Source organism: Carcharodon carcharias, chromosome 1 (genome assembly GCF_017639515.1).
Source record: "Carcharodon carcharias isolate sCarCar2 chromosome 1, sCarCar2.pri, whole genome shotgun sequence".
Lineage (NCBI taxonomy): Eukaryota > Metazoa > Chordata > Chondrichthyes > Lamniformes > Lamnidae > Carcharodon > Carcharodon carcharias.
In genome coordinates this window covers 17844572-17968144 of record NC_054467.1, presented here as the reverse complement: position 1 = coordinate 17968144, position 123573 = coordinate 17844572, and the positions used below count along the sequence as shown (strand labels likewise).

At 43.0% G+C, this 123573-nt stretch overlaps 3 protein-coding genes across 10 annotated transcripts; 2 read left to right on the top strand and 1 right to left on the bottom strand.

Moving 5' to 3' along the window:
* Positions 1-2017: 2017 nt before the first annotated feature.
* On the top strand, positions 2018-8729 carry pomk (protein O-mannose kinase). Of its 2 annotated transcripts, none has more exons than XM_041192977.1 (3): positions 2018-2138; positions 3051-3357; positions 7534-8729. In XM_041192977.1, the coding sequence occupies exons 2-3, from the start codon at positions 3070-3072 to the stop codon at positions 8317-8319; spliced, it is 1074 nt and encodes a 357-aa protein (XP_041048911.1). In that variant the 5' UTR covers positions 2018-2138; positions 3051-3069; the 3' UTR covers positions 8320-8729. The 2 variants fall into 2 exon arrangements, with proteins under 2 accessions (XP_041048911.1, XP_041048904.1); XM_041192970.1 differs by lacking the exon at positions 2018-2138 and adding an exon at positions 2248-2683.
* Positions 8730-10359: 1630 nt separating this feature from the next.
* hgsnat (heparan-alpha-glucosaminide N-acetyltransferase) lies at positions 10360-57390 on the top strand. Of its 5 annotated transcripts, none has more exons than XM_041212077.1 (18): positions 10360-10708; positions 17719-17834; positions 19066-19202; positions 25229-25356; positions 25783-25852; positions 27246-27315; positions 27878-27984; positions 28255-28331; positions 29352-29382; positions 30389-30549; positions 42444-42559; positions 43803-43924; positions 46340-46466; positions 48631-48717; positions 49591-49668; positions 49772-49842; positions 51314-51426; positions 52843-57390. In XM_041212077.1, the coding sequence occupies exons 1-18, from the start codon at positions 10474-10476 to the stop codon at positions 53022-53024; spliced, it is 2028 nt and encodes a 675-aa protein (XP_041068011.1). In that variant the 5' UTR covers positions 10360-10473; the 3' UTR covers positions 53025-57390. The 5 variants fall into 5 exon arrangements, with proteins under 5 accessions (XP_041068011.1, XP_041068084.1, XP_041068228.1 ...); XM_041212230.1 differs by lacking the exon at positions 10360-10708 and adding an exon at positions 17461-17589; XM_041212150.1 differs by lacking the exon at positions 49591-49668.
* A 4180-nt stretch (positions 57391-61570) lies between these two features.
* Positions 61571-95193, bottom strand: LOC121281022 (SWI/SNF-related matrix-associated actin-dependent regulator of chromatin subfamily A member 5). Of its 3 annotated transcripts, XM_041193603.1 has the most exons (24): positions 94910-95170; positions 90054-90137; positions 86892-87058; positions 85211-85311; positions 83873-83973; positions 83306-83485; positions 82032-82187; positions 80699-80830; positions 78577-78645; positions 76447-76556; positions 75042-75268; positions 72825-72946; positions 72402-72554; positions 71256-71388; positions 70439-70587; positions 69361-69480; positions 69163-69273; positions 68448-68561; positions 67266-67388; positions 64182-64314; positions 63888-64006; positions 63530-63742; positions 63247-63357; positions 61571-61901 (listed from the first exon to the last, which is right to left on the bottom strand). In XM_041193603.1, exons 1-24 carry the CDS (start codon positions 95042-95044, stop codon positions 61836-61838), a joined length of 3129 nt encoding a protein of 1042 aa, XP_041049537.1. In that variant the 5' UTR covers positions 95045-95170; the 3' UTR covers positions 61571-61835. The 3 variants fall into 3 exon arrangements, with proteins under 3 accessions (XP_041049537.1, XP_041049528.1, XP_041049546.1); XM_041193594.1 differs by having other exon boundaries at positions 69163-69480; positions 94910-95193; XM_041193612.1 differs by lacking the exon at positions 94910-95170 and adding an exon at positions 94246-94269 and having other exon boundaries at positions 69163-69480.
* Between the last annotated feature and the right edge of the window lie 28380 nt (positions 95194-123573).

Here is a 123573-nt window from a genome sequence, read left to right as displayed (position 1 = left end):
ATTTTTGTGTTGTGGGGAGTTCCAGGGTCTGGCAGGTAATGTTACTGCAGCCCTACAGGGAGGACAGAGGTTTTGCTGATCTGTCCACACAAAGGCTGCAACAGGTATGGAGGCTGCAAATTAGTGCTTCTGGGTCTGCAACATGACAGGCAAAGGCTGCAGAGGGGATAACCTCTGCGTGAGGTACTCTGCCAATTTGGAGCTGGACTCCTCCCTGCTCCGTGACACTGACAGGAGGCTGTCTGGCAGGCTAGCCAATGTACCCAACTCATTGTGCATTTTCATCAACATTCCTTTGCACGCTGCCCCATGAAGGTCCTCATCTATGTCCCCTGCAGCAGAACGTGTCTGTGACTTCTCCGTCCGGTGAGCTGGCACACAAACTATCCTTTCCCGCTGGGCTGACTGCAGCTGCGACTCACCATCTGCAGATCCCAGCTCTACACTCGTCTCTGAGGTACATGCAGTGTCTGTACCTCAGCTGATGGCAGTGATTGCCAGGTAAAGTGATGGGGGCCGGTTCATCAGTGTTGTCCTGCTGAGCTGTCTCCTGTGTCACTGTGGCTGGGCAGGTGGCAGTTCCTGGGTGTCTGAAAGCAGAAAATCAGCAAGTTGAAGGTTGGGGAGAGGGAAGTGGGGTTGGTTGGAAAGCAAGAGGTTCTTGGTCACACCATCGGAAGTTTGGTTATCAAGCCAGAGAGCAAACTAAAGTTGAGCTAGTAGTTGAGAAGGGCATAAGGCAGGAAAATACTCTCATCCTCAATGTTCTCAGCAACACTGGATGCCATGAGCTCTGTTGTAGCCAGCCCCATGATGCTCTGAATCATCTTGTGAGCCTCAGGAGATGCCGATATCCTTGGCCCCCACTGGTTCAACTCTGCTCCTTTGTCACATGTGTCAACTTGTCCTGCAAGAGAGAGGGAAGAATGTCAGTCATTGTGTTGCACTGAGGTTTGGTGATGTGCCTGCCACAGCTGAACAGCTGGGGCTATGTGGAAGCAGAAGGAGCTGGATGTGAGTCTGGTATCATTACAATGTGTGAGGACCCCTTATTCTTTCGTCTTTTGATATTCTCAGCCTCACTATTCCATCTAACTTCAAGTATAGCTCATACCTTTATTGCCAAAGCTGCCTCCATCACTCTTCCCTGTCAAACACATTTTGCCCCTCTTTCTGTAAAACTCACTCCTGGGCAGGTCAAGAGAAAACTTGTCATCTGATCCCTTTCACTTTCTATTTCTCTCATTTGTGATCTTGTTTCTTATTATTTGATCAACACTGAGTCAATCCTGTTCCAATCTTTCTTCATAAGCAGCAAAACCCATACCCTTACTGTCGATTCTCCCTTTACCCTTGCTGTTGAAACTCATGACAAAGGCTCTGACACTAACCTATTCTCTCCCTGGCCTTCCAAAATGATCTGTGCTCCCTATCCACACCCCCTCCCCACTTTAGTCTTTTTCCCTCCAATAATCCAGGTTTAATAATCTGGCTCTGCTTGGGGTTGTCTGTCTCTTCCTCCCTCTTTCTCTGAGCCTGTCTGGGGTTGTTTCTCTCTCTGTGTCTGGAGTTGTCTGTCTCTTTCTTCTTTCTCTTACTCTCTTTGTCTGGGGCTTTCTGTCTCTCTGAGTCTGTCTGGGGTTGTCTCTCTCTCTCTCTATCAGTGTGTGTGTCTGGGGTTGTCTGTCTCTTTCCTCTCTCCCCCTTCTATTTGGGGTTTCCTGTCTCTCTGATTCTGTCAGGGGTTGTCTCTCTCTCTCTCTCTCTCAGTGTGTGTGTGTCTGGGGTTGTCTGTCTCTTTCCTCTCTTCCCCCTTCTATTTGTCTGGGGTTTCCTGTCTCTCTGAGTCTGTCTGGTGTGTTGGGGGTCTGAGTCTGTGTCTGTTCAGGCCTGGGGTCTATTTTTAGGTCTCTGCCCAGCTCTGGGTCGGTGTCTTTCTGGGGGTGTATTTTTTTTTATATCTGCCTGGGACTGGGACTGTCTGACCCTGCCTGAGTCTGTCTCTCCCTGTTTAGCTCCTGTCTGTCTGATTCTGTCTCTCCCTCCCTCTCCCTCTCTCTCTCTCATTCACAGTGAGCACCGGTTGGAGCCGATGAGCAGCAGCAGTAACTGCGGGGCTGCGCTGGATTCTCAGCCGGGTGGGTGTTCGGGTTCCTCGGGGGGGCGCGGGGATACGGGAGCTGGTTAACGGGGCGGCGCCTGATTCCTGCCTTCGGTCTGCCCGAGCCGGCTCCGATCCCCGGGGCAGGGCGAGCCTGAGCCGGCCGAGGTTTCGAGGCCGCTTGGGCTGCGGGGGAGGTTCGATTCGGCCCCGGGTTCATCTCATGCGGCCGAAAAAAGACCGAGATTTAACGTCAGAGTCTTCAAGCCAACAAAAGACCGAGCGAGCGAGCGGTGGACCCAAACCGGCTTGCCAACCCCTCCCGGAATTAAAGGGGAATCTCCTGGATATTAACGAGATAGGGAGGAATTAACAAAAATCGTTTTGCTTTCATTTTATTTGTACACGTTTGTTTATTAGTTATAAAGGTGTAGGGAAAAAAATACAGTTTTGTGGGGGTAGAGCATTTAGCGTTTAGAGGTCTTGCAATGAAACCTCCAGTATTATGTGCAATCAGGGTTGGCAACTGTACCTCAATCCCATGCAAATTCCTCAATGAATCTTTATCCCCGAGGAGGCCAGGTCAGTTTAATGTGCCTTTCCCACTTTTAGGGAAAGGTGCCTCCCTCTCTGGAGGAGGGAGGTATTAATGTTGGAGGAAGACTCATTCAGGAATAATTGTTGTCATATGTATGTATGTATGTATGTATATATGTACCCTTTAAGAATGTACTTGCCTATGGTTGCAGCGGAGTTACTCACACAGCAGATCATTGCTATCCCTGCTTATCATGGGAATATGCTGGGCCTTGCATTATAATCTGGGTGTCCTACCACTCCCGCCAGTCAAAAGCTGTCCACCTCTCCTTGTTCACTACGTCAGCCTTAGGCTTAGAGTAAGAAGATATCACTGGCCCATCCTTTTTCAATCTGAACCCTTCTTGTGCAGGTAGCCAAGTGTTTTGAAGATGCAAGGGACAACGCCTGGTAACCACGGCCCTCCGATGCTGCAAAGGGTGACCCTGGGCCTTGTATCCCTTGTTGCTGCCCTCCTTACAGTCACCACGTTCTTCAGGATGGAACATCTTCACCACTTGCTTTTGTTGAAGGGACCTGAAAACAACAGTTCAGACTCATGCCCGTATGGCCACTTCCGGCTGGCAGGAATGAAGGATTGTCTCTCCTGGCTGTCCTGTGAAATGATACAGAGTGAGGTTACTGTGATGAAGCTGATGGGACAAGGTGCTGTCAAAAAGGTGAACTCTCCTTTCTTTGGGCATGGGTGTGCACTAAGTTAGCATGGGGTTGTACAGTGTCACGGAGTGGATGGGGCGCATAGGTTGGCATGGAGGGTAAGAGGGGCCATGGAGTTGGGTGGGGGGGCATGAGGTGACATGGGTTACCATGCATAGGGCATGCGGAGTGTGTCGGGGTGAGGGCTGAAGGGCTGTTTTGTGTGTTTTTTTTTAACATTGACACTGTGCCTGTGCACTGAGGCAGGCCTTCTGCCCAGTTCTACACCCAGCAATCTCTGCACTCATTCTGGGGTCTTGACTCCCATTTTCACTTGCCACCCTGGACCGAAAGTCTGACCTTCAGGGGCACTTTCTTCTGGGTCGGGTTTGTGGAGCCAGGAATTGTCCCGACTTTGTGCTCCTGACCCAGAAGCAAAAATTCAAGTCTTACTGTCTTTGCTCAGAACCATGTTTCGAAAGAAAGAATTGCATTTGTATAGTGCTTGTCTTAACACCACCCCCCCCAGCCCAACCAAAGTGTTTCATAGCCAATGAATTACTTTTGAACTGCAGTCACTGTTCTAATGTAGGAACCTTGACAGTCAATTTGCAGACAGCAAAATCTCACAAATAGCAAAACTGATGTACTGATATTGGTTGAGGGATAAATAAAGGTCAGGACACAGGAGAGTGAGGGAGCTCTCCTGCTCTTCTACAAAATAGTCCCATGGATTGTTTTGCACCCACCTGAGAGGGCAGTGTAGGTCTCGGTTAACGTTTCACCCGAAAGATGGCACCTCCACCACTGTGTTGTACCCTTGGTTCTGCACTAAGATGTTAGTCTGGATTACATGGAAATTTCTGGATTGGAACTTCAATTTACAGCCTCCTGAGGTGCGAGTGCTATACCTGACCTACAGGATAACACACAGTCGCATGATCATAAAATAGGAACATATATCAGTTAAGTTCAAGTGAAAATTAAGGCTACGTTGGTATGTTTTTAAAAAAATCTCCCTATCTGTTCAAAGGGCACAGGGTAGATAATAAAAATATGCTACCTGATTCTATTTTCAAGGGGGAGCTTGCAATGGATGATCAGTACTTCACTCAAAACAGACAGGGGGCCTATTACTACATGTTGTGGGATCTCAGTACAGATTTCAAGTACTGAAGGATGGATGATGCATACGCAGGGTCTGGCTGTTGATACTGATTGTGGATTTTTTTATTTAAACATTTTTTTTAATTCATTCATGGGATGTGGGCTTCGCTGGTTAGGTCAGCATTTATTGCCCATCCCTAGTTGCCCTTGAGAAGGTGGTGGTGAGCTGCCTTCTTGAACTGCTGCAGTCCAGGTCGCGTAGGCACACTGACAGTGCTGTCAGAAAGGGAGTTCCAGGATTTTGACCCAATGACAGTGAAGGAACATCAAAATATTTCCAAGTCAGGATGGTGAGTGACTTGGAGGGGAACTTCCAGCTGGTGGTGTTCCCATGTGTCTGTTGCCCTTGTCCTTCTAGATGGTAATGGTCGTGGGTTTAGAAGATGCTGTCTAAGGGGCCTTGGTGAATCCCTGCCGTGCGTCTTGTAGCTGGTACACACTGCTGCTACTGTGTGTCGGTGGTGGAGGGAGTGAATGTTTGTGGATGTGGTGCCAATCAAGCTTTGTCCTGGATGGTTCGATTCTCTCTTGTTGGAGTTGGTCATTGCCTGGCACTTGTCAGCCCCTGGATATTGTCCAGGTCTTGCTGCATTTGGACATGGACTGCTTCAGTGTCTGAGGAGTGGCAAATGGTGCTGAACATTGTGCAAAGGACATAAGCAACGTTCCTTAAAGGGACCACTATGCCCAAATAAGAATCTTAGGTATTGATTTGTCTGGGCCAGAAGGGGTGTACGTGTTCCTGATCCCACAAATATCTACCCACTAGCTGCTCGAAGCTCCCTCGCTCAGATTGCTGCCTCCCTGCTTCTCCTAATGCTTCCGAATTTCCCATCTCCTCTGATCAGTGAGTGCTGGCAGCCCGCTGATCCTATGCACAAGCCAGTCTCATCTGTGAACATCTGCTCTGGCCTCTGGCTGGTGGCATCGGTGGAGGGTAATGGGGGGGGTGTGGGGGGTGGCGGTTGGTGGAACGGGGCGTTGGCGCCATTGTTTTGGAGGATTGACCACATTGTGTCCTGAAATCACCTGAGTTTGGGACAGCAGAAAATAAAACTTCACTGTTTAGCCATTTGGTAGTACAGAATTTGAGTATTGCTGAAAAAAGTACATGTCAAAGCTTTTCAAAGCTTTTCGTCTTTCACTCATCAGGACACTTCACAAGAAAACCAATATAAGGGGAAAATAACAACTTATACTGTATGAGAAGAGAGGCTGATTGGTTGCTAAGTGGACTTTGATTGGTAGAGTGGTTACCATGGAGAATGCACCAATTGATGGTGACTGATAATAATGTCAGTCAAAACTCAAAACACAGTGTCCAACATTAGATGTGATTTTAATGACACCATGTATGCTCAAATAGATGGTGTTGCCACGGGATCCCCTCTAGGCCCAACTTTCACAAACATCTTTGTTGGGTTCCATGAGAAATGTGTCTCTGGTGGAATGCCACCTAACCTCCTACCTGTCGCATAGTTCCGATATGTGGATGATATGTTCGCTATATTTAAATCTTCAGCTGCTTGTAATAATTTCCTTACATGTCTTAATGGGCTCCATCTTGCACTCAAATTCACCATTGAAATGGAACAGTCAAATGAACTCCCCTTCCTTGATGTACTAGTTGAGAAATCTGCCAGGGGATTCTCTATCACGGTCTACTGCAAGCCTACCTTCACTAGTCAGTATACGCATTGGGATTCTTACAGTTCCACATGCTATAAGATTGGTCTTTTTGGCAACCTTGTAAATAGGGCCCAACCCATTTGCTCACCATGCAAGCTTGATGCTGATATAGGACACATCAAAGACATCCTGCAGCATAATGGCTACCTTCATCAGTTCAGATCATTTCATGCTGTATATTATTCAAACTCATGAATGGGCCTCAGGCCGTCACTTTTGGCCCTGGAAAATGTGCCCAGTCTACCTCAGATTACCCTGGAAGGGCAAAGTATCTCAAAAATATGAGCAACAGGTGAAGCTAGCTGTCTCATGCTGCTACTATGCACTCGCAACACGAGTGGTCTTCGCCACTAACAGGATGCTGCCGTCAAGCCAAAAAGATGTTCTGCCTATCACACAAATGAGTAATGTGGTAAATGAATTTCAGTGCTAGTGTGATGCTAGGTATGTAGGTCGTATGTCCCAAAGACTGGAGTATTGTATCAACCAGCATGTCCCAGTCACTGTTTGCAATGGGCAAGATACAGACCATACCCAACCAGCCCATGCTTGCAAAACTCAAAACATTGTGTCCAACATTAGATGTGATTCCTCAATCGGGCAACTTTTGCTAAATAATCCTCAATGTGCTAAGAATTATGCTGACAACCAATTTAAGGTTGGCAGTTGGGCTCGCAGTGTGGCACATTTGTGTGTACTGGAAGTTACGTATATTAATACACAGGGCCTTGTTCTTTGCAAACAAGAAGGAACATGTACACACATTCTACCTGTTTCAGCTAAACGTAATAAGTGACAGCCATTCCCTGACTCATTCCTCAGGGCAATACCTTGACCAATCAGGGTCAAGCTGCCTGGTTTAAATTTCAAGCAAAAAACTGTCAGTCACCATGAATTGGTGTATTCTCCATGGCAATGCCTCTACCAATCAGAGTCCACTTGCCAAACAATCAGCATGCTCTTCTCATACGGTATAAATTGTTGTTTTCCCCTTGTGTTGAGAGGTGTCCTGATGAGTGCAAGACAAAAAGCTTCGATAGGTCTCTTTTTTCAGCAATACATCACTGTTTTTAAAACAGACAGATTGCCAGAGACCCTGTTCAAATACTCCTTTAAATTTCTGAACCTCTGTAAACTCTCTCTTTAGAATAATAAGTTAAAAGTTTATGGGAGCTTGACTATATTGTAAGTGTTCATTTAAAGATAGGGAGTGATTTGAACACAAAGATTAATTAACACATGATATCTCAGTTTTGATGATACAATTTATGAACGTAGAACTAGATTACTATCTTATTAACCAGTCTGTATATTCACCATATATGCCTCTGTTTGCTCTGCAGGTATTCCTCGCACACTGGAGAGGAAACAAAGTGGCTCTCTCTCGTCTTGCCCTCTCCGAATTCAGCAACGACTTCTTTCATGGATTAGAGATGCTGAAAGGCTTACAGTGTGTGTACGTGGTTAAACTGCTAGGATACTGCGAGGAAGATCACACTATTCTCACAGAGTATCATCCTTTTGGATCGTTAATCAACATTAATTCCATTTTGGAGCAAGAGGATCAACGCGCCTTTAATACTTGGGAAGTTCGATTTCGTTTGGCGGTTGAATATGTGATGTTCCTGCATTTTTTACACAACAGCCCTTTGGGCCCCCGGGTAATGTGTGATTCCAATGACCTTGGGAAGACCTTGTCCCAGTATTTGTTAACTACAGACCTGCATGTGATAGCTAACGATTTGGATGCTTTGCCCCTGGTCAATCGGAGCACTGGTGCTTCAGTGAAATGTGGTGCCCGACAGTTGCAGGGTGACTTTGTGGCCCCAGAGCAGCTTTGGCCATTTGGTGATGACCTTGCATTTTCTGATGACCTCATGCCTCCATACGACGAGAAAACGGACATATGGAAGATTCCAGATGTTACAGATTTCCTGCTGGGGCAGGTCGAAGGAAGTGATGTTCTCAGGCTCCATTTGTTTCAGTTGCATCAAGACTGTAAGAGAAATATGCCAGAGCAAAGACCCTCAGCGCTGAGGGTTGTACAGACTTATAAAGCTATTTACACTTCACTGACACAGGAATCTGAACTATCTGGTACTTACAGCAGGACATTACATGATTTATAATTAATGGCACGATTCTGTTCTTATAGGGTAGAGGTATTTGATAGAAGTATTCAAGGTCATGAGGGGTCTGGACAGAGTAGGTAGGGAGAAACTGTTCCCACTCCTGAAAGGATTGAGAACATGAAGACATAGATTTAACACAATTGGTGAAAGCAATGGCGACATGAGGAAACGCTTTTTCATGCAGCAAGTGGTGAAGGTCTGGAATGCACTGCCTGACAATGTGGCAGAGACAGCTTCAATCGAGGCACTCAAAAGGGAATTAGACTGTTATTTGAAAAGGAAGAATGTGCAGGGTCTGGGGGAGAAGGCGAGGGAATGGCACGAGATGATTTGCTCATTCGGTGAGCTGGTGCTTGCCTGGGCCAATGGGCCGCCTTCTGTGTTGTAACAATCCTGTGATTCTTTGAGGATGCTGTAATTTAACTCAAATAAAATCATTTTTATAAAATTTGTCAGTCTGCAGGCATCACGAATAATCCAAAGATAGAGCACCAGGTGGCAGCTGCCTTAATCTTGTCGGTCGCGGGAAGATAGGATTCATGTTATTCAAAAAGAAGCCAACATTTATCAAGGCTCTGACTATGCAGAACTGCTTGGTTCTAATGCTGTTCCCATCTGCCAGTCCCAGTGCACTCACACCCCAGAACCCATCTCCCACTCATCCCATTGCTTAATGTGCCTATATCCAAAGACCCTTTTCCAACTAGTTACCACCTCCTCTCATCCCCGTACACCCACAGCCTAGGCCCGACGAGAATCAGCAACCCCTCTCCCACTCAGTTCAATCCCCAGTACAACCACACCCTGAGACCCTTCCATGAGTGAGTACCACATCCAGCACACTTATATCCTAAGATTTTCTACAGATTCCAACCTCAGTACTTTCTTGTGGGGTTAGTTCGCTCAGATGGCTAGCTGGCAAGATTGTGTTGCAGAATGGCATGGGTTCAATCTCTGTACTGGCTGTGGTAGTTCATGGAGGGCTGCCTACTAGCTTGATGCGGAGTGGTTACCCTCAATCTACATGACCAGTTGTCTCTCTCTACTGGAGATAGATGGCTGATTACTATTGCATTCTCCCATTCCTACCTGACTGAGATCCCTTTCCCAGTGCTCTATTCTCCGGCTGTCGGTCGCAGAAGATTGTTCTGAGGGAGAGAGGTCGGGTCACGGTTAAACCCGAGGCAAAGGGCGTGCCAAGATCAAGAGTCACTCCTCCAGAGCCGGTCTCCGGTTCCCTGTGGGCTGAATCCACTGGCTGCTGCATAAGGGTCACTATGCTGAGTATGTCGGGGCCAGAGCTCCCGTCTACCTGGCTGCTGTCCCCAAGTGCCTGACGGCTGAGATCCTCGAGCTGGCCGGCAACGCGGCCCAGGACAAGAAGAAGACCCGCATCATCCCTCGCCACCAGCAGCTCGCCACCCACAATGACGAGGAGCTCAACAAGCTGCTGGGAGGGGTCATCATAGACCAGGGTGGGGTCCTGCCCAACATCTGGGCTGTGCTGCTGCCCAAGAAACCCGGCCACCCCAGCAAAGGTTTATGACGGAAGGGGCGAGATTGGATAAAATTCCCCCAGGTGAATCCTCGCCCTACTGCTACACCACAGCAATCTCTCCCAGTGCTCCCACACCTTGGGGCTTCCCTGCTAGTGCTATGAATGCCACTGATACCTACTGCTGAGAATTTACATTACACGCAAGTTCTGTCGAAGGGTCATGAGGACTCGAAACGTCAACTCTTTTCTTCTCCGCCGATGCTGCCAGACCTGCTGAGTTTTTCCAGGTAATTCTGTTTTTGTTCCATAGTCTCTGCTTCAATCACGATACCGCTGGCTACTCAGCATCTAACAAGTGAGGCCACGCCCCAGAACGAGACCACGCCCACAACGATGCCCCGCCCACAGAGCCAATACCCTGACGGGTGCCCCGCCCTCGAGTCCAAGCCCCGCCCACTGACCGAAGCCACACCCCTGGCCCAAGGCCAGCCGATCTAAAGCCCCGCCCCCCCCCCCGCCCGCAATGGAGCCACGCCCTCTTAGCGAAGCACCTGCCAACCGCTAGCGGCACTCGGAGCCCCGCCCCTGTCCTGAGCCCCGCCCCCGTGAGGCGGAGCGGGGCCCGGCCTCGGGGTGGACGGCGCTGCCGATTGATGAAGCGCCGAGTGTGGCCGGCCGAGGACGAGAAGCGGAGGCGGCGGAAGCAGCGGGGCTCAGTGGGCCAGAGCGGAGCGCGGAGACAGCAGCAGCAGGGCAGCCGGGCCGGGGCGGCGGGGCCGATGGAGCCGGGCGGCCTGAGTGTGAAGCTGGGCCTCGGGGCTGCGCTGCTGTCCGCACTGACCGTGCTGCTCGTGGGCGGCCTGAAGCTGCCGGGGGCCGTGTCGCAGGGTAAAGGCGGCGGAACCTGCGTGTCCCGGGGCTGCGGGAGCGGTGGGGAGGGAAGCGTAAGGGGGCCCAGGGGGATGGCGCTGTGCAGTATCCCCGAGAGCGGGAGGGGTTCCTGGGCGGGGTAGTGGCCCCGAGTGCCTCGGTGGGCCTGCTGCTGGGGGTGTGTGGGCGGTGCGGAGTTGTGTGTAGTACGCCAGAGCTGGAGGGTGGGTGCAGTGCGCCGGAGCTGGGTGGTGGGTGCAATGCGCCGGAGCTGGGGGGTGGGTGCAGTGCGCCAGAGCTGGGGGGGTGGGTGCAATGCGCCGGAGCTGGGGGGGGGGTGTGGGTGCAGTGCGCCGGAGCTGGGGGTGGGGGGCGGGTGCAGTGCGCCAGAGCTGGGGGGTGGGTGCAGTGCGCCAGAGCTGGGGGGTGGGTGCAGTGCGCCGGAGCTGGGGGTGGGGGGCGGGTGCAGTGCGCCGGAGCTAGGGGGGGCGGGTGCAGTGCGCCGGAGCTGGGGGGGGGGGTGTGGGGGGTGTGGGTGCAGTGGGCCGGAGCTGGGGGGGGTGGGTGCAGTGCGCCGGAGCTGGGGGGGGGGGGTGGGGGTGGATGCAGTGCGCCGGAGCTGGGGGGCGGGTGTGTGGGGAGGTGCAGAGAATCCTGGAGTGGGGTGGGGGTGGTTTCTGATCACCCTGAGGTAGGGGGTGGGTGCTGAGTGTTCTAGGTGGCAGGGTTGGGTGGCGCTGTGGGTCGGGGAAAGGTGTTTGCAGAGGGCCCTATTGTGAGGGAGGATGGTGAGTGTACTGTGTCCCCTGGGGGGGGGATGTGTGAGTGGTGTTTGCAGTCTGGTGGGGGTGGGGGGGGACATGGTTGCAGAGTTCCCTGGAAATGGTGGGTGCAGAGTGTCTGGTGGTAGCGGAGGGTGCAGAGGGTCCTGACAATGGGTGTGGAAATGTGCAGAGGGGCCTGTGATTGGGGGAGGGAAGTGTGTTTGGAGCCCTGGGGTGGCAGGCAAGCATTGTCTCCTTAACAAAAACAGCTGAAAAAACTCAGCAGGTCTGACAGCATCTGCGGAAAGGGATACAGCTAACGTTTCGAGTCGGTATGACTCTTCAACAGAATTAAGGAAAAATAGAAAAGAGGTGAAATATATGGTTTAAGGGGGGGTGGGACAGGTAGAGCTGGATAGAGGGCCAGTGATAGGTGGAGATAACCAAAAGATGTCATAGACAAAAGGACAAAGAGATGTTGACGGTGGTGATATTATCTAAGAAATGTGCTAATAGGTGACATTAAGGGTAGAAAGCAGGACGAACAAGGTACAGATAGCCCTAGTGGGGATGGGGTGGGGGGAAGGGATCGAAATAGACTAAATGGTAGAGATAAAACAATGGATGGAAATACATTTAAAAATAATGGAAATAGGTGGTTCAAGAAAAATATATATAAATTATTGGAACAAAGGGGGATCGGAAAGGGGTTGGGGATGGAGGAGAGAGCTCATGATCTAAAATTGTTGAACTCAATATTCAGTCTGGAAGACTGTAAAGTGCCGAGTCAGAAGATGAGGTGCTGTTCCTCCAGTTTGCATTGAGCTTCACAGGAACATTGCAGCAGGCCAAGGACGGACATGTGGGCATGAGAGCAGGGTGGACTGTTGAAATGGCAAGCAACAGGGAGGTCTGGGTCATGCTTGCGGACAGACCAAAGGGGTTCCACAAAGCGGTCACCCAGTCTGCGTTTGGTCTCTTCAATGTAGAGGAAACCGCATTGGGAGCAGCGAATGCAGTAGACTAAATTGAGGGAAGTGCAAGTGAAATGCTGCTTCACTTGAAAGGAGTGTTTGGGCCTTTGGACAGTGAGGAGGGGGGAAGCAAAGGGGCAGGTGCTGCACCTTCTGCGGTTGCATGGGAAGGTGCCATGGGAGGGGGTTGAGGTGTAGGGGATGATGGAGGAGTGGATCAGGGTGTCCCGGAGGGAAAGATCGCTGCGTAATGTTGCCGGGGTGGGGGGTGAAGGGACCAAATGCAGACTGGGTGATCACTTTGCAGAACATCTTCGGTCTGTATGCAAGCATGACCCAGACCTCCCTGTTGCTTGCCATTTCAACAGTCCACCCTGCTGTCATGTTCCTTGGCCTGCTGCATTGTTCCAGTGAAGTTCAACGCAAAGTGGAGGAACAGCACCTCATCTTCTGACTCGGCACTTTACAGCCTTCCGGACTGAATATTGAGTTCAACAAATTTAGATCATGAACTCTCTCCTCCATCCCCACCCCCTTTCCGATCCCCCTTTGTTCCAATAATTTATATAGATTTTTCTTTTCCCACCTATTTCCATTATTTTTAAATGTATTTCCATCCATTGTTTTATCTCTACCTTTTAGCCTATTTCGATCCCTTCCCCCCACCCCACCCCCACTAGGGCTATCTGTACCTTGCTAGTCCTGCTTTCTACCCTTAATGTCACCTATTAGCACGTTTCTTAGATAATATCACCACCGTCAACACCTCTTTGTCCTTTTGTCTGACGTCTTTTGGCAATCTCCACATATCACTGGCCCTCTATCCCACTCCCGCTTAAACCAGCTTATATTTCACCTCTTTTATTTTTCCTTAGTTCTGTTGAAGAGTCATACGGACTCGAAACGTTAACTGTATTGCTCTCCGCAGATGCTGTCAGACCTGCTGAGTTTTTCGAGGTATTTTTATTTTTGTTTTTGTTTTGGATTTCCAGCATCTGCAGCTTTTTGCTTTTATTTTAGCATTGTGTCCCTGATGTGATGGTAGTGTGTGTACTGTTTGGGACATTTGGTGTTTCTGGTTGTTTATTTTCAGCCTGGATACACTGGAAAACAAGTGATAGGCGTTCACTCGTGTGTATGTAGGATTGTTTGTACAGATTCATGCACGTTTCTCATTCTTTGTTTCTCCCTTCACACTTAGTATCTTTTACCCTGCCCTTTCTTTGTGAATTTCCTGTTTTAATAGAACTGTTGAAAATCTGAAGCTAAAGCTGGGAGTACTCTATCAGTGTAGAGAAAGCAGTCAGTCAGTTTTTAAGGTTTGGATCCTTCAGCGGATCTAAAAAGTGGAAGAATGAAAAAGATTTAATTGGGAATCAAGCAGAAATGCAGAAGAGAAATGGTGAACTGAGCCAAAATATGCTTGAAATAGATGGCTGAGGTATTTTATATAAAGTATATAAAACAAAAATACCTGGAAAAACTCAGGTCTAGCAGCATCTGCGGAGAGGAGCACAGTTAACGTTTTGAGTCCGAATGACCCTTCAACAGAACTAAGTAAAAATAGAAGAGAGGTGAAATATTCACCAAAAAAATGAAAAGGTCATTCGGACTCTAAACGTTAACTGTGTTCCTCTCCGTAGATGCTGCCAGACCAGCTGAGTTTTTCCAGGTATTTTTGTTTTTGTTTTGGATTTCCAGCATCCGCAGTTTTTGCTTTTATAAAGTATATAAAGTTGGTTCTTAGGTCACTTGTGTGTAATCCAGATTGACATTTCAAGTTTATGGGACTGCTGAAAGAGAGCAAGTGAGTTCTCCAAGTTCCCTAAACTATAATTGGAAAAGAAAGACAGACTTGCGTAATACCTCGGTACATCCCAAAGCACTTTGCAGAAATGTAAATACTTTTGAAGTGCAGTCACTATTGTCATGTGACAACCAATTTGTGCATAGTTAGCCACACAAACAGCAATGTGGTAATGACCAAATCACCTTTGTTTTTGTGTTAATTGAATGTTGACCAAGACATTGGGGACAACAGAATGCTCCTATTTGAGAGAGTGCTGCAAACACGAGAGAGAGAAGACAGGGCTTCGCTTTAATGTCTCATCCGAAAGACAGCACCTCTGACAGCGCACCCCTCCCTCAGTGCTGCACTGGTGGGTCAGCCTAGATTTTTCTGCTCAATCCTCTCAGGTGGGTTGTGAACCAACAACATTCTAACTGAACTGCAAGAATGTTACCTGCAACCATGGCTGATACTTCTCACGTAATCAATGTCTGATACAGATTATTTGGCCATTTATTCCATTGCTGTTTGTGTCAGTTTGCTGTGTGTAAATTGGCTGTTGTGTTTTTATTATAACAATCAGGGAGGGGTGGTGGGTTGTCAGGATACTCATGTAGATAGCATTTATTGATTTTTCTCTATCATGTGTGCTGGATGGGTTGTGACTGTTAATCTGATTGGTACAGATTGTTTGAGTTTATGTCCGCCTGTTTAACCAATGGCTTCCAGCCAGGGAGTGAAGTCTAATGTCTCTTTTAATAAGATGCATGAGTGCAGAAGCTGCTGGAAATTTGGCTATAATGGGCAGTAATCAGTTGTAAGGCAACTTTCTCAAATACATAGGCAACATTGACAGAGGTGTGACCCACAAGTTTGTACAAGTGCAATGAGATGTGTTGACTGCTGTAGGATGGAATTTAAGTTGATGGTTAGGACATCTTTGACTCCACTCATTTCTAACCAGATTAAATGCTGTTTGATTAAAGAATGTTGGAATGCACTCTACCATAGCTGAAGGGGAAAACTGGTTTAACAACCTCTTGTAATTTTTTTTCCCTTTCCTTCTATCTAATATGTGAGGGAAAATCATTTGGTATTCCCCAGTAAAAGTGCTAGTGGAGCAGGGGCTGTGCTTGAATATAATACTTTTTGCATAGAAAGTGTTCTAACTTTCCAAATGAAATTAAGAATTGCACGTGCAGAACAGCACGTTAAAGCTGTGGTTAAGGTAATGTTTTAACTGTGGCTGTTTTTATAAACACATTGTATGTGCCAAAGGGCAACACAAGTTTTTGAATTATATAATGTGGTAGCATTCTTGCCTGACTTGCAGGATTGTGGGCTGTACTCCAGTGCAGTGCTGAGGGAGTGCTGCACTGTTGGAGGTGCTATCTTTTTGAATGAGGTGTTAAACCAAACCCATGTATGCTTTCTAAGGCGGAGGTAAAAGATCCCATGGTACTACTTCGAAGAATAACAGGGGAGTTATCCCCAGCGTACTGGCCAATACTTATCTCATAATTAAAACTTCTGAAAACAGAGTATCTGGTCATTTTATTGCTGTTTGTGGAAGCTTGCTGTACCCAAATTGGCTGTTGTTTCTTGTTACAACAGTGACTGCATTCCAGGAAGCACTTCATTGGTTGTAAAATGCTTTGGGATATCCTGAGTTTGTGAAAAGCACTGCTTAAATATAAGTATCTTTTTCCCTCTTTGCTTTGGAAGAAGAAACCACAAACCTCCTGCAAGTTATCAATAGTTTGTTTCAATTCTGTAAATTCATGGTGTGAGTCTATACGCAGAGCAGCTCTTCAGTGATGCTGGTCAAACTAGCCTTGCAAAATTGTCAGGAGAGCATTCTGGTTAATTCTATGGTGTGTTTCTTAACTTCAGGTTTCAACGTATGTACTTAACATAAGAACATAGGAGTAGGCCATTTGGTCCATCAAGCCAGCTCCACCATTCAACAGATCATGGCTAATCTGATTGTGGCCTTCACTCTACTTTCCTGCCTGTTCTCCATTACCCTTGACTCTCTAGCCAATCAAAAACCTGTCTAACTCAGCCTTGAATATATTCAATGACCCAGCCTCCACTGCTTTGGATGAATGGAGGTTTTTATTTTAAAGGAAGGTACATTGGGGGATAAAAGATTGTAATATTGTGGGAACTCGGCACAAAACATGTCAAAGTCTAATCTGTCCTTCCAAAGTCCTGGTAGCAGAGTCCATAGGGTTCTGTTAATAGAATTTGCTTCTTGAAATAAGGGTAATGAGTTTGTTGGGTAAATGCTACTCTTACTCATCTAGAGTGAACTGTGCTTCCATTAGTTGCCTGAAAATTAACAATAAGGAAAAGCTAGATATGCAGCTTCTGGTTGACGGCAACAGAAGTGATGTGAGATAACATGAAGGAGGCGGTTGGGTTTAGTTAGCTTTAGGATGCAAGTCTTTTAGCTTTATCTGGTCGGATGTAAAGCATTTCTAGAGATCAATCCCCATCAACTCTAGGGCATTTTGTAAGATAGTGTCAGCGAGTGAATTAGCCACATGTGCTTAATTGGGAAGCCAGATAATTGCATTACTGATTATCAAATAAAAATAATCAGACATGGTTATTAGGCATATAATTTCAACGCTTATGTTCACACAGGAACCTTAACCTTTTTGTATGTTTGGTAAAATGACTAGATGAAAATGTAGAGTCTTTTTGATCGCGTATTTTACTTCCTTGGCTACAGAATAGTGATGTTTAGTAAATCGACATAGGAAGCCTGTATTGCAAGTTATTTTCTACTAAAATGTGTATGTATTAACATGGTCTCATTGTCACTACACCTATGGCTAGTCATGCTAGTTTAAGCCAACCTGTAATTAATGCTGCTTATGGTGCAAATGTGACTAACTTGTTGGGAGAAAGCTGAGTGAGTGTTTGATCCTGTGCTTCTGCCTGTTTCTTGACACCTGCAGAACAATTACGTTGGTCCTCTCAGTTGTAAATGGGTTGCTGAAACATGAGCTATGGATGGCGGTCTAGATGCAAATGAAACTACATTACAAGCTTATGGTGAGGGTGAGAGGTATCAGGGAGGGGTTCAGTCTGGCATTTGATCATTTAAGATAGTGCATTTGCAGCAGCCTCTGAACAGGCTGCCATTAAGCTGTTGAGATACTTACCAAGAAACCAAAAATGTGAATTTGTGCTGTTCATTTTCTATATATTAAAAAAAATCTGAACCATTATGTGTCCTGAGAACTTTTAATTAACTAGCAGTGTGCCTGTCAAAACTTTGCCAGAAGAAAAGAGAATTGACACTAAGCATCCAGTCACATTACAGGTGAACAGTAGTGTGGATAGACAAGAGGTGTGCAGGTTAGTGAATGCATTTCTTCACTGCTACAGCATTCCCAACATATGATTTTATTCAAGGGCTGAGAGTAGTTGAGGTTTTTTAGCTTTTTAAGCATTTGTATGAGACTTTACTTTTTCATTTCGCAACAGAATTGTCTGAAAGAAGGCCAAGAAAACTTGAGATGGACCAAGCAGTTTTAAGAGTTTGCAATGAGCTGCTTCATGAAAACCTGGTGGTCTCCTGGCTGTCAGATCACTGTTACCAGGTGGGTGTGAAATGGCACAGGTCAACCAAGAGGTGTCCCATCAATTGTTGCATTTGGGCTTAGTCACTATTATCCCTCTATAGGCACCACAGAGTATCTACAGTGTAATGGCATGGAGCATTTGGAACTGGGGCAAAAGTAGGAGAGTACCGATTTGGGAAATTAGAACCTCGTTCGCTGGATCCAGTGTCGGTACAGGATTGAGGGGGAACACTTTTGATTGTGGGAGGTAAATCCCACATACTTTTAATGATCATTGTGTTAAGATAACAGTTCTTTATCCATTTTGCATGTATGATATTTGTGTATTTTGTCATTTGTGTTTTCACTCTGAATGTTGGACCCAAAATTCATTTCAATTTTTTTCTTAAATTCATTTGCATAATTGCAAAGATGAGAGAAAATCTTCCATGACCTTGCAGAATTGGACAGTGTAATACAAAATTGTTTTTTCTCTCATTCCAGAAATGTATTCCTTGATGTATTTAAGAGTGCTTGCCTGCTTCAATTTTATTAATGCAGCTGAGAATGTGTTTTTCAGTAAAAATAAGCATTTTAATGAGGATATCCAGCGCTCCAGTTGAGTAACCTGATTGCAAATGGCTGAAAATGGCTTAGACTATACAGAACCATTGAATAGCTTCACTGGTGTAAATCGGTCAGTTTCTTAGGGAATTATATATTTTTTGATATAAAGACATTTACAGAGCAAGAAAGCAATAGGATATGTTGATGGGGTTAGATGAAAAAGAATGGGAGGAGGCTCATGTGGAGTATAAACACTGACATGGAACTGTTTGGCTGAATGACCTTCTTTCTATTGTAAATACTTATAATATGAAATAGCTTTGAAAATGTGCTAAGTGCAATTTGAAAGGCGTTCCCAGACTAGCCCAATTGCCTGAATCTTGCTGTTTCACCTTGGGGGCATGGCTATTTTTGAGGGTGAAGCCTGAAATGGATGAATTGTATCTTAAAATAATTTAAAGATCAGGGAAAATTCAGGTGGTTTTGGGTGGAAGTCGCTTGTGTTCCATCTTTTGCGCTGGTTTGGCTGATTTTTTGTAACCCAGTCACAGAATTTTCAGTCAGGATGAATTTTTTTTGTCCATCTGTTTATCAGGTCTGTACACTGGTTTTAAAACACTACAAAACTAAATAGTAAGGTGAAGCATTTGGCATCTTGCTAATAATTATCTACCCCTTTCGTATTTGTGTATCTAATTTTTAGTGTCTGTACCAGGAGCTTGGAAATGTGCCTGCAGAAGAACATGTTGGGCACCCTAGAAATTCAACCTTTGCCATTGACACTAAGCATCCAGTCACATTACAGGTGAACAGTAGTGAGGATAGACAAGAGGTGTGCAGGTTAGTGAATGCATTTCTTCACTGCTACAGCATTCCCAAGCTCATGAATATAGAAGAAGTCTCTGCTACCTGATATGTGCTCGCTCTCTTGGGGAAAAGTACCTGCTATCTGACATTGTAATGCATCTGAGATGGGGAGAGTTAGTGGACATTTTGACTCTAAAGGCAGTCACCCTTCTTAGGATTTAGATTTGGTTGTTGGTCCGGGAAAAGAGGATGTGACTGCGACCTGGGCAGGTAAAGGAGCCACATACATTGGTAGAGGACTCTCAGCCTTTGGCGTTGACCAATAGTTGCATGATACTTATTGCCAGTGTGGATGAGAATAAAGATTGCAGGGAGCACGGGCAGGTGGGCAATGGCACTGTGGTATAGAATCTGATGTGGAAAAGAATGTGGTGGGATAGTTTAGTCAAGGGGGTAGACACTGTTCTCTGCAGCTGCGACCAGGAGTTCCAAAACCCAGTGTCAGAGTTAAGGGCATCTCCTTGTAGGTGGGGAAGGATCCAGTTGCTGTGGCCCACACACAAGGGTCATGGACAGAATAGGAATGAGGTTTTGCTGAGGGAGTTTGATCGGCTAGAGTACAAATTCAAAAATGGAGATTCAAATGTGTGGCTAAAAGGGTGGCATGGGAGCCAGGGATTTCAATTCACAGCGCACTGGCACCAGTGTTTGAGAAGCTGTTGGGAAGGACTCTGCTTATACTGGGTTGGGGCCACTGTCTTGACGAAGTGAAGAACTATGTCTTAGAAAAAGCTTCAGACTAATTAGGGAGAGGAATGTTTCCGTCTGAAGAGAAAAATCAAAGCTGTAGAGCACCATAGCAATTTGGCTAAAGTCAAGCAGATTGTGTCAGTGAGGGTCAGAGTGCTTACTGGCAGTAATTAGGCATTGGCAGCTAAGGCCACATGAGGGAAAAATAGTAAAAACTTAAAATTAAAGGTGCTATATTTGAATGCACAAAGTAATCGTAACAAGATAGATGAATTAATGGACAAATGGGCTTGATTTAATGGTAATTACTGAGATGCTTTTGCAGGGTGATTAAGGTTGAGAATTAAATATTCCAGGACACGTGACTTTTAAATAAGAAAGTCAAAATACGAACTCATGGGTGGGTTAGTAAGGGTCAGATAAAGGCAGTAAGAAAGAAAGAATCTTCACCCAGAAAATCAGGATGTAGAATCAGTAAGGATGGAGCTAAGGTGTGATAAAGTTAGGAAATACTACTAGTAGTAGTTCATAGGCCTCTTAACATTAATTATGGTGTTGGACAGAGGAAATTAAAGGACCATGTAACAAGACAAATGCATTAATCCTTAGTTGTAAAATTCTTTAAATCTTAAAGATTAAGATTTTAACCTTAGACTGGGCAAACTAAATTAGCAAAAGTAACTTGAAGGACAAGTTTATGAAATGCATTCAGAGCGGTTATCCAGAAAACGTACCATAAGATCAACTAGGCAATAGGCTATTTTAGATCTAAATTGTTGTACGCAGGGAAGTTATCCCTGGTGTTCTGGCTAATATTTATCAACATTACAAAACAGACTGCTGTTTGTATGTGTAAATTGGCTGCTGTTTTCCCCACTACACTATGACTTCAGTTCAAAAGTATTTTATTAACTTAAAGCACTTGGATACTCCTGTGACCATGAAAGGTGCTATATAAATACATGCCTTTTAATAGACAAGGTAAATTAATATTTTGGTAAAGGATCCTCTGGAGAAGAATAATCATAATATAATAGAATTTCATGTTAAATTCATAAAGCCCAAAACTAGGTTCTTAAATTTAAACAAAGCCAATTGTGGAGGTATGAGGAACAGTTTGGTGAGGTGTTGATTAGATTTGATTAAAAGAAATGGTAGGTAAGCAATGGAAATTAATATTTTTTAATGGGTTTAGATTCATTTAAGGAATTAAAATCTCCAATGGTACAGCCTGACTAGCTGGAGAGTTTAAGGATCATATTGGCTTAAAAGAAGAGGCTTGCCAAAATGAGTATCCAGTCTGAGGATGGGAACGGTGTTAAAAAATTAGGAAGGAATGACTAAGAAGGGAGAAAATACAAGAGTAAACTAGCAAAATATATAAAAGCAGGTTCTCCGTGCTTTTACAAGTAGGTGAAAAGGAAGCACTTGGTAAAAGTAAATGTGAGTCACTTTGAGGCAAAGACAGGAGGAATTATAATAGGGAATAAGGAAATGGTAGATGTTGAATATTTGTCTGTCTTCATAGGCCTCTGGGAAGAAAGAAAAAGCATGTGGGGAAATGTGGTCTAAAGAGAGTGAAGAACTGAAAGTAATGAATGTTGGTAAATAAATAGTGCTGCAGACATTAATGAGGTTAATAGCCAACAAGTTTCCTAGACCTGATGACCTTAAATTACAGATGGCTACAGAGATGGTGGTTGCGTTGACTTTTATTTTGCAGAATTCCCTGAATTCTAGCGCAGCCCTTTTAGATTAGAAGGTAGCAAACGTAACCCTGCTGTTGAAGATGATGAAGAAAGGGAACAATAGGCCAGCTAACCTAACATCAATCATAAAGAGAAATGCTATCATCTGGTATTAAGGACATGGTAGCAAGGAACTTGGAAACTCTCAATGATCAGGTAGATTCAACCAATGTTACAAAATGTAAATTGTGTTTGACAAATCTGTTGTTTTTTTAAAGTTTAGTACAGGGTAGATAAGGCGGAATTGGTGAATGTAGTATATTTGAATTTTCAGAAGACATTCCAAGGGGCTTCACGAGGTTATTGCACAAGATTAGAGTTCACGGGATTGTTGCTAATATATTAGTATGGATTGAGGAGTGATGAATGGACAGAAAACAGAAGAATAAACAAGTTGTTTCCCAGATGGAGGGGAGTGCTGCAAAGATCAATGCTTGGGCCTCAATTATTTGCAATCCATATCAGGGGCTTAGATGAGGGGGCCACACGTAATGTATCCAAGTTTGCTGACAATGCAAAGCTAAATTGAAAAGTAAACTTGGTGAGGATGAAAAGAGGCTGCAAAGGGATGTAGACTGGTTAAATGATTGGAAAGAATGTGGGGAAGTATGAAATTATTACCTCTTTGGTAGGAATATTGGAAAAGCAGAATATTTTAAAATGGAGAGACTGGTAAATATTGGTAGTCAGAGGAATCTGGGTGTCCTTGTATATGAAACAAGTTAACATGCAGGTACTGCAAGCAATTAGGAAAGCAAATGCTATGTTGTCCTCTATTGCAAGGGAGTTGGAGAATAAGTAAGGAAGTCTTGCTGCAACCTTGTATGGCTTTGGTGAGACCCATACGTGCAATAGTCTATGGGTTTTGGTCCCCTTACTTAAAGAAGGGCTTACTTGTCTTTGAGAGGATTCACAAAGGTTCACTAGATTGACCACTCAGATGAGCAGCATGCCTTTTGAGAAGAGATGGGCTCAAAGCATTCTCTCTTTGTCTTTACAGATGCTGCCAGCCCTGTTGAGTATTTACAGCATGTTCTCTTTCTATCTCTGATATCTGACCTGGCTACCTCTCTGATCAAATAAGTCTCTGGGCTACTGTTTGTTGAAATTTCTAAGCTGATGAGCGTTGGAGGCCTGGCAAACTAAATCCCATCAATAATTCTTTTTTAAATTAATTTATGGGATGTGGATGTCGCTAGCTAGGCCTGCATTTATTGCCCATCCTTAATTGCCCTTGAGACGGTGGTGGTGAGCTGTCTACAATAATGACAACCAACCAATGAAACTCATCACAAGACAAATATTTAGAGCCATGGAAAAGTTATGGTGTAGAAAGAAGCCATTCAGCCCATCATGTCTGTGCTGGCCAGAAAAAAAAAAACTAGCTGCTCAGTTTTAATTCCACTTTCCAGCACCTGTTCTGTAGCCTTGCAGGTTACAGCACAGCTGCAGATCCAGATGTCTTTTAAATGTGTTGAGTTTTTTTAGCCTCAACTACCAATTTAGGCAGTGAATTCCACTTGCCCCAAACCCTCTGGGTGAAAAAGTTTTTCCTCATGTCCCCTCTAATCCTTTTACCAATCACCCTAAATCTATGCCCCCTGATAATTGACCCCTCAGAGAAAACAGATCTTTCCTATCTACCCTTTCTAGGTCCCTCATAATTTTGTACGCCTCAATTAGGTCACCCTTAGCTGCCTCTGTTCTAAGGAAAACAATCCCAGCCTTTTCAATCTTTCCTCATAGCTGCAGTTTTCAAGCCCTGGCAACATTATTGTAAATCTCCTCTGTGCTCACTCCAGAGGAATTATGTCCTGCCTGTGCTGTTGACCAGAACTCTCTACGCAATTCCAGCTGTGGCCTAACCAGCATTTTATACAGTTCCATCATTACATTCCTGCTTTTGTTTTCATTACCTTGTCCAATAAAGGAAAGCATGCCATATTACCATCTTTACCAACTTATCCACATGTCCTGCCACTTTCAGGGATCTGTGGGCATGCACTCCATGTCTCTCACTTCCTCAACACCTCTCAATACCCTTTATTGAATATTCCCTTGCTTGTTTGTCCTCCCCAAATGCATTATCTTTCTCTTTTCTGGATTGAATTCCATTTGCCACTTTTCCGCCCATTCAAGCAGCCAATTGATATAATTCTGGAGGCAACAGCTATCCTCTTCACTATAAACTACATGGCCAATTTTTGTCATCTGCAAATTTCCCCATCATACCTCCCGCATTTAAGAACAAATCATTAATATATACAACAAAAATCAAAGGCTCCAACACTGAGCCTTGTGGAACACCACTGGAAACCGTTTTCCATTCGCAAAAACGTCCAGCGATCATTACCCTTTGTTTCCTGTCACTGAGCCAATTTTGGATCCAACTTGCCACCTTTCCCCCTGTATCCCATGGGATTTCACTTTTTGACCAGTCTGCCATGCCAAATGCCTTACTAAAATCCATGTAGACAATATCCACTGCACCACCCTCCTCAAACAATTCTATTAAGTTAGTAAGACATGATCTTCCCCTAACAACCGTGCTCACTATCCCTGATCAATCTGTGCTTTTCTCAGTGACAGTTTGTCCTGTCTCTCAGAATTGATTCCAATAATTTTCCCACCATCAAAGTCAGACTGACTGGCCTATAATTTTCTGGCCTATTCTTCGCACCCTTTTTAAATATTGGCACAACGTTTGCAAACCTTTAATCTTCTGGTACCTCGCCTGTATCTAGTGAGGATTGGAAAATGATCCTCAGAGCATGCGCTATTTCCTCTCTGGCTTCCTTTTTAACAACCTGGGATACAATCCATCTAGCCCTGATAATTTATCCACCTTCGAGGATGTCAGTCTCTCTAGTACTTCCTCTCTCCTTATGCTTATTGTATCTTATATTTCACAATCCTCTTTAACTAGAATGTCTGTATCATCCCTGAGGAGAACAAGATAGGAATTGGAGGACCAACCTTCTTATTAAATGAATGATTATTTCACTCATGGGGAGATGGTGGCTTGGTGGCCATGTCACTGAATTAGTGATCAAGGGGCCCAGGAAAATACCCTGGGGATGTGTTCAAATCCCACTATGGCGGCTGGTGGAATTTAAATTCGATTCATAAATCTAGAATATTAAGTTAGTCTCAGTAATGGTGACCATGAAACTTTCGATTGTTGTAAAAGTCCACCTGGTTCACTAATGTCCATTAGGGAAGGAAATCTGCCAGCCTTAAGGTGGTCTGGGCCTACAAGTGACTCCAGGCCCACAACAATATGGTTGATCCTTAAATTGCCCTTTAAAATGCCTGAGCAAGCCACTCAGTTCAAGGGCAATTGGGGATGGGCAACAAATGCTGGCCTTGCCAGTGATGCCCACATTCCATGAAAGAATAAAGAAAAAAACATATGTAACAGATCACACCCTCATAACAAAAAAAATGCAAGCTTATGTGAATAGAACTTTGCAGCTTATTAGTCTAATTGTGAAGGAGGACTACCTAAAAAGTTTTGTTTTCGACTCTCTTTGCAGTAGATTTTCTGTGCATCTCTTGCAGGGTGCGTGAAAGCTTTGGTGAGCTTGGACACTATTCCTTATGGGTGGTAAAGGCCAACCTGAGTAATGCAAGTGGACCAGTCAACTGTAAAATCATCATTGACCATGAAGCCATTAACAACAACCTTCGTATGTACACTTGTAAAGTGCTACCACATTTTGTCCTGTTCAGAGTGAAATGGTTAATGTTTTTTCTAGAGAGTGGAGAAAGGGCAATATTCTTTTATTACTGCCCTGGGAGGGAGTGGGAATTCTATTAAGAGAGCTCCAACAAAGTGTTTCTCTTTCTTGTGACAGTATGGAATAAGTTTTTCAATAAGAGCCATAATATAATATCTCAAACTGATAATTGTTAAGTAGTGGTGAAGTCTGATGACAGTAGTGGGTTGATGCACTGACTGTGGATTTTGCATGTAGTAAACAGCATAGTTGCAAATCCTGATTAATTTTGTTTTTTCTTCTGGATTAATTTAATTCCCTCCATTTCTGTTTGAATTTCTCTCATAATGCTTTCCTGTCTCAAAATAAAAAGAAAATCTTTGTCTCTTTCTACAGCTATTTTATATGCATTCCTTGTCTTTGTTGGATTGGCCATTTTGAAGTGTTTATTGCAGTTAATACTGAGGTAAGTGCCATAATTTAAAGTATTTATTAAACAAATGGAAGTTTAATTTTCACCACTCGTTGACAGAGCCATATTGATAGGGCAGGCTACAGGTGAGTCCACGGCCTGGCCTCTGTTTTTGATATCAGCTAGTGCTTACAATTGATCTCAGTGCCCTCAGAGAGGGCAGAGTTGCACAATCTTCAGATTTACAGTCCTGAAGGAGGTCGGTCAGCCCAGTGCATTATTTTGGGCCCTTCTCTATAAGCTCAAATTCTTTCTGTTCCTCAAACTTTCAAAAGCTGTATGTATTCTACTTCTACCACTGTTTCTGGTCTCTGTTCTATATCCTGACAGCATCTGCATAATTTTTGGTGATTAGATTTTAGCTCTCGTTACTGCTAAGTAGCTGTAATTCTTCTCAATCTACCTCATCGAGATTCCATAATTTTGGATTCCTCTATTGGAGCTCCTTTTGGCCTAATGAAAAGAGCTTCAGTTTCTTGGAAAATCCACATATCTAAAGCCCCTTACCCCAGGTGCTATAGTAAATCTCCACAGTTCACTCTTCCCAGCCTTGGCACTATCCAGAGTTTCAGCTGCTGCTCAACATCCAAACACCTCTGTTGAATTAGGGCTGACCTTGTTAAGAACAGAGGAGGAGATTGGAGGCTGACTTTATACCACTGCTTAAAATGCTACGGGTATGAGGCAGCAGATTGTATACGGTGAGCGAGAGGTCTAGAACACGGGGATATAGATACATGATTAAATGTAGAAGGTTTACAACATCATGCTCAAAAGTTTTTCCCTGCTCTGTGGTTGTGGAATGCACTACTGGAGTTAGTGATTGAAATTGAGAATTTAAAAATGTTAAGTCGGTGTTGAAGGAAAGGGGGACAAGGGATATGTGAATAGGACTACTCGTGTGACACAGAAATAGGCAATATTTTAAGCATTGTAGATAGAAGCACACAATTGCAAAGAGTCATTGATAGGTTAAGTGAATGGGCAAAACTCTACAGAATGAATTTCACTTTAGGCAAATTTGTGGCCACCCACTTAGGACCTGAAAAAGATGCAACAGGGTACTTTCTCAATGGTGAAAAGCTAGAAACATTGGAGGTCCAAAGAGACTTGCGGGAATGGCAGGTGTGAGGGGGGTCCAGATACAGATCATTAAAATGAACATGTGCAGTGAGCAATCAAAAAGGCTAATGGTTAGTTGGCTTTTATATCTTGAGAAATAAAATGTGAGGGGGTAGAAGTCCTGCTTCAGCTATGCAAAGTCCTAGTTAGATCACACCTGGAGCACAGTGAGCAGTTCTGGGCACCACACCTTAGGAAGTCTTTTAATCTGAAGGATAAGTGATGGGGGGAGGGAAGTCTAATTTTGGCTTATTTCTCCCCCCAGGCTTCGTCCTGTTAGAAACCTGATGTTCCGCTTTTCGAATCGTGTTGAGATGGAGCGGTTAATCAATTCTGTAAGTAATGAACTTCAGGTTTATTTGTTTGGAAGTGCCTGTAGAAGGGGAAAATGGGCAATTTGTGTACTCCACAGATTGTGTTAGATTAGCTGAGGATGGAAATAAGTGACCCAGGAGTCTTAGTGGACTGAGTGCCTAACCAGTGCTCAACAAAGCTATCAGAATGTTGAACCACAAGTAGACTGCAAGTCAGAGGAGATTGTAATCAAGCTGCACTGGTCAGATCCTGTTGCCAGTAACGTGTCCAGTTCTGGTTGCTGAGATACAAGGGAGAAATTCCAACTCTGGACATAGAGAGAGGAGCCATAAGGCTGTTCCCAGAGTTGTGGATCTGAGCTAAGGGAAAGACTGGGGAGACTTGGGCTTTTCAGCCTGGAAAGGAAATGCCAGCGAGTCTAATCTTCCCTCATGGTGGGGGGAGGGAGGGACTGTATTTTTATTTTTGCTTGACGATAAGTAGTCTCTGTTCACAGAACCGGTTTGGTTTCTCTTTCTCTTTGCGATCTTGCTGCCATTAGAGTATTTTTTAAAAATCTAAAATGTGTGCTTTGCTTCAAAGGAGCTCGGATCACCAAACCGTGTAAACGACCATACAAATCGTGGTAATCTGGTGCCAGGACGTAATCCAATCTCCAGTCGACTTCGTTCACTTGACACCTTTCGAGGGTAACTTGATTTTGGACCCTTTCAAAGTTCCTGCTGTTATTGAATGCCAATGTGTATCTTCCAGCCCACCCCTGCCAAGCTCCTAAAATAGAGCCGTTATTGTAATGAAACAAAGACATTAAAAACAGCTCCTCTTCTCCGCCCCATCGAGTTTGGGCTGAATGGCCTGTTTGCTGTATATTCTATGTAATACTATATTTTGGCTTTCAAGTGAGACTGAGGGGAGATGTATTGGTCAGGATGTAACCAGATTTCTGTATGATCTTCTAGACTGGCTTTGGTAACCATGATCTTTGTTAACTATGGAGGTGGAAGGTACTGGTTCTTCAAACATGAAAGCTGGAATGGTAGGTCAGATGATTTTTTTTTTTATGTACATGTGTCTGCAGTTACCAATCACCAGTCTGGTCTGCGTGGTGGTCACCATTTGTTATACTGTGAATAAATTGCTCTTTGAAGTAAAGGGTCAGGGGACTTTTTTTTTTAAAAAAAAACTGACCTTGTTTGCTCATGTCATGCTGTGCCTTATGCAAATGCTGGTATAATCCTGCCCTTTCACTGATTTTATGTAAACATCTGGACACAGCTCAGGAAAATGTTTATTCATTTTGGCTTATGGTGTTTCTGACATTTTAAAAAGCTTTTGGGCAGGATTTTGTTTTTGGAATGTGGGCTCGGCAGGGGCGGTCGGGATGCCGACCACCGCCCGCAATTGGCTCCACACCGCAATTTCATGCTGGTGAGCCAATTAAGGCCTGCCTTGCGTGGATCGTGCGCGGCAGCACTCAGCGCTGCCTGTGCAGGCGGTGGGAGGAGGGAGAGCTGGGTCTAGCACGCAGTTCGCACATGCGTGAAAAAGAGTGCTTCAATCTCCCTGAGGCATGGAGCTGCCTCGGAGATTGAAGCGCCGTGTAAATAAATAAATAAATAATGAGAATAAAAGTTTTAATAAAATATGCCCCCTCATGTGACTCTTGGTAATTCAAAAATAGCGTTTATTTAATGCTTATTTGCTTTAGGATGAGGTTTCCTAAAAAATGTAAAGACTGCTTTGCCTTTTCGCCGGCCTGCCAACCGTTAGGTTGGATGGGCAGTGTAAATTTGAATTTAATTAGATTATTAATGGCCTTAATAGGCCTCTTAATTATCAGTGGGTGTGCAGCTGACTCAGCGCCTGCCTGCCGAACGAAATATCACGAGACTGCGTAATGACATTGGGCTGCACGTCATTTTACGCTCGGGCGTGTCGGGTGCGTGTCCACAGGCCAAGCGTAATATTCTGCCCTTTATCTTAATCTAAATAATGTTTATATGCAGTTTCTGTCTGGATCTGTAATGCTGGTGTTTTCTGACTTCCAACTTTATAGGGTTAACAGTAGCAGATTTGGTGTTTCCATGGTAAGCAGTTTTTTGTGAATTTTTTTTATATGGTGTGCTTATGCTTTAGAATTAACTTTGCAGTCTTGGACTGGCAATTACTTTATAATCCTAAATAACACTGATGTTAGCTATGAATCTTGAGTCAGATGTTGTGGGTTCAAGTCCCATTTCCGGGAGAGTACAAATTCTAGTCAGACACTTCAGTATGGCACTGAGGGAATGCTATGATATGAGAAGTGCCATCTTTCAGAGGAGCTGTTAACCAAGGTCCCGGTTGGGCATAAATGGCACTGTTTAAAGAAGAGCAAGGGAATTCTCCTCCGTTCCAGCCAACGTTTATTGCTCAACCAACCTCACTTAAAAAAAAAAATAGATTCTGGTCATGCTTGTGGGAGCTTGCTGAGTGCGATTTGGCTGCCATGCGTTTTACCTTGCCTCAGGGAAACTCTATTTCAAATGAACTTCATTGGCTGTAAAGTGATTTGGGATGTCCTGAAGTTGTGTAAAATGCTATATAAATGTGAGTATTTTTTTCTTTCTACCTTTCTGGAAAAGTCGATGCAAAGAGTGGTGGTGGTACCAACAGGAAGTGAAAGCATCTGCAAGATTTGTTATACAGATATACTTATTTTGTATGTAGTTTCCTGTGAATTAAGCCATTTTTAACCTTAACTATTTGAATTCTTCAAAAATACAAATGCAATTTTTAATTAAACTGCACAGGAAGTGTTTATCCACTCATTCAATTTAAAGGAATGACATGAGTTAAACAGCACTGAATTAAGCGGAAAAATTGGAGTGTATGCCTTTAAACTTGTATAAAACAAGTTGATATTTTTAATTCATATCATTCATTTAAAATGAACAGTGGAAAAACACCACCTGTGCAGTTTAATTAAAAATGCACCATTTGTGTTTCTGAAGAATTCAAGTTGTTGCCAAGTTTAAAACAAATTGACATGCTTATTATTTTTGAATGTACTAATGTGCCTAAGCAAGAAGGTTCTGGATTTATATGCCACAGGTTTGTGTTTATCATGGGAACATCTGTTGCCCTCTCCCTGAGCTCAGCATTGCAGGCTAACCGCTCCAGGTGGAAACTGCTGGGTAAAGTTGCTTGGAGGACTGCAGCCCTGATTCTACTTGGGATCTTTATCATCAACCCAAACTACTGCAAGGGGCCACGTAAGTGTTCATTTGGACACGTGCTTGAATGTTTTAACGATTTGGTTTCTTTAACTAGTGATAATCATTCAGAGTTAGTCTGTCCACCTCCATTTACTTGGTGATTTCCAGTGAAATCTTGTGACATATGATAGCAGGAAATAGTTAACCACTCACCAGTGTACCGGTCCAGCTCCCTTTCATGCTTTCCTGCACCACATGGCTTGCACACATGAACTGGATTAGTACATATCTTACACCCAATTTGTGAAACTGCCCATTTCATGAGATGGCCAGTCAAATTGCCCATTCCCTGAAAAGGGCAACCTACCTGCACAGTTCATGAAACTTAATTTGACCACCCAGTTCATGAAATGGGCATTGGAAAACTTGTCCAGTTCATGAAATGGCCAACTTTTATGAATAAAATATAACAAGTATATAATTTGCTTAATTCTGTTTACTGTCCTCTTGTTTCATCCAGTATTATATCCAAACCATTCAGATATAGCTTATTTTCATCAATGATTACAATACAGCAAAAACAAATTGAAACAATTCATACATGCTGTTGGATCCATTGCCCTGGTTTGTTGGGGCTAAAGGATCTGCATTGCACGCTTGTTTCAGGGAGACCGAGTTGGTACCAGGGCAGAAGATCAGTAGACTGTTCTTAGAAGAAACACATTCTGTTTATTTACAAAAGGAACTCAGCAGCTACACTTTTGTGCTTACAACCCAAAACTCTGTCTTTACTCTTCAGACTCTAACTCCAGACTACTCTACACAGCCTGCACTACTCTGCTATTAGGTATCAAGATCATGTGATCTTACATTACAACATTTGTCTTAAAGGTGTATTACACATCAGATTACTACATTCCTTCCCCTTTACTCATATATAGTAAACTTTAGGAGTTTTTCTCAAAATATCAAATTATTCACATACAAAAATAATTTACAAAGTCAGTCTTTCTGGGGGTTTTCTTGTGTGTAGAATGTCTCAGCTCTACAGCTTCTGCTGTTTTATCCAGAACCTCCTTTACAGTAGTCCTCTGCTCATCTGGTTCTTCAGTAAGTACCTGCAAATCTGTTTTTTCGACTCTTTCAGGTACAGCCAGCCCTTCAGACACATCTGTACTTGGTTGAGTTCTTTCATGAACACTGGTGTAATCATTTTTCGGTATTTTGCTTTTCCTCCTCTTATATGATCCACATGTCTCGGTATGACTCGAGCTTCTACTTTCGTGTGGTAGAAAAGAGGTTACTGCACTTTTTTTCACCAAACAAGCATGTTGGTCCTTCTCTAAAATTCTTCACAAACACTTTGTCCTATGTTAAATACCCTGTCCTGACTGCGACAGTATGTCCAATTTTCTGACTTCCCTGACTTCTCTCCACCTTCTCTCCCCTGCCCAAGTTTGGCATAATTAGGTTCAATCTCGATCAGAAATAGTGCTTTATCAACAGTTCTGCAGGTGTGACACTTGTTGTCGTACGAAGGTGGTTCTATAATGGAAAAGAAAACTTGCTAATTTAATTGCTATAGAATCTCCAGACAATTTCTTATACCAGCTTTGAACGTCTGAACTGCTATCTCGGTCAGTCCATTTGAAAAAGGGTGGCATGGTGAAGTCTTCACATGAGTAATACTGTTGAGGCTGATAAATCAGTGAAATTCAACACTCGTAAATACTGTTCCATTGTCTGATATGACCACTTCAGGTAGTCCGTTGATTGTGAAACTTTACCATCGCTTGTCAACTGTAGCAGAAGATGTCAGCGACTTCATATATGTCCACCCATTTTGAGTGAGCGTCAACGATAAGTAGAAACATTGTTCCCATAGAAGGCCCCACATAGTGTGTACCCACACCCATGGCCTTACTGGCCACACTTGGTGGGGGGGGGGGGGGTGGGGGGGGGCTGTAACGGAGTGGTTGGATAGAATTTTTGTACTCGCTGACACTGCATACAACTTCTCACTAAGTTTTCTATTTCTCCATCCATCCATCCCAGGCCATCATAGATAGCTGTGTGCTTTTGCCTTCATTCTGGAAATTCTGGGATGTGTACTGTGAAGCTCAGATAACATGGCTTTCGTCCTATAGGAGGAACAATCACTCGTGCTCCTCACAATAAGACACCTTCCTGGTTGGTCATTTCGTATCTTTGCTGGAAATAAGGTTTCATTTAATCAGATTCTTGTTCTTGTGACCAGCCATGAAGAACTTGATCTTGCACTTTGGATAAGTGGGTCTCGATTTGTTCAGTCTTTAATCTGTCTAGCACATATCAATGATGAGTCCAGGAAGTTCAATAACAATGAATTTTTGAGGAATTGGAATATCATCATCTTTTACTTGCATGGGCAAATCACAGAGTGCATCTGCATTTGTAATTTGACTTCCAGGCCTGTGAAAGAAGGTATATTCATACGCTGCCAAGATCAATGCCCATTTTTGTGCCCGTGCTGAGGCTATGGGGCATAGCCTTATCTTTGCTGAACAATCCCAATAATGGCTTGTGGACAATACGATAGTAAAATGACGACCCTGCGCATATTGATGAAACTTCTTAACATCAAAAATGGTTGACAGGACATCTTTTCTTATTTGAGCGTACCCTTTTTCTGCTGTATTGAGTGTTCTTGATACATATCCTATAGGTCATTCTGATCCATCATCCATTCAATGGGAAAGCATTGCTTCAACTCCGTAGAGAGATGCATCACACATTAATACCAACTCTTTTTTAGGTCAAAATGTACTAGAAGTGTAGATGATTGTAACAACAGTTTCACATTTGTGTAAGCTTCTTATTCTGGTGGTCGCCAAGACCATTGCTGATTTTTCTTGAGCAAGTAATACAATGGTGCCAGTTCTGTCAACAAATTAGGCAAGAAGCGTCCATAGTAATTAATCATCCCCAAGAATGATTTCAGTTTTGAAGTATTCTTTGGTGCTGGTGCTTCTCTAATGGCTTTCACATTTTCATAAACAGGATGTAGGCCCTGTGACCTAGGTAAGTTACCTCTTTCGTTTGGAATGTGCACTTATCATTTTTTCAATCTCATTCCAACCTGTGAAAAACATTTCAAAACTCCTTCCAAATTCATCAAATGTTCCTTTTCAGTGAGTCCAGTCACAAGAACATCATCCAAATCCACTACAATGTGGGGCAGTCCCTGTAGTAAACTTTCCATGGTTCTTTGGAATATGACACAAGCTGAAGATAAAAGGTAAATGAGTGTATTGGTACAACTCTTTGTGTGTATTAACGGTGACAAACTTTCAGGAGGTCTTCTCTAATTCCAGTTGTTGAAGCATGACTCATTTCATGTTTCATGTAGGCAGTTCCACCTGCCAATTTAGCGTACAAGTCTTCAATTTTTGGTATGGGGTGTGTGTCCAACTTAGCCACTTTATTGACTCTTAATTTGTAGTCCCCACAAATTCGAATGCTTTGGTCAGGTTTCAGAACAAGCACAATTGGTGCTGCCCACTCTGAAAACTGCACTGGTTGTATCACTCCCAGTTTTTCTAATCTGTCCAGTTCAGTGTCTACCTTTTTCCCACATTGCATAAGGCCTTCATGAATCTTGGTGTTGCCTCAGGATCTACATGAATCTTTGCTTGTAGCCCCTCAATCTTTCCAAGTTCGTCCTTGAAAACTGAGGCACATTTTTATAGTAGTTCTGGTAGCCCATTAGTTCTCAGTTGGAAGATTTGAGTCCATTCCAATTTAATTTCTTTCAGCCAGTTTCGTTCAAGGTCCCTCGCCTACTACCACCATCAAGGGTAATTTCACTGTTTGACCTCCATAGCGTACTGTGACTTTACATACGCCCTTGGCTTCTCCTATGTAAGTTTTCAATTTGCCATCGGTTTCTTCCAAATTTAGTTTACATTCCCCATGATTCAGGTATTTAAAAGTATGCTCACCTATCACCGTAGTGGCTGCTCCAGTAACCTCCATTTTGACAGGCACCTCATTTCACACTCATGGTTACATAGAGAGGTTCTGTTCTTCCTACCTTTAAATTATTTAATGAATAAATATCAGGATCTGTTACTTCAGGCTTTTCAATGCAGTTAATCTCATTGGGTTTTTGCTTTTGTCTTGGGTCTACCAGATTCTATTTTTACAATGTCTCATGAGGTGCCCATTTTGATGACAGAAAAGACATTCAATCTTTTTAAACTGTGATTCATTATAAGGCTGTCTGCTTCCACCTCTATTAACATTACGCCATATTTTTGCTGCTAAGTATTCTCTCCTAATTTGATTGCCAGTGGTGGCTGTTTCCCGCTTCTGAATAAAGCTTTGCACTTTTGCGCTCTTGGCTGAGGCTCCCCACCCAACATGGAAGACGCGGCCAACAGTGATTTCCAATGCCTTCTGAAAATGTAAATTTGTTTCAGATAGTAATTTCTTCTGAATCAAATCCTTATTTATACTGCACACCAAATGATCTCTAAGCATATCATTGATAGATGTACCACACTCTCAATATTCAGTTAATTGTTTCAAACTTGCCACATAGCAAGCAACTGTCTTCCCCCATGGCTCTATTCCTTGAGTTAAATTTGAACCATTGCTTCATCACTGACGGCTTAGGCTGGTTCTTTATAAGGTTAACTAAGTCATCAAAACTTTTCAAGTCTGGGGCACTGGACGCCAACAAATTTCAAATGAATCCATATGTCTTACTACCACACACTGATAAGAGGATCGCACGCTTCTTCTCCCCCGCGTTGTCATTTGCTTGGAAGAAGAAATGAGACCAGTCGTCTGAGGTGGGATCGAAAGGCTCGACTCTTCCAAATTGCGGCATGCTCTGAGGGAGTTGTTTCGACAATAAGGAAGGAAGTTTTTCTTTACTTACAACCACTGTACGCGGTATAACCCGATTTCGGTTCTTCTGATTTCCTTTGTTCTTTTTACCTCATCCTTTTGTGTCTTTTCTTGCATTTTACTCTCGTCACCAGTTTGTTGGATCCAGTCCCCTGGTTTGTTGGGAGCTAAATGATCCAGGTTGCACGCTTGTTTCAGGGTGACCGAATTGGTATCAGGACAGAAGATCAGTAGACCGTTCTTAGAAGAAGCACATTGTTTACCTACAAAAGGAACTCAGCAGCTACACTTGTGTGCTTGCAGCTCAACTCTGTCTTAACTCTTCAGACTCTAATTCAAGACTACTCTACAGAGGTAGCTTGCGCTACTCTGCTATTGGGTACCAAGATAGTGGGATCCTACATTACAACATTTATCTTAAAGGTATATTACATATCAGATTACCACACATGCATAATGTGCCTTTATTCAATGTACATTCCAGATTCATTGTGACATTCAAACATTTTAAATTCACTGATTTATGTTCTGTTATACTTCATTCAGGATCTCTCACAAACCATTCAGCTTATATGTCAAAAACAGCAGAAATACAATTCTCTCTCACTTAATATGCCAGCACTGGTCAACGTTGTCACAGGACTTGTGGCTGTGACAGGCACTGTTGCAGTTGAGTCCTGCTTTCAAGCAGGAACATCGTCTTGATAAGCAGTTACTCCTGCAGTGACATCTCTGGAAGCCTTACCCACCACAAACACTTTGAACACATACAATCTCACGAAGACTGAGTTGTTCTGGTGGAATGTCTTCTGCAATCAGTCCACTGTACTGTACAAATTTAAACTGATTCCTGGCAAGTTTGCCTTTCACAATTCCCTTAGCTTTTCCAATGGTGCAGCCAGTCCCATCTGCTGCCGGCACCACACTTATAAGGTTTGGTGGGTCATCTTTGCTGCAGTGAAATGCTAACACTGGAGCAGTCACATTGTCTCCAACACCAACAGCCCGAAGTGACCTCTTGCTGCATGCCATCACCCGCTTAGTTTGCTGTGTAATGCTGTAGTGTGCCACTTTCCTTGCATGTTTGGCAGGATGAAGTTCTTCTTCAGATTTTGGATCACCCACTGTGGATGACCCTGAGGCCTGCTCAGGATCATTCATGAAGCATAGCCCTAAGGCTGGCTCAGGATTGCCCATGGAGGATGGTCCAGGGGCCAGTTCAGGATCAGGATTTTCTGTGCTCTCCTCGAAGTCTTTCCAGTCCTCCTCCAGTGGCTGTTGAGGTTCTGTTGAGGAACTCATCTGGCAACTTTTGATCTGAGGGCACACTGGCTTGTTTCCAGTGAGTACTTGGTACGGAGCCATCTTTATAGCCTCATGGTAACTGCCATTCGTTACCCACTGAGCAAAATGGACACTATAGCTCTACTGAGCACACTTCTTGCCACGCATCCAGGCCATTAGCTTCAGCTTCATGCCGCCATTACTGCTTTCCACAGAGCCTTGGCTCTGGGGATGTCTGGGACACCTGTTGATCGACACTTTTTTTTCCCCAGAGTGTTGTCAGCTCGTGGATTACCTGTGCTGTGAGTTCCCTTCCGTTATCTGACAAGAATATGTGGAGCTCCGACGCCTAGAAATATGAGAAATAGCTCGTGGGTAACCTCAGCTGCTGTCTTGGATTTCAGAGGATGAATGACGTGGAACTTGGTCAGGTACTCCATGTAGTGCAGTATGAAATGACATCCGTCCTTCATAGTCTGCATGGCCAACAGATCTACATGTCCATGTTCATTCAAGTCATTGACAGACAGAGGTCACTCAGCCACTCCTGTCACTGTCTCATGCCTGTGACACTTTTCTGTGCATTGCTTACAGCGATAAATTTAAGAAAAGATGGGGGGTGGGGGGGGCGCTAAAAATAGGGGTGAAGATAGAGGAGAAAGTTCATGGTTTGAGGTTGTCCGGAAGGCTGTGACGTGCCTAATCGGTAGATGAGGTGCTGTTTCTCCAGTTTACGTTGGGCTTCACTGGAACATTGCTCTAGGCCAAGCAGGGACACATGGGCATGGGAACAGGGTGGTATGTTGAAAAGGCAAGTGACAGGAAGGTCAGGGTCATGATTGTGGACAGACCAAAGCTGTTCCGCAAAGTGGTCACCCAGTGTGCGTCTCCTCTGCATTGCGGCCACCTTCCTGTTACTGGCAATTTCAACACACACTGTCTCCTTGGCCTGCTGCAAAGTTCCAGTGAAGCCCAACGCAAACTGGAGGAAGAACAACATCTTCCAATTAGGCACTTTACGGCCTTCCATGCTGAACATTTGAGATCAACAACTTCAAACCCTGAACACTCTCCTCTATCTTCACCCCCTTTTTTTTTAACCCCCCCTCCACTTTTCTTAAATTTTATTTTTTAATCCACATTTATTTTTATTCATTTTACTTCCTTTTTATCCCTTTCTCCAGCCTTTTTCCCCAACCACCACCCCCTTCCCCACCCCCAAAAGGGGGAATCTGTTACTTGTCCCATGTTCTTTCAGAGTGCGTACCCTTGTTCTGCCACTAACACATTCTCCTTTCTTACCTTTATGTCACTATCAGCACCACCTTTAACCCTTATCACTACCATTAACACTCCCCATTGTTTTTTGTCCATGGCATCTTTGTCAATTTCTCCCTAGCCCCCACCTATCGCTGGCCTTCTATCCAGCCTCACTTGCTCCACCCCCCTTAAATAGTATAAATTTCATCACATTTCTACTTCTCTTTAACTCTGAAGAAGGGTCATCCAGGCTCCAAACGTTAATTCTGACTCTCTCCAAAGAAGCTGTCAGACCTGCTGAGTTTTTTCAGCAATTTCTGTTTTTATTTCACATATAGGCCAGACATGGAGAGGTGTTACTTTCCTTCTCTGAAGGACATAATGAATCGGATTTTTATGACAATGGAAGTGACCAGATTCATTGCATTCCGTTTCCTGTGGTGGAATTTGAACTCCCAACTCTGGATTTATTAGTCCGGTTCCATAATCTGTTGGTTACTTGCCAGCCTTCAAAGGATACTTGGATGGAAGCAGAAAGCAGATGAATGCACATGTGGCAAAATGGTGAATGATAGAACAAAACCCAGTGGATTTTGATGGGTTCAGTTTTCTGAATCTGTTCTACATACATGGAAACATAAAAAAACTAACACCGAAGAAAGCCGATAAAGAGTAATCCAGCTTAATTCTGCTTTCCAGTTCTTGGTTTGTAACCCTGTAGGTTATGGCACTTCAAGTGCATATTCAAATATGTATTTAAATGCAGTGAGGATTTCTGCCTCTAGCACGTTTTCAGGAAACGAATTCTAGACCCTCATCATCTTCTGGGTGAAAACGTTTCTCCTCTCCAATCCTTCTACCGATTATTTAAAATCAACCCCTCTCTGCTAAGGGAAATAGTTCCCTCATCATTTTATATGCATCAATTAAATCACAACTCTCAGCCCCCTCTAATCCCAGCCTATCCAATCTTTCCTCATAGCAAATATTTTCCAGTCCTTGCAACATGCTAGCGAATCCTGTACTGTCTTTAGTGTGTTCACATCCTCCTTGTAATGGAGTGACACAATATGCACTAGTGTTTCACATCACTCAAGCATAACCTCCCTGCTGTTACCCTGTCTGCCGTGGCCTGGAAGGTATAAGTAACCTGTATGTCACCTTAATCTCCCTGTCGTTGCTTGGGGATCTGTGAACATGCACTGCAAGGTTTGTGTGTTTCCCTGCACTACTGAGTCCTACCATTTGTGAATCCTGTTGCATTGTCTCACACATCTCTGGATTGAATTCTATTTGCCACTTTCCTGCCACCTAGCCAGCCCATTGATCTCTTCCTGCAATCTACAGCTTTCTTCTTCACTAGGCCAATTTTATCATCAAACTTTCAATCATGACCCCTAAATTTAAACCTAAATCATTGATGTATCAAGGAAAGAACTTAGCCCTGCAGGACATCATTGGTGGGGTAAAAAAGGGCCTTCCACTCCCAAAATCAATCTTTGACTGTTAGTGGGAAGAAGCAAAAGCTGAGTCAATTTTGGATCCAACCTTCCACTTTCCCTGAGATCTATGAACTTTTAATTTGCTGATCTGACTGCCATGTGGGACGTTGTTCTCAGCCTTGCTTGTTCTTCACACCTCTTTTTTTTCCCCAATCATTTTGCCCACCACCAGGGCTGACTGGCCTGTAATTAGCTGGGCTACCCTTTCCTCTTTTTTTTTTAAACAGTAGTACAACATTAGCAGTCTTCCTGTCCTCTGACTTCGAGCTGCTAGCCAGTGACGATTAGAGAATAATCCTCAGAGGTTCCCCTTTTCCTTCCCTTCTCTTAAGCAGCCGGGGATACATTTCTTCTAGGCCTGATGATTTATCCACCTTTAAGGATGCTAAACCTTCCTCCATCATTGTTTATCCCACCTAATGTTTCGTGGTCCTGCTCTTTAACTACAATGTTACGCATTGCCCTCTTTTGTGAGGAAGTATTCAGTAAGAACCATGCCTACATTTTCTGCCTCCACACACATCATTATCTTTTTGGTTTCTAATCGGCTCTGTTCTTTCCGTGGCTATCTTCTTGCTTTTTATGTATTTGTAAAGTTTCTTTGGGTCTTCCTTGATTTTACTTGCCAATATTTTTTCATGTCCTTTTTTGCTTTCCTAATTTCCTCTTCCTTTTCACCCCTGCGTTTTCTGTACTCCTTCAGGCTTCTTGCAGTATTAAGCTCTCTGCATCTGATATAAACTTCCCTTTATTTGCCTTACATTACCCTGTGAGCTCTTTGTATTCCAGGAGGCTCTAGATTTGGGGGTTGGACCCTTTTCCTTTGTGGGAACGTATTTGTCCTGAAACATCTTTGTTATCTTGAATGCTTCCCACTCATTTGACACTGATTTACCTCAAGGAGCTGTTTCCAGTCCACTTTTTCCACATAGATCGATGAGCGATAGATGCCAAAGTGTATAGTACTTTTTTTTATTTTCCCTGCCAATTTGAAGCTGATTTTCTCTTATAAGTGGGCTACGTTGTCTAATGGCCCTGACAGCACTGCAGTATAATGCCAATTTCTCCTTTTGTGCATTTAAAAAAAAAAACTTATGTTCTTATATTCAGTTGAGTTGACATGACACTTCTGAGCTCTGTTGAATGAGATGAGGAACATAGTTAACTTTAATGTGATGAGTTGTTAGAATATTACTGAAAAGAGATGCATATTGCCGAAGCTTTTTGTCTTGCATTCATTAGGACAAAGGCAAGATTTCAAAACAATCGCAACAACTTATACTACAGAGGAAGAGGGTGCTGATTGGTTGAAATCAGTCAAGCTTGTAATGTGGCTCATTTATGGCTTGCTCAAAGCACCATACATTCATATGTTGGGACCGATTTTCTGCAAACAAAAGGAATATGTTCAAGCCTTGTGCCTTTTTGAATTATCTGGCAGCTTGGGGAGCCTAAGTTTCCATGTTGCTTTCTCCATTGCAATACCTCAGCCAATCAGAGTCGACTTGCCAACCAATTGGCACCCTTTTCTCCTGTAGTACAAATTGTTGTGATCATTTGAGATTTCGCATTCTTGCCCTTGTCCTGATGAGTGCAAGATTAAAAAGCTTCAGTGACATGTCTCTTTTCAGCAATGTTCAAAACCTGTACTATTAAGCCACAGTTGCTAGAATATTAAAAAGCAGTTGAAAATGATTCATTTGATGCAGCAGGCTGAGGATTAATGCGATGACATGTTATTTTCTTTGCCTTATTTCCATTTTACACAGCCTCCTAATTGCTAACTAGTTTTGCTAGCCAAGGATATGGAGTCAAGGCAGGTGGGTGGAGTTAAAATGCCAATTAGCCATGATCTTATTGAATGGCAGCAGATCAACCTTGAGGGGCTGAATGGCCTTCCTTGTTCCTGTATTCCTGTAGTTACATTTCGAGAGCATGTGACTCATTTGGGACGATGGGTTAACGCTGTCAGTGAACTTAATGAATTTAGATGAAGCACTGTATTATTTTTGTGCATACTGGTGCATGAAAAACTTCTTAGTTTTTTGAAGTATGAAAATACCAGGAATTCTTAAAAATAATGAGCTTTCAATGTGAACATCGCACTTGAGAATGTGCAAGAGTACTGGAGGATCTAGAATAAAGGATCTAAACTTCCTGTAAGGCAGTTAATTGATTACTCCCTTTACAGGGAAAAAGGCCTTTTACTTCCATCATGGAGGAAAATAACAGGGGATTTTGAGGGGTCTATGGTAGCAAGTGGGATGGAAGAAGTCAATCCAAGGTATTCACTGTTTGAAGTTGAGCCAGGACAAGGGAACCTGGGCAAACTGAGAAAAGACAAATTCAAGAAGCCACATTGCAGTGTAGTTAGAGCCTGAGTCCACAGGCCTCATTCCAATATTGCACCTATTTCTGGGCAAGTTTGTGAAGTTGGTTAGAAGTTGGCACAAGCCCTGAATACTTTTCAGGGTCTAAGACAACCTAACACGAGGCCCTTGATGGGAAGGCAGGAGGCCTTAGACAAAGTCTGCAGGTGAGTTTTAAAAAAAAAACTTGCCCTAATGTGAACCCAGGAGAGAAGAGTGTTACTCCCTGCTTCCACAGTAAAATTGCGACCACTGACAGCCCAGGCTTGCCCCAAAAGAGTAATGGCTAGATAGATTGCATAGGGATTCAGCTAAGGCTGCATAAATATGTGTTGATCAAAATGTTTAATGAGCTGGATAGATATCTGGTTTGAAGCATGTTGAAAGGTAAGTACAGATAGGAATCTGTTCTGCCCACAGAATCACCCTGTTTGGAAGTTAGCCAATCAACAGTGTAAACTAAAAGGGGCAGTGCGTACTCTCAATTTTACTCAATTTATTTTTTTATGAGGGAGTAAGTTTAAAAATATTTAGAACTTGTCCTCAGGAGGATGAAGCCAGTTGATGGGAATTATCTGTGGAAAGTACAGGCTCGATGGGCTGAAGAGCTGTTTCTGATTCCATGCTTTCCTCCTCCCCGTAGTTTCCTGGGATACCCTGCGGATCCCTGGTGTACTTCAGAGGCTGGGTCTGACCTACGGTGTGATTGCTGTCATGGAGCTGCTGTGTGGAAAATGTTGGCCTGAAATTCATTCTCTGGTAAATAAAATTTGATATATTTCTCTGCAGCCTTGGTTCACACTCGAATACTTTGAATATTTTATTAATTTTTGAGCAGTGTGCTATCCTGAGCCCTGTACAAAGCAAATCATAATTTTAAAACAAGTACATGTAAGAATAATGAACTTGCATGAAGAACATTCAGCCCATGAGCTGCTTGGAATTGGCAGAATCTCAAGCCCTTGTTAAGGACAGTGGATGGCGCAGTTGTAGGATGGGGAACTTCCTTGGCACTTTCTAAGGTGTTACACTTGTGTGACAATGGCTGTTGCTTGTACTTGGGCTGATTATTGAAGGAATCAGGAGTCCCCAGCACTGCCCAACTTTCAGGAGTTAAGCCTGCCTCCTGATACTTTGCACACCAGTCAAGAGTAGCAGCGCCGTGTATTGTGATATGCAGCACAGCGGGTTATGGAGCGTAGAGTGAACTCTGTCTGACACACTGGAGTTGCTACACTCCAAATTTATTACAAGGTTTGCTGTGGTAAACTGTTGTCCTGTTAATGCAGCGGGGAGCAGTATGGGAACAGTAGTGTAGTGGCTGCTGGCTGAATAATAGAGATCTGAATTGATATTTCGAAGAAAGTAAGTTCAAATCCCACCAACACGATTTGAAATCTATTTTACAGGAAACCTGGAAATATGTTTGGTGTCAGTAAAAGTGACTATGAATGTATAATATAAAATCCCAAATGTTTCATTAATGTCATTTAGGAATGGTAACCTGCCATCCTTATCTGTTCTGGTCTATATGTAACTCCTGTCCCACACAAACTTAGTTGACTCTTTAATTTCCCTTTGAAATGGGCTAACGAGTTGTTTCAAGAAGGTGGCCCATCACCTTCTCCGGGGTAACTAAGGATGGGCAATAAATGCCAGCCTTGCCAGTGATGTGCATATTCCAATAATGAATTTTAACAAATCTACACTACAATTTGTACTTTGCCCCATTCTTCAATGTTGTGTGTGTGTTGTTAAAAATTAGTTATGAGGAAACACCCTATACAAGTGTTGGATTAACTAGTGTTAACTCTTTAGTTTGGCTCTTTCACTGTGCAGGTGAGCGCTGTTAAGTGCAGGCTTGAAGTACCTTTGGAGCCATTTCATATAGATTAGAATTTTTGCAATGGGTTTCTTTTTAAAGCTTCTGCTATTGAGACGTGCTCTCTGCAACGACAAATAACATTGCATTATTTTACAATTTGGCTTTATATTTTTGTAGGATAGTTGGTGGTCTCCAGTCAGGGATGTTTTGATCTACTGGCCCCAGTGGATCTTGATTCTGCTGTTGGAATGTATTTGGCTTTGTCTGACTTTCCTGTTGCCTGTACCAGGTTGCCCACGGTAAGCCCTCATTTTCCTGTGGTTGCTAGAATGGAACAAATGATTTATCTCCCAACAGAAGAGAAATAGCATCCAGCAAGGGGAGAAACATGCCAGCCACATGCCATTAGTTTCCAAACTGGAGGTCTCAGGGCTGCAGTGGTTCCTCCAAAACCGCTGTCTGTTGACAGTAATAAAACTTCTGCAATGATACCACTGTATTTTGGAAGCCATGAAGGAGTAGAATGGGTGGGGATGTCCCTGAATGTGAATGTATTATCAGTAGTTCTGCCACTGCTGTTCAACTCTACATTCTTAAGAACAAGTTGAAGTGGCTTGAGGCATTTTTCTCCTCTTAAGATGCTATATAAATGCAATTTGTTATAGTTGTATCCAAGTAAGAATCAAGAAGAAATCTTCTTGAGAATTATTCTTCTACCAGGGTTAGGCCAAGTGGGGTTTGGTTTCATCTAATCATTGACCATGACAAGTTCAGCACACACTAAACCTCTTTTACATACATTTGTTTTTAGGATATGGATGTTGCTGGCGTTTTTTGTTCATTCCTCAATTCTCCCCTAGCTCTCCTCATACCCTTTCTGAGCTCATTCTATCCATGAGATCCACCTCCACTCCCTCAGTCCTATGCCCAACAAACTACTGACCACTCAGCTTCCCTTCCCAGCTCTCATTTTAGCTGACATCAATAAGTGTGTTCTCCTCAGATTCTGTCCCCCTCTCTTTCAAGTATGCCGTCATCATTGATCGCCTCAAAAAGCCAACCCTCGACCCTACTGTCCTTGTAAACTACTGCCCCATCTCCAATCGCCCTTTCCCCTCCAAAGACTTTGAACTTGTTATCCCCTCCCAAATTTGTGGCCATCTTTCCTAGAACTCCATGTTTGAATCCCTCCAGTCAGGCTACTGCCCCTTCCACAGTAATAGAATGGCTATTATCAAAGTCACAGATAGGATCCAAGCAATTGTGATGAAGGAAGGGAAATTATCCCTGCAGGTCCTTCTCAACCTGTCTGCAGTCTTTGACATAATTGATCACACTATCCTCCTCTAAAGCCCTCATCCAGCTAGGTGGGACTGCACTTCCCTGGTTCCATTCTTATTTATTTTAATGTAGCCAGAGAATCACCATCAATGGTTTCTTTTCCCATTACTGTACAGTTACCTTGATGTTCCCCAAGGATCTATCCTTGGCCTCCCACCCGCCCCCCCCTATTTCTCATTTACATGCTGTCCCTCAGTGATGTCATCTGAAAACACTGTCAGTTTCCACATTTCCCCTGGTGACATCACTGCCTCTCTCGACCCCCTCCATAATATCTGAATTGTAGGGCTACTTCTCCAGGACCCAGTACTAGATGAGCAGAAATTCCTTCCGGTTAAATATTGGGAAGACTGAAGCCATTGTCTTTTGTCCTGTCCCAAACTCCATCTGTCTCCCTGATACTGAGGCTGAACCAGTCATCTTGTGACCTTGATGTCAAATTTAGCCCTGAGATGAGCTTTCAATCACCCCTGCCATCACTAACACCACCTGTTTCCACCTTCATAACATCATCTGTCTCCAATCCTGCTTTAGCTCTTCTGCTGCTGAAAGCCTCGTCCATTCCTTTGTTACCTCTAGACTTAATTATTCTCATGTGTTGCTGGCCAACCTCTCACATTCTACCCTCCATAAACTTGAATTATCCAAAACTCTGCCTATGTCCCAACTCATCTCCATGGCAACATGAATTGCATGGGCCTTGTATCCAGGTAGAAATGTTGATTAACTATTCTTGAGACCCCAACTCTTATCTTGGAAGTAAATGGGCATAAATGTTTACAACTCAACATTCTCAACACTTTTCTGGGACTTTGGAAATTCTAATTCTAGCTACTGTCAGCATATAAGCTGCTGCCATCGTCTCCAAGTGTAAACACCTTGTGCTGCCTTCCCATTAAAACAATCTGGGCGCCCTTTAATCTCTAACAATCAAACCACCCAGGCTTGCTGTTGGGCAGACTTCAGAATGGGTCACATGACCCCTTCATTTTATTAAATTAGAGTCCCAAAATATAACTTTATAAACCTCAATTATCACAACTTCTACAGTTGCCCTGTGCAGAGCCTTGCTGTGTGAAAATTAAATGTCACAGTTCCTAATTTACAACAGTGACTTCAAAAGTACTTAGTTGTAAAGTGCTTTGGAATGCTGTTTGGTCATGAGTGCCATTTAATGCACGTCTGTCTAATGTGCCAAAGGAATGGAAACCCAGCCATACCCCTGCCCTGCCCTGAGCAAACTCAGCTTGACTCAAGATTTTCACAGGCGGCCTTTCTAGGTTCCTCTGCTGAGTCATCCAGTGGCATTCGTGCTATTTTTTTCCCTATCAAACCTTTAGTTAAAAAGTGATGATTTTTTTTTTGTTTATTAGAGGTTATCTTGGTCCTGGTGGGATTGGAGACTTTGGACAGTTTGTTAACTGTACTGGAGGAGCAGCAGGGTACATTGATCGGTGGCTGTTTGGAGAAAAGCACATTTATCAGCACCCTTCTTGCAAGGTAAGGAGCTGCTGAAGTTTATTTTTAGTTGGTGTCCTTAAATATCCTATAATTTTTTTTTGTTTGTTTAATGGATAGTTTCATTTTTGTCATTATGTAAAAAAATAAATCAAAGCAGAGGCTTTGTTTTCAATAATGACATGGTGCAATTCACTTTTTTTTCCCTGAATTAAATCAGGATAAAGATAAGAAGCTTACAATATGGAGAAACATTACTGCTTTTACAAAAAGAAAAGACCAGAACTCGCCACCAAGCAGCATAGAGGCTGGGCCACTAGTTTCCCCCTTGCTGGGCTCCCCTCTGGTCTCTCCTGGGCCATGCCTTCAGCTGATGTTTCAAATCCTGCTGCAGATTGGGTTTTGAGTGGCATGTAATAGATCCTGTTGACCCCTGCCCACCTAACCCCCTCCCCAAATTGTTGCTGTACCATCCAAAGCAATGTAGCTGGGACTAGTAACTCGCCACAGTGGGGGACCAGACCTGTATCTTTGTTAATCCATTGTACTGGACTGAAAATGTCCAATTCACACAATGGTGTGGGAATGGTTTTGAGTTTGGTAAATTGATACCATCACAATGAGCTGCAGTACAAAAAAGATGTGTAATTGAAGTTCAAAATGTGACTTTATAACATCCTGAAAGGGAGGAAGGGTGCTGTTGCTAGCTTGTGTCCTACACTGATCAGACCTGTACAGCCAAAAAGCAATCAAACTAAACTGCACCACAAACTTATTGGATAATTAAATTTAATATTTAAAAAAAATGCTCTTGGAATACCAAGGTGTTTAAAAATGATCATATACTGTATCTAAAGCCCTGAGTAACCAACTGTTTAGTCACTGTTATAATGCAGAAGGAGAGAAATGACCAACTTCAGTTGTGGTTGCGGTAAAATCTTGCAAGACAGAAAATACTTTCCAGACACTTCGTAGGGTAACTGTACAGAGAACAATTTTTCCATGGTGTCAATGCATAAATCAAATAATGTACAAGTGGGTTTCTTACTGGGAAGAAGTGTTCCCATGGACACTGTACTATTCGAGGTAGGCAACTCCTTGCAGCTGAAACTATTAGTACTTGTGCAATTAAACATGATACAACTCATGTTTAAATCACAGAGCCCCTCCCATTTTTCCCCTACAAAGTGTGCCTGAAAATCTGATGACTTTCAATAATTGAGGATCAAAATGTTTTTGTGCATGCTTGAAATCTATTACCGTAGCAATATCACTTTTGACGGAACTGAACCTGAACTTCCCTTTTTTGTTATTTATCCTCTGCTCCCTTGCAGCTGCACTTGTTTCTTTCAGGTGTCCTGTTGGAACTGAATGTAGGCAACATTATGCGTTTCACTTGCTGTATGTGATTGAGGTTCAGTGTTTGAGTATTGAGAGGAAATGTCAGCATTTATAAACCATAGTAATCCATTCAACCTCCTTTTTATATTGAACATGGCTGTTTAACTCCTGAGCCAATTTAAAGGTTGGTGTTGCTGCACGTAGGATGGAAAACACTGGATGAGAAAAGAATGAGACCTGTGGCAAGTGTAGAGGGGTGGCCCATAGGAAATACATACTAGCCTAGAAAAAAAGCGACTATCAATTATTAAATGGTATAGATTAGGTAAACTCAGAATTCCTTTAAAATACAGCAAGAAATTGGGACAAAAAGTTTAGTGAGTGAGAGATATTTAGAATGATCTACCAGGGTAGAATAATACAGGCACATGCTCTGAGATTATTCAAAATATATGGTGGAGAAATATGTTACGAAGAGGAAACCTTCAAAGGGCCAAGAGATTTTTTTTCTCTTCACTGGGTCTTCATTTATACACTGACTGAAGCTAATAAGAAGAATCAGTCCCATATACAATGGCTGTTTTTGATCTCCATGTTTACAAGCATAACCCACAAGCATCCCTGAGAATGACCACAAAGGGTTGTGTTTTCTGAGGAACATCACATAACCCAACAAACCACTTAAATAGGACCTGGGTTTAAAGGCAAATTCAAATTAAGAAATGTTTGCCATCCTTATCTTTTCCTGTTGGGACTTTGTTCTTGGAGTTAACAAGTTTCATGAAGCGTCTTCCTTCTGTTTTAAAATAGTTTTGCATTTTTTTGACTGAGATGCAATAAACTTGGAATTATTTTTATTTTTAAGATACTTTATCACACTACAATGCCATTTGATCCAGAGAACTTGCTGGGACTAATCAATTCGATTGTGATGGCATTTCTGGGATTACAGGTAACATTCAGGGTCTTTGAACAATATATAACCATAGTATAAGAAGTTGTGATAAAATGTGAATGTGCTGCACCCACTGACCATATATATAAACCCTTTGTGATGTGTTTCCCCGCCGTCATTACAGCCTGAGGAACTGGGGTGAACATTTTAGGCTGTGTTGTATTCTGTCAGTTTAAAGGTTGAGAGAAACCAAATTCTTCCTGGTGCATGCAACCCCCATGTGGCTGCTAGTGGATGGATTGATTTTTGAGACTGGTTGCTGAAGGATGGGTGTTTCTAGTGACTGGGATTTTATTTATTGTATTTATTCATGGGACGTGGGCAGCATTGCTGGCTCGGCCAACATTTATTGCCCATCCCAAATTGCCCTTAAGATGGTGGTGGTGAACTGCCTTCTTGAACTGCTGCAGTTCCATGTGTTGTAGGTACACCCACAGTGCTGTTAAGGAGGGAGTTGCAGGATTTTGATCCTGCGACAGTGATTAATAGGCCCTTTCTTCCTTCCCTGTTGTGCGCTGCTTGGAAAATTTTGCACTAAACTATTTAAAAACAAATGAGCTTCCAGAAATCAAAACAACTTCAAAGTTACGCACCTGAACCGACTTGGATTTAGAAATAAAGAAAGACTTGCGTTTATAAAGCGCCTTTGATTTTGGGGCACCCTAAAATATTTAGCTGCCTTTGAAGTATAGTCACGATTATAGCATTGGAATGACACTGAAAGATGCTTAACATAGGTAGTCTCATGGGTTGAATATAGGAATCAGGAGCTGCATTCTACCCAAAGGTCCTGTTCCAATATATGACGAACTTCAAAATTACAACTGAGTTTTTTCTTTCTTGGTACAGTGCGGTTTTTTTTCCCTACAGGCTGGGAAGATTTTAATTATTTACAAAGGTCAAAATAAGCAGATTGTGCTAAGATTTTTCATTTGGAGCATACTGCTGGTGAGTGAATTTAAAAACAAACCTTTTGATAGATAAAATAAAGAACTTTGTTTTGAAGTGTTCCTTGTTTGTCTAATCCAGTGATCTGCTTTGTTAACCCTAGGGTGTCATTTCAGCCATCCTTACAAAATGTTCCAAAGACCATGGTTTCATTCCAGTCAACAAAAATTTATGGTATGTATGTAGGCACATTAAACAAGGCAGTGATTTAGTGCAGCACGACTGACAATCTGAAATGCTGCAGATATTGCCACTAGCCCCAGGTATTCTGACCTGTCTGAAACATGTGTTTTGCAGAGCAAATGCAGTTTTATGAATGACTCATTTGTCCTGATTGTAACTGCCTGTAAAACATTTGCTTCAGTAATCTGTAATGAGGGACTCATTCCCAGCAGTCAAGGAGCAGATGAGTTTGCGCAATGAACTATTTAAAGTTTTTAAAAAAAAAAAGGGCCCTAGTGTAAGTAATTACAAATTATTAACAAGATGCTGTCCATTGTCCTCATTGGTGGAGTATGAGAGGAAAGTGGAGTAGAGATCAAGTTTCTATCTCTGGCAGTGTGCTGGCTGAAGGCTCTTTGACCAGTGGTAGCATGTTGCAGAGTGTTATGAAATAGAGTATCATTAGAAGAGCAGGCAGGGATGTAGAACTGCAGGTGCAGTAAGGTTTGATGAGGAGAAGGATGAGGATTTTGAAATTCATTGTCTTGAGCCAGTGGCAGGGTAGGGAAACATGTGAAATTTTAGGAAAGAAAAGGTGCAAAGCAAGAATTCTGGATAAGTTAGACCTTTAACGTGGCACTCGGGCAGCCAGCAAGAAGTTCTGTTGGAGGATGACTGATGTAGATGAGCAGCCTCAGTGAGGTTGAGGCTAGGCATAGAGAACGGAAATAAGCAGACAGTTGGATATGGGGAGGAGTAAAGCCGCTGAAGGATTTGGTAATGATTTTAAAATTGAGGGACAGGGAGTTTGGCATTGATGTATTTGAAACTTAATTTAGGGTCTAAATGGAGATGGAAATCAGGCCTGTGGAGACATCCAGGAAAGGGGTAATGGCATAGGTGTTTCAATAGGATGGAGAAAGGCAAGCAAATTGGTCTGTAAATCTTTTGACTCTTGCACAATTTGGTATCAGATGACTTGGCAGAAGCGTGGAGTCCAGGGTGGTAATGGGGTAAAGGTGGATACTGCAGCCAAGCTTATGGATAATATTGCTGAGAGTTAAGTGCACAAACTGTGGATCCTCACTCTCATCCTGCCCAAGTATGAAACTTTGTTTTTAAAAAAAAAAATCAATGTCTGTCTTTTGGAATGTGATTTGCCTATCAATATTTTTATACATGGATGGAGGGAATGGATTAAGATAGAACAATACTCTCCCTTCCTCAACTCTCTCTGTTTTTGAGGTTGAAAAAGCAATTTAGCAGTTTTGTTCATTTGAGCACTTGTCACATCCTCTCACTTTGAGCCAAAATGCCCCAGTTTTCATCTGATCTACAATCTAGTCTCTCTTTTTTGTCATCTTAGGACACAGCACAGCTAAGGAAATTTTGTGCTCATTATGTTCATGTAGGCAAGTGTGGATTTATTAGAACGATATCTGCCACTGTAACCTTTCACTTGCTTTTTGTCTTCCATGTACAGGTCCATCTCTTATGTCACAACACTAAGTTCTTTTGCTTATGTTCTTCTTTTGCTGATCTATTTTATGGTGGATGTAAAGAAATACTGGACTGGAGCTCCCTTTTTCTATCCAGGTATGGAAAATTCCTTTATCCCACAACTACAGGATTTTCTGTTTCTTTCCACCGTATTTTTTTTAAAACAATTTTATTCTTCCATGGGACGTGAGTGTTGCTGGCAACGGCAGCATTCACTGTCTGTCCCTAACTGCCCTTGAACTGACTGGCTTGCTAGACCAATTCAGAGGCTGGTTAAGAGTCAACCACATTGATGTGGGCCTGGAGTTACATGTAGGCCAGACCAGATAAGGGCAGCAGTTTTCCTTCCCTAAAGAACAATAATGAACTGGATGGGTTTTTACAACAATCAATAGTTTCATGGTCACTGTTACTGAGATTAAATTTATATTCCAGATTTATTAATTGAGTTTAAATTCCACCAGCTGCCGTGGTGGGATTTGAACCCATGTTCCCCACAGCATTAGCCTGGCTTCTGGATTACCAGCTTAGCAATTTTACCACTATGCCAGCACCGTCCCATTCACTCATCTCCCTCCCATTCCCAGAAAGAAACCTTCACCTGGGGAGGGTGTGATGGTCACACAAGCCTGTTCGGTGGTGATCCGAAGAGGTTATTTCTTCTTGCTGTACAGGCACTTGGTATTTTTAAGCAGGGTGCACCAGCAAACACTGAGGAGTTTTGGCTCTTGTGAATTTTCACACCAGCCTCTTTCCCACAGATGCTGCTTGAGGTGAGAGTGGGACAGTGTGAATCCACGGGATTCTCCATTTTTGCCAGCGACACTGTGCTGAGTTTGGCGATGGGCAGAGCCAGTTGGTACCTTTGCCTTCCCTCTGCTGTATGGTCACCCTCTCTGGGAGTAGCTGAAAATTGATGAGACTGAGATATTAAGAGCACTGCTTGTATCAAGAATTCTGTGAAGTTTCACCCTCTGTAAGGTTCTCTTGCGTTCTATTAGAGATCAAGAGAGGGAAATGGTATTTGACTCTGAATCCAGACATTAATGGCTATCTGTGAAGTGACCCATGTGTGCTTACTCAGTTGCTAAAGTGCATTTGCCCTGGCCAGTGGGATATATTTGGTTCTGTTACGGAGGTGCGTGACTGTGTGAATAGGAAACCGAGAGAAGAACTTACATTTTCAAAAGATAATGGAATAAGCGAGCAGAGCAGGGAGAGCCCAGGGCAAAAACCCAGGGATTCAGACTGTGCTTTCACAGCTTCCTAAATTACCAGGGTAGTACGAGTCACAATTTGATTTACCATTGTTTCTCAGCTCGCCATTGTTATGATGTTTCAGGTCCAGTTATTTGATTGCCAGTCTTCATTGTAGGTTAACTGTCTAAACCCACTAGCTATCTGCATGGCAGCAGCTTGGCCCTACTATGGCTGGAACACTCTTCCGCCTGGACAGTTTGTAGAATTGAGGTGACCATTGACGATCATTTTTGTTTCCTCCAATCTCTTTAGGGATGAACTCCATTCTGCTCTACATTGGACACGAGGTGTTCGAACATTACTTTCCTTTCAGGTGGAAAATGCTCAACGACTATTCGCATGGCGAGCATTTAACCCAGAACCTCCTCGCTACCACCATCTGGGTTTTTATTTCTTACATTCTTTACAGGAAGAAAATATTTTGGAAAATTTGATCAGGAATTGAATTTTTTGACATATATTTTGAGTATATTTTTCTATGTGGGTCTAAAACGGACAAGATGTATTAACAGTAAAAACATAAATGCCTGCATCTTTTAATTTATCTCATGGCCAGTATACCAATGTTTGGATGACCAATTTCATTTAATCTTCTACCAAGCCCACTTGGTTGCAGATCACACAATTGATGTGTACCATCACCCCCAACAGGTTATATTTGAAATTGCATATAAGTGCTGTTTTACTCAAAGGGCTGTTGCACTAGCACTCTACACCTCTACCCTCTCATTATCCCACTACACTAGATCTCCACTCTTATAGCACCTCAATATTCTATCCTCTATTCTAACAGTCTGTCCCACACGTTATCACTAGTGTTCTGGTCTTATTTACTCAGTAAAATTACTCTTCAAATGATTTCAGGCAAAGCTTTGTCTAAAACTGTATTGTTGCTCCATCTCAGTGGATGTGAGGAAAGGGACTGTTAACTCTGATCAGCAGCTCTCCCATTGGCCATGAACTGGCAAAATCAGCTTGATGTGTTGAATGAGACTATCCTGATATAAGTTGTTGATAAGATGCCTCATGCATACACTTGCTTCCCAAGTTGCTGCGAGTGGGTGGTTTGAAATGGGAAGTGTAATGGGCTATCTTACCACTTGTGTATAAAGGTACTCGTATGGGATTATGTTGTCAGCTTTAAAAGTTTATTCAGATGCTCCTGACTGCTGAATTAGTGAAGGCTTCTGCAGGTGTCCCTCATCTAGTTGTGCTTACGACCTGTGTTTTCGAAGACTGCCTCCTCATTGTACTGCAGTCTGTGTCTGTCAGGGCTAGCTAGAATCCAGTTATAACAGTACAGCCATGCAAAGCCAAAGGATGTGCAGGCAGTGTCAGTGATTTGTTTTTCCCCTTGTCAGCTCAGTCAGACCTGTATAGAAACCCATTGCCAATATTGAATCTCCAAAAAACTAGAAATGCCATTCTCCCTGATCAGCTTGGCTTTTGTCTGCCCAATATGAATCTGGATGCATCCAAACACAGCTCAAGGACCTTGAAGTGTGTGGAGCGGAACTGCTAAAACCTGAGTTTAGCAGAGCAGGTTTCTGGTGAACCTCGTGCTGCTTTTCCAGCGAGGATCATCTTGTCCATTAGGACCTTGACCTGCAGGATTTCCCAAAGCCAAATGGGAAGGAAGCCAGTTGCTGGTGATGAGGCTGTCTCTCCTGATTCCGTTAGTTGACAAAGTTAGTTGGTCCATCAGATACAGCTCTGTGGAATACTATAGACATGTCTAGCCCAGTTGCCCCAATGCCAGGTCTGCCATGCAGGGTTGACTTGGTCCTGAACTCCTGTTGTCAGTTCATCTTGGAGTGTCGCAAACACACACAGATCCTGCTCCCCACTACCCCACCTTGGAGGTTACACAACTATTCTCCTCATCAGTAGCATGGTGAGCAACACAAATGCGTGAGAGAATTGAGACTACCCACTGGCCAGAGCACAAGAACGTGCCATAACCCATTGAATGGTGATTCCACCAGATGGAGATACAGCTTCTGCAACAACTGCTTAGCTTTCTAACCTCCGTGGTAGGACCCGAGCCCTGGATATCTCTCTGGTCTTGTTCCCAGCCTTCAGCTAATGCTTTCTAGTCAATGTCATTTCACGTTTTGAGTCTCTTCATGTCACTGCATCCACCTGCAGCATGGTGGTACCTGCAGGGCAGGAAGATTAGTGCCAGCCACCAGGAAGGTTTAGAAGTGCAATACCCAGAAGCAGGCTTACTGATCAATTGCTTAATCCAAATTGAAATTTGGCCGAAGTAAGTTAGATGCACAGGACTTCTACCTCTAATTTAGACCAGCACTATGGGCTTCTCTTGTTCAGTCCTGTGCAGTGTAGCTCACCTGTTGAAGTTATGATAGTGGACTTATAATTATTTAAACCCTTCTGGAAGCTGTAGGTAGTTGGGTGACCTCAAGCTAGCAATTAAATCAGGAAGTGTGCTGCTCTGGAAACAAAGCTTACAAGTTCATCTGTTTTGTTTAATAGTAATAAGATTGTAAAGAACCCAGTGCTGCATTATCCTGTGCTCAGGAGAGGATGGAAGATTTACTGTTTGAAAACTTCTTTGAAGTGAAATCGCTAACATCCAGCATTATTGGGTTCCATAAGTGTTGTTGAATTGGAAGGTCTTGCATTGTCTCAGATAATTTAACTTCTGATTATGTTTAACTTCTAATTTTGTGTTAACAGGGAAATTAAGTCAATGTGTTTTGACTTTTATTTAAAAACAGGATTCTGATTCTGTGTATAATGCAAAACAAAATTCTTCCTTCACATTGCACTGACAGTTTAAACTATCAGCTTTTGTTCTCTTCCACTTTGGAAGATTAAATACTCATTAATGTGTGAAGTTTCACTTTGACAGGTGTATTAATATTTTCTCCATCTGATAATTAGTTCAACCTTATCTTCATCCATTGGCTTAGTTGCATTCAGCCTTTTCCTGCCTTCTGTTGTTGGCTTCTTGTTTCAAAACTTGTAAACAAATCAATTTGTTGAAGTGACCATGACATCTATTTGCACCATCTTCTGAAGCTGGTCAATAAAACACGACTGGGTGGCTGAGCATCTTGCCACATTTTGAGCTTTAGTTTTGAATACAGCTCAGACTAAAGGATGCAAATCTCTTTAGTCTGACATGTAAAGGAAGGACCCTTTTGAGTTTTAGAGAGCGTGGATAGGCAAATCTCATTTCCTTCTAATTCATCATCTGCTGTCACTTAAGTTGAAAGTCTACTTGCAGACCACAAAGATGGTTGGTGTCAGAAATGGAAATATCCCACTATTGCAGAAGGTGAAGTGTTTGAGGATGTTGGGATAGATTGAAGGGAGCCTTGCTATCTAGGGCTGTACTTGACCTGCAAATTGATAATGGCACTAGGTGCCTCAAATGCAATGCTCCCTACTCCTCAATCTGTAGTCATGGGCAAAAGAATTCACCAAATCAAAACATAAGATTATTGAATACAGCAGAAGTTTTCTAATTCCAGCCATTTTCAGGACTGGCTTTGCAGTGTACATGGGTCCTGATGGTGACAGTTCAACTTATCATTCTTCTAAGGAAGATAGTCACTTTGAAATTACAATATATTGCAGTACCCTTCTCATTGTGGATGTTCAATTTTGACATTCTGTCTCTTGTGGGATTGAGTGCTGAGTGCCATCATTTATTTCCCCATTAGTTGGTATAGTTTATAAATTGATTGCAACCAAAAGGATCCAGTTCAATAAGACCGAAATCCAAGGAGCTTATTATATAAATTTAAAAGGTACAACTTCAAATAAAGGAATTCCTTAACAACTGCTTGTACTTGCACTGTGCCTTTATCCCAAGGTTTGACACCAAGCTACATATTAGGTTTTAGCTGGGACCTTTAAATGACTTGAGATTAAAATTAGGCAATGAGGCTACCCATTAATGTTGGAGAATATTCACTGCTAACATGAAATTAATTGTTTGGCAAATTTTTCTGTGCTTAATATAAAATGCTTTTAACTTTTACAGATTATTGGTTTGGTAGTCATTTCAAGCACATGTCACTTTTCAGTTACCTCATGGTCCTATCATGGATCTCAAACACACATTTTCAAGCTATTGGAAAATATTAAACTTATTTTAACTGCTCTCACGTTTTGAGAATTCCCATTGATGTTATAATTTTAAAATGCCTCAAGCCTGCTGCTTTTATGGTTGACTTCTGAATAGAGTGAGGTGCATTTTACTTCTGTATATCTGTGCTACCAGCCTCAGACTTGGAGAAGTATCTACAGCACCAGAACACTGTGCCCCACCTTAAACTCACTTTGGGTCACTCTTTCACCTCAGCAAAGCACTGATGGATTGTATGCTCCTTCAAGCTTATTTTTGGGATTGAACTTTCTGATTACTCATCATTTAGGTCTGAATCCTTTGTTTCTACAAAAGGGGCATGTAATGTTTTTAAAAAGTTTATTTGGCAATAAAAAATGTAAACATTTTGTACTCAAGTCTTTTTATACTCAATTTCTGGTTAATTACTAAAATATTCCTTTGTATAATTGTTTGTATACATTTGGTATCTAACTTTAGTTTAAATGGGATTTTACCTGAACAAAGGGATTTTAGTATTTTTTTTCAAGATATGTAAAACATTGGGATTCAGTCTGTTCCATTGGGGTTTGTGCTGCTGTAGCTCTATTTAGTTATAACCTTTGTACAGTAGAGCAATGCAGGATGATCCTTCATGTATTGATCTGTATCCCATTTAGGGAATGTCAGTATCACTAAGAATAAAGTTATGGTTATCAGTACACACGTCTATAGTTGTATCTTTACCAATGCAGCTTCCAAAATTAGTTCTCTTGCTGTTTTGTCCAGTCTATCTTAATTATATCCACTAGTCTTTAAAATGGAGATTACAGAGCTTTGCATGCTGTAAGTTACGTATATTCAACAGTATCAAAATGACAGTTCAACTTATCATTCTTCTAAGGAAGATAGTCACTTTGAAATTACAATATATTGCAGTACCCTTCTCATTGTGGATGTTCAATTTTGACATTCTGTCTCTTGTGGGATTGAGTGCCGAGTGCCATCATTTATTTCCCCATTAGTTGGTATAGTTTATAAATTGATTGCAACCAAAAGGATCCAGTTCAATAAGACCGAAATCCAAGGAGCTTATTATATAAATTTAAAAGGTACAACTTCAAATAAAGGAATTTCTTAACAACTGCTTGTACTTGCATTGTGCCTTTATCCCAAGGTTTGACACCAAACTACATATTAGGGCAGATGACCAATAGGTAAGTTTTAAGGAGCAGCTTAAAAGGAGGAAAGAGAGGTGGGGAGGTTTAGGGAGTTAAGGCATTGGCAGCTAAAGACTTGGTGGTGAAGTGTTTATAATGGGGGGATATTCAAGATGAGAATTGGAGGGATGCAGATATCTTGGAAGATTTTTGGTGAGGGAGGTGTTTTGAGAATAAGGTTGTCAATTTTAAAATCAGAATTGTTTAACAGGAGCCACTGCAGGTCAGTGAGCATGGGTGATAAGTGAATGAGACTTGGGGTGAAATAGGACAAGGGATTGGTTGAACTTAAATTTAGAGGTAATGGTGCAGTCATGGAAAGAGAAGCGATTGCAGGTAACTCTGGTGTTGGCCAGTTAGTGAAGAATGGAAGTGGGCATGTGTAGTCCCATCCAGCCAAATGACAGAGAGGATAGTGTGGCCAACCATGTCAAAGGGTGCAGTGAGGTCCAGAAGGATGAGGATTAGTGTTTCAAGGGATACCATATAACTTTCGATGAGCCATTTTAATATTATTGCAGAGATGTAAACCTGATTGAGGAGATTCAAACATGCAGTTCCAGGGAAGAGGAACATACAATTGAGTCAACATCTTCAAGGACATAAAAGAAAAAGGTTGAAGGGTTGGTGGTTTGCAAGGCAGAGGGATCAAGGGGTGTTTTTTGATGAAAGGAGGTGATGAAGACAGATTGAGGAGAGGGGGAACTATAACTGAGGAAAACCATTAAGATAAGCCAATAATGAAAGGGAAGTTGGGCAGTCAGCAGTTCGATCAGCCAGGATTAAAGGAACAGAGGTGGGTCTTGTTGGGAAGATGAGCTGAGAGAGTATGAGGGGAGATGAAAGAAACTAGAGAATGATGCAAATTCAGCGCTGGAGCAGAGGGAGCTTAAGAGGGTTTGTCCTGGTGGACTCAGGAAAGTGGTAGAGCTAGCTGATCTTGATGACTAAGCAATTCATGAATTCCTCACACTTGAAGGTGGAGGTGAGGGCTTAAGGGGTATGCAGTAGAGAAAGGAAGCTGGGTGTTTGCATTCTAAGATGATCCCTTAGCCATGGTGACCTAACACCTTCATCCATCAAAGCTCCATGTGGAACTCTCAACTCTACAGTGCCACCTCTTACAGAAGTGAGATTGGGTAGAAAACAAATAACATCTGTGGTACTTGGGAATATCCATAGACAGCAACAGCAGAGGAGGCCATTTGGCCCATTGTGTCCACACTGGTTATCCCTACGCTAATCTCATTTTCCAGCGCTTGGCCCATAGCCCTGGAGGCTATGCCAACACAAGTGAATATCTAAATAATACTAAAATGTTATGAGTTTGACTCAACCACCCTTTTCAGGCAGAGTTCTGGACTCCCATCACCCTCTGCGTAAAAACATTTTTCAACTCTCCTCTTAACCTTAAATCTATGTCCTCTGGTTATTGACCCCTCTACTAATGGAAAAAGGTGCCTTCCTATCTGCCCTCAATCTTGTACACCTTTATTAGGTCCCCTCCAAGGAAAACAACCCCAGCCTACCCAATCTTTCCTCATAGCTCAGAGACTCCAGCTCAGGCAGCATCCTGGTAAATCTCCTCTGCACCCTCCAGTGCAATCACGTCCTTCCTATAATGTGGTGACTAGAACTACCCGCAGTTCTTCAGTTGTGGCCTAAACAGCATGCTATACAGTTCCACCATAACCTCCCTGCTCCTGTATTCCATGCCTTGGCTAACAAAAGGCAACTAGCCCATATGCCACCTTAACCACCTTATCTACCTGCCCTGCTACTTTCAGGGATCTATGGATATGCATACCAAGGTCCCTCTGATCTTCAGTACTTTCCAGGGTCCTACCATTTATAGTGTAATTCCTTGCCTCATTAACCCTCCCCAAGTGCATTACACCTCAAACTTTTCCAGGTTGAATTCCATTTGCCACTGCTGTGCCCACCTGACCAATCCATTGATATCCTCCTGCAGTTTATGGCTATCCTCACTATTTGCCATCCTACCAATTTTTGTTTTGTGCATTAACTTCTTGATCATGCCCCCTACCTTTAAGTCCAAATCATGTACACCACAAACCGCAAAGGCCCCAGCACCAAGCCCTGCAGAACCCCACTGGAAATAGACATCCAGTCACAGAAGTCTACTATCACCCTCTGCTTCCTGCCTCTCAGCCAAATTTGGATTCAATGTGCCACTTTTCCTTCAATCCCACTGACTCTTACTTTCTTGACCAGTTTGCCGTGAGGGACCTTATCAAAGCCTTGCTAAAGTCCATGTAGACCACATCAAATGCAACATCCTCATCATGGTTACCTCAAAAAAAAATTCAATCAAATTTGTCAATCATGACCTTCCATTAACAAATCCATGCTGACCATCCCTGATTAATCCATGTCTCTCCAAGTGCAGATATATTCTGTCCCTCAATTCTTCTAGTAACTTCCCCAGCACCAAGGTTAGACTGACTACCCTATGAATTTCCCAGTCTATCTGTTCCTCCCTTTTCCAATAATGGGACATTAGCAGTCCTCTGGCACCTCACCTGTGGCCAGAGGGGATTTGAAAATTACTGCCAGGGCTCTTGATACCTCTTCCCTTGCCTCCCTCAACAGCCTGGGATACATCTCATCCAGGCCTATAGATTTATCCACTTTTAAGGCTGTTAAACCCGCTAGTACCTCCTCCCTCTCAATTTCACAGTCCTCCACCCTGATGTCTGCATTACCCTTTTCCATTGTGAAGACCGACGCAAAGTGTTCATTCAGGACCGCACCCACAGCTTCTGGGTCCACAAACACATTATCTCTTATGGTCCCTGGTTATTTTATAATGAATAGTGTTAAATAAGGTTCAAGTCTTTAGTCATTACTACTAGATACATTATCCAAAAACCAGACATTTTTGATATTCAGTTAAATGGCTGATGATGCGCCTGTGTTGCACATATCCAACACACCAGGCAGTGTACACATTGAGGCAGATGTCCACATGCAATATTGCATTGGCATCAAAAAGAGGCACCCAGGGCCTGTACCTCAGGGGCATTAATGTCTTTGCATCTATGATTAAGACACCTAATGCCAACTTTATGCTCCACCCTCCCTTTATACAATTGGTTTGCCCTGAATGAAACCATCAAGTATGAAAGCTTAAACAGTCTTTGAAGGGATCACTACTAACCTCTAGCAGAAAAGGTAAAAATACTTGCCTGAATACAAAACCAGGTGAAGGAGTGCAGTAAAAACATGGACCCCTGGTCACCTCCATTTCTGATTGCTACCTCTTCCTTCCTGGTCATTGACACCCCCATTTTCCAGGCCACTTGTATTCCAACACCTACCCGAGAGTCAGTAGCCTGAATTTAAAATGGCCATCTGTGAGCTGCCTGGTGGTATTCAGCAGGCATATGCAGTTTACTAGTCTGACATCCTGTCCAATTACAGGTCCCATATCCAAAATGCAGCAAAGCCCAAAATCCAGCACAGTCTTGGTCCCGAGTGTGCCAGATTTGACACTAGCTCTTCTACTTTCACTAGAGATGGTGAATATTCAACAGTACAGCCTCAGTAACAACATGATCAAGCATAATGCTATCTTGTGTTATCTAGTTGTAGAAACACTGGCAGTTCTAGTGGGAAATTAAACTAATAATTTAGAAAGAAAAACACATGACCTCCAGAAAACAGGACAAAGTTGTATTTGGCTCATATATAAAACTGAAGTGTAGAAATAATCCATGGATTTTAATGGAAGCCATTTTATTACATGGTAGAAAAAAATATTCAGCACAGCTGTTTAAAATTCAATAAACTCTAGACTACATTAATTCCTACTATTACAGTGGGAATGATGCTGTAATACCACGTACGAGTTGCTATCAAAGCTTTATACATCCTCAGTAGAACTGAAATACATTAACTATGCAGACATGATGAGCATAGACAATTCAAAGTTTTAGCTTCTTTTTTCGACCACGTCCATCTGGTGCTCCATCTGATTTACGTTTCTGTGCCTGAAACAAAGGGCATTATAAATAGAGCTCTGATTATTCCAAGTTACACGCTCAATTGCAAGTATATAACATAGGTTTGTTTAAAATAAAATATTTTGAAATGGTGGATGACAATTAATGAATATGAAGTCATTGGCGTTTAACCAATAAATAGATGCCCTGTACACCAAGTTGGGAGGGACAAAGTTTTTGAAGGGATGTACAAACATACAAATTTGGAGCAGGAGTTGGTCATTTGGCCTTGGAGCCTTCTCTGCCATTTGATAAGATCATGGCTGATCTGATTGTGGCCTCTATTTTCTTGTCTACCCCCATGCCCCTTGACTCCCTCATCAGTCAAGAATCTAACTCAGCCTTAAAAATGTTCGATCACCTTGCCTCCACTGCTCTGAGGAATAGAATTCCACAGCCTAATGACCTGAAAAAATGTGGAATACGGCGGTCAAATTGCCAAACTAGTAATTCAGAAACCTGAGCCACTAGTCCGTATAATCAAAGTTTAAATCCATCAAGGCAGTTTGAGAATTTAAAAAATAAAGTCTGGAAATCAATTGATATGAAGCTGTTGGATTGTCATCAAAAGCAAATGGGTTCACTAATACTCTTGGGGAAGGAAACCTACCAAGAATACAGTCTAGGCTCAGAGACTTCAATCCCACATCAGTTTGGTCCACCAAATGCTTTCTAGCATTTTTTTTACAATTTAAAAGAATCTTCAACTTTTGTCAAGGACAATATTTTTATAGGACATCAAAATCACTCTTCTACTCTTAGCTGGATAGGGCAGTGTACTAACAAGTCATCAAATCAAGGGTGAATCAGGTCCCACAAAGCCACACTCAATAAAACGAAGATGACAACCACTCCCCAGAACACAATCACCAAAATGTAACTTTATCATATTTTTTACACTTAACTCACTTAGTCCAACCATTTAATCAACACGCCAAGTTATAATCATGTTTACCAAGACTATTCCTACATCTCTTTTCAAAGCTTCTTCAATTTTACTATTTAATTTTGAAAAAAAATCTAAGGATTAGGAGTCAGATATGAGCCGTATTAAAGTGGTGCCCATGAATGGTGTAAATCATCATTTGTCAATTAGTTTGACAGTATCTTTAAGTCTCATGTTTGTTGAGTTTGTAAAGTTCAATGTAACTTTTTTTTAAACAAGTGTTCAGCACCAGCACTGTAAAGCAATCCCTTAACAATAGTCTCACCACAGCTCCAAAGTGGGGAAAAAGAATCACCAGACCAGTGTGAGATGAAGTAAAATTGGAGATTACATCTCAAGGTTATAAGTCCCTAGAGAAACTCAACATAATGATTAAGAAAAATTTACCGATGTAGTTTTTGGTCCACGCTTCTTTCTTTCTGCTTTCTCTTTTTCTTCAAGTTCCAAGTTTTCTCTTTCTATTAGAGTAATTAAAGTATTACATCGCCGCTGGAGCTCCTAAAAGTGTAAATGAAGCAAAAAATGGGTCTAATTCTTTGAAATACTGTAGCATTCAATCAAACATTTAGATATAAACTGGCTACTTTTAATGGGCTATTTAAAGCAGTAACAAATTTTTAATTGGGAAAAATCCATTAAGCCAAATCTCTTTGCAAAACAATCTGGTTACCATAGCAGTTCTTGACTTAAGGAACCAGTCGAATCTGAATTGTGGAGAGTTTCGAATGCATTGTCTAAGCTCATCGTAAACATTTTCTTTGTCAAACCCCAGCTTGTGCAGCATGCAGATCAGAAATCTGTCCTCCTCTTCTGTATAATTCTTCCCTTTATTTGTGCCGTATGCTATTCTCAGTTGGTGGAAAGGTGCTTTGTAACGGCCAATCTGTTCAAGGATAGAAAGTATTACTGTAGTAAACCAAGTCCAAGAGCAATAGTCCAGCTAATAAGCAAAATGGAGTGGAAATTATTTCTTCCATTAATATAGTTATATCTCCAGAAATAGAAATTGGAACCTATTTGAATATTACCTTTGTGTCTAGTGCTTTTTTAATGCTGATCCTCCTTTGGATTCTAGCTTCTCCCCTTTCTATTTGTGCCATAATTTTTTCAATGTCTTGGAGCTCATTACATCTTTCCCAGAACACAGCTAAGAAAAACAGTAGCCAGTCAGAGAATCTCCAATAACAGGTTCAGCCATAATAAAAAGTGAATGAGGTGGCAAGAATGACCAGAAAAAAACGAAAGTAAAATGCATACTTTCCAAAACAAAGTTGTCCGAAAATAGCAGATCTAACTTGTTAAATAAAGGCTGAAAACCTTACCAGAGTATTCAATCACTTCTTCAGGAATTTTCCCCTCTACTTCACGGGCAATATTTTCAATATCATCACGACCCCACTTTTCATTTGCCTTGATGAACTGATTAAAGTCTCTTTTTGTCCAGCTGGTAAATCCCTGTCAAACATTATTTTTGTTGTCAAATAGATGCACAACTACACAAGACAACAGCGACCAACTAAAGATAACAGAGAACTGCAGATTCCATGCAATGAAGTAATGGTGTAGGCACAATTTTGAGGCTTTTTAGCTTATAAAAAAATTCAATACTTGAGATATATAAATAATTTTCAGTAATACAATAATTTTCAATAGCTCGCTGGACACAGGAGAGGTGCCAGAGGACAGCCAATGTGGTACCGTATTCAAGAAGGGATAAAGCAGGGAACTACAGGCCAGTCAGTCTAACCTCAGTGGTGGGGAAACTATTGGAAGCAATTCTGAGGGGCAGAATTAATCTACACTTGGAGAGGCAGGGATTAATCAAGAACAGTCAGCATGGTTTTGTTAAGGGGAGGTCATGTCTGACCAATTTGATTGAATTTTTCGAAGAGGTGACCAGGTGTATAGATAAGGGCAATGCATTTGACTTGGTCTACTTGGACTTCAGCAAGGCTTTGATAAGGACCCACATGGGAGACTGATAACGAAGTTATCAATTCTGGGATCCAAGGCAATTTGGCAAATTGGGTCCAAAATTGGCTGAGTGGCAGGAAGCAGAGGGTGATGGTCAAGGGGTGTTTTTGTGACTGGATGCCTGTGTCCAATGGGTCCCTTGCTGTTTGTGGTACGTATAAACAATTTCGACTTGAATGTAGGAGGGTTGATCAGTAAGTTCACGGATGACACGAAAATTGGTGGGGTGGTAAATAGTGAGGATAGCCTTGGATTACAGGAGGATATGGACGGGCTGGTCAGATGGGCTGACCAGTGGCAAATGGAATTTAATCTGGATAAGTGTGAGGTGATGAACTTGGGAAGGACAAACAAGGCATGGGAATACACGATGAATGGTTGGACCCAGGGGAGTACTGAGGATCAGAGGGACCTTGGTATGCATGTCCATCGGTCCATTAAAGTAGCGGGACAGGTAGATAAGGTGGTTAAGGTAGCATATGGGATACTTGCCTTTATTAGCTGAGGTATAGACTATAACTGTGTAAAACTATAAGGCCACAGCTAGAGTACTGCATGCAGTTCGGGAATCCGCGTTATAAGAAGGACATGATTGCACTAGAGAGTGCAGAGGAGATTTACCAGGATGTTGCCTGGGGTGGAGAGTTTTAGAGGAGAGTTTGGATAGACTGGGGTTATTTTCCCTGGGTATTTTCCCTGGAGCAGAGAAGATTGAGGGAGAACATGATTGAGATGTATAGAATTATGAGGGGCACAGATAGGGTAGACAGAAATGAACTTTTCCCCTTGGTGAGGGAATCAATAACAAGGGGGCATAAATTTAAGGTAAGGGGCAGGAGGTTTAGAGGGGATGTGAGGAAGAATTTTTTCATCCAGAGGGTGGTGGGAATCTGGAACTCACTGCCTGAAAGGGTGGTAGAAGCAGAAACCCTCATAACATTTAATAAATATTTGGATGTGCACTTGCCATGCCGTGGCATACAAGGCTATGGGCCTAGTGCTGGAAAATGAGATTAGAATGGTTAGGTACTTGTTGAACCGGCACAGACCAATGGGCCGAAGGGCCCTTTTCTGTGCTGAAGACCTCTATGACAAATATGGATGCAATGATGTCATGATCTGTTTTATTAACTTTAGTTGAGGGATAAATACTGGCAGGATGCCAGGATAAATCCACTGCTCTGCTTCCAATATTGCCACGGGATTTTTGGCTTCGTACAAGGCAGGCGAGATGTCGATACAACATCTCATCCAGAAGGTAGTACTCTGACAGAGGTTATGCACTCAGCACCACCTTTTCAAGGGCAATTAGGAACGGACAATAAACACTGGCCTAGCCAGCGACGCTCATGTCCCATGAACGAATAAATACATTTTTAAAAAAATCAAGATGACTCAGGAGCAAGACTGCTAGCAATGAACCAATGAGCTTTGTTCCAATATAGCAAAAAAAGTCAACTTCTCATTTTTAAATATATAATTAAATAGTTTCGCAAGTTAGTGCTGAATGTGTCTCAGTGCTCATATCCTGAAACATTAGCTTCCAAAATTTCCAGGGATGAAATATTAGAATCTGAATATGGAAAACACAATCATGTTTTGAAGTTACACCAAAACAGGAAATAGTTTCAAAATTTAACTTCTAACCATTAAATTGCAACTGAGCCTCAGTTTCACAAAAGCCGGGCAATTATTCAAGATACTGATGAGTTCAGACAAAAGGTGTTGACCTGAAATGTTAACTTGTTTTTCTCTTCACAGGTGCTGCCTGACCAGTTGAGGTGTTCCCACTTTTTCTGTTTATTCTGCATTGACTGTATTTTGCGATTGTTAAAGCAATTCATACCAGATGTTCAGTGAGATTCTGCTGTTGATATTATAGAATGTATAGCACAGAAATAGGTCAATGAGCCCAACAGATCCATGCCAGTGTTTATGCTCCACAGGAGCCTCCTCCAACCCTTCTTCACAGTATTACCTTCTATTCCTTTCTCCCATTATCTAGCTTCCCCTTAAATGCATCTATACCTCAAGTTCTCCTTGTGGTAGTGAATTCCACATTCGAACCATTCTCTGGGTAAAATAAAAGTGTTTCCCCAGAATTCCCTATTGGATTTATTATTGTCCCATAATTACATTGTTTATTTTGGCCTCTCCCATAAGTGGAAATATTTCTTTAAGCCTACTTTAACAAATCTTTTCAGAATCTGAAAGATCTCTATCAAGTCACCTTTCAGCTTTCTCTTTAATAGAGAAAAGAGCTCTAAGCCTGTTTGGTCTTACGTGATAGAATTTAAGAACCGAGAGCTCCAATGCACCTTTATATCCTTTTTATAATAAGGAGAAGAGAAACATGTACAGTTGTATTCCAAGGTGAGGTCTAAGCAAAGTTCTACTGGAGATCCCACCATTTACAGAAATAGCAACATTACCTGTGTCAACAGCTTCTCTTTTTCTTCAAGCTCATCATCATTTAGGGGTTCGGCCTCATCAATTTTGCACTGTTCTCCTTTCTGCACTTGAGCTGAATTTGGTAGATCAGGATTACGTGGCACCTATAGTGAAATCCATAAATTTTAAATGACGGCTGGGTTCTGTGTTTCTTCATCCCTGGCCCAGAGCTCAATTCAATTCAATTCACAATAAACCAACATTGCTGGGCATTTGCAAGATAAACAGATTCAAGGATTACAAATGGCCGATGTTCCAATGGCAGATTCACTGTTCTTCTTGAGACACATTTTTAAATTGGGAAATCCAAAGTACTTGTACACATAAATGGGCCATTTTGGCCCATCTAGTCCATGTCAGCATTTACCCTCCACATGGCAAATAGTTCCAATGGCATTTACCATCCAGTTTCTCACAACTTTAATCTTAATCCAATCTAGTGTTCAATGTTCACAAATACTGCCTCAATAAACCCTGTAAGTAAATTCAACAGCCTCAACTCTGCAAATAAGTTTCCCTTGCTTTCTCTAGATCTTTTGCACAACAGCTTTTAATATTCAGGTAAATTTTTCATGAGTAAACAACTAGTACATTCAAAGGGGGTGAGGGTAAACGAGGGAAGGAGTAAGAAAAAGAGGAGGAAGTGACAGAGGACCAGCCACATTAGGCCAACCTCGTGACCCTCCTAGTGGCCATTTATAGAAGAGTGAGCACTGGACGATGCCATGGGCTCAAATCAAAACTGATTGTCTTCAAAACACTGGTGCCTTGTTGCTAGAGGCCGGTGGCTATTGTAATATGGGTTCTTTCAATGCCTCAGTGATAAGGTCTTGAGACCTGTATATTTAAACATAAACTATTTACAGATCCCAGGTTACTATCATGCATGTTGCTGTTACCTCCACGCAGATTGGCTCCAGAATGTTCTCTCTGGACTATTACCACATGATTCTATGAATCATACCGTGGGCGGGGCTATTCTCCAGTCCCACGTTAACCTTTGCTCTGCCGAGCACCTTTACATTACAATGGCATACAGGCACATACCACAACAGTGACTTACTTTCATCACTCTTCCATGGTCAAATAGTAGTACTAGTATAAAACTTAGAGGCTTTGTTCTAGCTAATTCAGAAATACCAATTTCCAGACAAACACCTTACCTTGTAACCAATGGTTTTTCTGTAATACAGGATTTCTTTCTCTAGCAGTTCAAATAGTCGAGGGGGAAAGAATTGGAAGTCTTGAATATTGGGCTGCTTTGGCGGTCGAGGAGCCTAGGCAGATTAAAAAAAAAAGCATCAAAGCTAAATTTCTACAAGCAAAGAATAGCCAGGACCACGTGAGAACAAAAGATGTGTAACAAGGCTTTTGTTGACCTTTGTTGTTATGTTTTCTTTAAGGTATTTAATCTAATCACCTTGTGTCTGAATATGGGAAACATTCTAGACGGTACTTGTCTCAAACATAAGTTTTAATGAGCCCAGAAGCATTTTTTCTCATCCTTTTTGCTCAGAACAGAAAGGACACTGATTATAGAATATTTTCAGATCAATGTAAAGAATTGTTTTGTGTTGGTCCTTTTTACAGATTATGATTGCTTTCTGTTCAACTGTATGCTGGTACTTGGGAGAATGTGTACATGCTAGTCTTCTGAATAATCAGCAATAATTTCTAAAATACAAAAACTGTAAAATTCTTCAAGTTGAAACAGTACTGATAAGCTTGTTGGAATGCAATACTGAGCTCAATTTATGTTTCAGTAACTGCAGTCTTATATGTCCAATCATACACAAAAAAAAAATCAGCGACCTCAACTAGTGCAAAATGCAGGAGGAAATGAAAACATCTCATTGTAAATGCCTAATCCAAACTTACTTTGGGTGCTTTGGGCTCACTGACACGAAGGGCCTCTCGGAAATAAGCATCAACAGCATAGTTTGCTTTACGTTCTCGTTTGGGGGGTTCGATCCATTCAGTTAGCGCCAACTGTGGATAAAGCAACTTTTCACTAAATCCATTTTTAAAACTATATAATATATATAAAATTAAATAGCCATCCAAAGCCAAACTTACCTTTTGCTTCTCCCTATAGTCCTCACCTTCGAAGTTGTACACACTGACCTCTGTTTCCATTGTGAAGTTTCTCAGTGAACCTTCACCCATATTTGAGAGCTTTTCTGTTAGCTCCGCTGTCTGCAGATAAAACAGAACGAGGGGATGTCACTGTTTGAAAGGTGATTGTTAATAAATACAACATCACAGGATGGGGTCCTTGTATATTTTTTTTGGGGGGGGGGGGGGGGAACAACAAAAAAATCATCCAACATCCAGAAACAAAACCCAAGGTGTTTAAGATGCATAAGGTTTGCAAGATCTTAGTACAGTGGGCATTTATATCCCACAAGTGGGCTGACAAAGTTTTATCTCGACTTGTGTTCCGCACATAGTATTGGTTCATATCCCACAGGGCTTCAGCAGTTGGGATAGAGTTGCATTTAAAACTAAGGAGTTTTTAAATAATGGAATTTTAGTTTAGCTTTAGGCAGAGTAATTCTTATGATGTTGAAAACTAGTTCCAGTGATGTGAAGTTACTTGCTTAGCAGGAAAGACATTGATGTATAAAGCCCATGACAACCATTTCAGAATACAGATTTATACTTCAGCGTTAGTTACCAGCTAAAAACTCTATATTATTATTGTAAGATTGATTCAATGGTCCCAACTTCACAAAGACTTATGAATTCATTTGAATTGTTTTGCAAAACCCACAGTGAAGCCATATTTACAAAAAAAAACTTACCACAAAAGCAATAACTGAAACAATCATTTTGCCATAACACAAGCAATTCAAAAGCTGAATTTAAGGGTTTCTTCACTCTAACTGTTTAAACCCAAGTCCTCCCCTCTTGGCCCAATGACAACAGTAAAAAAGACTGTATAAAAACATCACAGTACAATACGTTTAATGTAATTAGCTTTTGATACTCAGTTTTCAGAACTTTATGAAGACGTAGATTAGGTGACACTTATTGTGCTTATGGAAATATTGCATTATAAGAACAGTATTGAACAAGTAAGCCAAGGAGTCACAGGATTGAAATAGCAAAACAAGGTGTTCCCCCCCAACCTTTCCAGGCATGTTGGTTTTACCTTTCTTTCACCCCTCTCTAATATAGCATCGATATCTTCATCAGTAATGTCACTCTCTTTAGAGGCAAACACGTGGGTAGCACCATGACGAATCATCTGCAACATTTCATCTTTCCCCAGCTTATTGAGATTCTGATCGACTAACCTTCCTAAAAGAATTCAGTTTCACAATTAACAAATCTGCTCATTGATGTGAACTTGACGGCAATGCAAGAGACACAAATTCACACAATAAACAACAGATACACAAGGCTATAAAGTGAAAATTATTGAGCCCAGTTTGTTGCACAGGATACTTTTACTGGCTGTTCACATTCTATTCTGTGGAAGATTGCACAGAGAGTGGTGTGTCTTTTTTGCATAGTTTAGGACCATTTCAACAAAAAGTAGGAATATGAATGCCAAATGACAATTCCAGGTTCCTTTAGGTAGTAGGTCTTGGTCTATTTTAATGAAATTCATAAAATAAACACCAGCAATTAGAGAAGTTAGCTGTCAAAATATTGAAGTTTAATTTTAAAATATTTTGAGATATTTGAAACTGAAAACGGTAGTGAGATAGTATCCAATACATTCACAATCTCAAGCACAAAAGTTTTATTATCTGTGCCATACTTCTGGCTGAATCAGAGAAGAATGCAAGATAAAATTGTGGAGCGAAAGCTCGGGATGATTGGCACTTTTCTTGGCACCCCAAATTTCTAGTTATGCCATTTAAAATTAATGCCTCAAAGCACTAAAATATACAATGGGACCACTGTTCTACCCTCCCCTATGCAGTTACCCACCAAAAGAAACAACCAACTTCAACACCCACCTTGCTGAATTACAATAGAGTCCAGTCTAAGTTTCATTTCAGCACGTTCCACTATCCTTTCCTCTACAGTGTTGTCAGTTATAAATCGGAATACTCTGACTACTTTTGTTTGACCAATTCTGTGGGCTCGATCCTAAAGAAAGGAATCAAATTAAGTTATACGGCAGATCCACATCATCAAATGACAATTTCAAATAACATTCCTCTATGTGCAGCAGTAAAAATAGCACAGTACCTTATGGAAAACATTGTTTTGATAATAAGACATAAGAACTTCAAACAAGGTTTTTGTTTCAACCCTGATAAACAAAACCGTAAAACTTTAATGCAGGGGTAGCAGATAAAGCAACTCCCTAGATATCTCCAAGCTGATCGATAACTAGCAAAAGTATAATGGCTATCTCCTGTGGTGGTGTGTGTGTGTATGCAGGTGTGGAGATCAAAAGCAGCACGCATATTTATTTAATTAATTGTCAAGTGCATTTATTATAATAATTGGCAGGTGGGTCAATGAAGCAATTGAGCATTGAGCAGCTTGTCAGTTCAGTCCATGGTTGTGGTTGTGTACTGGAGTCATGCACTAACAGGTGCTCCTCCCTGAAGGACATTAGTGAATCACCTGGACAATTGGTAGCCCTGCTCTTTTTGCTGCTAGCTATAAAATTTAATTCAAACTTCACAATTGAATGGGATTTGAACTCAAAAGCTCTTTTACACTAAGAGATCACAAAGCACCTATTAAAATCAGTGGATAGTTGCTCTGCGGAAAATAGAACCACAGAAGCCAGTTCCCTATAGTGACACCGTAACTTAAAAAATTTATTTTCAAACTCTCAGTTGCAGTTGGAATATAATTGGTGAGGAGAAACAGAATGCCCTAACAGCTCAAATCACACCAGCTCAATTCTGGAAACAACAGCATATTCCATTCAATACAACAGAAGCAAACAGAAGATATTTGCTTAAATATTTCGGTAGAGCAGAGTTTTAAAGAAACCATGTGAGCAACACATGGAAGATTTGAGGGGGTGGCGGTGGCAGTTAACGCTGTATTATTAGTGCACTCGGATGTTAAAGCCAAACATGAAAGTTATATATTCAGATCAACAGTACGTGGTTTTCAGAACACAAATAACTATTACTTACCATAGCCTGGAGGTCAACCTGAGGGTTCCAGTCAGAGTCATACAGGATTACTACATCTGCTGTAGCTAGATTTATACCAAGACCCCCAGCACGTGTGCTTAGCATGAAGATAAACTTTGAGCTCCCAGGAGAATTGAAAGCAGAAATAGAATCCTTGAAGGACAAGAGAGAAAAGTTAAGCCAGTCTTGTACAAAGGATTGAGAACAATCTTTTTACTAATTGCTGGGAAGTTCCATTTAAAAAAAATACAAATAGATGCTAGGTTCAAATTGAATATTCACGTTTCTTGTTTGAAAACTAGAATCAGTTTTGTAACTTAAGTCTAGTATTCTTACAAAGATAATAGAGCCTCAGATCAATTTATGGGATGGGAACTTTCTGCAAACAAACTCAGTTTTGAGAGCGCAGGGCAAGGAACATACTTGTCTCTCCTCATGTGGAGTCTGACCATCCAGTCTACAATATTCATAGTTTCTCCACATACAATAATCTTCCAAGATATCCAGCACCCTGGTCATTTGGCTGAAGATCAACACTCGAGAACCTATGGAAATGATGATTAGTTGTTTGGCAATATAGAACTTGAAGCGTTGCTGAAAAAGAAACACACGTCAAAGCTTTTCCGAACAGTACAAGATGAAAAGCTTCGATGTTTCTTTTTTCAGCAACACAAATGAAGATTATACACGAGGGTAATCTGTCGATCGATAGTGCAAAAACATAGTGCAAATACAAAATGCTTCAAAAACCTACGTCTGCTGAAGTGCAAAACAGAAACCAAATTTCAGTGGTAGCATGCAGGAATTGTAGAGTAATTTAACAAACTAGTCACACAGTAGGATGTGTAAATTTACATACATAACCAACTCCCAAGTTTATAATTCACACAATCTGAGCTGCCCATGGCCATTTGACATTAAAATAAATCCAGCTACCTTGATTGATGGGAGCGAGTTAGAAGGGTTTATATTCCAGTTGGATTCTCGACTGTGCTGCAGTTTGGGCAGTAAAAATAAAGCCCAAATCAAGAAACAGTTGCAATCCCAAACCACAAATATTCCAATCACTTTCTCCCAACATGTTAACCCACTATTTTAAGAACAATAGGCCCCCCAATATCTATTTCCCCTTGGAGGAGGATGGGGTCTGTCAAGCATTGCAGAGGTCTACAGCCCTCAGTTCAGTAATCCAACCCTCCAATAAAGAATATCCAATGCTGAATCAGCCAATTTATTGGCAGCCCCAGCCTCGATGAATGGGTGCACGGCAGGCTTTTCTAATCACGCTCAAGCTTTCAAAATTTTCTACTTGTACCCACTGGTTATATACATGCCCAAGTTAAACAGCTTCCTTACTGAAACCTTACCCATATCTTACACCATTTTAAATCTTTGTTCCCCCTTAACCTTTTTCCTCCAGTAAATAAATTCCTGCATTTACTCTAGCCTTTCTTAACTCAGCCCGAAATCTGAATCACTTTCTTCTGAACCCTTTTCAACATGTTTACGTTCATTGACTTAGGGTGATTAAAGCAGAGGTAATTTCAGAATAAGATACACTATTGATTTTTAACAGGTCATTAAAACCTGTGAAATAAAAGCAAAATACTGTGGATACTGGAAATCTGAAATAAAAACAAAGCGCTGGAAATGTTCAGCAAGTCAGGCAGCATCTGTGGACAATTGTGGTACCTTGCTGCACATGTTAAATGCTGCCATGTTATGATTAGTGATAATTTCCAAATTCTTTAAGGATTGTCGATGGAAATCCTTGCACAATATCAATGCCAAACATTGCAATCCCCTTTCATTTACTAAAAATCCTCCCCTATTTTTGGTCACCCGGTATGTAGCACAAGTACAGTACAGTAGTGTTCCAGAGCCTGACAAAGTTTGTCATCAGATACACAAGATGACCAGGCAGGCAGTTGTTTATAGCTGATCTAAGTACAGGATGTTGTATTTTCCACTCCGCTGGGTTTCCTGATAAATGGGCTGGACTACACATTAGTTTTTGTTCAATTACTCCTGACCTCAAGTCTCAATTAATTTAGTCATTCATTCAAGTGTGAGTGACCAGTACGCTCTTTGAATTTTCAGTCGAATCTCAATCTACACCCTCCCAAAGCAGGATCTTTAATATTAAGCCAATTCTCAATCCATTGAGACAATATCATCTATTTCACAAACCATAAACTTTATTTCCATAATTACTCTCTAACTGATTTTATTGAATATATTCTAAAAATCTAATTTACAATCCCTAGGTTATCCTTGTGTTTTAGTTTAGTTATCTCAAGAACATCTGAGTAAACTTCTTTGTATGACCTATTATGTCTAAAACCATTGTTGATTCCAGCGCTTATTGCATATTAATTTATAACACCTTTTGGAATGCTTTCAACCAACTTCCCTTTCATCATGGCTTGACAATCATAAATTTGCGTATAATGCGTTGGAATATTGCAGCTACGTTTGCCACCCCTAGTCCCACTTACTGGGCAGTTTTTATGGTCTCTTGAAAATACCAAATCCTTTAATTCTTTTGAAGATTTCTGGTTCAGAAGCTGTGGGGATATTTTTCGTCCCTACAGAAAGACTGAAAGGGAAACAAAAGCCTTGAACAGGCGTGCAGCTGACCTTGCTCCTTCACTTTCGGCAGCAGTTTGTCCAATACCACCATTTTTCCACTGTTAACTACCAAGTGAGTATCGGTAGTGTAAGGTGGGCCAGGCTCAGCTCCATCAAACAAATAGGGGTGGTTGCAGCACTTGCGCAGTTGCATCAATATATTCAATAGACGCATTTTGTCCATTTTCCCTGAGGAGTTCAGGATGTCAATATCCTTCATTAATATCCTGGTGTACCTGTGAGCAAGGCCAAATTAAAACTGGTCAAATGAACTTGTAGATAAACTCATTTCTTGTGCAGCTCAACAGAAAAGCAATTACAAACTAAAATAATTGCTTTGTTCCATAGGTATCTAGGACAAAGCCTAGAAACCCCATTCCACCCTCTCATGTACCAGGGGACTCTTAGCACATTTAAACAGGATGCTCCATCTAAACCTCATAGATATTGAAACCTATATCTAATGACCAATATACACTCAACAATTTGTTCTTTGATAGGAAGTACAATCCATAAGTTACCAGGGATAAGGGACCAAGGTTTGAAGAGGGTGGGAATATGCCTTTACATGTAATTTAGATGTGAGCAATATGAAGCACTCTGGGATGAAGTATTTGTAGCACAGAAGCAGGCCATTTGGATGAACAATTCCAGGCCAATGTTTATGATCCATATGCATCTCCTCCTGCCTTCTATTCCTTTTTCCCTCCTGTGTTTAACAAACTTCCCTACAATGCATCTATGCTATGCATCTCCTTGTGGTAATGAGCTCCACATTTTTTAAGTTGTTGCTTCCTACTAGATTTATTAGCGACTATCTTATATTTATGTTATCTAGTTCTGATCTCATCCGGAGGCAATGATACTGTGCTATACAAATGCAATATATTGTTAAAGGGCATTGCTGAGTTCTCCTTAACTACTCAATAGATGTTGTTAATAAATTTTGAGGGACACCTCACTGGTACCTAAATCAGGTGTGTATCTGAAGAATTTAAAAAAAATTATTGGGTTGTAAAATAGAAAGGAATGTGAAAGAAACCCGAAAGTGAGAGCAAAGAAGTTTTAAAGCACTGTAATAGTCACATGTGCATGGCAACTGTCCAGTATGAATTCAATATAATCTAAGTCTGTCTTCCGATTAGGGCAAAAATCATTCAAATGATTGAGAGAGAAGTTAGAATCCCAAACACAAAAACCATACAGATCAGAAGCAAGCAAGACCACTAATAGTAGGGAATCAGCATTAGATAGTATGGTGCTCTGGGTAAAAATCACGCTGGTGAATCTATTCCCTTAGTTCTACAAACGCTTTAATTGATGCTTAAAGTGCAGTGCAAGTTTGATGAATTGTTGCAAGATTATGCCATGCTTCACAATGCAGCACATTAATATTCACAAGTTGTATACTCACCATTCCCGTTGCATTTTACTAAGTCCTACATACATTTTGACTTCCTTTTTTGGTGGCAGACTCTTTTCTACCTCAGCTTTAATACGTCGAAGGAGGAAGGGTCGCAATACCTAATTCAGGTTAGAATACATGCTCTTTACACACTGATGGTGCCCATGGAGGTTAAGCAAAATAATGCAATGTTACAAAAGCTGTTTTTAACAGTCTTGTGGTCTGAAGTAGAGGTTAAAAAAAAAGTTTAACAAGCCAAGAGTTGAGGCACATCTAGATATAGGCTAAATATTCATTTACATGAAAGCACTTACAATTTCAGATTAGAAACAGCTTTATTTTGCAACATAACAAATCCCAACTTAGAATCCAGTAAACTTAAACTCACTTCATTCTTCAACAACTTGCATTTCTACAGCAACTTTAATGTAGTAAAATGTCTATAGAGTAATCACAGGGACAAAATATCACACTGAACTACCAAAAGAAAAACCATTGCGATGACCAAATTCTTGGTCAAAACAGTTTTTAAGGACTGTCTTAAAGAAGGGTGAGGTAGAGAGGCAGAGAGACTTAGGGAGGGAATTCCAGAGCTTTGATCCTGATCAACTGAAGGTTGACCGTCAGCGATGCGCAAATGGCCAGAACTGGAGGAGTGCAGAAATCTGAGGGCTGCAAGATACTTACAGAGATAGGGAGGGGCAAGGACATTTTCAAGTATTTGAAAATGAGGTTAAGAATTTTAAAATTGAGATATTGCCAGACCAAGAACCAAAGGAAGTCAGTGAGCACAGGCTGGACAGAACTTCACATTAGCAGCTGTTTTGGGTGAATTCAAACTGGCATGTGGGTAACAAAGAGATTGAACAAGGACGGATGATGTTATGGTGGTGAAAGTAGGTAGTATTGGTAATAGACAGAATATGGAATTGGAAACTCAGGGTCAAATAGGATGCCATGGTTGCAAACAGTTTGGTTAAGCCTCAGACCGACAGTGACCAAATGGGTGAAGTGTATGGCTAGGGAATGGAGCTTGCAGTGTGAACAGAAGACAAGGCAAATCTAAACCATTTTGGACCCCCCCCCACCCCACCCAAACCCCAGCTACTGAAAAAGTGGATAGAGCAGGGAGAAAAGGACTTGCAACTTTTATATAAATAAAAATTATTCTATTTTTCTCTTCCTTGCACTTCCTAAAATGTAAAACAAGCCCTTCAATTTTTGAAATTTAACAATCTCTTTCCTGATCAGCAGCAGTTCTACCCAGAGATCCAGCATCAGTTAAAATGCACTGGTTTTGGTGACTCACTCAGGATTAGCAATTACAACAGCCCATGGAGATGCTTCGTGGGCTTTGTTACCAAAGTCAATTAAGGGGTTCAATACATGAGACAGACAAAAAAGAAATTTGAGGATAAAAAAAACTAAGACCCTCCTCTTGTTCACTATATTATGTAATATCTGAAGTGATTCAAGTTATTCAGATCTGGGTACAAGGTCCAACCTAACATTAAAACATCTATGGAAGTTGCTTACATTGGCGGAAAGGCAATAAACATCTCTGTGTTAACATCAATTTCAAAGTTGCCTATTATTGCACCTTAAATGCCACGTTTACTTCGGGTACCAGTTATTGAATGCAAGAACTAGTACGCAGTACGTTGTAAATATTCAATTAGCTTTAACATTTCTAATCCACTCCAAGTAGTATGCAATTGGGCTGGGCAGAAACCATTCTTGTTACATAGTAATAGAGCCATCACTTAACTCCAGTGTATAGCAGATAAATCACATTTGCACGTTCATGTCTGCAAGAAGTGGTGGTGACTGTATTAATTTTATCACACCATCAAGTTCATTAGTCAAATTAAATTGTAATTCACATGCAACAACTCAAAATTTAACACTGCTGGGATAAACATTTAGTGGGATATAGGTATCACATTTTTGATGAATAAATTAATAGTTCTAAAACCTTGCTGTTACTTCAAATTAGCCCCAAACCCACTCTGAACACAATACCATCATCATACAAATATCTATTTTTTTGAATATTGGTTCTAATGGTGATGGAGCCTAAATAATTTTGCATTTTAATGATTCACCAGCATCACAATACAGGTAAAATAAAATAATTACCATATGCAAGCGTTCAACAAGCTTCTGGTCTCCAAAACAGTTGTTTGTGTCAAACCAAGAATCAAAGTCCTGCAAAGAACAAAGACAGAGGGATGAAGTGTACCGCTAGGGAATGGAGCTTGCAGCGTGAACAGAAGACAAGGCAAATCTGAACCATTTTGACGCCCCGCTGTACCCCAGCTACTCCAGGTTGGTCATTCCAACCAGAAAAGTTTGATCATATTCTCTGTTACTTCTAACGACTCCAAATCCAATGGTCTCAAATTCTAAATTGTATATTTCTAGAAGCACAAGAATGACAATGAAAAAAGGTAGTATCCAAATTAAATTTTTCACAAATGATGTATCACAAAATGGATGTGCAACTGCTCATAATAACTGCAATAAATCAGTTTCATCTGGTAAGCACATAAGCAGGTTGACATAGAAAAATTTCATATCTCATCCCTTAGGCTACCCACACCCAACTCCATAACAAGCCTAACTCGATCCCTGCTGCAACTTATCTGCTGTAGAAACCCTCAGCCCACACCGCTTACCACTAGACATGACTATTCCAACGCTCTCCTGGCATGCCTCTCATCTTCCATAAACAAGCTCATCCAAAACTCCGCTACTCATATCGTAACTTGCATCAAGTGCAGTTTACGTACCACTCCTGTGCGTATTGATCCACCTCAGCTCCCAGTCTGGCAATGACCCAATTTTAAAATTCTCATCCTTGTTTTCCTAACCTGACATGATCTTGCCTGAGCCACTCCCTATGTCAAGCCTCAAGTTCTACAACATCCGCTTCCACTCAGAGATCTGTGTTCCTCCAATTTTAGCCTCTTGCACACCACCAGTTTTAGCTGCTCCATTATTGGCAGCCTTGTCTTCAGCTACCTAGGCCCCGAGCTCTAGAATTCCCTTCCTAAACTACTCTCTCATCTGTCAAAACGCTCCTTAAAATCTACCTCTAAGCTAGATTTTAGCCACCCATCTCGATATCTCTCACATGGCTCAGAGTCAAATTTTGTTTCAAACATTCCTGTCTGGCCGCTTGGGGTATTTCGCTACAATAAAGGCACTACATCAACGCAAATAGTAGTTGTGGCAACATTAGGCTCCTCATATGGCAGTGAGTTTTCCATTAAGTCGTGGGGACATGGACATAAGGAAGATCCCATTCCCCAATTGTGGAATATGGTGAGTTAGCGGGTTCAGCCAGGGTCAAAAGGAACAGAAGTAAGGAGGTCATATTCCTACTCCTGCCTATTCCTAAGCTCCTTCCAGAGCTGTGAGAAGGAGAAAAGATCAGGATGGGTCAAATATCCTTTGAATAGCCACAGCAATATCCACACAAAAGGAGAATGGTCACTTAGGCATTGAGTAAGTTCAAAAGGTGGTTTTTGGTACTTTAACAAAAAAACTAAAATATAAGATAGCTAATTAGTGGATTGAGATAGATAAAACAAGATATCTCACCAACATACTTTTAATGTAATTTTCAATTGTGACACAAGATGGCAGAGTTGCTCAAGTGGTCAGCAAAGGAAACATCAAGCAGATTAAATGTACTTTGTAGTTTGTGGCAGATATAATACTGAGCACCAAAAATGGACAATAGCATAGTTTGAAGGGTGAGGACCAGACACTATGCACTCGACTCTGTACCCACTTTTCTGCACTTTTACACAGATGGTGACTATGATGCTCAGAAAATGTGTGCAGGTGATGAAAAAGGTACCTGGATCTGCATCTTAAGTGCTGTAACCTGCAAGGCTACGGACCAGGTGGTGGAAAGTGAGATTAAAATGAGCGGCTAGTTTTCCCCCCCCTCTTTTTGGCCGACGCAGACATGATAGGCTGAATGGCCTCTTTCTGCGCTGTAACTGCTCTATGGCTCTATGAACAAATTAATACACAGGTCTGCAACCATTCAGCTACTTGGTTGCTCTCAATGCAAGGAACTACTGTATCCCACAACATCCCTCCATCAAGAGCTTCACCTTACACTATGTTTAAAAAAACAACTCCGCAGCATTCTCTCATGCCTTCCAAAAAGAAACAGGTTCAGTTACAGCCCTTAAACCTTAGACTAATGGTGCAGTCACTGTTAATTTGCTTTTCTTGTACTTACAGCAGATGAATTGAAGACATCTGGGAGAAGAAAGTTGAGCAGAGCCCAAAGTTCATGCAGGTTATTCTGAAGTGGTGTACCCGTGAGCAATAATCGATTTGTTGTCTTAAATTCTCTCACTATTTCAGACAGCTGCAAGTTTAGCATATTAAAAACATTAATATACAAACTGGGTATAATTTCAAATCGTATTACATGCACTACAATTCTAGATTCAGACTGAATTCAAAAGATCAGTGATTTTATGAAGTGTATTCATGTTTGCGATTCCTCCCAAGCATTCATATAAAGCGGCACCAAAGGCCAAATGCTTTGCGTTAGGAAGCAAGAAGTCCAGTAATAGTACATCAGTATTGCAAATAGTTATCTATAACTTGAAAGACGAGAACATGGGCAATTCCAAATCCATCCTCAATTCAATCACATTTCTTTCAAATCACAGCAGTGGTTATGGAAGTGGCAGTTGGTTGAAATTTTTAACCAATTGCACATTAAGATCTGAATAAGCAGAAATGATCTTTGATTTCAAATTCAAAGATTTCCACTCCCCTCTCCTGCTAGTTTTAAAGCCCAGGGATCAACTATCAAGTCTCAGGATGCAACAATAATTGATTGTACAATAATCCTCCTAGAAATCTCTGAACCCCTCGAGTAATTTATATCACTAGTATGAATATTCGCAAACCATTTGAGAAATTAAGGCACCATTTTCCCCAAGTTTTACATACTATCAATGACAACAAACGGCCCTTTCAGTTTGGCTATTAAACTCCAATGGAAGTGTAAATGAACAGTGATAGAAGCAGCAAATAACCATCACTATATCAACCAGGATTACATGTTACTACTGAAAATTCATAATTCTTCTTAATTTCAAAACCTCTATTCCTGGATTTTGTTTCCACCCTTTTATTACAACCTTTCTGTCCTTCAATTCCTTATCCGCCCTGCTTTAGTCACTTTCATTCCCACTGCATTTTTTCTTGCTGCTCTTCATCATTCCATTTCATCTTACCTTTTCATTCCCCTCTCCAGTTATAATGGTGTATGGCAGACTTTTGTGCCTCATTTTCTGTCTGGTTCCGGAAATAACTGCACTTTGCTTGAAAATAACCTCACACCAAGGTACATTTCTCGGAACGCACCAATACCATCCAGAATGTGGCACCACCAGGTTTAGCTTTGTGCCACAAATCAAGCCTGCACTGCTCCCCAATTCACCTTCTGATAAGCCAGAAAATATTGCATTTACTACAGCGGTAACCATTAATGCTTGTGTTAATGGGTGGGAAGGGGAAAGAGAACAGACATAACAGAGGGAAAATAAACTTACCTTAGATTTTTCATTTTTGATCCTGTGAGCTTCATCTATAACCAGATATCTCCAATTAAACTTTTTGAAAACAGATTTCTCCCTGATCAGCATTTCATATGATGTCACACAGACATCCCACTCTCCAGGAAGGAGGACATCTCTGATGAAAGCAGCCTGATAAAGTAAGAAGAGGGATAAGTTGCAGTTTTCATTCTAGAATGATAGTAAGATACAGTAGAAACAGATCTTATGACAGGTATTAATCAGCCAAATTTAACTGAATAAAACAGTGACGGTGGGATTACCCAGTCCTGCCAGCAGTGGGCATTGTCGCAGGTGGGATGGGAAGATTTGGAGGGCGGCCAAAGGTCAACTGACTTTTGGCCACACTCCAAATTTTCCTGTCCTGCCTGCGACTTTGCCCACTGCTGGGAGGACCAGAAAATCCTGACCAGAGTGTTGAAAAGCAAGCATAAACTTTCCTTTAATAATGTACTGAGTAATAAATTACAACAATATATTTGAACATATTTGCAAATTTACACTCAAGATTACGTGCATGACAAATCTCTGATTTTAGTTATGCAGAGCAAAGAAGAAAAGCCAATCACCATAGTCAGTCTCAAGGAACCTTGAGGGCAGACATTAACACTGGTAACAGATCCATTTACCTTGTGTATATTGTAAAATGTTCTTAGAGAGAGTGAACATAAGTAAATGCAATACAGTGCAAGTGAAAGGTGGGACTAATATTAAAGATTGCAATGCCCATACACAAAATTTCATTTTAGTTTTTAAACTTTTATATTAAAATTATATCCCAAGCTTTATGAGCTCTTCATTTATTGTTGTATAACACAAAGTGCTAATAGTTATTTATTCGGTGATTCAAACAAGATACTTTAAAGTTTCCTGACATGGTTTAAAGGTCTGTGTTTATATTCTCTCGACACTGTCCAACAGATGCTGGATGCCCTTTTGTACCTCATTAATGTATCACATGCACATTTTGACAGCAAGTAATAGTAGACCATTTAATTTCTATTTGGTAAGTGTGATAGGATGTCAAGATAGCAGGAATCCCTAAAAATCCTGGCTGATTTTTCTCGACCTGATGCTGGGGCAGAAAGGGTAGTTGTATTTTCCTACTGGCGTTAGCCAATACAGGGCAGGAGATCCAACGAGCGCTTCTCAGCTTACTTCCACAATGTGCAATGCATTTACCAATTAAACTCTAGGTGCCAGCTGCATTGTCCAACAATATTTTCAGGAACATAAAACACAGTTCTTACCCTTTGGTCCTTGTCACCTATTAAACAAATAGCTCGAAGAGTTGGTATCCATCTCTTGAACTCCAGCATCCAGTTGTGCAGTGTAGATTTAGGAACTAGAACCATGTGAGGTCCAGGAATGTTTCTGTAATGTTTCATGTACCCAAGAAGAGCAATAGTTTGCAAAGTCTTCCCAAGACCCTGTTAAGTGAAGTACAATAATTAAGTCTCTTATAACCAGACATTTTTAAAAAAAAAATCAGGGTTGCCCTTCAAGCCTATTCTGCCATTTAATTAGACCACGGCTTATCTACATTGTAACTCAATTTACCTGCCTTGGCTCAATTTCCCTTAATGCCTTTATCTAACAAAAACTTCAGTTTTGACATGTCTAAACTGACCATACCTCAGGATTTTTTTAAATAAAAAGGTACATTGGGGCAGGGAGGAAGAAGGAAAAACAAATGTCTTAGGTTTCCGTTACTCTTTGTATGACACACCCTTGAATAGCTGGGTTATCTACTTTATCAAATCCTTTAATACCTACAACAAACCACTGTTATGCCCACAATCAATGTATATTCATACCATCTCATCTGCCAGGATACCATTAATGCCATTCTCATATAAAGAAATCAGCCAGTTCAGTCCACGGATTTGGTAGTCTCGAAGTTTCCCTCCTTTTACATCTGTGAAAGAGATCCCAAACATTTAGAACCTGTAGCCTTTGCAAAATTCTGCAAAGAACACAGCTTAAGTGGATATGAAATTATTGCCATGACCAAAACAAAAAGTATTACTGTATCAGGAACCATTTAACTGAAAGCATCATGATAGCTTTGAGACAACAAAAAGCAAGCAGCCCAGTCAAATTGGTATCAGGATCTCAACGTTTGCATAATGTCAGCATTCAGACGCAGACTCCAAAACAAAGATGGTGTACTTCACTGAGACTACCACCATTCTATAGCAGCTAAGTTGACCGTTAACCAAGGCTAAATAATAAACAGAAATTTAAACAGTTAAACAGAGTACGTAAATTTCACTAAGGCAGAATGTGTAAGATTGGGAGTGAGGGCAGGGAGAAGGGATGATGGTGAGGAAAACAAGTTTACTGGGTCTTGGTTGCTTTGTAAGAAATCATTGCATGGTTACTACAGGGATTTTTAATATACTATGATTGGAGAAATGCTTTCTGGGAGAACAGATCATTCAGCCCACCATTTCATAGGATACGGAACTGATTATACATGATGATCAACATCAAAAGGAGAGTGTGTTATCTGCATACAATCCAATTACTCTTCATGAAAACAATGGTTCTTTTTAATGCAGTCCAGGCTAATATGAAGATTTCATCCTTTTAATGGCTGCTAAGGCCCCATGAAAAAATAAGCTGGAGCAGTTTCAACTCAGTTCCTTGTGCTCACTGGTTGAGAGGGTAAAACTGAACAAAGTGTGCCAAAGGCCAGGATGAAGGGCTGATACATGAAGCACATGTTTCAACTGGCATAAGGCATTAAGCTTCACCCTGCATTTAGGCATGCTGAACTTGACCTCAAAATACTCAATATTGACAATGTCCAGTAATGAGTCAGAAATTTTTAAAATGTCAGATTACAAGTTAGACTGGAGTGAGCCTGTGCTGTCCATCACAATTAGCAGATTGTTCCACTAAAAAGACCCCTTGTGCCAATGAATACAGCCAATTAAGCTGGGAAAATGACAAGTGCTGTTTTTGGTTTGAAGATTTAATAAGCAATCTTAAATGTTCTACAAGTCTAGTTTTGACTATCTTGATAAAACTGAATACTGCAAATCAATGAATGGTGACTAAAAAACATGAAAGCAATTGGGAAAAGGTAGTGAAAACTCTGAGCTACATTAACTCATGTGTGAAATAATGAATAAAATGGCTTTACATACATGATGGGGATTCTTCAAACCTTGTGCAGACATTGGTTGTCTTGCTGTTTTCTGATAGTAGTTCTTCATCCTCTTCCTGTTCTGTACGGCGATGCCGATAACTAAGAATTAAAAGTGAATTGTTTTATGCGAGGCATTACTATTATTTTCCAAACCATTTTAAATGAGATGTTATGACTGCCAATTTCAAATCTACAAGTCACTTCAGAATAAACAGCACCTTACAAATACTCTTGGAGATTGTGCATTAACTTTGTGGTCAAGCTTAGTAGAAGTACAGCATGTTACTGAACTAAAATGCAAACTTGCAATTAACACAGGTGGCCATTATTTTAATTTAAAACTGAACCCAAATCTAAACTTTGAAATCTGTTATTTAAATACTTGCACTTTTGCAAGACCAGTGTAGACAACAAGTTGTATTAGTATTTTTAATTTAATAAGTTAGATATTTACAACATGTATAAATCTTTTGTGTCATTAGTTCAGTTAACTTGTATGTTAACATGCCCTTCAATCATACTTGTGACAAATTTAAGAACTCCAGTGTTTTTAATGCAAGGTTGACAAAATTCCATGTCTATTTAAGTGCAAGATATTTTGACACTAAGTGACTAAGATGCTGTTTCATCTTTAAAAAACAGAGAAATGGTGTAGGACATGCAGCCTAGGGTATCTTTTCAGACATTCAGTTAGATCATGCCCGAACCGGACCTCCTGCTTGCTGTTACTTCAATATCACTCAATACTGTACCCAACAATAAATTCAATGATCTCAGTTCAGAAAATTTCAATTGCCTAGCACCCACAGCCATTTGGGGCAGATATCCATATTTCCATCATCAAGTGAGACAAAGTATTCCCTGATTTCGCTCCTAAATAGCCTTAGTTTTAATATTAAGGTATGTCCCCTTGGTCTGGATTCCTTGAGAAAATAGTTCCCTGTATCTATCCTATCAAATTCCCTAATCATTTTAAATACCTCAATTAGGGCACTCCTCAACCCTCTAAACTCAAAGGAATGAAAGCCAAATTTACAGAACCTGTTCTCATAAGGTAATACTTTAAGCCCAGGTATCATTTTGATGTATCTGTACTGTACCCTGCTTCCTCCCCCCGCCGCAACCCCCAAGACCAATATTACTTTCCTGAGGTTCGGTGCCCACAACCAAAAACAGTACTCCAGGTGGAGGTTTGCCATCTTTCTTTTAGCCAATTTACTTACCTTTTGTAACTGTGCAGTAATATTGTGTTATGTGCACACAGGGAAGCCCAAATCCCTTTTGCTTCTCCACAGCAAACTAATCTCTCTTGTAGAAACCACTCAGATTGGTCTTTCTTAGATGCAAAGTAGATGGCCTCACACTTCTCCACATTTAACTATACTTGCCAGTCTTATCCACTCACTGGCCTACGTCTCTTTGCAACTCCACCTTATGATCCCAATTTATGGTTGCTACTCACTTATTCTAATCTGCAAACTTAGATGAAGCATTATAGAGTTATACCCAAGCCATTGAAAGCAAAAGCCCCAAATCCTAAAGAAATGGAAGCTTTACACTCTATCTTGATCAAACATTCACACTACTTTGGCATTCAAACATGTGGAACGCTTTCCAAGTTGAAATCGCAAAAAATTGCATCATGAATCCAAAAAGACATTGCCTGGAATATATCTTACTCTCCAACCGACAGAAGTGTCTGTTTCTCATCTTTCTTTATGCGAGGGCGCCCAGGTTTCATCTTTAAAGGAGAAGTTGGAGTCTTCTGTGCAGCGGGTTGGATAAAGTGGGCAAAAAGCTCAGTCTGTTGCAGCAGATAATCAAATCTATTTGCCCTGTCTGCTTTCTGGCAAACAAAAAGAAAAAAGTAGTTAATAAAAATTTTTTTAGATCAAAGTAGGATCAGTGTGCAAACATTTCTCATTTAATCCGCAGTCAATAAAAACAGCTTTCCTTGCTGGGGAATGTAGATTTAGTTTTAATGACAGCTAATAGTACATGTCTGGAAAATTCAGCTTTTCACTAACAAATTTATTTGCCTTCACCTGGTACTTTGTAAATTGGACCACCATGCAACATTTGGGTGAGGGGAGGTGAGAAAGAGGAATAAAAGCAGCCCTTTTGTGCTCTGGTGCTATTAAGTTATTCCCACAAGATTTCATCTTGTGCTGGTAAATTCAAAAATGGCCTCTTCAAACAACCCATATTTGGAAAGCCAAAAACTATAAATTATATTTATTTTTTTAAATTTAAGAAGGCTACATTAATAGACATAGTATAAAAAATGTCCTTTGTGCTTTAATGAACACAACTTCCCCATGACAGGCTTATTTCTTTCAATCCTACGTTTAGGATAACATGCAAACTCAATTTGTATTGTACTATACAAGGTAGCCTCAAATTTAGCAGCGTTCACTATAAAGTGTTGAAAGCACGGGCTGGTAGAATGTTTTGCAAGAATGAAAAAGGAGCTTGGTGGTTAATGTCTTAAGGTAAGAGCAGCCATTTATCTTCTACAAGTCTCTAAAGTAGGTGCTTAATAGTTAATAACCTCTATTCTAAACCATTTCCAAATGTTTGCTGGCATTCCATTTGTTCAGAGGATATAGCAACATCAAAGCAACAGTGTTCAAGCTTTTGTAGCGGCTTAAAAGTCAAAACAAGCGCAACTGGGTGAGATGAAAAGAAAAAATTGTGATTTGTTCCTTCCATGAACCACTCCACGATAGGGAATATTTATACAGTTGAACATTGTTAAAACGTGATTGCTGGCTGAAAAAGGCCACAACTCCACTTATCTGACCTCACAAAAAGGAGGATGATGCGATGTGCGTGTCACTGGTTAGGCCAGTATTTATTGCCTATCCCTGTTGCCCTTGAGGTGGTGGTTGTGAGCCACCTACTTGAACACTTGCAGTCCATGTGGTGTACATACACCCATAGCGCTGTTAAGGAGGGTGTTCCAGGGTTTTGATCCTGCAATAGTGATATAGTTCCAGGTCAGGATGCTGTTTGACTTGGAGGAAAACTTGCAGATGGTGATGTTCCTAAACACTGGTTTCCGCTGGTTGGGAATCGAAAATGTGGGGCCACAGTCTTAGGATAAGGGACCGATCATTCAGGAGAGCAGGGGAAATGATTCACTCAAAAGGTTGTGAATCTTTGGAATTCTCTGCCCCAGAGGGTTGTGGATGCTCCAACATTTGATGCATTTAAGGCTGCAATAGACAGATATTTGGTCTCTCAGGGAATCAAGGGAAATGGGGAAAGGACAGGGAAGTGGAATTGAAACCCAAGATCAGCCATGATTGTATTGAATGGGGGAGCAAGCTCGAAGGGCCATATGGTCCACTCCTGCTCCTATTTCTTGGGTTGTGTTCATCTACTGTCCTTGTTCTTCTAGGTGGTAGAGGCGGGTTTGGAAGCTGCTGTCAAAGGAGCAAAGGAAGTTGCTGCAGTGCATCTTGTATATGGTTCACACTGCTGCCACTGTGCATCAATGGTGAATGGAATGACAATCAAGCAGGCTGCTTTGTCATGGATGGTATTGACTTTCTTGAATGTTGTTGGGGCTGCACCCATCCAGGCAAGTGAAAAGTATTCCATCACACCCCTGACCTGTGCCTTTTAGATGATGGATAGGCTTTGGGGATTTAGGTAGTGGGTCATGTGCCATAGAATTGCCAGCCTCTTCTTTTGTGCTAAGTATGACTCCAACCAGTGGAGAGCATCCCCTAATTCCTATCGATTTCAATTTTGCAAGGGCCCCTTGATGCCAGAGTCAGTCAAATACCCCCTCAATGTCTAGGGTGGCTATTCACCTCACTGCTACAACACAAACAGGACACAAGAACTCTGCTTAGCTCAAAGCTTCACAACATAAGGAAAGGGGGAAAACTGGCCTACTTTTATGCATTATTAGGGTTCCTCAATTAGGCAAACTATCTTAATTTAATTAAAGCATTAATTAACACAAACAGGCAAGTTTAAAGTTCATGTTAGCAGTTATGTTCATACTGTACTCACTGCATTTGTATAACCAGAAATACTGAAAGAAAACTGCACATGGACTGTGGTTTCGAGAGATTGGGAAAGACATTTTACATCATCACATCAGTACCACTAACAAGCGGAAGAAAAGTCAAAGATATAGCAGAGTCACCTCTACTTACTAAATAAGGACATATTCCGACACATCAAATATGGCTACCACATTATCAGACTCTTTTAAGGAAGTTATCATTCCTGATCTAACAACATTTTGGTCCTTCAGTAAGCTGGAGACATTCCAGCTATCGAACATTGAATGATACACATCATTGCATTAACGAGAGACTGCAATTGCCAAAGCCAGCTCTAAATAAGCTACATTCCTCATTTGTGCTCAGTATTGAGAGTCTAAACCACTTTTAAACCCAATTTCAGGTTACAATCTACAAGTGGACTAACCTCCCCAAGAGGTCAGAATATTGAAATTCCTTCTGAGGAAATTCCTTCTGAATACATTGCAAGTCATCACTGATGGATGAAGATTAAATAGACTCCTGCTCTCAAAGATAGAGCAGGAAAGCTGTAAATTTTAAAACAAAAGGTCACAAGAACAGCATCCTAGAGCAAACTTGTACATTTTTTGGATTGTGGTAGTGGGGGTTTCAGATTCACAGCTGGTCCCTGAAGATGAGATAATTAAAGGTAACCCGATAAATTAAATTCTAATGTGGTAACTACTTGACCCAAATTAAGGTGAATGTAAAGCAGGGCGGCTTTCCATGTATGAATGGATTGCAATACAATATACAAATGAAAATTATTTAAACAAATGTTTCTTTTATTGTTTTTACCATTTTTTCTTCATAGGCAGGATCCTCCTCTTTAACCTCTGGTTTAGGCACTTTGAATATAAACGCTGCATCACCACTGTCCATCTAGTAGAGAAAATATTACACTAAAAGTCAAAAGGTTTATAAGAAACAGAAATTTGCAGAGTGCAGAATTATTCAATACAACTGTTAAGTCTTCTAATAAAACAGTCATATAGTCATTAGATAGACTTCCAAGCAGAACCACATTATGCTATGTTTAAGACTCGGCCAATGCCATTTGGTACTGAGGGAAGGTTTTCACTCATTTTAAAATGGGCAAAATCACCTACAGGTTTGCCCAAGAAAAAGTGTAAGACAAGAAAACCAGCTTATCTCTTGAAATTGAATCCTGATTCATTACCCCATTGTGCCAAATCTCTGATCTCAGACTGTAGAGATTAAAAAAAGCAAAGAATTGCACTTCTGTAGCACCTTGTACAATCTCAGATGGTACAAATTACAATACAGCTAGCGGCATACTTTTGAAGTGTCACTGCAGCAGCCAACTTGCGCACAGAAAAACTTCCAGAAACAACAATGTGATAATGGACCAGATACTCTGTTTTTATGATATTAATTGAGGGATAAATATGGGGCACAGTGCACCAAGGATAACTCCCCTGCTCTTCAAAATGATGCCCTGGGATCTTTTACATCTGAAAAAAAGGGCAGAATAGGCTCTGTCTCATCCTAAAGGTGGCACCTTCAACAATGCAGTACTCCATTGTAGCGCCAGTCTAGATTTCTGCTCTCAAGTCTCTGGAGTAATATTTGAACCCACAATCTCTAACTCTGAGGCAAGAGTGCTACCAACTGAGTTATGGCTGAGAAATATAAAATCAAAACAGAAACCTCATAAGGATTCAACTCATCTCCCCAGCTAATTGCTACTGTAGCTAGTCAGGTCCAAAACCATTTTGTCTTTACATAGATCACATACATAAAGGTACAGCACAGAAACAAGACATTTAGTCTAGCTAGTCTGTGCATACTTGTTAAGCCAGCCATCCCACAGGTCTTGCCTTTTCTAGAGAAAATAATTCCACCCTTTTCAGCCTTTCCTGATAAATGATAGCCTCTCAGTTGTAGTATCATCCTTATGAATCTTTTTTTTTACATCTTCTCCAGTGTCTCCGTATCCTGTTTATAATATGGAAAACAGAACTGCACAGAGTACATCAAGGTATGGTTTAATCACCAACATCTTGCATTTATACAACACCTTTAACATAATAAAGGCACAATATCAAAAAGTATTTGACACTGAGCTACAAGAGCGATATTAAAGTTGTTGTGGTCAACCAGGTAGGTTTTGAAGAGAGGAGAAGTTTAGGAAGAGTATTTCAAAGCCCAGGGCCTAGGAGCTGAAGGCAATAAAATCAGAGATGTGCAAGTGGCCAGACATGGAGAAGCACAGTGATCTGGCAGAACTTTTTTAAAAATTCATCCACGGGATGTGGGTTTCACTGGCTGTTCCAGCATTTATTGCCCATCCCTAGGTGCCCATAAGAAGGTGGTGGTAAGCTGCCTTCTTGAGCCGCTGTAGTCCATTAGACACAGGAAGGGGTGAAGCATTGGATGGATTTGAAAACAAGGATGATGATATTAAAATCAAGGTGTTACCAGACTGGAGGCCTGTGTAGGTCAGTGAACACAGAGGTGATGGGTGAATAGACTTGGTGCGAGTCAGGATACAGAGAGTTTTGAATGAAGTTTATGAAGTCTAGAAAACAGGAAGACAGCCAGAACAACGGAATAGTCAAGGTGTGAACGAAGGTTTCATCAGCAGATGAGCTGAATCAGGGTGGGAGACAGACAATGCTACGCAAATGGAAATAGGATATTTTGGTAATGGAACAGATATGTAGTCAGGTGGTCATCTCAGGGTCAAAAGGTTGTAAATATTCTGGTTCAGTCTCTGCTTATGACTGGACAGGTAAGATTCAAACTAGGCCAGGGCAGTGTCATCTAGCTGCACAATGAAGCTGCACAATCGTTTGCACAACCTTGTCAAAGGCTGCAGATATGTCAAGGATAGTTTACCATGCTCATAGTCACACAGGACATTGTCATTTATTTGATTTTGATAAGGGGCTACTTCAGTGTTGAGCCATGGCAGAAATCTGGACAGGTCAAACATCAAACTGTAGAAAGTATGGGCAGGGATTTGAGAGGAAAGGGAGGTTGGAGGTGAAGCAGTAATTCATAAGGACAGATGGAACCCATTAACTTTTGAAGAAGTTGGTGATGATGCCAGATTTGGAGGTGAAAAGGACAGTGCCAGAGGAAAGGGAACCATTAGCAATTTCAGCTAAAATAGGAGCCAGGAAATGGGATGGTCAACAATTTAGTAGGAATGGATAATAAAAAATGTATGAAGGGAGATAAGAAAGAAACTAAAGATGCAAGTTCAGGGTGGGAGTGTGCGTGGGTGGGGGTACTTAAGGTAAGTTTAGCTCAGTGGGGTGCAGGGAGGGAAATGGCAAAGGCAGCCAGTTGGATGCCTTAATCATAGGGACAGAAGTCCATGAGTTCCTTGATCTTGCTTTTGGAGATGAGGATGGAGGAAACAGGAGGGTGGCGGGGGGGTGTTAAGATGGCAATTTAGATGAAGTCAGGGGCTACCTTTGCATTCCAATGTGCAAGGTTTATATAAGTTTAACATAACTTCTCCAGTTTTCAATTCAATCCATCTAGGAATGAACCTGAGTGCTTAATTTACTGTTTTAAAATGATCTACTAATCTGCATCATTGGGCTGCAGAAATTAGAAGAAATGCCTACTTACATGATCTTGAAAATTACATTGCTACTCCCATTTGCCAGAGCTGCTTGGGGCCTGCATTGAAAGACTCCTAGCTTGACCCAGCGAAGTGTAGCTCCAGAGTATTCAAGGAGGCCATGCCCCATTTTTTACAGCATTTGCAAGTAAGTTTAAAGGGCCAGGGAAAGGCATGTGTCTAAGCTAAGTGGGTAGGATTTGTTTCAGAGGTCAGGATGGGGATGGGGGATTTCCAAGGTCCTGGGAGAGAGAGGGGGGTGTCAGAGGTCCGGAGGGGTGGGGGGTCTGGGGTGGTTCAGAGGCCCGGAGGGAGTGGGTGGGGGTCAGACTGCCAGGGAGGTCAGGGGGTGTGTGTGCTGTTCGTGAGGCCGTGGTCGCGCGTGTGCGCACGCGGGGGGGGTGAGCCCTGTGGGGCCGGTCTGTGCCTCTACAATGATTACTCAAGAGGTTTTAATTCTTCTAACTTTTTCTGGGTAACCATTGGCATAACCCTGGCGGAACCATCTGAATTTTGCAATTTAAACGCCATTTTCGGATGGTTTCCAGTGCAGCACAATTCTCCAGAGGAAGTTTGCACTTCTGAGCAATTGCCATGCAAACCCTTACCTGGGAACTTCCAAGAGGGATTCCCCAGCACACCTTTGGGGTACCCTCCCCCCAAATCAACACTGGGGCACCTGGGAGTTACAGGACATTACCTATAATGATGGGCCCCAGATCCCTTTGCACATTTTTCCTAGATACAAGTTAGCGCTTTATTTTTCCTGCCAAAGTGCAACACTCACATTTTAATTGAAATTCATTTTCTCCAATTTTAGGCAATTTTACGAATGGAGTTTTACATTTTGCCCAAGTCTTCCTAAGTAGATATATTAATTATACCCTCAAAATTGTTACTTTTGCTTTTAAATCAGGAATCTAAATCAAGAAAATTGCCAGATCCATTACAGCACTACCTCTAAAGAATTACAAGACAAGGTAAGGTGTGCCGTCTTCTGAATAATACCTTACAAGAACATTCTCTTCCATCACCGAGGTAAAACATAGCAGACATAAATGGCTTCGGCTAGGCCAGTGGCTCCCCAAAAAACACTTCAGTTCACCTCTTATGCTGCTGACCAGTACAGACGGAAGGCAGGTAGATGCAAGTTGTATTTGCGGTTTCAGACTGCAAGCTATGGTCATTTCAGTGCTGCCAAATTAAGCCAGTGGGACAAATGGGTCAAATTCCAAATCGGTACTGGGAAGTATTTAAAGAAACAATTCTACAAGAAGAAGAACGGACACCGACCAGCTGATTACTAAGTAAACGTACCCGGAATAAGATGCTTTTTTTAAAAAAAAACTTTGGTTACATCTCTCAATTTTGTTCTGATCAAAGGTTACGGACCTGAAACATTAACTATGTTTGTCTCTGTGCAAACGTTGCCTGACGTGGGTTAAGATTGTGGAACTGGCTGCCACATGGAAGGAGTTGAGGCGAAGATGTTTTTTTAAAGGGAGGGAGGGGAGGCGATGGGAAAGAGAGAAGAAATGCTGGATGAGTAAATGAGGGAGTTAGGAATAGGCAGAATTAGGAAGGTGGGGGGGTTGGTGGTGGTGGTGGTAGAGAGAGAGAGAGATTTTGGGGAGGTGGGAGGAGGACGGGGAGGTGGGAGGAGGATGGGGAGGAAGATAAGGAGCATTTTATCTGCCGTGCTGTAGATTCTCTGCCATTATCCTGTGTGTGTGAAGAGACAAAAATGAAACAAAGAGGGGGATGTTGCCGGACTGAGCATGCGCCGGTGCCGTCAGGCTCGGCCGGTGCCGTCATCGCGGCAGTTTGAGAGGGGGAGGGGGGGAGACCGGCGCCGGGCTTCCCGTTACCAGGGGGGCCCGGGAGGCCGGGGGGTGGGGGGTGTAGTGAGGGAGTTTGGCTAAGCCGGAATATGGGGCTGGCGAAACAATGCGATGGCGGGTCCGGTGCCGCGCGGACAGCCAAACGGCTCCTCCCAGAAGCCGACACGAGGTCGGTAACCGGCCGCCCAGGAGGCTCGGAGCCGCCGTTAACTCACCTGTCCCGGACCTGGAGGCTGGATCGGGGTTTCCGCTGTCGCAGCCGCCGCCGGCTTGGCGCTCGCCTCCTCCGCCTGCCCCTCGGCCGGGTTCAGACCCAGGTTAGCGCTTGGCCTCTCCTCCGCTTCAGACATGGTGTCTCCTTTCCCCCTCCCCGGTCCTCCTCCTCCTCCTCCACGCGGCTCGGATGAATTAAAAACGCCTCACCGAGGCTGATCCCGCCGCCGCCGCCGCCCGGCTCCGATCTTCCTCTCAACCGCCCGCCGCCGGCCGAACCGCTCTCGCGAGACTTGCAACCCCTTCCTACCTACCTACCCAGCCCCCTCCCTCCCTCCCGACGACTTTGCCGCGAGCCCAGGCCCCGCCCCCGTCCCCGTCCCCACGCTGACTAGTCTCGTGAGATCTCGGGAACGTTGTCACTTTCGGTTTGAACCGTTGCTAAGTAACAGTTTGGTGGCGGGAATGGAGGGAACTGGAGAGAAGGGACAGGGGAGAACGGAAGCAGTTGGAACAGGAGTAGACCATTCGGCCCCTCGAGCCTGATCTGCCATCCAATAAGATCATGGCTGATCTTCTTGTGTTTCGATTTCCACATTTCCATCTAACCCCCATAACCTTTGAGTCCCTTGCCTAACAAGAACTCCTCTCACTTCCCCCAAATTAAAGGTGTGGCTATGGGTATCTGCATGGGCCCCAGCTATACAAAAACAAAAACAGAATTACCTGGAAAAACTCAGCAGGTCTGGCAGCATCGGCGGAGAAGAAAAGAGTTGACGTTTCGAGTCCTCATGAACCTTCGACAGAACTTGAGTTCGAGTCCAAGAAAGAGTTGAAATATAAGCTGGTTTAAGGTGTGTGTGTGGGGGGCGGAGAGAGAGAGAGAGAAGTGGAGTGGGGGAGATATGGTTGTAGGGACAAACAAGCAGTGATAGAAGCAGATCATCAAAAGATGTCAACAACAATAGAACAAAAGAACACATAGGTGTTAAAGTTAAAGTTGGTGATATTATCTAAACGAATGTGCTAATTAAGAATGGATGGCAGGGCACTCAAGGTTATAGCTCTATTGGGGGTGGGGAGAGCATCAAAGATTTAAAAAAAAATTTTTTTTTTAAAAAGTAATGGAAATAGGTGGGAAAAGGAAAATCTATATAATTTATTGGAGAAAAAAAGGAAGGGGGCAACAGAAAGGGGGTGGGGGTGGGGATGGGGGAGGGAGCTCACAACCTAAAGTTGTTGAATTCAATATTCAGTCCGGAAGGCTGTAAAGTCCCTAGTCGGAAGATGAGGTGTTGTTCCTCCAGTTTGCGTTGGGCTTCACTGGAACAATGCAGCAAGCCAAGGACAGACATGTGGGCAAGAGAGCAGGGTGGAGTGTTAAAATGGCAAGCGACAGGGAGGTTTGGGTCATTCTTGCAGACAGACCGCAGGTGTTCTGCAAAGCGGTCGCCCAGTTTACGTTTGGTCTCTCCAATGTAGAGGAGACCACATTGGGAGCAACGAATGCAGTAGACTAAGTTGGGGGAAATGCAAGTGAAATGCTGCTTCACTTGAAAGGAGTGTTTGGGTCCTTGGACGGTGAGGAGAGAGGAAGTGAAGGGGCAGGTGTTGCATCTTTTGCATGGGCATGGGGTGGTGCCATAGGTGGGGGTTGAGGAGTAGGGGGTGATGGAGGAGTGGACCAGGGTGTCCCGGAGGGAGTGATCCCTACGGAATGCCGATAGGGGGGGGTGAAGGGAAGATGTGTTTGGTGGTGGCATCATGCTGGAGTTGGGGGAAATGGCGGAGGATGATCCTTTGAATGCAGAGGCTGGTGGGGTGATAAGTGAGGACAAGGGGGACCCTATCATGTTTCTGGGAGGGAGGAGAAGGCGTGAGGGCGGATGCGCGGGAGATGGGCCGGACACGGTTGAGGGCCCTGTCAACGACCGTGGGTGGAAAACCTCAGTTAAGGAAGAAGGAGGACATGTCAGAGGAACTGTTTTTGAAGGTAGCATCATCGGAACAGATGCGACGGAGGCGAAGGAACTGAGAGAATGGGATGGAGTCCTTACAGGAAGCGGGGTGTGAGGAGCTGCAGTCGAGATAGCTGTGGGTGTCGGTGGGTTTGTAATGGATATTGGTGGACAGTCTATCACCAGAGATTGAGACAGAGAGGTCAAGGAAGGGAAGGGAAGTGTCAGAGATGGACCACGTGAAAATGATGGAGGGGTGGAGATTGGAAGCAAAATTAATAAATTTTTCCAAGTCCCGACGAGAGCACGAAGCAGCACCGAAGTAATCATCGATGTACCGGAGAAAGAGTTGTGGAAGGGGGCCGGAGTAGGACTGGAACAAGGAATGTTCCACATACCCCACAAAGAGACAGGCATAGCTGGGGCCCATGCGGGTACCCATAGCCACACCTTTTATTTGGAGGAAGTGAGAGGAGTTGAAGGAGAAATTGTTCAGTGTGAGAACAAGTTCAGCCAGACGGAGGAGAGTAGTGGTGGATGGGGATTGTTCGGGCCTCTGTTCGAGGAAGAAGCTAAGGGCCCTCAGACCATCCTGGTGGGGGATGGAGGTGTAGAGGGATTGGACGTCCATGGTGAAGAGGAAGCGGTTGGGGCCAGGGAACTGGAAATTGTTGATGTGACGTAAGGTGTCAGAGGAATCACGGATGTAGGTGAGAAGGGACTGGACAAGGGGAGAGAGAAGGGATTCAAGATAACGAGAAATGAGTTCTGTGGGGCAGGAGCAAGCTGAGACGATCGGTCTACCGGGGCAGTTCTGTTTGTTGATTTTGGGTAGGAGATAGAAGCGGGCCGTCCGAGGTTGGGCGACTATCAGGTTGGAAGCTGTGGGAGGGAGATCCCCAGAGGAGATGAGGTCAGTGACAGTCCTGGAAACAATGGCTTGATGTTCAGTGGTGGGGTCATGGTCCAGGGAGAGGTAGGAGGAAGTGTCTGCGAGTTGACGCTCAGCCTCCGCAAGGTAGAGGTCAGTGCGCCAGACAACAACAGCAGCACCACCCTTGTCAGCGGGTTTGATGACAACGTCAGGGTTGGACCTGAGAGAATGGAGTGCAGTAAGTTCAGAGAGAGACAGGTTAGAATGGGTGAGAGGAGCAGAGAAATTGAGACGACTAATGTCGCGCCGACAGTTCTCAATGAAAAGATCAAGAGAAGGTAAGAATCCAGAGGGAGGGGTCCAGGTGGAGGGAGAATATTGGAGATGGGTAAAAGGATCCGTTGAACTGGGAGAGGACTCCTGCCCAAAGAAGTGAGTCCGGAGATGAAGACGGCGGAAGAAGAGTTCAGCATCATGCCGAGCCCGAAATTCATTGAGGTGAGGGCGTAAGGGTATGAAACTAAGTCCTTTGCTGAGCACTGAACGTTCAGCATCGGAGAGGGGAAGGTCAGGAGGTACAGTGAATACACGGCTGGGGTTGGGATTGGAAGATGGGGTGGGGACGGAGGGACAGGCAGGGGTGGAGGGTCCTAGATGGGTGTTGGTGTCGATGAGTTGTTGGAGCTTGCGTTCCTTAGCACTTGAGAGAAAGAGAAAAAGTTTCTTGTTGAGACGTCGGATGAGCCGAAGGATAAAATGAAACTGGGGGCACGCGCAGCTTTGAAAAAGGGTACGGCGGTGCTGCTGGAGGGAGAGGTCGAGTGTGTTCATATGGCGGCGCATGGCACTGAGTGTGGATTTCAGAATGTGATGGGAACAGCAGTCCGAGAAACGTTTTATGTCCCGGAGATACCTGTAATCCTGGGTGGGTTTGAAACATGAGGGGTGGAATTTCACCCACCCAGATTACAGGTATCTCCGGGACATAAAATGTTTCTCGGACTGCTGTTCCCATCACATTCTGAAATCCACACTCAGTGCCATGCGCCGCCATATGAACACACTCGACCTCTCCCTCCAGCAGCACCGCCGTACCCTTTTTCAAAGCTGCGCGTGCCCCCAGTTTCATTTTATCCTTCGGCTCATCCGACGTCTCAACAAGAAACTTTTTCTCTTTCTCTCAAGTGCTAAGGAACGCAAGCTCCAACAACTCATCGACACCAACACCCATCTAGGACCCTCCACCCCTGCCTGTCCCTCCGTCCCCACCCCATCTTCCAATCCCAACCCCAGCCGTGTATTCACTGTACCTCCTGACCTTCCCCTCTCCGATGCTGAACGTTCAGTGCTCAGCAAAGGACTTAGTTTCATACCCTTACGCCCTCACCTCAATGAATTTCGGGCTCGGCATGATGCTGAACTCTTCTTCCGCCGTCTTCATCTCCGGACTCACTTCTTTGGGCAGGAGTCCTCTCCCAGTTCAACGGATCCTTTTACCCATCTCCAATATTCTCCCTCCACCTGGACCCCTCCCTCTGGATTCTTACCTTCTCTTGATCTTTTCATTGAGAACTGTCGGCGCGACATTAGTCGTCTCAATTTCTCTGCTCCTCTCACCCATTCTAACCTGTCTCTCTCTGAACTTACTGCACTCCATTCTCTCAGGTCCAACCCTGACGTTGTCATCAAACCCGCTGACAAGGGTGGTGCTGCTGTTGTTGTCTGGCGCACTGACCTCTACCTTGCGGAGGCTGAGCGTCAACTCGCAGACACTTCCTCCTACCTCTCCCTGGACCATGACCCCACCACTGAACATCAAGCCATTGTTTCCAGGACTGTCACTGACCTCATCTCCTCTGGGGATCTCCCTCCCACAGCTTCCAACCTGATAGTCGCCCAACCTCGGACGGCCCGCTTCTATCTCCTACCCAAAATCAACAAACAGAACTGCCCCGGTAGACCGATCGTCTCAGCTTGCTCCTGCCCCACAGAACTCATTTCTCGTTATCTTGAATCCCTTCTCTCTCCCCTTGTCCAGTCCCTTCTCACCTACATCCGTGATTCCTCTGACACCTTACGTCACATCAACAATTTCCAGTTCCCTGGCCCCAACCGCTTCCTCTTCACCATGGACGTCCAATCCCTCTACACCTCCATCCCCCACCAGGATGGTCTGAGGGCCCTTAGCTTCTTCCTCGAACAGAGGCCCGAACAATCCCCATCCACCACTACTCTCCTCCGTCTGGCTGAACGTTCTCACGCTGAACAATTTCTCCTTCAACTCCTCTCACTTCCTCCAAATAAAAGGTATGGCTATGGGTACCCGCATGGGCCCCAGCTATGCCTGTCTCTTTATGGGGTATGTGGAACATTCCTTGTTCCAGTCCTACTCCGGCCCCCTTCCACAACTCTTTCTCCGGTACATCGATGATTACTTCGGTGCCGCTTCATGCTCTCGTCAGGACTTGGAAAAATTTATTACTTTTGCTTCCAATCTCCACCCCTCCATCATTTTCACGTGGTCCATCTCTGACACTTCCCTTCCCTTCCTTGACCTCTCTGTCTCAATCTCTGGTGATAGACTGTCCACCAATATCCATTACAAACCCACCGACTCCCACAGCTACCTCGACTACAGCTCCTCACACCCCGCTTCCTGTAAGGACTCCATCCCATTCTCTCAGTTCCTTCGCCTCCGTCGCATCTGTTCCAATGATGCTACCTTCAAAAACAGTTCCTCTGACATGTCCTCCTTCTTCCTTAACCGAGGTTTTCCACCCATGGTCGTTGACAGGGCCCTCAACCGTGTCCGGCTCATCTCCCGCGCATCCGCCCTCATGCCTTCTCCTCCCTCCCAGAAACATGATAGGGTCCCCCTTGTCCTCACTTATCACCCCACCAGCCTCTGCATTCAAAGGATCATCCTCCGCCATTTCCCCCAACTCCAGCATGATGCCACCACCAAACACATCTTCCCTTCACCCCCCCTATCGGCATTCCGTAGGGATCGCTCCCTCCGGGACACCCTGGTCCACTCCTCCATCACCCCCTACTCCTCAACCCCCTCCTATGGCACCACCCCATGCCCACGCAAAAGATTCAACACCTGCCCCTTCACTTCCTCTCTCCTCACCGTCCAAGGACCCAAACATCCTTTCAAGTGAAGCAGCATTTCACTTGCATTTCCCCCAACTTAGTCTACTGCATTCGTTGCTCCCAATGTGGTCTCCTCTACAATTGAGAGACCAAACGTAAACTGGGCGACCGCTTTGCAGAACACCTGCGGTCTGTCTGCAAGAATGACCCAAACCTCCCTGTCGCTTGCCATTTTAACACTCCACCCTGCTCTCTTGCCCACATGTCTGTCCTTGGCTTGCTGCATTGTTCCAGTGAAGCCCAACGCAAACTAGAGGAACAACACCTCATCTTCCGACTAGGCACTGTGCAGCCCTCCGGACTGAATATTGAATTCAACAACTTTAGGTCGTGAGCTCCCACCCCCATCCCCACCCCCTTTCTGTTTCCCCCTTCCTTTTTTTTTCTCCAATAAATTATATAGATTTTCCTTTTCCCACCTATTTCCATTATTTAAAAAAAAAGAATTTTTTAAATCTTTTATGCTCTCCCCACCCCCACTAGAGCTATACCTTGAGTGCCCTGCCATCCATTCTTAAGTAGCACATTCATTTAGATAATATCACCAACTTTAACTTTAACACCTATGTGTTCTTTTGTTCTATTGTTGTTGACATCTTTTGATGATCTGCTTCTATCACTGCTTGTTTGTCTCTACAACCACACTCCCACTCCACTTCTCTCTCTCCCTCTCTCACACACACCTTAAACCAGCTTATATTTCAATTCTTTCTTGGACTCGAACTCAAGTTCTGTCGAAGGTTCATGAGGACTCGAAACGTCAACTCTTTTCTTCTCTGCCGATGCTGCCAGACCTGCTGAGTTTTTCCAGGTAATTCTGTTTTTGTTTTTGTTTTGGATTTCCAGCATCCGCAATTTTTTTGTTTTTATCTCTGGGCCCCAGCTATGCCTGTCTCTTTATGGGGTACGTGGAACATTCCTTGTTCCAGTTCTACTCCGGCCCCCTTCCACAATTCTTTCTCCGATACATCGATGATTACTTCGGTGCTGCTTCATGCTCTCGTCGGGACTTGGAAAAATTTATTAATTTTGCTTCCAATCTCCACCCCTCCTTCATTTTCACGTGGTCCATCTCTGACATTTCCCTTCCCTTCCTTGATCTCTCTGTCTCAATCTCTGGTGATAGACTGTCCACCAATATCCATTACAAGCCTACCGACTCCCACAGCTATACCTCGACTACAGCTCCTCACACCCCGCTTCCTGTTAGGGCTCCATCCCATTCTCTCAGTTCCTTCACCTCCGTTGCATCTGTTCCGTTGATGCTACCTTCAAAAACAGTTCCTCTGACATGTCCTCCTTCCTTAACTGAGGTTTTCCACCCACGGTTGTTGACAGGGCCTTCAACCGTGTCTGGCCCATCTCCCGCGCATCCGCCCTCACGCCTTCTCCCTCCCAGAAACATGATAGGGTCCCCCTTGTCCTCACTTATCACCCCACCAGCCTCTGCATTCAAAGGATCATCCTCCGCCATTTCCGCCAACTCCAGCATGATGCCACCACCAAACACAGCTTCCCTTCACCCCCCCGTCGGCATTCCGTAAGGATTGTTCCCTCCGGGACACCCTGGTCCACTCCTCCATCACTCCCTACTCCTCAACCCCCACCTATGGCACCTCCCCATGCCCACGCAAAAGATGTAACACCTGCCCTTTCACTTCCTCTCTCCTCACCATCCAAGGGCCCAAACACTCCTTTCAAGTGAAGCAGCATTTCATTTGCATTTCCCCCAACTTAGTCTACTGCATTCGTTGCTCCCAATGCGGTCTCCTCTACATTGGAGAGACCAAACGTAAACTGGGTGACCGCTTTGCAGAACACCCACGGTCTGTCCTCAAGAATGACCCAAACCTCCCTGTTGCTTGCCATTTTAACACTCCACCCTGCTCTCTTGTCCACATGTCTGTCCTTGGCCTGCTGCATTGTTCCAGTGAAGCCCAACACAAACTGGAGGAACAGCACCTCATCTTCCGACTAGGCACTTTACAGCCTTCCGGATTGAATATTGAATTCAACAACTTTAGGTCTTGAGCTCCATCCCCACCCCCTTTCTGTTTCTTCCCCCTATCTTTTGTTTTTTTCCAATAATTTATATAGATTTTCCTTTTCCCACCTATTTCCATTATTCTTAAATCTTTTATGCCCCCCCCCCACCCCCACTAGAGCTATACCTTGAGTGCCTTACCATCCATTCTTAATTAGCACATTTGTTTAGATAATATCACCAACTTCAACACCTCTGTGTTCTTTTGTTCTTTTGTCTGTGACATCTTTTGATGATCTGCTCCTATCACTGCTTGCTTGTCCCTACAACAACACCCCCCTCCACTTCTCTCCCCACCCCCCCAACACACACGCACCTTAAACCAGGTTATATTTCACCCCTCTCCTTGTAAAGAAAAATCAGTTCTGTTGAAGGGTCATGAGGACTCGAAACGTAAACTCTTTTCTTCTCCGCCGATGCTGCCAGACCTGCTGAGTTTTTCCAGGTAATTCTGTTTTTGTTTTGGATTTCCAGCATCCGCAGTTTTTTTGTTTTTATTTAAGAACGTATCTACCTCTGCCTTAAAAATATTCAATGATCCTGCCTCCTGAGGCAAAGAGTTCCAAAGTCGCAAAACCCTCTGAGAGAAAATATTTCTCCTCATCTCTGTCCTGAAAGGGCGACCCCTAATTTTAAAACAATGACCCCTTAGTTCTGGACTCACCCACAAGAGGAAACATCTTTTCGATGTCCACCTTGTCAAGACCGTTCAGGATCTTGTGTATTTCAATCAAATCACCCCTCACCCTTCTAAACTCCAATAGCAACAACCCCAGCCTGTCCAACCGTTCTTCATAAGACAACCCACTCATTCTAGGTATCAATCTAGTAAACCACCTTTGAACCACCTCCAATGCATTTACATTCTTCCTTAAATAAGGGGACCAAAACTGCACACAGTATTCGAGGTGTAGTTTCACCAATGCCCTGTATAACTGAAGCATAACATCCTGACTTTTATGTTCAATCCCTCTCGTAATTAAGAATAGCATTCTATTTGCCTTCTTAATTACTTGCTGTACCTGCATACTAACGTCATGTAGAAAACCTAGATGCCTCTGCACCTCAGAATTATGCAGCCGTTCTCCACTTAAATAGAACTCTGTTTTTGGGTCTTCTTGCCAAAGTGAACAACTTCACATCTTCCCACATTAAACTCCATTTGCCAGATCTTTGCCCACTCACTCATCCCATCTATATCCATCTGCAACCTCCTCATGTCCTCTTCACAACATACTTTCCTACCTAGCTTTCTGCAAATTTAGCTACCATGTCTTCACTCCCTTCATCTAAGTCATTGATGTAAATCATAAGAAGTTAAGGCCCCTGTGGGACTCGACTCGTCACACCCCACCAATCAGAAAAAGACCTATTTATGCATACTCTCTCCTTTCTGCCAGCCAGCCAATCTTCTACCCATGCTAATATGTTACCTACTATACCATGCACTTTTATTTTCTGTAATAATCTTTGATGTGGCACCTTCTCAAATGCCTTCAGGAAATCCAAGTCCAGTACATCTACAGGCTCTCCGTTATCCACCGTGCACGTTACTCCTTCAAAAAACCCCAATAAATTGGTTAAACATGATTTTCCTTTCACAAAACCATGCTAACTCTTCCCTGTTGCCTTGAGCTCTTCTCAGTGCCAAGCCATGATCTCCTTAATGATCGATACTAATAATTCCCCCACGACAGACATCAAGCTACCTGGCCTATAGCTTCCTGTTTTCTGCCTCCCTCCCTTCTTGAATAGAGGGGTTGTATTTGCTACTTTCCAATCCGATGGAACCTTTTCAGAATCTAGAGAATTTTGGAAAATTAATGCCAGTGCATCGACTACCTCATTAGCCACTTCTTTTAAGACCCTAGAATGTATTCCATCAGGACCCAGAGACTTGCCAGCCTGCAGCTCCATCAATTTGCTCAGTACCATTTCTCTAGTGATTTCAATTTCACCAAGTTCCTCTCTCCCGTTCACCTCCTGATTTGCAGCTATGTTGGAATGTTTTGTGTATCCTCTATAGTGAACACAGAAGCATAATTCTTTTCTTACGCCATTTCCATATTGTCTGCTATTAATTCCCCTCTGTCACTCTCTAGAGGACCAACACTCACTTTACTCACTCTTCTCTTTTTTAAGTGCCCGTAGAAACTCTTGCTATCTATTTTTACATTTCTAGCTAGTTTCCTCTCATACTCTAATTTCTTTCTCCTGATTAACCTTTCAGTCATTCTCTGCCATTCTTTATATTCTGACCAATCATCTGTCCTGCCACTCATCTTTGCTGAGTTGTATGCTTTTTCCTTAAGCTTGATGCTTTCCTTAACACCTTTAGTTAACCTCCCCTTAGATATTTCTTTATAGAAGAATGTAATTATTCTGAATCCTCTGAAATATCCCCTTAAATGTCTGCCACTGCTTCTTTATTGATCTATCCTCTAGCCTAGTTTCTCAGTTCATTTCAGCTAACTCAGCTTTCATCCCCACATCATTGCCTTATTTAAATTTAAGATACTAGTCTTAGACCTGCTCTCCTCCCTTCCAAACTGGATGTAAAAGTCAATCATATTGTGGTCACTGCCACCCAGGGGTGAGGTCATTAATTAATCCTGTCACGTTACACAATACCAAGTCTAATATAACCTGCTGTCTGGTTGGTTCCAGGAGTTGCTGCTCTAAGAAACTATCTCGAAAGCATTCTAAGAAAGGGGAGAAGGGATGGGGGGATGTGGGTGGGGCGAAGGGATGGGGGGATGTGGGGGGAGAAGGGATGGGGGGACGTGGGGGGTGAAGGGATGGGGGGACGTGGGGGGTGAAGGGATGGGGGGACATGGGGGGTGAAGGGATGGGGGACGTGGGGGGAGAAGTGATGGGGGGACGTGGGGGGGTGAAGGGATGGGGGGACGTGGGGGGTAAAGGGATGGGGGGACGTTGGGGGGTGAAGGAATGGGGGACGTGGGGGGAGAAGGGATGGGGGGACGTGGGGGGGTGAAGGGATGGGGGGACATGGGGGGTAAAGGGATGGGGGGACGTGGGGGGGTGAAGGGATGGGGGACGTGGGGGGAGAAGGGATGGGGGGACATGGGGGGTGAAGGGATGGGGGCACGTGGGGGGTGAAGGGATGGGGGGGACGTCGGGGGTGGAGGGATGGGGGGACATGGGGGGGAGGAGGGATGGGGGGACGTGGGGGGAGAAGGGATGGGGGGACGTGGGGGGAGGAGGGATGGGGGGACGTGGGGGGAGAAGGGATGGGGGGACGTGGGGGGAGAAGGGATGGGGGGACGTGGGGGGAGAAGGGTTGGGGGTATGTGGGGGGTGAAGGGATGGGGGGACGTGGGGGGGTGAAAGGATGGGCGGGACGTGGGGGGAGAAGGGATGGGGGGACGTGGGGGGAGAAGGGTTGGGGGTACGTGGGGGGTGAAGGGATGGGGGACGTGGGGGGTGAAGGGATGGGCGGGACGTGGGGGGAGAAGGGATGGGGGGACGTGGGGGGAGAAGGTGGGGTGGACATTGAGGCAGTAGGTGGGGGGATGTGGGGGGAGAAGGTTGTAGGGGAGAAGGTTGGGGGGGGCGAAGTTGGGGGGGATCTGGAGGGTGAAGGTGGGGGGTACATGGGGGGAGAAGCAGGGGCATGGGGGGAGAAGGGGGGTCAAGGGGGAGAAGGGACCATTGGGGGGGGTGGGAAATGATGAGGTGCAGATGCAGTAATGGAGGGAACAGGATTGGGGAATAAAGGAAAACAGGGTGGAGGGAATAGGATGGCGGAAATGGGAGGGACAAAGGTGGAAATGGGAGGGACAGAGGTGGAAATGGAGCGGACAGGGTAAAGGGGACAGGGATTAGAGAGATAGGGTATGGAGATGGGGAGGAATAGAGTACAGGGAACAAGATAGGGAGACAGAGAAGGGAATGGAGGGAACAGGATGGAATAGAGGAGATGGTTGTGGTACAGAGGGGGTGAATAGTGAGGACAAAGTAGAGAAAAAGTAGAAAACTGTAAGCTTAGACTCCTTGTCTCCCCGTTTTTCAATCTCTATTTTCCTTCCTCATCTCTCTTTCTCCTCACCCCTCTATCTGCTCCTGAACCCTATCTCTATCTGCTTTGCCTCTTCTTCCCAGCTCTGCCCAATGTCACTCTCTTCTGCTCTCCCATCTCCTTTTTCTTTGTCTCCACCTCTCCCTTCCTTGTTTCACCCTACCTGGTCTCCTATTCTGCCCATCTCCCTCCCTTCCTTTCACCACCCTGTGACACCTCCACTCCCCCTATCCAGTATCCCCTCTATTCCCCTGTTTTGCACCCCCTCAACCCTGTCCACACTATTCAAATTTGGAAGATTACAACCAATGCATCCATTATCTATGCAGCCACTTCTTTAAGGCCCTAGGATGTAGGCCATCAGGTCCAGGGGACTTATCAGCCTTCAGTCCCACCGAGAGGCCTGGGCACCCAGGTGAGTGATAGCAGAGGTGGGATTACGACGTGGGTGTCATGGGGAAGGCGGCAAGGACAGGTGAGTGACTCTCAGTCTCTATGCCTAGTCACTTGATCAGGCACTGAGTGCTTTGAACATCCCCTCCAACCCCCCTCCCTCATCCCCACCCCACGAAGCCCACGAGCAACCCAACAATGCGACAGCTGTTATGACCACGGCCGGTGTTAATTGCTGTGCAAACCAAATCCTTGAGGGAAACTTGCATCTGGGCAACACCTTTTCTTTCTGTATTCTGATAACAAGAAGATGTACCAGTCTCAGCAGTAAGTGGTCCAGTAACACTTTTGGACATTTTAAAAATTAAAAGTAAAAGTTTTATTAACAAAAAATAGAAAAAAACTTAAGCACACAAGATTACAGCTACACAATTAAGATTCATCTTACAAAACAGTCCCCCAAAAAACTCTACTTGGTCAAACCCACAAGTAAATGCCTTTCTAGGCAAAACGCCCTTATGAATATTTAAATAGGAAAATTCCAATATCACACAAAGCAAACTGCTGTAGCTTCAATAAAGGTGTACCACATAACCTTTAACCTCTTGCACTGTATAGCATGGAATCCACTTCATAATAAAACTGCTTGCTACAGCCCAAGACTCCTCAACAGCAGAGACAGCTCCAACTATCTCCAGCTTAACAGCTATACAGCCATCTTGCCAGCTCAATAGCTAAAAACCAGCTATCCACAGTAAGCCTAATATACCTTTTTTTCCTTTCATCTCAGCCCCATTGTTCTCAAACCCCTTTGAAATTCAAACCCTTCTAAATATGAATTCTTTCACGTTTCCATCTTGTCTTTCCTTTTGGGTCAATAAAAATACTATTTACCTCTGGACTCCTGCAAGATGCAAACATTTTCCTTGCTACCTCTGACTCCACTTTGAGTTTCAAACAACCCCTCAATTTATCTAAAAATGCAAATGTTAGATCCAACCTATTTACCTGTGCCTCAACTTAACACTTTTATCCTTTTCATGTTTCCAAACCCCCGGACAACCTGACTGCTATCAACTCTGCCCAGCTCAAGTAAATCACACACACATCCCCAGCCTTCTTTACAAAATAATGCAATATTCCCCAAAATATATTAAAAAAAAATCCATTCTCACAGTGTTTACTTTTCAAGCTCTCCACGTGGCAAGTTCCCCTGTCTGCTGCTGGGTGAATACCAGCAGCGACAGGATGAGGCCCTTAAGTGGGCGTTAATTGCCCACTTAAGGGCCTCAGTTGGCAGCGGGCAGGAAGGCCATCCATGAGCCTTCCTGCCATGGACTTAATCAGGGCAGAGGCAAGAATGTAGCAGAGCCACCATCAGCCACCCTCTCATCTGCTTAAATGCCACCTGACACCCTCCCCCCACCCCACCGCCACCAAACCCACCATGGTAGAGGGCATTAAATTCCACCCGGTGTTTTTGTGAGGACATGTAAAGAAAGGAAAAATCTATTTTTTTTTAAATAGGTTAGAAGGAATTGAAGGAAAATACCCACATTTTAAAACCTTATTTTTTTGAAATCACAAGCCACCAATTTCTTCCAATGTTGGAATTAAGAATCCACAGGAACTGGAGGAGGGGAAGATTCCCACGTGTGCCATATAGAGTGGGACAGTACAGGCTTACACTATGAAGGTGTTTATGGTTTTATCAATTGGGAACAGCAGAAGTCTCCCCTCCTGCCTTCTATTTACCTGATCTGATAGATGAAGCACATGGAATTTGCTTGTAGCTGTGTTTTAGTCGGCTTTCGTTTCGTGTGCGCTGGGCTAGTAGCTTTGCTGCAGAAAGGATTTGATCAGAATTGTAATTCACAAGCGAGTGAAACTCGAGTGAATACAAAGGTATCATAAGCCTGATTTACGCAAGCAACTGAAATAAAAGCTGATTAGCAATGACCTTGTTCAGGCAAAACCAAATATTATGACTTGCTGTAGTCTGCTTGTTAATTTTGTGATGGAAATTTTTGGTCCTACAAATCTTATTGCATATGCCAACAGCATGAGTTCCAGATACACTGTGCTACGGGTGAATGTGCATAAGGAGAAATGGAAAATGTATCATTTTATTCACGATAACAGAATCAACATCTGCAAAAGGACTTTGTGTAAGGGAGACCGTCACTCTGCATCCTTGGAATACTGGCTGTGTGACTGGTGTGCAACCTAATTGAGGAGCAAAGGTGAATGCCATAACTGCACAAAGCATTTATTACAGATATTAATCTACTCTGGGAAAAATGACACTTCAAAATGGATAACATGACTCATTTTATTACCAGTGGGCCCTGCTATCATTTACATCATTAGGAAGGAGAGCTTTGGGGTGGGGTAGAGGTGTGATGAATTCACTCCTGCATTCAAGAACTCACTAAGAAGGTCATATTGCACAAGGTTTTGTAATGTAGTCATAAAAAAGGATTGTAATTTGGGCATTATTTATCTCTTGGTTCTTCAAAGCTTTTCTGCACACAAGTGATTAGGCTGTTATTAATATCTGTAAAAAAAATGCTTGGTGCACTTATGGCATTCACCTCTGTGCCTTGGGTGGATTGCAAACAATTAATATTCCAGGGATGCAGAGCCATATGTACACAAACTCCTTCCATACTGCCTAATTTTCACTAATATTGCATGAATTGGGAAATTGTGGCTTATTTTCTTTGTGTCGCCTGGTTCAGCACCATGAAAACTGTTATATAAATGCAAGTTGTTGTTTAATTCCTTATTTTATCAGGCCCACACATGTCTTTTTTTTCTCTTTTGTTTTACGATTTACTCCTTCCATTTTAATTATACTTCCTTTCCTCCCAGCTCTTTATCACATTTTGTAAAAATTTAATGTCATTTGGTCCCTTCTTTTTTTTGTTGTGTTTCTCACTTTCTTGCCTCTGTTTTTGTGTTCCTGTATGTCTGACTTTCTCTCTCTTTCCCTTTGTCCCTGGCTCTCTGTCTGTACATCTTTTCTCATCTCTGTCCACCTTCTATTACTCTCTCTCTCTCTCTCTGTTTCCCTTTCCCTGTATTCCTTTCTTGGTCACATCTCTTTCACTGTCAATTTCTCTTTCTCTCTCTATTCCTTTCTTTGTCTTTGTATTTCTTTCTTCCTCTCTCTGCCTTCCTTGTTCCCTCCCTCAGTCTTTCACACTGTAGGTGTTTGTCTCTCACCTGTCCTGGCATAGATCTGGGTGACAGATCATCTGGTATAATTCATGACAAACTGGGATATTTCCGCTCATGAATGGGACAAGGATACAGCCAACAGATTCTCCCTTTTGCTATAAGTTGGCACCTTTGTACTTCAGTAGAGCAGTGCAGTCATTCCTACAGGAAAGTGGTGAATGTCATTCATGGTATCTCGGAGTCCCTGATCTTAGAGGTTTATGTTTTATATTAGCTTCCAGGCTTTTCAACAAAATCCCCAATAAGAACAGGTCAGGCCTGAAGCAAAGTGCTGAGGTTCATAATAGTGATAGAGCATTCCAAATAGAGTGCTGCAAATCTTTCCACAGCATTATAACAAGCACCAAGACCAGCAGCACTGAATTCACCAACCTACATTGACTTCTTGTTCAACAATGCCTCAATTTTAAAACTTTCATCCTTGTTTTCAAATTCCTCCATTGTCTCACCCCTCCCTATCTCTGTAATTTCCTCTGGTCCTACAACCCTTCGATATTCCTGGGCTCCGTTTTTTTGGTGCATTCCTGATTGTGATTGCTCCGCCATTGGTGGCTGTACCTTCAGCTGCCTAGGTCTTGAGCACAGGACCTAGGAGAGAAAGCATGGGCCCTGGTGCTTCTCCTGTTTCAGGGCCCCTTTAGACCAGTTCAGAAAAAAACTGTTTGCAGATCACTTTTTTTTTTCAGGAGGATGATCACTTTAAATGCCAAAACGGCATCAACATGTTTTTTTGAGAGGATCCCATCCCCAACCAAAAATCAGTGATGTAAGGTCTGAAATTTCCTCCTTAAGCATCTCTGCCTCTCTCCTTCAAGACACTCCTTAAAACCCACTTAATTGATCAAGATCATGGTCATCTGTCCTACTAGGTGACTCTGTGTCAAATCTTCTGTGAAGTACTTTAGGTTGTTTTACTATGTAAAAGATGCTATGTAAATGCAACTTGTTGTAATGAGCATCGTAGGATCTATTTTACATTGGGGTTGCTACAGCAATAGATAATTTTTGTATCAGTGAAGGCCAGCAGAGGGGGCACTTGGTGTGATGAAAGTATAATAATTTTCATAATATTTTCCTGATTTATTGTGAAGTAGGTTATGGGGATAAGTATAGCTGGGTCTGTGTGTGACTTAATTACATTTTGTAGTCAAATAGACTGCAAGCTTTAACTCATCAAAAGAAGACAGGTACTTGACATGCTAATGAGTAATCATGGATACTGACTTAGAATGTAAGGTGTGAAGGGAATTTGCATTTTTAGATAAATGAAGGGATATTTGAATTTCAAAGGGACCTTAGTCTGTTTACAATCAGCCAGATAAGCAAGGCTAAGGAATGTGTTTATTTTTTTCCAAAGGTTACTTACAATATATAGTGGCAACATGAAAGTTTTATATTATGAGGAAGATACAGTTTCAAGACATATGGAACAACAGAATTTACATATTAAAAAGATAGAAACATTTTTATTGGAGAATGAAAGGCTTTGCGTCAGAAGGCCAAGTAAGATCTAACAGGAGTGTGTGAAATAGCTTTAATGAAGCTTCCAGCATTTGTGCATGAGTCTGCTATGCAACGAAACTGAAGTTGGGGAAAAGCCCTTTGGAATTCCATTGTCAAATAGGTATTGTGTTAACTTGCTGGGTCTGTTTAAAATCTAAAATCTATTTTGGACCATGGCGTTAAAGTGTAACTGTGAGTCAGGTTAATTATGGAATTTTAGGAGTTATTTTAGTAGCAATTGTAGTCTTATGTACATGCTTGAAATCTTTTATTTTGCATTAAATTAAAATAAGTGTTTTAATTTAATTTTTAAAATCTCTAAAAGTGTTGGTGGACTTATTACTTTTGAATTCAGGCCTCAATCTTCTGGTCGGCGAGGGGGCAAGCCCTGCTCGCCAATGTGTAAAATGATGCATGGTGATGTTGGGCGTGCATTCCGATGTCATCACGGGTCATTCCAATCTTCAGTTTGGCGGGCGCACACCGAAGTCAACTATGCACCCGCCGAACTATTAAGGCCATTTAAAAACTAGTTAAAATAATGAATGGAGCTGCCTGTCTGACCTTAAGGTTGGCTGGCAGGCAAAGAGCCCAGGTGGCTTTCGTATTTATCATGAAACATCATCCATGGACGGGATGAGATATCATGAAGGATTTATAAATCAATTACATTTTTTTCTTAAAATTCATTGACATGTCCCAGCTCATGTGACACTGTCACATGACGGGACATGTCTGAAATTTTTTTTTCTTTATTTAAATTTTTCATAATGACATTAAATTCTCTGAGGCAGGGAGATTTCTGCACTTTTTCGCACGCGTGTGTGAAAAAGCGTAGACCCCGACTCAGCCTCCTTCCCCTACCCGCACAGGGAGCGCTCAGCACTTCTGGGTGCGCGTCACGCTGGGTGGGCCTTAATTGGCCCGACCACGTAAAATGGCGGCGCACAGCCGATCGGCTGCGCGCCCGCCCATGCCCACTCCCGCTCAGCCATCCCGACAAGGATAAAATTCTCCCCCAGTGCACATACCTCGTAATAAATACAAATTGCAAAACCATTGTGATAGCATGACCAAATTTCCCTCATGAATTTGGTCCACCTGGTACACATCGTCTGCCACATCATAACACTTGATCAGTGTAAAGATAGAAGAAAAGGAGGGTGCTGTGGATCTGGTTTGGGACCCCAGGTATCTCAGAGGTTTCATAGTGATATTGGAAGCAGGAAAAAGCCTGTAAAAAAAAACATATATTCTAGAAGTTGTGCTGCAATGCATCAATTTCTACAAATTTGGCACTGGCGCAAAGCATTTACCTGTACACCCATCTTGTGCAGTGTGCAATGGCTCAACTTGGCCAAAGCAAAAACAGAGTGAGTCTGGCTTCCCCAAGAAAAGCTCAGGGAAAGAATTCTAGGGTCCGGGCTCCTCGATGTTGCTGAGGAACTGTCAACCCCGGTAAAATGTGGGAAGCCCTGTGACATGGAAAAATAGCTCTTGATAAAGTTCTGCATGAATGCCTATTCATTAAACTCAAAACTGCAAGGATTCGAGGATAGCCTGGGAAATGGATAAGAAGCTGGCCGAAGGGTAGGAAGCAATGAGTAAAGGTTAGAGGAGGTGTGTCAGGGTGGGGAGAAATACTGAGTGGTGCAGATCAAGGGTCAGTGCTGGGGCCTGGTCTCGGAAATTGAAACAATGTGGAGAATCTTACAAATTAGGAAGTGGAATCCTCGTCATGCTGTTTTCCTTGGTTTAGCTGTCAAGTTCCTCAAGGTTCAAACGGTGACACACACTCAAGGCTTGAACACAAACAATAGGTTTTACACAGGCCAGCCTGGGGATTTGAGAGAAATAGGCATGGCAAATTTTTCCATTAATTTTCCTTTGTGAAGTTTTAAAACAAGTGTCACGCGGTGAAGTTGTGAAACTGCTTGAGCCAGTAGAACATCATTACATTCTGGAGACCAAACTTTAGGAAGGATGCTCAGGGCCAGGAGATGATCCAGAAGAGATTTACCAGGATAACACCAGGGACGTGGAAGTTCACTTATGTGGAAAGTTTGGAGAAGCTGAGATTGTTCAGAGAATGTCAAGAGGAGACATAACAGAGGTTTTCAAAGTTATTATTAAAGGTCTTGATGGAGCTAATAGGGAGAAACTGTTTCCAATGGCCAATGGGCCACTAGATTTAAAATAATTGGCAGCAGAAGTAGAGAGGAAATAGGAGAAATGTCTTCCCACAGAGTAAAATTCATAGCGCACTAGCTGAAAGGATGGTGGAGTCAGATTCCATAGGAATTTTTAAAAAGCAATTGAACATGAAGTTGAAGAGGACTAATTATCAATGTTATGAGCTGTGAGACTAAATTGGACAGCTCTTTTAAAGAGCTGACATAGGTGTGATGGGCTCATTAGATTCCTTCTGTGCTGTAAGAGTTTGATTGATCAGATCTTCTCAGACTAAAAAGATGTCTGTCTGAATCAGTTGCCTGATCTCTGAGAGCAGTATGAGGTTTACTTTTCTAAGGGTTGCTCTGGGTTTGATGCTTTATCATTGTACTAGCTGAGGTGAGGTAAGAATAGACATCTAGGACATCCTATCTGACAAAATTCTGCATTGTACAGTAAGTATGTGAATAAGTTGTATGTGTCTGATTTAGTGCTGGTGAAGTTTACGAGTGTGAAATCTGTAAATGTGAGAAAGGAGAAATCCGTGCCACTGAGAGCATTTTCTGAGTGAGTAGCTTTTCTGGAGGTCAGTGGTGAGCACTGTTGTTATGACATTTTCTGCAAAATCTGATCAGTTGTGGGCTGACATCAGATAATGACCATGAAAGCTGCCAGTTTGTTGTAAAAACCCAACCTTAAGTCGTTCGGGGAAGGGAAGCAATGCCCTTACACAGTCCCTAGTCCAAAGCAATGGGCTGGCTCTTGATGCCCTCAGGCCAAGCTATGATGTGGCATAAATCCTGCCCTGTCACTGTTACCCACACCCCTGGCACAGATAAAGGAAAAAGTGTCATCAGTATACTGTCATTAATGCACTGTCCAATAATTCTTGACCTGCCCTATCTGTTTACTTAGTTGAAGGCAAGCAAATCCACCCAAGGTTGCAATTTGTTCTGATAGCATCAACAATGCGAAGTCTATTAAAATATAAACCACAAAATGAAAGTGATGTCGATAGTACAGTTTTCTCTTAATCTAAGCTTGCTTTATTTATCTAATAATTTAATCTTTTAAACTGACCCTAATCTTTGTTGAGTTATTTGCTTTGCTTAGTTCCAACTATTAGATCATTTGTTAAAGATTACAGTAGGGGGTGCTCTTGTACTGACTTGTTCTTTCACTTTGGAGAGAGTGCAAAGAAGGTTGTTTGTATATTACACAGAGATAAACAACAGATAATACTGTAGATAATTTTCCAATTGGTTTGAACGACGATGCTGATGTACAGAAAGTGAAAATATAAACAAGGAAGAAATGCAGCAGTGTGATTCCTATTAATCCTTAGTGTATATGGGAAGCCAATTGCTAAGGTATGAGGATGGAGAAAGTTGAGCAAATAATGTTTGCTCCAATGATTCTTTCTATTTTGATGTTTTATGTCAGTGTTTTCTATTTCCTGTGATTGGGGAGTCACTGATAAGGAGGTCATCAATTTAGTTTGTACTATAGCGAAGAGAGAGGTTAGAAAAAATTCTGTACACAGAGATTGTTGGTATGCTTTTCCGAATGGAGCCATTCAGGCAGAGATCACTGGAGAGTTTAAGAGAAAAGTAGATACCTTTTGAAGCAGAGGAAGGTTCGGGCTTAATTGAGAGCTTAGGACAGTGGCATTAGTTTTAGATTGCTTTAGCAAAGAGCTGACATGGGCATGATGGGATGAATGGCCTCTACTGTGCTGTACATTATCTATGGTTATGGAATAGAATTTGTATTACAGTTGGGAACTCATATTCATGTGGCCTGGTTCTGAACTTTGACCTTCAACTTTTCACCATCTGAAAGTAAGTTGTTGAAAATACTCAATCAAATTTCAATAAAAAGTGTCTTTACCTCATCAGATATTGGGCTAGTTTCAGAACGGGTGAAGTTAGAGGGGTAGGAGATTGAATGGTCCAATTTGTTAATATATTGTCCATTTAGTTCTGAAGCCCACATTATGGAATGAAAATCTATCATCATTGATGGGTGTTGAGAGTCCTAAATTAAATTATTGAGTTTCCAATCAGCTTTCAATGGCATAGCACCCAACACACTGTCTCTAAATGCATAGTCAATTTGTAAACTCATCTGGACAGTCCACAATAATGGATGTTTTGGAAGTAGAAAAAAATCACACTAGTGAAGATGGGATGGACCCCTGAGAGGTGAAAAATGTTATTTGTTGAAGGCAGAGTGGAGAGAGATTTGCTGTACAAATGCTTTATTGTATTGTTGGTTAGGAAGCTCTGGACACTGCTGCTGACTGCCAGTGTATACTCCCGAGCACTAGCATCCCTCATCTTGAACATATCAGTTTAAAATAAGGAAAGACTTGCCTTTATATCACACTTTATATGACCTTTGGACCTGAATCTATAACCATTGAGCTTAGAGGCAAGAGTGTCACAACTGTCGCTTCACTTGAAGGAAACGCATAACGCAAAGTTTTCCATGATTTCCCATTCGTAAGAAATAAAAATAATCAGGGTTTAAAAAGATAGTTACCCAGAATTCAAGCAAACCATTAGTGTCCACTTCTTGTCAGGTGGTGGGTCAGTTTTTAGAACTGATTTGTCCAGGGCTGCAAGCCTTGGGTCACCATCACTTTGAAATTCAACTAAAACAGCAACTGATTTCTTTAAGGGAATATTTCAGGGGAACAGACTATATGATCCATTATTGTTCAGCAATCTGCTCCACAGTTTTGTGATTTTTGTGTTGCTACTACTCGTAAGACTAGCTGTTTATTGGCACTTTTAACTTCTTCATGTTTTGAGAGCAGAAGCATAAATTTTTGTTGCTTGATTTTAATGTACCAGAACCATACTTATTGCTTGGGCTTAAGGTAAAAAATATGTTGGGGTCTTGGGCAGAGAGGATGACATTGTGCACAGGCACTGTTATTTCTAAGGTTAGTTTAAGATAAAACCCTTTTGCTTATTATTCTTTTCTTTATATTATTTCAAACACATACTCAGTGATATGACCACTATCTGGTGTGTTATGAATACGTATCTCCAAGAACTAAATGTTTTTTTTTCAAAATCAGAAGGATATTGAATTATTTGGACTTTTTCTTGGAAACTGAACTGGGTGTTTTTTAAAAGTTTACAAGTTCACACTGGACTGTGAGCAAACTGCTTTTTCCAAGAAGACGTTTGATTTCATCTAATTGACTAGCAAGGCACCTGAGGAGATGAGAATTATTTGTTTACTTGAACTTTAATAGCTGGGAACAAAAACTACTGTTTTCAGGCTGTGAGACCCCGATGATTTTCTGGAAACCACATGACTGAGGTGATTTTCTGTTTTGAACTTGTGTTTTGGACTCTGACAATAAACAGAGAAGGCGAAGGTTTCCTAACTCGCTCTCTCCCTGTCTTGTCTGCAATTCAGTGTGGCTGTCAGTATCCATCTCGAAATCCTCACCTCAGTATAACTCGTTTGAATTTGGAAACCTAAGAAGCTGGGACGAGGGAGGTCCCAGGGATGTTGATTCCGTTCTGTTCTCATCCACACTGAAGCTCCTATGGAAAGAACTTCCAGATAACTACTGTGACCAGCGGTCCGTTTTCACACGCAGGGACACCAGATCAACAGCGTCAAAACCCTTTAACCTTTATCCTTTTTCAGAAAGTTTTCCAATTGGCCAAACAGTGTTTTGTCCCTTAGATGTCAACATCTTCAGAGACCCTATTTGTTGTGTCCTTTGTGTGTATGTGTGTGTGTGTGTGTGTGTTGGGGTTTAAAGGGGCATATTGTTATACTTGCAGATTACAAGTTGTATGTTAACCAGTTTTTCAACTTGCTTTTTAAAAAGACGTTTCATTTCACAATAAATCAATCATGAGTTTATTGAAAAAAGCCTGGGTAAAGTCTCTTTTATTCTGGTTCTTAAGAACAGCAAAAGTAAACAATTAGCTATTTTGGTGAGTAAATTAAACACTTATGGCGGAAGCGTCTAAGATTTGCGGTACGTTTTTCCCACTGGCCGCAATGGTGAGTTTTTGCGCCTTATCATCCCAATCCTGCCTCATTCCTGGGAAACACGCTGTTTCGATGGTGGGTGGGCTCTCATTTGCCCACCAAGCCATCACCTTGCTACTTCATCATGCCATGCGCCATATTTAAAGTGCAGCCATGCGCACGCATCTCAGTGCTCCTAGCCCAGGACTGCTACAAGGAAGACGGCCCTGAAAGGCAAGAAGACTGCAGCCCCCTGCTTTAGTGATGCATCCCTCAAGTGCCTGCCGTGATGTCCTTTAACCCGTTCTGGCTGCAGAAGGGCAAGCAACATGACCAATCGATTTAGGAGGCAGTGGCAGTGGTGGTCAGTGTCAACGCCCTGCAAAAGAGGACAGCCACCCAGTGCCGCAAGAGGATGAATATTCTCCTCCATTCTGCCAGGGTAACTCACTTTTCCCATCACTCTCAACTCACACAATCTCAAACCCATCACACATCCACAGGGATCTCATTCACTACCAGTTGAAGGGACATTACCAATCACTCTCTCAAACACACCTTCATTATCCTCATCCTGTTTGTGGGACAGCTCACCACCCACACATGCCAAGCATACTTATCATCTGGCCTGGCAGGCAGCCCGCTTACACTCTCCCCATCTGTATTCATGCAGGTCAAGCAGGCACACAACAAGAGGGAGAGGTTGCAGACCAGTGGAGGAATGCCTGAAATCAAGGTCCTCATGAACTTTGCAAATAGAGTCATCCAGCTGGCCGGCGAGGATCCGGACCATTCCTGTGCTGGCGGTGAGGTTGGCGCTGCTCTACCAAGTGAGGATCCAGCAGTGCAACATCCATCAGACAACCATGCTGTGAATCACTTCCCTTGTTCCACAGTCCCCTGCCATGCAATAATTATCTCTCCTTGCTTTCACATGTACATCTGGGAGAGAGCCAATGGGGACCACAACCCAGGGCCTCCAATCAAGCCCCAAAGAAACCTCTGAAGAGGAATCTGAAGGCACCTTCACTGAAGACCACCACAGCGCTTACCCACACCCTCCACCAGCGCAGACACACACACCTCAGTGGGGCTAAGCTTCAGAGTAGCCTTGGGATCACAATCTGGTGAGCACATCGCACTGTCTGATCCACAACGGGTGGCAGTAGGGACTTCCCAGGTCTCCAGCACTCGGCGGACTGCTGGAGGCCAGAAATCTGCTGAGTTCGAGTCAGATAATGAGCCGCTGGATTCGGTCATAGCTCAGTTGTTGGAGCTGCAAGGGAGAGCCCAGAACCATTAGGAAGGGATGTTCCGCTGCACTCCTCAAATTCAAGGCACGATGGAGGAGTCTGTCCGTCTTCAGTTTGAGGTGATGGTGTTGGCATGCTGGCACCAAGGTCAACACTGGTAGGCTGGCAGCTGCCTTGGAGACCTTGGTCCAGGACATTGGTCCTGCACTGCTGCACAGGCTGTACTCCATAGGTGACGCTTTAGTTGGCCTCCAACAGTGCGTATGCGAGAGGGGTGCGGGGTAGCTTGATCTCACTTCAGTTTCCCCTTCTCCTCAAGGAGTCAGCCAGGGGTTGTTGAGCATCCGTATTGAGGCGGACCAGCAGCTCAACACCCCAGGGCCACCCAACCAGGTGACTCTGGGAGTGTCCGGGCCATGTAAATCCCCTCTTCCTGCAACCCCAGCAGTCCAGCGCCACAGGAGGGGGCCACTGCCATAGAGCAGGACCCTGAAACCAGGCTGGGGCCCTCCAAGTCTCAGCCCTCCAGAGGACGCCCACCAAGGTCATCACAGACAGGGCGTTGCAATAGTTGCACTGCGTTGGTATGGCTGTTAATCACTTGTAAATATTATTCACTATTGTCAATAAACTCCCAAGAATGTCCCCCTGTCTATGGTTCCTTGCTCTGATGAGCAATGTTCATGTCACTCAGATGTGAAACCTTGGTTCCTGCATAAGATAAAGGCAGGTTTCTCAGTCCAGGGCCTCTTCCCTGTGCTTTGTGCAGCCTTCAGACAAAATTGATGGTCTGGCCTCACACTCACTGGACACGTTCCTGATGCCTGCACCTCGATGGTGTTTGTCATTACTGCCAGAATGTTGTGGGCAGGTGTCACAGAGTTCCATCATTCTCTGTGCATGCTCTCAGCACCTTTAAGGTGGAATTGGCAACCATCTCATCAGCACCTGTGACCAGTGACATTGTGTTCCTGAAGGGGTCAGGTGCTGAAGCCTGACAAAGGACCAGGTGCATTTAAAGTTTCACACTGCGTCTCCATGATATGACCCTGATCACAAAGTGCAAAGGAGCTGCCATCAGCCAGATAGGAGTCAGACATTCTCAGAGGCTATGGAGTGTCCTCATTGCGTATCGTCATCATTCTCCTGCAATCAAGCGGCTATTAGGACCTGCATTACGTCTCCATGACAGGAACATTCTCACAGAGGGTATGCGTGCTGCCATAATCCAGGCTGGAGTCAAACATTCACAGAGGCAATGTGAGGATCCATGGTGTCTCCTCACTGTATGTTGTCATCATCCTCCACAAATCTAGCAACTATGAGGGCCTCCCGAGCGTGCCCGCCTCATCTTGCCAGTGCGATGGCCTTATTACCTTTATCATCGTCTTCGAGGACTTCCTCACCCTCATCACCTTCGACATCCTCCTCATCGGAGGAGACATGCAGCTCCTCCATCTCCTACTCAGCCAGCTCCTTTCCCTGTTGCAGTGGCAGGTTGTAAAGAGCACAGCAGGCGAGGATGATGTGCGACCCCCTCTGTGGACTACATTGCAGGGCTCCACCAGACCGGCCCAGGCACCGGAGCCTTATCTTCAACATCCCGATGGCTTGCTCCACCAAAGGTGCGAGTTGCATGATGAGCCTAGTTACGCCATCGCTCAGCTGCAATTTGAGGCTGCCGGATGGGTGTCATCAGCCACGTCTTCTGTGGGTAGCCCTAGTCCCTGAGGAGCCAACCCTATAGCCTCCCTGGACCCTGGAAGATGTCAGGGATCTGAGACCTGCTAAGGACTTAGGAGTCGTGGACACTTCCTGGGAACCGTGCCAACACCTGCAGGATTTGATTGTGGTGGTCACGCACCAGCTGAATATTCAACAAGTGGAAGCTCTTGCAGCTGACGTAATTGACCGCTTGTTGCCACAGAGATCTGAGCACCACATCACCACATGAGTGCAGGCAAAGGCACCCTGTACCTGTGGGAAACCTGAGATCTGGGCAAATCCCAGTGGCCTTGCATCCTGGCTTTCTTGGTCCTGGGCAAAATGCACAAAATTGTGTGCCTTTGTGAAGATGGCATCCGTGACCTCATGGATGTATTTGTGGGTGGAGCCTTGTGATATCCCACAGAGGTCACCTGTGGAGCCCTGAAAGGAGCCACTGATGTAAAAATTGAGTGCCTTGGTCATTTTCACGGCCACTGGGAGTGGATGCCCTCCATGTCCCTGTGGCGCCAAATTCTCCAGCAGCTGGCAGATGTGACCAACTAGTTCCCTGGACATGTGCAGTCTTGGGCGACACTGGCTGTTGGTCATCTGCAGGAATGAAAGGCGACATCTATTGACGCTTGGCCTAGCCAGGCATCGACCAGTGATGGTTCACTGTGGCTGTTCAGCGGCGTGTGTGGGAGCCCTAGCGGTCCCTCCTTTCTGAGGGTGCTGCTCCTCCCTCTGCGCCACCAGGCACCTCTGACACTCTCTTCTCCTTTGTCTCTGCTCTCTGTACGCCACGAGGCATGCAACTAGGTCACCAGGCTCCATGCTCCTGATGTCCTCCTCCTGCAGGATGAAAGAGGGAGATTCATGGGTCAGCTTGAGTGTACTTAGAAGCTCTCTTGGTTAAGTCTGAAGGCCCCTTAATGCATGCCAGAGAGTGACGGCCACCACTTGGATGACCAGAGTTTAGTGCACTGCATGGTTGCCTGAAACCCCACCCACCTCCGCCCCACTCTGCCTGATGATTGGCGGCAGCTTCGCCCACTGGACTGCATGCTGTGCTCTCAGTTTAGGGACAGGCATTCTCCTAACCCACACTTGCTTGAACCATGGGCGGGAGGCTGAATGATGACATTGCAAGGGGCTGTGAGCACCTCCACCAATGACTGATCCATGCCCAGCTTTAGCAAAGAGATTATACAACATTCCCAGTCACCCAACTGTTCTGCAGTTGTTATAGAGCTGATTGTCCAGGCAACTTTTTTTGGTGGAACTTACAAGACAGCAGCAGCAGTTATACGTATGCATCCAACTCTATAACTAAAGAAGAACTCTCTCCGAGAGTTTACTAGGACTATTCTTAAAGCAACAGTCCCACGTTGATCAAAACTATAATTACTACAACCGTCTACTAAAACGCTCATTAGTTTGCAGTCTGTGCCCTGAGGGATGAAAAGTTCAGGAGCATTTGGTGGAACTTTCATGCCTCTGTGTTGCTTAAGTGGGCAGATAAGCTAGAGGCCCAACTCCAAGCCTGTCAATGTGGCTGTGTCTGAACTGTCGCAGCCGCAGAGGAATGGTCACTTTACAAAAGGCTTCCCTAATGCGTAGCCACTTCCTCCCCACCAGCACCCACCACCCGCGCCCCCCCCTCCAGCTCACCACCCTGCACGCGCTTGTGCTCTACCGTCAACCGTAGTGCCCTTGACCATCCCACCAAGTCACCTCAGCCGCAGTGCAGCCCTTGTCCCCCCAAATTCGCCTCCACCTTGAAGTGCAACAGGTGGCCCTGCCGAGCGCTGCGCAACCTTACTGTCCACCCGCCTCTGAGTTCCCCTCAAAGTGCAGCCCACCAAATGTACGTCTTATATATGCAGTTGTGAAACACGTTGGCGTGCAACCACGCTGACATGCCCGGCTGATCCAGTGTGGGCGGATGAGTCCAGTGGGCTGGGCTTATAATGATATGCTGATGCATTACATTGAGGTTCCTGATGGCCGACGGTGGAAAACGCGGCTTGCCATTGACAGGTGGAGCGGACAATCGTAAACTGCTTCCACAACATGGTGAAACCGATTTTTGGCCTTCTCGCCCATATTGTCCGCTCACGACACTGAACATGCCCGATGCTAGCGGGCACGGAATATTCTGCCCTTACACTTATGGTGCGACCTGTGGAGTGGTGGGGCTAGAAAAACTGTGTACTTCTCCCATCCTTGTCGTAACTGGTTTTAAACAGGAGCATGCTTTTTATCATTCACTGAATTTGTTTTATTAATGAATGTGATGCAAACAGTAGCCAAAAGTCA

Coding starts and splice junctions, on each gene's coding strand:
- pomk (XM_041192977.1), top strand. CDS start 3,070: ATGCAAGGGACAACGCCTGGTAACCACGGCCCTCCGATGCTGCAAAGG. Junction 3,358..7,533: donor GACAAGGTGCTGTCAAAAAG/GTGAACTCTCCT, acceptor TTTGCTCTGCAG/GTATTCCTCGCACACTGGAG.
- hgsnat (XM_041212077.1), top strand. CDS start 10,474: ATGAAGCGCCGAGTGTGGCCGGCCGAGGACGAGAAGCGGAGGCGGCGG. Junction 25,357..25,782: donor AGCCATTAACAACAACCTTC/GTATGTACACTT, acceptor CTCTTTCTACAG/CTATTTTATATGCATTCCTT. Junction 27,316..27,877: donor TGGAGCGGTTAATCAATTCT/GTAAGTAATGAA, acceptor TTTGCTTCAAAG/GAGCTCGGATCACCAAACCG.
- LOC121281022 (XM_041193594.1), bottom strand. CDS start 95,044: ATGTCTGAAGCGGAGGAGAGGCCAAGCGCTAACCTGGGTCTGAACCCG. Junction 78,646..80,698: donor ATGTCTTCAATTCATCTGCT/GTAAGTACAAGA, acceptor TGTTCTTTGCAG/GACTTTGATTCTTGGTTTGA. Junction 70,588..71,255: donor CTCTATTGTAATTCAGCAAG/GTGGGTGTTGAA, acceptor GAATTCTTTTAG/GAAGGTTAGTCGATCAGAAT.